At 39.5% G+C, this 129,678-nt stretch overlaps 2 protein-coding genes and 1 non-coding gene across 7 annotated transcripts; 2 read left to right on the top strand and 1 right to left on the bottom strand.

Annotated features, from left to right (window-relative positions):
• Positions 1-26,752: 26,752 nt before the first annotated feature.
• Positions 26,753-104,276, bottom strand: LOC122483275 (prolylcarboxypeptidase). 5 transcript variants are annotated; one of them, XM_043580107.1, is made up of 11 exons: positions 103,439-103,521; positions 102,987-103,168; positions 71,763-71,883; positions 59,763-59,903; positions 56,427-56,528; positions 49,723-49,904; positions 48,521-48,678; positions 47,777-47,949; positions 36,313-36,477; positions 35,417-35,604; positions 26,753-27,498 (listed from the first exon to the last, which is right to left on the bottom strand). In XM_043580107.1, exons 5-11 carry the CDS (start codon positions 56,520-56,522, stop codon positions 27,282-27,284), a joined length of 1,179 nt encoding a protein of 392 aa, XP_043436042.1. In that variant the 5' UTR covers positions 56,523-56,528; positions 59,763-59,903; positions 71,763-71,883; positions 102,987-103,168; positions 103,439-103,521; the 3' UTR covers positions 26,753-27,281. The 5 variants fall into 5 exon arrangements, with proteins under 5 accessions (XP_043436042.1, XP_043436038.1, XP_043436039.1 ...); XM_043580103.1 differs by lacking the exons at positions 71,763-71,883; positions 103,439-103,521 and adding an exon at positions 104,217-104,276; XM_043580104.1 differs by lacking the exons at positions 71,763-71,883; positions 103,439-103,521 and adding an exon at positions 103,639-104,189.
• LOC122484641 lies at positions 33,848-33,954 on the top strand. The gene has a single exon (XR_006297678.1). It is a non-coding gene; the product is annotated as a U6 spliceosomal RNA (small nuclear RNA).
• Positions 104,277-104,298: 22 nt separating the features above from the next.
• DDIAS (DNA damage induced apoptosis suppressor) lies at positions 104,299-127,437 on the top strand. Its single transcript, XM_043580101.1, has 5 exons — positions 104,299-104,418; positions 115,098-115,226; positions 121,610-121,771; positions 122,661-122,778; positions 124,334-127,437. Exons 2-5 carry the CDS (start codon positions 115,114-115,116, stop codon positions 126,908-126,910), a joined length of 2,970 nt encoding a protein of 989 aa, XP_043436036.1. The 5' UTR covers positions 104,299-104,418; positions 115,098-115,113; the 3' UTR covers positions 126,911-127,437.
• The last annotated feature ends 2,241 nt before the right edge of the window (positions 127,438-129,678 follow it).

Below are 129,678 nucleotides of genomic sequence, written 5' to 3'. Positions count from 1 at the left end.
ACGCTGTGTGCTCTTCACACATCAGGGGAAGAGGCACTACCTATGCCACCTAGCTAGACTGCTTCTTGGCCACAGCTCCCTAGTCTGGCTGGACTCAGTGCTAACCCACAGGCACAACTTCTACTAGAGGCGGACAGCATCCCTGGGCCCTGGACCCAGGCCACTAGTTCCAGTGCTTTCACTTTCCTCACACTCATCTGAGGACTTCCATGGTACAGACACACAGACAGGCAGACAGACACACACACACAACTCAAGGTCACACAACTCAAGGTCATACCCTCAAAGGCGACTGAGGGGCCGGGGGAATGAGGACTCCAGTGTCTATCTTTTTTTTTTTTTTAATTTTTTTTTCAATGTTTATTTATTTTTGGGACAGAGAGAGACAGAGCATGAACGGGGGAGGGGCAGAGAGAGAGGGAAACACAGAATCGGAAACAGGCTCCAGGCTCTGAGTCATCAGCCCAGAGCCCGACGCGGGGCTCGAACTCACAGACCGCGAGATCGTGACCTGGCTGAAGTCGGACGCTTAACCGACTGCACCACCCAGGCGCCCCTCCAGTGTTTATCTTATCCTACCTCTTCCATGCTCTGTCTTCTCCTCCCAACACTAACCATGCTAGGAGAGGTGGGATGTCTTCCCGAAGGGCAATACTATTTCCTGAAATTTTTGTTTCACTTTTACATGAATATATGTGTATGTGTGCGTGTGCGTGTGTGTGTGTGTTAGGTGAGGATTAAAAAAAAATGTATTTCTTACCAGGAATTGTGGTCAAAAGGTCTGAAAATCACTGGCTAAATTTAAATTCTTGTTAAAAATTTAAGCTTTGCTTTTGATGTATAAGGGTAGCTTAAGACCTCTAGAAATCCATCTTTTTTTGTCAAAAATGTCTGACTCTGAAAACTATTGTCTTTCTAAGGATTCGGCAAAGAATTCAGGTCTGAAACTAAAAGCTGAATGATGAATACTTTGCTCTAGGTGGTATCTGCCCTTCCAGTGAAAGATAATGACATTGAGTCATTGAATAAGAAGCCACAGGGCGCCTGGGTGGCTCAGTTGGTTGGGCGTCCAACTTCAGTTCAGGTCATGATCTCAAAACTCATGAGTTCAAGCCCCGCATTGGGCTCTCTGCTGTCAGTGAGGATCCTCTGTCTCCCTCTCTCTGCCCCTCCCCTGCTCATTCTCTCTCTCTCAAAAATAAATAAACATAAAAAAAAAAAAGGAGCCAAAGATAGTAAAATTTATATTAAGATTCATCTGACTAGTCTAAAATGTATGATCCTCAATATAGCTTGTAGAAAAGCATGTATGCCCCTGGCAGCCATGGCCCAAGGAACACAACTTATTACCCCCTGATGTCTTGCCAGACATCTCAGAATCAAAGACATTCTGACTAACTTATATCCTATTACAAACAGTCCATTAATAATCCAGTGATTATCTTCAGCAAAATTGGGTTATTCATTATTCCTAGAGTCAAATTTAGGGGTAGGCCAGCCAGGCCATTTCCCAAGATCCCAATTTATAAGGAGAGTGAAAGCAGGTCTGGATCATATCATATCCACACAAACGGTTTTAAACAGTGACAGCTGCCCAGTTTCACTAGGAAAAAAAATCCACCAATAGAGTCAGGAGAAAGCCTCAGAGTACCTTGCGTGATATGAGAAGAATGCCTTGGAGTTTGGGTTAATCAGTGTAAGACCACCTCCCTCAGAATTCCATGCTCCTGATGGGGCCCTCACCTCTCTCTCCTTCCCTGGCTCAACACCCATAGCCTCACACTACTACCGTCTGCCTCAAGACCATCAGAATTAATCTCATATGCCCTTTATGCTAAAGTCGGACATCAAAAGGAGTCTGGACATCCTCATCCTCTGGGCTTTCATCCCCATTTGGTTCTCTATATCCTCTTTTCTGGTGCCACTGACCTCAGGAGATACCTTAGGAAACCCTTCCACTGTATCCACCTGGAAATCAAAGCCAGTCATCAGTAAACCCTTATATCCTCAATCTTTACTTTGCCTTCTTGTTCTAATGGAAACCTGATCCTTCTGGGAGGACACTGCTTCCCCAGAAACCCTCTCAAGTGGTTGTTTTTTAATCTCCAAACTCCTTGGTCTATGGAGTCCAGGTGGAGTAAATGTTCTCCTTGCCCATTATAACGCCTCTGCGTGTCCCTAAAACTCCTAGTTTTAATTTTTTTAATGTTTATTTTTTGAAAGAGAGAGAGAGACAGAGTGCCAGCAGGAGGAGGGGCAGCTCTGAGCTGTCAGCACAGAGCCAGATGTGGGATCAAACTCGTGAACAGTGAGATCGTGATCATGAAGTCAGCACTTAACCAACTGAGACACCCAGGCACCCCTAAACCTCCTAGTTTTAAATCATGTCACCAGACCATACTGCCCACTACCCTCTCTTGGTTGCTGTCATCTACTGACCTCTAGGTCATGCCTCCTCATTTCTTGGAAACTGTATTTCACTTTTATTCTTACTTAGTTATAATGTAATAGATAATTATATAATTATAATATATATATATAATATATATATATAATATAATATAATTATATCTCATTGAGACATAATTTCAGTAATCATGTAGATGTTCCTTCCTGTATCCTGGTTTCTGTTTTCCTTGGTCTCATCTCCTCCGATGATATTACCCTACAGCCCAACCCAGCCACTCATTCCCATAGTCTTATCCAACACCTTACTGTGAATCAATAATAGCATTTATCTCATCTCAGTTTCAAACATGCCACATTCTGATCAACACCATCTCGTGTCTTTCCAGTCTTAGTATCCCAGTTCCAACAAATCTTGGACCACACAGTAACCTGCAATCCATGGACCCCACTCCTTTTCACTACCACCCACTCTAGCACCCTGCTGCAGTTTCACTTCTCACTTGACCCAGCTTACAGTCCACGCTCTGTCATTATAATTTCTCCGCTACATGCACCTTCAACTTTCTTTTCCCTTTCTTGCTTCACTGTACTCATCTTGAAAAACCCCAGCCTCAGTGAGATGCATCTCTTCACTTCTCTCAGCCTGCTTCTGAGCAGCTGAACCTGGCTGGAGATAAATACACAGCCGTGCTGACTGGTCTGACTTTGTGTTCCTGACTCCTAAACTAGAGCAGGCTCTTGGAGCTGCTCAGGAATCAGGTCCATGGTTTAGTCTCTCTCCTGCTTTCTTAAGGAAGTAGTTCACCCATTTTCCTCTCTTTAAACCTCCATCTTTTCTTCCATCATTGCTTCTTCTTTCTCAGAGAAAGTAGAAACAGTCTACAGAAGTTCCTGCAGCTGCATCAGCCCATTTTCCCTTAGACACGTCTGTGCCCACATTCTCTACGTTCTCCCCTGTTCCTGTGAATGAAAAGTCTTTGTGGGGCGCCTGGGTGGCGCAGTCGGTTAGGCATCAGACTTCAGCCAGGTCACGATCTCGCGGTCCGGGAGTTCGAGCCCCGCGTCAGGCTCTGGGCTGATGGCTCAGAGCCTGGAGCCTGTTTCCGATTCTGTGTTTCCCTCTCTCTCTGCCCCTCCCTCGTTCATGCTCTGTCTCTCTCTGTCCCAAAAATAAATAAATGTTGAAAAGTCTTTGCTCCTACCTAGGGCCAGTTCTGTTGGTTGTATCTAAAGCATCTAAAATCTAACCTCTTCTCCTTACCCATATCATTACCTCTTTGGTCCAAGATACTAAACCTGGTTTACTGCAATAAATCTCCTGACCAATGTCCCTACTTCCTCCCTTGATTCCTAAATCTATCGTCTAAACTTTTTAAAATGTGTCAGTTTGTGTCACTCCTCTGCTCAAAACCCTTCAGTGGTTCCTATCTCCTTCAGAATAAGAGCCGAGAAGCTCCATAGAGTAAACCATTCTCTATTCTCTGAGTCCTGTATGTACCACGGTGATAACACTTCTCACACTGAATACTAATGAGCTTATTCACTGGTCTGTTATTGCCTACTCTATTAATTCCTTGAGGACATGGGGTGGGGGCATTTTCTTTTTCTTTTCAATTTTGGTATTCTCAGCTTCTAACACAGTGCTTAATACCTAGAAGGAGATCTATAAATATTCATTGAATTTTAATTGCACATAACCACAGTGAGTCTGCCTAAACCTAATTTTTCTTGCAGGAAAGTCCCGATATATTCCCAACTAGACTATAAACTCCATGAGGATTAAGATTGCATCTGCTTCATTCACAGCGCCTAGCATGACATCTACTATGTAGTGGGTGCTGGGGAAATGGCTACTGAATGAATGAGTGATGAATAAGTAATGAAATAAAGGTCCTACACCTCAGGCTGACCCAACCCCCCCCCGCCCCCCGCCATGAAATGCCACTGTCATGTCCAGAACAGCAACTTGTACTTTTCTGAGAGAAGGCTTAGAGCTGTTAACTTCTTTCAGCAGTGCCGAGTTGGCAAAGGGGAACTGCTAGCCTCGTTTCCCGGGCTCAGCTGGCTGGGCTCCGAGCTCCATGCCTGGCTCTGGGGTAGGGGGAGAAAGGGAAGGCAACTATAGATCACTGCTTTGGTGAAGTGAGCAACACTTGCTTCCGTAAAGAAAATATCTTCTCTATTTACCTTCACCTCAAGTCAGAAGAGCTCCTGACCAGCCAGCTTTGTCCCCAAACTCTTTCTTCTCAGTCTCAGGAAGCTAGGAGCCAGAGCTCACTCCTTCTGTTCTGGTGTGTGGTCTGAGTTTCAATTCTGTCTGGCAGACAGTATGGAGGACCCCAGGTCAGCAGGGTCATCAGAATGCTAAGAGGAAATCTGATTGATGAGCAAGTGTCAGCAGGAATGAATGGGAGCCTTAATTAATGACTTCTGCCCTATTTCAAAGAAAGGTTCCCTTACACCCAGTTCTCTCTTTTCTCTGAAAAAAAAAAAAAAATTGGGGTGGGTGAGGAACTGAGGAAGAAAAGGAGGAAAAAACACCCCTATAATCCAAAGTTTTCTAAACGACATAAAGGAGACTTCAAAGACAGACATGGTCAGTTTTTTATGTGCAAGACTGGTTCAGTGATTCTCTCCTCTCTTTGTTTCCATGGACAGCTAGGCTCCATTCCAAAGCTAAAAAATAAAAGGCCACATTGTTCTGAGGGGAGCTTGCTTTTACAAGAAATTTCCTCCTCACCACTGGGGCAAATTAACTGCCTCGGCCCTGGGTGCTCTGGGAGTATTTCTTCCAGAGCTGGCTCAGCAGGCCAGCCCTCCATTCCTGCCCTGCTTACTCTCACCAGAGGAGAAGTATAATCTGCCTAGTCCATTCAACAGACTTTGCAAACTGACCAGCCTGGTGAAAGATCACAAGTCAGAGAGATAAGCATGGTAACAGGTCTGATCAGGGTTCGTGTGCAACAGGGGCAACATTAGATTCCAGGATTCCTAGAACGGGTAGTGTCTAAACTGAGGCTTACGTTCAGGAATTTTAGTTGATAACCCAGTATTGAACATCTGCCACATGCCTGGCCATGTAGATGGATGATGTAACAGAAGGTAAAGAGGAAAGTTCCAAATCACAGCTCAGGAAACCACTTAAACTCTCTGTTCTTGGAATCCTCACCTCTAATGTAGATTTCATCAATATCTATTTCCAGAGGTTGCTGAGGGAGTGATGAAATGAGACAATATAGGTAAAATTCTTATGTGGTATGTGCTTGGGACATAGAAGCTAATCATTCCACGATAGTTTAGAAAGGGGAAGGGGAACCCTCCCAGTCTAGTGAGAACAACATGAAACATAAGTAGTCACATTGTGTCCTAGTAAGTTCTAGCTGCTATAACAAATTAACATAGACCGGTGGCTTATAAACAACAGAAATTTATTTCTCACAGCTCTACAGGCTGGAAGTCCAAAATCTGGGGGTCCCACAGTCAGATTCTGGTGAGACCCCTCTTCTGGGTTGCAGACTGCCTCCTTCTTGCTGTGTTCCCATTCACGAGGGCTTCATTCTCATGACAAAATTACCTCCCAAAGCCCCCCACCACTCCTAATACCATAGCATTGGAGGTTAGGGTTTCATTAATTTGGTGGTGGCGGGGGAGGGGGGCACATTCAGTCCATTGTGCTTTGTGATATTACAAAGGCTACAAAAGGTGTACACAAATATAAGTATGAAGTAGAGTGTACACAGAATAGTCACCGTGAAGGGAAAGTTTCAGCACAGATTTAACAAAGAGCCAAATTCTATCTGAGTGTTGAAAATCAAATAATTCACCAAGTTAAAGAAACTGGGAGACCATCTGAAGAGGAGGACCAGTAAAACTACATCAAGCGTCATACTTATCAAGGATGAGGGGAGATTCAGTAACAGATGGCACAGTGGGATGACAGAAGCCACCAAACCTATCAATGGATTGGACATGGGTTGAGGGCAGTGGGAGAAGTCAAAGATGGCTGAGGATGGGCTTGGTGGCAGGAAGATGGTGATGCCCCAAATTAATCTCCCAAGAAACAAGGCAGAGTTGCTCATTCAGGGCAAAGAGGAAAGAGCAGATTGAGTGGATCCACAAATCCCAACCAGTGGGGAAAATTCAGATGCTTTTATGCTTCTGGAAGCGGTGAGCAGGAGAGAGGACAGTTAGCTAACTTGGCCCAACATCCTCAAATTGTAACAGACCCCACTTCTGCAACTCCATCACCTCTATGAATTACTGCTGAAACCCTCATCAGATATTCCTCTGGCAGCCCTGTCAAGCAAGTGAGGACACTTGTCCTCACTTTAAAGAGATGAAAAAGCTGGACCAATGAGTAGCACTTAACTGAAAAAACTGTAGGTCTGTTAATGAATTATCTTAAGTGATGTCACTGATTGTGTTTGAGTTAAAATCCAGGATCCAGTTTGCTGAGTTTTGTAAAAACACCTGAAACTAGTAAGTCAAATTGTTTTCTAATGAAAAACTAGGTCTATATGAAGTTAATATACAAACATTACTTTTTACAGATAGTTTTTTTTTTCTTACCACTGTACATTTTTTTTTTTTTTGCTAGAAAATACATGCACGTGGTAAAGAAATTCTAAAGGTAGGAAAGGTTATAATGAAAAGGAAATCGACCTGTCTCTAGCCACTTCCATTTATCCCTTCCAGAGGTAACTTACCAATTTCATGTGTATCTATATTCTTCTTATATAAATAAAAATATATTCTACACTAATAAAACCTTGTTTGTATACTTCCTTTTATTTACACAAATGCTATTATACTATGCTAACAGTTCTGTACCTGTATTTTCCCACTTAGCAATTTATCTTGGACATTGTTCCATCTCATTATAGATACAATTGTTCTGACTTTTTCACGATTTTCACATTACCAAAAAAAAAATAGCCTTTATTAAATATTCTGGTATTTATATAAATATTTTGGTACCTTAATTTACAGTTTTTAGAATAAAGTCCAAGAAGTGGATTGCAGAAAAAGAGGATATGTTAATTTTAACTTTTTTTACTTATTGCCAAGTTGCTCTCTTGTTAACATTTCCATTAGCAAACTATGTCTGATTTCCTTCACCCCCACCAATGCAATGTGTTATTAAACATTTCCATTTTTGCCAACCTGGTAGGAAAAAAGTGGTTTTATTGTGAATGAAGTTGACTATTTTTTCACATACTTAGCAGCAACTTGTATTTCCTTATTTATAAATTGTATATCCTAATTGTTGAGATTTCTCTTAGTGAATTGTGATATTTTTGATACACTACATGTCAGGCACTGACATAAATCAACTCTTTGGGTCCTCATAATAACACCGTAAACTAAGTTCTATGTCGCATCCCCATTTTCTTAAATGAGGAAACGGAAGCTCAGAGAGACTTCATAATTTGCCCAATGTCACACAACCACAAAGTGGCAGAGTCCGTATTTGAACAGAGCCATTCTGGCTCCAGAACCCAAGAGTTAGCTAACTGCTATACAAGACAGCTTCTTAGCATTGTAACCCTCGTCTTCATCTCCTGTCCTCCATGTACTGTATGACACTGGATGAAGCAGGGCACAAATGAATACTTGACCCAGTAGGAACACCAAAGGCGGAAGAATAAGACTATTCAGAACAAAAAAGGGCCTCCCCTCTGTGCTCTGTCAAAAAGGGAGAGAAAGTGGGAAACTGGTTTTGAGGAGATGAACTTGTGGCCACCTAAGGTCAGTGAGCCCTTAGGACCAGGGTAATCTGCATGAGTCTTAGGGCCCCTTGAAGAATGCTAATACAAGGTGCTTCATTTATCCAGATATTTCAATAGAGGTCTGGAGGCAACTTGAGCTGCTGTCCTTCAGAGAATGTGCTCCCGTAGACTGCTCTTGCTCTGGTCCTTCCCCTCCCCCACTCCCCCTAAACCACTGTTGCCAATGCATTTCATAAAAAAAGAATTGAGAAATTTTATTTCCAGAGGATGTAGAATTTGAAGAAATCACTGGAATCCCAATTGAAAACAGCCTTCCACTTGCACATCAAGATTGGGAAACCAAGGTCCCAAACAGGAAGTGATTCATGCAGCTCTTTCTATAGGGGCCAGATCTCAAACTTCTGACCCTGGTTCCCACCTCAGTACTTTTTATACTGTTGGGGAAATGCAATTATAAACTCTCTTCCCGATCCAGAAAACTTCTCCACAAAGGTTGCAGAGAAAGAAAATAATTTTATTATTAAATAAGCATTAAACCAGAATATGATGCATATCATGGGCAATCAATCCACAGAGATTACAAAGACAGAAAGAAACCTCACCCTTTTATATGGTTTCCATGAGCTGAATTTTTTTCCCTTTAAAATTCATATGTTGGAGCATCTGGGTGGCTCAGTCGGTTAAGTGTCCGACTTCGGCTCAGGTCGTGATCTAGCGGTCAGTGAGTTCGAGCCCCGCGTCGGGCTCTGTGCTGACAGCTCAGAGCCTGGAGCCTGCTTCGGATTCTGTGTCTCCCCCTCTCTCTGCCCTCCCCAGCCCACACTCTGTCTCTGTCTCTTAAAAATAAATAGACATTAAAAAAATTAAAAAAAAATTCATATAGTGAAGTCATAACCCCCAGCCCCTCAGAATATAACTATATTTGGAGATAAGGCCTTTAAAGAGGTAGTTAAAGGGAAGGCCCTAATGCAATCTGACTGGTATCCTTCTAAGAAGACTAAATTGGGACACACAAAAAGCCACCAGGGGTGTGCGTGCAGTGGAAAAGTCATGTAAGGACACAGTGAGAAGGCAGCCATCTGCAAGCCAAGGAGATGCCTCAGAAGAAAGTAAACCTGCTGACACCTCCAGTCCAGAAGTGTAAGAAAATCAGTTTCTGTTGTTTAAGCCACTCCCCCACCCCATCTGTAGTACTTTCTTATGGCAGCCCTAGCAAATCAAGAGCCAAGCAGATGCAACCCATTTTGTTCATGTTCTCAAGATAAATGATAATATGGGGTGCCTGGGTGGCTGAGTTAAGTGTCCGACTTTGGCTCAGGTCATGATCTCATGGTTCATGAGTTTGAGCCCTGCGTCGGGCTTTGTGGTGACAGCTCAGAGTCTGGAGCCTGCTTTGGATTCTGTGTCTCCCTCTCTGCCCCTCCCCCACTCATGCTCTGTCTCTCAAAAATAAAAAATGTTGAAAAAAAATTTTTAAAAAGATAAACAATAACTAGTCCTCAGTTAAGAGGACGTGGCAGCACCATTTGTCACACTCAATGCATCCTAGATTCACCTGGTAATTGAGGTGGCCAACTGTGTTGGCTAATTGGCTTTATAAAAAATATTAAAATTGGGGCGTGTGGGTGGCTCAGTTGGTTAGGCATATGATTTCAGCCCATGTCATGATCTCGCAGTTTTTGAGTTCGAGCCCCGCATCAGGCTCTGTGCTGTCAGCATGGAGCAGCCTCTCTCTGCTCCTCCCCTGCCTGCTCTCTTCTCTCTCAAAAATAAATGAACATTTAAAATATATTTTCTGTATCTTTATGAAAGGAAGTATTTTCACAAGTTGAAGCTGGGCACCCACAGAAGTTAGGCTCCTACCTTTCCACAGAACTGGGAGATGGGGGTGTCATCTGCTGCAAGATCAATTGTGGAGTCATTGCACAACAATGTGAGCGTACTCAACTCCACTGAACCATTTGCTTTAAAATGGCCAACACGTGGGGCGCTTGGGTGGCTCAGTTTGTTAAGCATCCGACTTCGGCTCAGGTCATGATCTCGTGGTTTGTGAGTTCAAGCCCTACACTGGGCTCTGTGCTGACAGCTCAGAGCCTGGAGCCTGCTTCAGATTCTGTGTCTCCCTCTCTCTCTGCCCCTCCCTGCTCTTGCTCTGTCTCTTAAAAATCAATAAATAATTAAAAAAAATAAAATGGCCAACATGATAAGTTTTATGTTATATATATTTTACCACAATACAAAAAGGAGAAATGGTTCCCAAGTCCTTGAGAAAGACATTCCTGGGTTGTAAAACTGGCGGGATGCTTTTAAAAGGATTTATATACGTCTCAAAGGGACGGAGAAAGAATTTATAAGTTACCTAAAGAAAATACTCCAAGAAAAAAGAGAAGTCTTTTCCTTACTCTCAACAGGGAGAATTAAGTGTTTTATTTTTAGTTTGTATTTACCCTTATATTCTAAATCTTACCCCCTAATCACACTTAAGGAAACCATGGCCCAGAACGATCAAAGAGCTTGCCCAAGGTCACATAGCTGGTGAATGTCAAAGCTTGGCCTTGAATTCAGGTGTCCTTACACCCAGGCTAGTGCTCACTCCTGAAATCCCCCCAGAGACAATAAAGTCACTCTACCTATTTGTGGAGAAGCCACATCTTGCAGCTCACTGTGGGGCTATCATGCATATTAAGCAGGCAATGTCCTTTGGCAGTATCTGTGTGGCTACAGCCAACATGATGTCTCCTCTCAGCTTGGGCCAAACAAACTACCAAGAAGCCTCCCTAGGGTCCTCACTCCCTGCTGCAAGGGGATGGAGAATGAGACCATGAACAGTACCTCTGCCACAGTGCTTAGGGAAGTTCTTCTGCCTCCCTTTCTAATCTGTCTTGACTTGGACAAGTGGTATAATTTCTGTATTTCTAAACCACGAAAAGCCCTGTGAAGGCAGTAAAGAGGAAACAAAGAGGAGAAAATCCTGGTGCTTGGCCCAATGTGGTGCCATCACCGAGAGCCTGGATTATATGTTTCAAGCACTAACAATAACAGCAACCACATTTCAACAGCGCTTAATGGTTTCCAAAGTATGGTAAAACCATTATTATCATCACAACAACACTCTGAGTAAAAAGGAAATCTTTTATACACACCCACCACCTTCCTCTTCCCCTTCGCCTAACACACACACACACACACACACACACACACCCCACTTCACCTTCCAGTCAAAATACATACATACATACATCTTTCCTCTCATATCCTATCCAATTTTTTTAAACTGTTAAGACATGCAGGAGATTGACCAAGATGGCAACACAGGGGCTTCTGAACTCCCCTCCTTTCATGGACACACTGAATAAACAGCTACAGTCAGAGCAATTTCCTCTGAAAGAAACCCAGAAACTAGCTGATCAACTCTTACACATCAGGCAAATGAGAAAATGCCCACATTGAAACAGGTAAGAAAGGCTGAGACACCCTCTTATTAGAGAGTCTACCTCCTGGGCAGTGCCATGCATTTGGGAAGAACTCAAGTCCTGAAGTGCACAGAGTTTGGACCCCATTTTTAGTGCTCTACCTTTTTTTTTAAAGTATATTAATATATTTTAAGAGAGAGAGAGAGACAGAGAGTGAGCGAATGGGGGAGGGGCAGAGAGTGGAAGAGACGATCTTAAACAGGCTCTGCACTGACAGAATAGGGCTCAAACTCACGAAACCATGAGATCATGACCTGAGCCGATATCAAGAGTCAAGAGGCTTAACCAACTGAGCCACCCACGTGCCCCAAGTGCTCTAATTTTTAATACCCCTAAGTGATGGACCCCCCAAAGCACCCAGCTCTGAAAGCCAACAGGGATGGCATTCATGAGTCCCACAGAACTATAGTAAACAAAGAAGCAGTTCTTAAGGGGTGCACAAACACTCTCTCCCAGGGCTCAGTGCAGAAGGAGCAGGCTAAAATGACCATTTTCCAGTCTTTCCCTGAAAGGACTCTCCATCTGTATACTTTTGAAAGCTGCTGTCTGTGGGTCAGGTTTCTAATTTACTACAATGGATACCTTCCCTACTTTCTCCCTCTAGTCTGTTTCAATTCACCAGTATCAACCTGGAAGGAAATGTACACATTTCTGCACCCAGTTTTTGCAACCACCACCCAAGAGATGGGTCCCCATATTATCTGGCTTTGATACCCAACAGGGCTTGCGTCCACAAGTCCCATGGGACTGTAGCAAATAAAGACGCAGTTCTTAACGAGAGCAGCAGTGCACCCACCCTGTGGCTATACACTTGGGCCAAGCACAGAGGAAACAAGCAAAAACATGAAAGGGGTTAATTACATACTTTTCTAACAGCTGCCTGAGGGTCCAGCTTCCAATCAGCCTTCATCTAAGTGCTGAATTTGATCTTCCCCTTTGGGACACTGCTGGGTCTTGGCACACCTACAACCAGGTAGTCCTTCAGAATTGAAGGAGGCATCAATTTTTCAAGAAAAGCAGAAGCTGAAGGAATTCATCACCACTAGACCTGAAACTGTAAAACTCCTAGAAGAAAATACTGGGAAAAAATTCCTTGAGACTGGCCTTGGCAATGAGTTTTTGGATATGACACCAACAGCATAAGCAATAAAAGCAAAAATCAATAGATGGAACTCTATCAAACAAAAAATGTTTCTGCACAGCAATAGAAACAATCAACAATGAAAAGGTAACCTATGGAATGGGAGAAGATACTTGCAAACCATATATTTGATAAGGGGTTAATATCCAAAATATACAAGAAATTCTCACAAATCAGTAGGAAAAAACCAAATAACCTGATTAACAATGGACAAAAACCAAAAACAAACCAACAAACAAACCCAATCTAGACATTTCTCCAAAGAAAAAACTATTTAAAGAACATGAGATTAAGAGTTCAATTAAAACACAAGCAAGAGAGACATGATGCTTGGCAAACTTTCTCGGTGAGAATCCCCTGAGAAAATTAAATCTTACAGAAAATATTTTGAATAAATTCTCTTAAAGATGGTGCATAGCTAGGGTCATTTCCAGATGCAATGGAGAAAAGTGAGTTCATTACCTACCGTGGATACTTTAAACAGTGGGGCATAATTCGTTCATGAAATACATGAGAAAGACTTTAATAGCCTGAGGAAGAGGGAAGGGTCAAGAAGGAAGCCTGGGTTTCAGCCTTGGGACTTGAGAAGGTGGGAGTTCTATTTACTGAAACAAGAAAAAATACCCTACACCCACCCCTCTGGTTGTAGAACATTCTGCTCCATCTACAGTAATAGTGCCTGTCCTTTGTCCCTGATTTCCCTAGATGTCTCACAAGCAGTAGCTTCATGTCCCAAAACCAAGTTGTCATTTTCTATTTGCCTACATCCTCTCTCTAGCCTCAGTTGATTGGACTGTATCCTGGAGATGACACAAAGTCAGTGTTTGGGAATCATCAATTCAAGAGCAGGGTCTCTGCAGATGTGTGTTTGCTGTCTCACAGAGTGCCTGACACACAACAGAACTCCACACGTACTGAGTGAATAATTAGGAAAGCGTGTATGATGACTAAACCGTTTGGGACTTCTTAAGCAAGAAAGTGACTTAAGATTTGTGTTTAAAAGGATTACTCTGGCTACAGTGTACAGAATCTCCTAAAACAGGTTTTCTCAACCTTGGCACTGCTGGTATTTGAACTGGATAATTCTTTGCTGTGGGAGGCTGTCCAGGGCATTGTAGATATTTAACAACATCCCTAGCCTCTAGCCACTAAGTACCATTCAATTCAATTATGAAAGCCAAAAATGTCTCTCCAGACATTGGCAATTTCTCTGGGAAGCAAAATGACCCCTGATGAGAACCACTGTCCTAAAGGGAAAAGATGAACGATCCTTCAGGTGACCGTTCACCAAATAATGTTATAGAAGGAAGAAGGAAGTGCAGTCACATTGGTTAAGAATGTCTACTAAGTGCTGGGCACTTTACATGTTACCATATGTTAAAGAAGGGTATGGGACATGAGAGCCCTACCCCACACCACCTGCTCCCTGAAATCCCTTCAGGATTACCTGACATCAAGCTCCCAAATGATTAAGTCCTAGGACAGATGCCATCACTTTCCCTAGCCCCACTTGAGCACAGTGAAGACTAATTCCCACGCCATGTCAAAGAGGAGTATTTGACATTGCTCCATGGGTATTAATTTGTTATTCTGGGGAGGACTCAAGATCACTTTTCAGCCAGCTCCAAGGGGAAACAGAGCAGAATTTCTTTGGCACAAGTTGGTCAAATTTCAGGACTTGGTTATCTACTTCCTTTGCCCAAGCCCTCATCCAAACTTGGGGAGCCGATCCTGGGGACCACGCAACAGCTGAGCTAAGAGCTAAATGCTGGAGCTGGCCAGCATTCTTGGGGAGGTCCAGCTCAGAGGGTCCTGACAGGTGACTGTGTTCACTTAGCAGCCTGGGGGCTCGGTTCGCTCCTCTCTGCTCCCACCATCACCCGCTGGCTGCTGCTGGTATTAATAACCTAAGCAGCAGGAGGCTTTGCACCAGAATCGGGGCTGTCTGGATAATTATCTAGTGGCCTAGGACCAGTCAGTAAATTACTCTGTGACCTGGGAATTCAGCAGGTTACCACCATCACTCAGGCCTACTCACTTTATTGCTCTCCCCTCCTGCTGCCCTGGCATTTATTTGTCTAGTTTACATTCTGAGCATCGATTTCATGTCTTTTGTTTTCCATCTTAGAGGTAAGAAGTAGACCCCTTGGAGAGACTAGTTCTCAGGTCAGTGTAGTGACACAGGGAGGGAGAATATTGGAGGTTTTGTTTTGTGCAATCACTTAGTATGCTCCCAGCACACCAGCACCTGCTCGCTGTGGCACCCCCAAACATATTTCAATCTTTTTTGTCAGAGCTATGACACATTCTGGTAAATTACCTGTTTATGTAATCTTGCTTATTGGGGAAAGAAAAGTCAGAGAAAAAACATCTCGTGTCACTCCCACCTCACACACTACACTTCAGCTATACCAAACGGGAACAGCACATTTGAGCTACAGTTCCCAAATGCAAGAGTCTCTCCTTGGAGCATTTGTTCCCTTTATCTAGAGCACACATTGCCCTCACCTTCACCACACGCTTACTCACCTTCCAGGTCTTTCTTAAATGTCACTTCCTCCACCCAGAAAGCTTTTCCCCACCCATCTGTAACACTGTCCGGTTACTCGTACCCCTTTGGGACTGCATAGCCATCCTAAGCTGCCTTATAGGACTAACTCCAGCTGGTTGCAATTACCTGTTTTCTTGCCTAGCCTGTCTTTCAGACTGTGTGCTCGGTAAGAACAAGAAGTGTCCTACATCCCTTCCAGTCCCCCATTTAAAGTAGCCAAAGAAAATTCATAAGTAGACATAGGAAGATATCCCCCTAACTCTACCTTCCCGGCAAACCTGATTCCCAGCTTCAGTTCAGCTAAGACACTCATTTATGCAACACCATTCTCTAAAGACAGCTGTTTCCCAGTGGAGAAACTATAGCTCCAGCTAAGGACCTTATTCCCATTCCCTGGAATTATCTACTACAAATCTCTCCCTCTTTTCAATGTACCAATTTCTATAGATGCACCTGAAGATACTCCTATAACTCTCATTAAATGTTTACTTTCACCTCATAATCCATCTAAAAAACACAGATATTCCTGGATCAGCTGATTACACTGCTTTATGGCCTCGATGAAGACATTTGTATGCAGTCACTCTTGATTTCTTCTTGCACAGAAGGAGTTCATGATCTCTTACGTGCCCTCTTTTCTGAAAGTTTTCTCATCCTAAAATTTGAAGTGTACTTTGTACTTCTGCAGCATAAAGGGGGCAACAGTTCCCATTTTGCTGCAACCCCCTGACAGACAGAATAGAAATCAAGAAATTAATTAAAATAAAGAATTTACCTACTTTCCTCACAAAGGTGCCGTGCGAGAGATCATAACCTGGCTCCTATGTACTCCTCCAACTTGTCACACTCCACTGCTAATCACAGTTCCTCTCTGCACAAATGCTTTTCTAGCCAATGTACCTTTATACCTATGCTATTCCAACTGCTTAGAATGCCCTGTTCTTCTGTACACCTGGAAAACTTCTAGATATGTTTGGAAGCCCAGCTATGGTTAACTCCTCTGGGAAGTCTTTCTTGATCTCAAGTGTAGCCCACCCAGCACAATGAGTAAGAGTTTAGACTGTAAAGTCAGATCTGGGACTTTAATTTGGCCCACCACTTACCACTATGGAAAAGTGACTTAGCTGATCTGACCAAGCCTCAGCCTCACGATAGTTTCTACCTCACAGGGCTATAAGGATTGAATGAAGTAACTTAGGTGAAGCAGTTGGCTAAGCTCCTGGCAAATAATAAGCACTGTATAAGAGGTAGCTATTATTATTGACCTCAAGTTAGAATTAACCAATTCTGATGCACATTTATCAAGCTGAATTTACATGCCTGCCTCCCCTACCAGACTGCGACTTCCTTAAAGGCTAGACTTATTCAGAACTAGGCATAATGCCCAGCATATAGTAAGTAGTCGACAAATGTTCTGCTGAGTTAAAATGAATTAAACACTTAGAAGAGAATTCTTAAAAGAACAAATATTAAAAATAATACTTTAGGGCGCTTGGATGGCTCAGTTGGTTAAGTGTCTGACTTTGGCTCAGGTCATGATCTCACTGTTGGTGAATTCAAGCCCCGTATCAGGCTCTGTGCTGACAACTCAGAGCCTGGAGCCTGCTTCGTGCTCTGTGTCTCCCTCTCTCTCTCTGCTCCTCTTCTACTTGCACTCTCTCTCTCTCTCTTTCAAAAATAAATAAACATTAAAAGTTAAAAAAATACTTTAAACAAAGTAAGGTAAAATAAAAGTGAGCATGTTATTTGAAAATGTTCTAGATTGGCTGTGACACTTTCATATTTATGTTCACATTTTCAGTATGGTTCTCACAGTGGCTTTAAGTGGCAGGCATTATTATCTTGAGCTCACGAATTAGAGAAACAGACTCTGAGGGATCTAATTTTGGCCCAAAGTCAACAGAGCAATTTGCAGAATCCAAACGTGTATCACTTTTCTCCCCTCTTATGCTTCTCTTTCCTGCCCATCCCTTGCCCCGCCCCAAAAAAGAGTAGTGAAGCCACACTTTAACTCAGGTGTAAGATGTTAAGCTTCCACAAGTGATCCTTCAGCCAGCACTCAACGAAAGCGAGCGCTGATGAGACCTGGGCCCTTCTCAGAGAAACCATTCCCGCTGGTGACCATGGCCCCGGGTGTCTCCACACGCTGTGGGGAAAGCAGGCATGTGCTGTACATTTTGCCCTCAGCATTCAGAGGAAACACTTGCTTTCTGCCAGTCCTTTGGGTTCCTCCAGACTTTTCCTGTGCTTTTTGTGCAGCTGAGAAGGTGAAGCGTACGGGTATCAAAAGTGGCAAACAGTCCCTACCTCTGGAGACAGGCATTTACTAGAAGAAAGAACGGACCAATGGCTTCCCAGAGCATTGTTCAGCCACATTAGAGAAAGGATTAAGCAGATACATTCAGCTATTCTAACAGATTTTCTTTAAGCCTTGAATACGCCTCTCACACTCACTCAGATAATCACATTAGTTTTGTCATTAAAAGCTCCCTTTTATAGAAAGTACCTAAACCGCTTAAACCACCCAGAGAGGTTGCATACATTATCAAACACCAAGACAAACAAAAGGGATTTTCTGTTCCACATCTCAGTTTTCCTTATTCCACAAAAAAAAAAAAAAAAAAAGGCGGGTGGGCGGGGAATAGAGGTAGCGATGATTTTTCAAATAGGCAGTGGTTGGACAGCAATTCTCATTCCCCCCTTCCCTTGGCAGTTGCAACTGGGAGGACTGGAAAACCCCTTCAGCACTGAGGCCAGCAGAAAACAAAAGTTAAAACAGACATGGAGACAGCAGGGCAAGGAGAGGGTAGAAAGGAGAGGGTAGAAAGAAGTGTGCTTGCTTCTCTGCACAGGAAATTGCATTTGGAACCAAAGAAGGATAGAAAAGCACAGGATCTGGGATCAGAGAATTTAAGAAGAGAGGGGGGATGGAAGGGAGTCACTTCATTTCTCTTGGCTTCATGATCTTCCTGTATAAAATGGAGGTAATATCTGCCAGGCATGTTGAGGAGCTCACATGAGCAAAGGCAGGTGGCAGCATTCTGCGATCTATAAAGTATGATACCAGCATTACAGGGGAGGTTTCCCTTGGCTTTCTTTTTAGGAACCCTAGTAAAATGGAAACTATGTCCTTCTGTCTTTTTTTTCACAGTAACATGATCGGTGCCTAACCCTTGGTACATAATGTGTACTTAATAATTTTCCTTTAAAGCCTTCCTCAAACCTTCAGGGCGAATCCATCACTTCTGTATTCATGCTCCCACAGCATCCTGAGTGCAACACAAATTCTTAGCCCCATCACCCGACATTGTGACCATCTCTCCCTATTAATTAACACTGAGCTTCTTGAAAACAACTGGGCTTTGCCTTTGAATTCTTACTACCTAACACTATACTGCATAGTCAATTAATGTTTGAACAATGATAAACAAAGGGACAATCCAAAGAATTACAGTTATTTGGTCCAGGAAAAGTAAATTCAAGGACTAACTTGAGAATCAGTCTCCAAAATACATACAGGTTATTAAATTTTAGAGAGGAGTGTGTCTGTATTAAACATTGTGCTATTGCATGGTTTACAGCATAAGGCTATCGGATGAATTGAATTAACAATAAGTTTTTCATCTTCTTTGTGGGGTAAAACTTGAGAAAAGGGCCTTAGATTACAATAGCGATTTAGGTTGGACTAGAGTTTTTCAACATCAGCATTATTGGCATTTTGAGTCAGATGACTCTGCTGTGGCAGGCTGTCCTCTGCATTGTAGGATGTCAAATCACACTAGACACCAGCCCACCTCAAATTGTGACAACCAATAATAACCCCAGACATTGCCAAATGTCCCCTGGGGGGCAAAACTGACACCAGTTGAAAACCAGTTGCTTAGGTCTAAAGACTAAATTCCTGCCTGTGAGGGTTATGTGGCATCAGAAAAAGAGACAAGGGTTGCTTGGGTGGCTCAGTCAGTTAAGCATATGACTCTTGATGTTGGTTCAGGTCATGATCTTGCAGTTCATGAGATGGAGCCCAGCATGGGGCTCTGCACTGACAGCATGGAGCCTGCTTGAGATTCTCTTTCACCCTCTATCTCTCTGCCCCTCCCCTGCTCTCTCTCAAAATAAATAAATAAGCATTTAATATGAGACAAAGATGGTGGAACTCTGACCATGAGTTTCTTTAAGACATAGCAGATGGTTTGTTTTACTGATTTGCATTGTACCTTCCATTCTGAAGGCAGGTATTAAATGAACTGATATCATGGTAACATATAAAACGTCTTCTGTCAGCTGCAAGGGATATTTCTGAAACAGGAATAATCCGACAGCCTTTGTTGATGAGAGAAGGAAGCCATTTATCATCTAGTTACTTCCACTGTATTGCACTTATTCAAGGTCACTGATTGTACACCCTCAGTGTCATAGCTCTTTACATATCACCTGAGCAAAAAGTTTTCATTTAGAGTTTAATATCTTAGAGTTACTGACTGGATGGTTTTCTGTAAATCTTTATTTGGCTATTTACCTCTGGGCTTCAGGAGCTACAAAACAGAGAGAACAGTTAAAATCATCCCCCAAAGCCATAGAGGAAGTTTGATGACACATGCGAACATCTCTGCAGTGGAAGAAGCACGTGATTCCTTGTCTCACTCCGCATCCACATGGCTGGTGAGCTACCGTTGGTCCCATAGTAAGTTAACAGTATATTCAGGTGTCCGAGCTTGTTTTTTTTTCAAACTACTTCATTTGTGTTATAAAACAGCATTCCTTCTCCCTGTTCAACTACCTACTGAGGCATTCAAACTGGCCAAGACACATCTATCTGGTGAAATTTTGGCTGAGAGTGTTCCTCCAAACACTGTAAAATCTATTTTCAGATGAAGCCAGATCAGCAAAATATATACACACCAGTAGTAAATTTCATTAGCTCATTATAGAATAATTGCTGTACTTTAGTGTTAAGACTTTCCTCTGTACTAAAGGATCACATATGGATGAATACAATGAAACCTAGCCATATATGTAAAGAAGTTGAAGATCTCATTACATTTTTTCCCCTTTCTGAGGCTCCTTTAGAACATTCCTGCCTTGGCTTCTCCAAGTTGATTGGTCTGGTTTATCTTACACACTGTGTGAACTGTTTAACTGACTTTGTTGTCTTCTTTGAAGATGGCTTCTAGAAAAGTTAGCCAACTTTTCTTGGCCCGTCTTCTGAAAATATATAGAATTCTGTAACAGTATTCCTCAATGGCTTCCTCAAATGCTGTTGAAAAGGGGGTTCTGGATCAAACAAGTTTGGAAAATGTTGCATTCTTGGTGATTCACAATGCACATGGCATATCAAAGTTTTGAGAGATTCTGTAATAAAGATAAGCTGTTTACATTTATTTCAAGCATTTGCATCACGTATACCTTTTTAATGACCTACCCACTAACATCTGGCCATATTAGCATTCTGTGGAACCTAGCTGATAAATGCCACTTTATGGTTTGCATACTTAGATCCATTTTACATCTCTTTCCCTTTTAAATCTCTTCTGTCCCATATGCTGTGTTTAATCTATTATCTTTAGAACATCTGAAATCCTTTCAGAATGAGGTGTGACAAAAATTTAAAAACAATAAATAAACTGTTAGCTATATGACCTTGGGCAAGTAACTTTCACACTCCAGGCCTGAACTTATTAAAGGTGTTAGCCATGTTAAACACACATGCAGAACTAAGAATGAATTTGCACTTTGCTACTGTAAGCATCCATCCTCCGATCTTCATTAGTAGGTAACAAAATCTATTGAAACCAGCCCCTTCTTTCACTCTTTGCATTGAAAAATGGCTTCAGAGAAATCCATCCACTTGCATGTCTCCGTTTCTAGTGTTCTAGTTCCCACCTAATCTCAAGAGAGGTTCATCCCCTTGATAAAGACTGCCAGGCTGATAGAGTGGGAGAGGGAGCCAGGAACACACTCAGTTGAAGAGAGGGTAAATCGGGAAGTCTGTGTTCTAGAGGTATTGAGTACTAGGAGATCCCCTTTCCAAAATCCAGGGAAGCCTGGGCAGGAGGTCACATGATCACATCAGAGCTGTGAAAGGTACTTGGCTATAGAGACAGAGGGATAGAAAGTTTGGCCTTTGCACCCCGCAGTGTATCTATTCATATAAATTTACAGAGGGCCTACCAAGACCTGGCTGCCAGGCTCCATCCTAGATGCTGGTTACGAGAAAGAAGGAGGCATAGTTCCTGTTCTCAGAGAGCTTGGTCTTCCTAAGAGGGTGAGAACATTTAGCAAAACATTACAATTTGGGATATGTGTGTTAAATTAGAGGAAGTCGGGCACTGTTTAAGGTACTAGAGATGCAGAGATGAATAAAACAGATAATCCTTACCTTGGTAGAGCCTACATTAGAGCTGACATACTAGGTGTGAACCTTGTTCTTTGAGAGCGTAAATAAGGAAACCATTCCCTTTAGGAAAGCTGAGAAAGAACTTCACAGTGTAAGTAATCAAGTTGATCTGGGCTTTGAAAGATGCATACAAGTTTGCCAGTGAACACATATTGGAAAAACATATTGGGGGGTAATGCTAGGAAAGGAATTTCAGAGGAATTTTAGTGTGACTGAATGGCAGGGCATAAGGAAAGTAATAGGAGGCAAGTAAGAATGGGAAATGAGTGCAGAGAGGTAGATCCCAATTTAAGCCATGGTTGTACCACAGCACAAGTGGTGGGTTGGCTAAGTGGGGTCATATGTCCTACAGTTGTAGTACAAGATGTTTGGGGCTTACTTAATGTATCATGGTAAGTACAATACATTAGTGGCTCCTGAAGTTTCCTGTACACTAGAGTTCCGTGAACTAACATCCCAGGCTTTGATTACTATCCATTCACCATGGCTTTCCAGCCCAGACTGGATTCCAGACCTTTACATCCAACAGCCCTACTTGACAGCTAGTTCTACTTGGTAATTTCAAAAGTACATAAAACTCAACCTGACAAAACTGAACTGAACCCATAATCTTCCTGCCAAACCTGGTCACCCTCTGTCCTCTGATGCTCCTTGCCAGTGCATGGCACCACAATCTATCCAAGTGCATAAGCCAGAATTCATCATCCTTGACACCTGCCCAACTCATATCTCATAGAACACATCACCAAATCCCATTGACATTTCTTACTAAAACTCTCAAATTCCTCCACTTCTCGCTGTCACCTCTACCACCCTAGTCAGTGCCACCCTCTTTTCTAACATGCACAAATGCAACAGTGGTCTCTACACCACATGCTTGCCTCCTACAATGCATATTCCACTCTATAGCCAGCATGACCTATTTATTTATTTATTTATTTATTTGTTTATTTATCTATTTATTTATTTTTAATATATGAAATTTATTGTCAAATTGGTTTCCATACAACACCCAGTGCTCATCCCAAAAGATGCCCTCTTCAATACCCATCACCCACCCTCCCCTCACTCCCACCCCCCATCAACCCTCAGTTTGTTCTGTTTTTAAGAGTCTTTTATGCTTTGGCTCTCTCCCACTCTAACCTCTTTTTTTTTTTTTTTCCTTCCCCTCCCCCATGGGTTTCTGTTAACTTACTCAGGATCCACATAACAGTGAAAACATATGGTTATTTATTTATTTTTTAAATGTTTGTTTATTTTTGAGAGACAGAGAGTCAGAGTGTGGGTGGGGGAGGGGTAGAGAGAGAGGGAGACACAGAATCCAAAGCAGGCTCCAGGCTCTGCGCTGTCAGCACAGAGCCTGACACAGTGCTCAAACTCACGGACTGGGAGATCATAACCCGAGGCAAAGTTGGATGCTTAACCAACTGAGCCACCCAGGTGCCCCTAGCCAGTGTGACCTTTCTATTTTTTAATTCATTTATTTTTTTACATTTTATTTATATTTGAGAGACAGAGACAGAGCATAAGTGAAGGAGGGGCAGAGAGAGAGGGAGACACAGAATCTGAAGCAGGCTCCAGGCTCCGAGCTGTCAGCCCAGAGGCTGACACAGTGCTCAAACTCATGGACTGCAAGATCATAACCTGACCAAAGTCAGACGCTTAGCCGACTGAGCCATCCAGGCACTCCCAGGATGACCTTTTGAAATGAAAATCTGTTCATGTCATTCCCAACTAAGGACTGTCAATGATTTCTCATTCCCTGTAATGATTCCTTATCACGGTCTACTTGAATGAGCTTTCTCCCTGCCCAAGCCTGCAGATTTATCTTATATCACTTCCCCTATGGTCTGCTATCCTACTACAGTGGCCTTCTTTCAGTTCTTGGAATATGCAACACTCAGGACTTTCACACATGCCATTTTCTCCACTCCGCTTCCTATACAGCTCCCATTCATCATTTAGATCACAGCTAAAACATCACATCTCAAAAAAGCATTCTCATATTCCTGTAGACTAGCTCAGATTCCCTGCCAAAATAGCCCCCACTCTTCATGGCACTTATACCAACTCATTATAGAACTTGACATTTCGTGTCTTTCTTCCACTAGACCATAAACCTTATTAGAACAGATACTATATTTTCTTTTCACCATCGTTTTCTCCAGGTCCCAGAATGCCTTAAGCCTTGTAGATGGCCTTAAGCCATCATTTTCCAAACTTGCGTAACTATGGATCTTTCTCCTACCTAAGCATTGGCATTTTGTTGGACATTTATGTTCTGAAAAACACTGTGTGATAGATAGATAGATGATTGATAGATAGATAGATAGATAGATAGAGTTGTCTGAACTGCTCTCTCTCCATCCTAAATAGTGTTATCTCTGAAGCCATGGTTTTATAACCTCATCCCTTTCTAAACACCTGTGGGCTTGTTAGGTGGTGCAGCCACAGGTGCCTGAGGACACCATGCTGGGATGTCATCATGGTCCTTGTGCCAGCAGAAAAGAAGCTGGTCGGCAGAGAAAGAACAAAGCAACCATGGGAAGGGAAGCCTTAGGCAGGGCTCCCACACTCAGATGGAATTAGGCAGGACAACAGGAGTGAGGCAAATTGACAGGGCATGTCCTGTCTCAAGATATTCAAACTCAGAATTCTTTCAACTGCCGGTTCTCAAAATATGATCCCCCAGTATCCTCTAGAAACTTGTTAGAAAGGTAACTTCCCAGGGTTGACCGCCAAGACATATTACAAACTCTGGGGTGAAGCTCAGCAATCAGTGTTTTCAGTAATTCTAATCAGTAATTACTGATGCTCATTTGCATTTTATACTGCTGGCCAAACTATAAAAATCTGAGGAACAAATCTCGCCCACAGGCTGGTGACCTCTGTTGAAAGCAAGACAAAACAGAAAGTAGCAGTCTTTTTTTCATGACTTTCTAGACACTGGCTCCCGCCCCCCACCCCCCCACAATTCCTGGTTTTATTCAAATCCTGGAGCTATGCCTGCATAGTTTCAATAAATTTCCTCTTTTGCTTAAACTAGTTTGTTGAGGTTTTGTTACTTATCCAAATAGAGATTTAGCTACATCAATGTAAAAAACAACAGCAGAACAAAACAAAACAAACCTGGATTTAAGGCCTGGTTCTACCAAAAATGAGCTATGACAAGTCCCGTCTCTCTAAGACACAATGCCATCACCTACAAATGATGGGGTTGGACTGGATGATATCTAATTTCCCTCACCTTCTAACACACTAGACACTGATTCCTCTGGATAATCTCTTGATCCTCCAGATCCCTTAAGAAAGTTTCCTAAGTTTCTTTAGTTCTATCCATTGACTGAGGTAGTTAAAATACCAAAAATAGAAAATAGAAATACTCCAATTCTTCTTTTTTTTTTTAATGTTTATTTTTTTGAGAGAGACAGAGTGCAAGTGGGGGAGGGGCAGAGAGGGAGGCACAGAATCTAAAGCAGGATCCAGGCCCTGAGCCATCAGCACAAAGACCGACGCAGGGTTCAAACCCACGAACCGTGAGATCATGACCTGAACTGAAGTTGGACGCTTAACCAACTGAGTCATCCAGGCACCCCAGAAATACCACAATTCTTTACATCTCTCTTTCCTTGTCTTTCAAAAGCATCATCTATTAATGAGAGAGATGCTTTAAATAATAACTTATTTCATGTTCTAAGTCTTTTTCAATGTAAATTAAATTCTAGCATTGTAATTAGGCTAACCTAAGGTTGTTGTCTGTAATGAAATGTACATTGAAAAATGTGTACGTAATACCAAATTATAATTGCATACAAATATAGTAATTTTGGCAGTTTTTCTCTTCATAAAACTGTAACTTATCCAAACAATGTTAAATTAAGTGGCAAAATATTTTAAAGACTTTAACCAAGTATAAGGTTTCAAGGAAAATACCATAAAATCAATAGTACCTAAAATAAATAGTATGAATATCCTCTACTAAGCCCATAAACCCTGCTTATATAAAGAATAAAAACTAGTATTGTTTTGACCCTTAAATTCTCACTCCAGCAGACTTTTCTCTGATGCTGAAACGAAAATAGTGACCAAATGCTTTGATGGACAACTCATTACAATGAGAACTGAAGGCTTCCGAAACCAGACAAAGATTTTTTTTCTGTATCTCCCAGATGCCGGGAAAGTAAGGGAAATATTTCAGTTTCCCACCCAAGAATGAACTCTATGTCTGCACTTAAAAAACAAAAATAACTGCTTTAGAAATGACTGAACTCAAGGTACAGTTTTTGAAAAGCAGAAAATGTTCCCAAGGCAGGGTGAAGAAAAAAAAATTATTGAGAGAAAATAAAAAGAAGGGGGAAGAAATCTTTCAACAGAGTAGAAACTGTTAGTCTCTCTGTGTGTCCCTGAAAGGTTTTGATCCAACCCTATTTGTTATCCTAGAAAAGCTCCTCTGAAGAAAGGTCTCAGTGTAAGAACTGCTTGAAAGAAGCCAACCCCTTGGAAATAGGAACGGCTCAGCCATTTATTAATGTCAAATATGCTGCCTGCACGAATCAGTCAGCTTGTCCCTTGGAAGCCATACAGAAAAGTTCTCACACACCTGCCTCTTGGTGCCTGGATGCTTCTGATTTTAATGACAGCAGTAACAACCACAAGAAAATAAAATCTAAAAAACAAAATGCTGAACATGACTATATTCTACTTTCCAAGTAGTTGATTCATCAATTTTTAAAGGCTTCTTGCTGAAGTATCATCAGTAACCACAGCATATAAAAGCTTGCTCAGATGTAAAAGCAAAAGCAAAACAGAGTCATTCTCCTAAACTGGCAAAATGTAACCAAATTACCACAAAACTGACCTTAGAAACAAAGAGGAATGGAGCAGAAAAAGGCCAGATTTCTTACTGGCAGTACCACAGTGGCAAGTATCCCAGAACTGAGAAAAGCTGCCAAGTAGAAGAGAGAAAATTAAAGGATTTTCCAAAAGCAGCCAAGCCCAATGCACACAGCATTCCCAACAGCTGGAGTGAGCTTCAGAAGCAACACACAGGTATAAGGTCCAGCCTTATTCTTTATTTACAGCACAGTCAAAATCATTAAATCAAGTACAAAAGAAATGGCTTCCATTTCCTGGATTGGCATCGGACATCCTTCCTACCAGCTGCAATTACATCATTTTTGTCTATCTTCTGCTGTTCTTTTTTGAGGGAAGGGATAGGGAGTGACAAACGGACCAAAGAGACTTTACCCTCAAACCCAAGAGGAAGCTCTGCTTGCAGAGAAACAAAGGAAGTGACCCTCCCTCTTGTGAAAGGCAGTCAGGAACTCTGCTCCGGTTATGAGGGCCACTGACGGTGTAGGAAAGCTGTCACAAAGAGATTCTTCCCAGGGGTGGTGTGAAGAGGGCGACGATTCAGGGTGTGGGGTGGCTGCTGTCACCATCATCACCCTTTCTTCTATCTCAACCTTTGCCTCATCAAATCTAATGACAAACAAGGGAAAGTAATTACATGTAGAAAACCAAAGTGAATGGGAACGTGGGTAGAATGAGCGGAAAAGAAACTGAAAGTGATCAAAATTTCTCAGTGCTTCTTTCTCTGACTGGCATAGAAATCTCTGATCCACTGCTTCATGTGTCTAACTTCCAAGGAGCGGGCTAATAGCACGGTCGTGGGGTCAAAGGCATTTCTGGCTCGAAGATCTAGATGATGGGCCCCTTCTGGGATGGTGATCGCAACCAAGGTGTCTGTGATATCCTTGGTTACTCCACCTCCTGACCAGGGGTCTAGTTCACCATTGCTAAGTGAGGGAAAAAAGAAAAAATAAGATTGTTAGTTTTTCATATCTACACCCAGATAAGATAGGAGAAACCTATTATGTGCATAATATCAAAAATTACAAATTTATAACCTGGGGGATTTGATATGAGATCTAATCTGTCATATAAAAAGGTGCTTCATGCTGGAATTTTACTTAATTTCTGTAACTAGGTGCAAGAAATAGAATCAGAGAAGACTGAAGGTGGTACTATATGAATCAACCCAGCTTCTACTAGGACATGGAATATAGAAGCCTGAATTTTAATCCCAGCTTCATCACTCAAAAGCTGGATACCTCACACAAGTTACTGACTCAGTTTCTTCATCTGTAAAATAGAGATAACAAGGATGACCTCATAAGGTTGTTAATAAGGGCTAAACCAGATGGCACATGTGGATGTACTGAATAAGCACAGTGTCAGGCACAGAGGACTCCTTCAATTAATGCTGGTTTCCTTACTACCTAGGACCCCAACTCAGAAAATTTGGGCATTACTCAAAGATCTTCATTTTATATTAGCTTTAAACTTAAAGAAATGGTATTTTATTAGTCTTGGCTGTTTCACACAACACATTTCAGAATGATGTAAACAGGATCAGTCATTAAAATAGGCTATTTAGTTTAGCTGAGTAAAAAACCAATATACCACTGACAGTATTCCTAAGAATATTATCAACAGCTCTTACTGAGCCATAATTCACCTATCACAAAAGTCACCCACTTAAAATGCACAATTCAATGGCTTTTAGTATATTCAGAGTTTGCAACCATCACCACAATCAATTTTAGAAAAGTTCATCACCTCCAAAATGAAATCTATACTCATGGCAGTCAGTCCCTATTCCCTTCCCCATACCTCCTCACTCTCAGCCCCAAGCAACCACTAATCAATTTTCTGCCTCTATAAATTTGCCTTTATCTTTACATTTCACATAAATGGAATTATACAATACGTGGTCTTTTGTGATTGGCTTAATTCACTTTGGCATAATGTTTTCAAGTTTCATCCATATTGTAGCGTGTATCAGTACATTATTTCTTTTAATTGCCAAATAACATTCCATTGTATGGGTATATTACATTTTATTTATCCAGTCATTAGATGCACATTTGTGTTGTTTCCATTTTTTGGCCATAATGAACATTGCTCCTATAAACATTCATATACAAGTTTTTGCTTGGGTGCAGGCTTTCATTTCTCTTGGGTATATACCTAAGAATGGAATTTCTGGGATGTATGGTGACTTAACCTTTTGATGCACTGCCAAACTTTTTCCAAAGTGGCTACACTATTTTATATTCCCACTAGCAATATATGAGGGTTGCAATTTCTCTATATCCTTGCCAATACTTATTATCTGTCTTCTTGATTATAGCCATCCTCTGTGGGCATAAAATGGAATCTCATTGTGGTTTTGATTTTAATTTCCCAAATGACTGAAGGTATTGAGCGTTTTTTCATGTGCTGACTGGCCATGCATATGTCTTCTCTGCAAAAAAATGTCTATTCAGATCCTTGACTGTTTTTAAATTGAGTTATCAACTAATATCATTTGATCCATTTTAAGTTACTTTTTTGTATGGTTATGAAATAGGGATCCAACTTCATTTTTTGCCTGTGAATATCCAGGTTTCTCAGCATCATTTCTTGAAAAAAAATACTCTTTCCCCAATAATTTGTCTTGGCCCTTGTCGAAAATCAATTGACCATATATACACCAAGGGTTGACTTCCAGACGGTCAATTCTCTTTGACTGATCTGTATGTCCTTATGGTAGTATCCTAATATATTGGTTATGGTAGCTTTATAATAATAAATTTGAAAACAGGAAGTATGAGGTATGAGTTCTTTAAATTTGTTCTTTTTTTTTCATAATGTTTATTGAGAGACAGAGACGGGGGGGGGGGCAGTGGGGGGGGCAGAGAGCTAAGGGGACAGAGGATCTGAAGCAGGCTCTGCACTGACAGCAGAGAGCCCAGCCCCATGCAGGGCTCAAACTCACAAAGTGCGAGATCATGACTTGAGCCAAATTTGGACACTTAACCAACTGAACCACCCAGGTGCCCCTGTCCTCCCTTTTCAAGATTATTCTGGCTATTCTGGGTCCCTTACACTTTTAAGATCAGCTTGTCAATTTATGTGAAAAAGCGAGCTGAGATTTTCATAGAGATTGCATTGAATTTGTAGATCAATTTACAGACTATTAACACCTTACCAATATTATCTCTTCGACAAGAACATGAGATGTCTTTCCATTTATTTAGATTTTAATTTCTTCCAACAATGTTTTGTAGTTGTATAAGTCTTACACTTCTTTTGTTAAACTTATTCCTAAGTATTTTATTCTAGATGCTATTAGAAATCAAATTCCTTCCTAACATTTATTAACTCCATATCTGCATAGAGTAGTTTAGAATTTACAAAGCCTTGACTATTATAACAACTCTGTGAGGTAGGTTTAATAACAACTCTTTATAGACAAGAAAACTAGTACCCAGAGAAACTAAAAGATTTGCCCATATCATTCATCTAGCAGCGGCAAATCTGAGATACAAATTCACACCTTGTAGCCCCAGTCTAATGTTCAATCTTTCATGCACACATCGTAAATCAACAGCACTCTTGACTTGTATGGTGCAGAATAAGAACATGAGCTTTGGGATCAGACACACCTGGGTTCCAGTGCCAGGTCTGTGCCGCCTCACCTTCCTAATCTTATGGAAGTTTAGATTCCTCAAAATAAAATAAAGACTGAAATACCTGGATTAAGAACCTGGTAGCTATTAGATTACTTTCCCCTGGTACTGTACTTTTTGGTATATCTTTATCTACATATCACTTATGGAACATTTCTATATGCTTTCTGACATTTGTTTCATGTACATTCCATTTTGCTGATATTGTTACAAAGCCTGAAATAACAAATATTCAAGGTCACATTATCAGATATATGAAATTGTTCCCATAATTTGCATAATCATTTTTAAAAGTCTCATCTATAAGTACAATCTATACAGATGCCTATCCAATAATATCTTTTTTTTAAATGCTTATTTATTTTGAGAGAGAGAGAGAGAGAGAGCATGAGCAGGGGCCAGGCAGAGAGAGAGAGGAAGAGAGAATCCCAAGCAGGCTCTGTACTGTCAGCTCTCCAACTACAACTCCATGAGGGCAGGGATTTTTGTCTCTTTTGTTTATTACTGCCCACAGTGCCTAGACCAGACCTGGCACATGGTAGGAGCCAGGTGTTTATTGTGTGAATGAAAAAAATTTTTTTAAGTGTTTAGACGCCTGCGGACTTGTACCAAATGCCCTACAAAGAGATATATAAATATATGTAGGCAAGTTCAGGCATATGAAATCACTTCAGTACTTTTTATGTGGGAAACCAAAGTTAATATAAATGATCAATATAAATATAGAGAGACTAACCTTCAGCTGTGTGTAGTAGTGAGAAGAACCACTAAGAAGATGTAAGTTTTATTGCCCTACCAGCCCATGACTTTAAGTAAGTCACCTAACATATGTGAACCTTAATTCCCACATATATAACAAAAAATAAATTTTTTTAAAAGATAATGCCCCTCCATCACAGAGATCTTGTGAGGCTCAAGTTAAATAATATATGTGGTAGTAAGATATAAACTATAAAATACTACACAAATGTGCAGTATTATTACAATAATTATCATATTCTGTAAGTATGAGAAGTGTTAATACTTCTGAGAGGTAAATGAATCATGAAAAGGGATGTGAAAGCATGTCTCACAGACATTTGGCCAGAAAAGTAATGTGGTCAACATTTTCCAGTTAATGTACAAGCTAAATGAGAAAATAAGCATTTAGGTACATTAAATATATGTGTGTTTGAGATACAATTTTAAATTCCTTTTACAATCCCCACCACATTTCTCTTTTAAAAAAAATTAATTCAACTTCAACTTAGTAACATCATTCTTGGAAAGAAATCACTCCAAAAATGTACATTTTTGGTTTCGTTAAAAATGAAAAGGAAAACTCATGTGCAAAATAACAGTCTTAGTTTTCAATTACCAGATAAATTCTTAAAGTAAACTACACAAGGGGTTAGATTTTCTTAAGTGAACAAATCGCCTTTATCATTATTCCAATTTAACAGGACCAACCCAGATAGGAAACTCTCCATTATTTGCAAAACAAAAAAGCCATCCCAACAGCCACATAATAAGCAAACTGCATTTGATTTAAAAGGTCATCTGAATCAGCCCAGTGGCTTAGCAACAGTGTTTGGAGTTGCCGAGAGACCCAAGATGCACATGGACTTGAATTTCTTGGTCCCAGACACGTGAAAGCTTAACCAGCCACTGGGACATTTACCAAAAAAATACTGGCTTTCATGAGAGAGTCTAGATGCCTGGATAAAATTCCCAACAGTGAGCTTCTAATCACTAGCAACAATTAATTTGCCTGAGAAATGATATTAAACTAACCAGCTCCTCAGGGACTCCCTTTTGGATTTATATTTAAATTACTGAGCATGACCATTGGTAAAATAGTTTCTTACCAGTTGGGGTTGGGGAAAAAAAGAAATCCTTCTAACAAAACAACCATACAATAAAAAAAATTGTTGAAATGGAATGATTAATGGCTCCTAGTTATTAACTCCTCATTCATTCAACAAACGTTTACTGAGTACCTACTATGTGTTCAACAGTGAACAGACAAAATGTCCTCATGATGCTTACTTCCATGATAATCTATTTACTCATTAAAGTAACCTTGTTTGGTAGTCATTATTTCTAACTTTTATATATTGGCAATTTGCCTGAGTCTATACAGCTAACTTGGTCTCCCTCACTTCAAAGCCCAAGGTTTTAATTGCACTGACAAATACGGACTAAACTTTCCATTCAGGAAAGCAGTCACAGTTGGACTTGTGTGAGATGACCTAAGGAGAGAAGCATGGACATAAAGATACTTTCCACCTGGTTCCTTGGACATTTTCTTATTCATCAACCAAAACCGTTTTCTAGTTGGTAGCCACTAAGTAGAGACAACAGAGGCACACCTAAGGCTGTTTCTTTACTTTGGGAATGTGTTTACTTTAGAAAAGCAGGACAATTTTGAATTTTTAAATATACTGGGGACGTCTAGGTGGCTCAGTCGGTTAACCTTCTAACTCTTGATATCGTTTCAGGTCATGATCTCATTCACGGTTCTGACATCGAGCCCCACGTTGGGCTCTGTGCTAACAGAGAGGAGCCTGCTTGGGATTCTCACTCTCTCGGCTCCTCCCCCACTTGTGCATGTGCATGTGCATACACATGCACACACACATGTACACACACTCTCTCTCTCTCAAAATAAGTAAACATTAAAAAAAATAATAATAATAAAAAATAAAACTTCTATACTGGATTTCCTCACACCTAGCAGCATAAAGATTTCTTTTTAAAAGTACTTGCCACTGTAAAAAGATAAACCAGTACCTTCACATAGTCCTGCCTTTACACTCTCATATGCCTCTACAGACTTTCTAAACTTTGTATTTTGTTCCTTGTTTTTATCAACACACATATTTCTTGGGCATCTAGTATGTACCAGGTACTGGATGCAAATGCTGAAAGCACAGATACAATTAAGTCAAAGTCTCTGCCATTAAGAAGTTTTCAATCTCATGGGGCAGACAGAAACATAAATAGATCATGTCCAGAGTGCTAAGTGATATTCACAGGCCTAGGGGAGCTAAGGGGTAAATCTCACTTCCCTGGAGGGATCAGGGAAGGTTTCTGGGAAGGTGCCTGAGTTTTAGGAAAAGGAAAAAAAGATGAAGGGGAAGGACATGCAAAGACGAATAACTCCCTATGTCTAGGACATGAGTACAAGGCAGAGTGTCCTTCCATTTATTCATTCAACAAATCTTTTTTGGGCACATATATTTGCCAAATCTGGGCCAAATACTTTCTTGGGTTAACTCTTAAGCATTACACAACTCTGTAGGGTGAGTTATTATTATCATTTTATAGAAAAGAAGTCTGAGGATCTAAGAGCTTAAGTAATTTTTCTTAAAATAGCTCAGTTTACCTTTGCAAAGTTCTATTGGAAAGTCCTCTCTTAACACTGAGTTAAAAGTTTCTAACACTGAGCTAGAATTTCCACTTCTTGCTTCAGTTCTATTCCCAAAACTTTTCTCACCAAATCTGCCCCCTCCCCCAATGATGATGATGATGATGAGTTTGATAGCCTAAGGAAAATAATATAAAAGGGCAAATAGATTACTAAGATACTCATCTATGGTTGAATCCCATAACTCATACATTAAACTCATACATTAAACAAACTCATACAGTGCTCGCTTCGGCAGCACATATACTAAAATTGGACTGATACAGAGAAGATTAGCGTGGCCCCTGCACAAGGATGACATGCAAATTTGTGAAGCGTTCCATATTTTTTTTACCCAAGGTATACAGGAATGCTGATGCATAGGGCCACTTGTACCCCAATGTTTATAGCAGCACTTTCAACAATAGCCAGATTATGGAAAGAGCCTAAATGTCCATCAACTGATGAATGAATAAAGAAATTGTGGTTTATATACAGAATCGAATACTACTTGGCAATGAGAAAGAATGAAATATGGCTTTTTGTAGCAACGTGGATGGAACCGGAGAGTGTTATGCTAAGTGAAATAAGTCATAAAGAGAAAGACAGATACCACATATTTTCACTCTTATGTGGATCCTGAGAAACTTAACAGAAGACCATGGGGGAGGGGAAGGAAAAAAAAAGTTAGAGAGGGAGGGAGGCAAACCATAAGAGACTCTTAAAAACTAAGAACAAACTGAGGGTTGATGGGAAGTGGGAGGGAGGGGAGGGTGATGGGCATTGAGGAGGGCACCTGTTGGGATGAGCACTGGTGTTGAATGGAAACCAATTTGACAATAAATTTCATATTAAGAAAAAATACATACTAAAATAAAAAACAAAAACAAAAACAAAAACAAAAACAAAAAAACTATTGGCCATGTCCAGAAGGTCAAATTTGACTCTCATTTTAAAGAGATTGTAAAAGAATGACATTTACAGTTTAAACAATGGCTCCAGGTTAAGAGGCCTATATGCTATCTCTCTTCTATTTCCATGTAGATTTGGGGAAATTTTTTAAGTAACTTGTTTTTGTCTTAATAGCTGATAGGCTAAGGTTCAAACCAAAATATGGAAATTTTAAAATCACAATCACATACACATAGAGTCTACTCAATTAACCCTGATGTGAGCCAATACCAAATACATCCCTTCTAAAGAAGCAATGTAACATAGAGGAGCAAACACAGGTTTTGTAGTCAGGCAGGCCAAGGTTGAGATCTGGTTTACCACTTAGTAACCATTACAAAGCTGGATGAGGTTTGGCAAGAGATTGGACTCAGCGACCTTCGCTTTCCTCCTAAGTAAAAAAGAGACTATAACAACTACTTCAGAGGACTGCTGGGAGGATTCAATTAGGCAATTTATTTAAAGTGCCTCACATAGTGCCTGAAACAGAACAGAGTAGGCACCTCAAAAGTGTTTGCTGAAAAAATAGTGAAAAATATTTACTATCAATTAATAATAACAGTAACAAGGGCAGTACAAATTGAGAACAGCAAATGATACTTCATTTTGTGCTAGTTTTTTTAAATAAAATATTTAAGTTTTGTTGCTGTTACTGTTTTTAAGCCTTTAAGCATGTTTGTAATAGAGTATAAAAGTGTATCTCTTGCTCAGCATCCTCTGTCTTTCAAAGAAAGACATGATGGATACCACTCCTGTATTCTACATTGTTTTACTATCAGCATTTTTCTGGTTCTACCTTCTCGGCTATTCTACAAATGTCTTCATCAACCAAAGTTTTTCTCTGCACCAGTAAAAACTCACCTAAAAACAATGTTGCTGTGTGAACTGATGTTTCTGCCTCCATACACAGTAGTGATCCAGGCGGGCCTTGGTCTCACACCCCACTGTTTAAAACAGTCATCAGAATATTCCCTAAAGTTCCATGAGCGAGGCTCAAACATGTCATCGATACCATTAGTACAAAAAGGCATGACCATTTCTGTGCAAGCCTAAAAAAGGAAAACAAAAGAGAATCCGATGACAAAATGAAGCACAAAGAGTTAAATAACTTGTCCAAAGTTATTCTGCTGGTAGCAGCAAAGCTAGGGTTTGACCTCAGGCGGTCTGGCTTCAGAGCTCCTGCTCTTTACCTACATCATACCACCTCTCATTATTCCTGGAAAGGCTCAGCTGAGAAGTAACAAAAGTTAGGGCTACATATTCTTCATCGGTAAATTGCTTTCTTCCACATCTATTATCATATTTAACCCTCAGGAGGGAAAGTATTAGTATTAGTATTAGTATTAGTATTAGTATTATTAGTCTCATGCAGGTGAAGGGATGGAGGCTCAGAGATTCAAGTCAGACTCCCCTTCTTTTCTTCATCCATAAAATGCTTCCTTTTGATAGGAAGCATTGCTTTTGATAGGACTTACCAAGAGATATTGTAATATACGTATCTTTTTCAACGAACTATATTTAAAGGTGAGATCATGCCATATTTATCTTTGTATCTTTGGAGTCTAGCAGGTTGCCTGGCACATGGGTACCCAGAAAATATTTGGTGATGATTAAATACATGAAGGAAGGAAGGAAGGAATAAAAAAAGATAATGGAGCCCAGATTTGGACCCAGGTTAGTGACAAAATCTTGTGAACTATCTTACAGTACAACCATATCAGCAGGAAATTCCACTTGAGGAAATTATGCAAGCTTACCTGATAGCTCCAACCCTGGGTTCCCAGATTGCTAGTTGTTGTCTCTGATATATTCAGGCATCTCGCCTGGCCTGAGTAATTGTAATATATATTCAGAGCTTGGAAAATATTCTGCAGCAGCTGTGCATCAGATAAACTGGGATTGTTCAAATACTTGCACACTACCTGTCATTTTAAAGAGACATAAAAGAAGAAGAGTCAGAATATATTTATAAAATCATAATTTTAATGAAATAAAGAGAAATATGACTGTGATTTGCCTATAAAATAATCTTAAACATCTAATAGCATTGCTTGACAATTTCTATCTCTTGAGTATAATCCTGTTCATAAATGAATAAACCATTACTCTCCAAGTGTAAAATTTAAATTACTCTCCAAGCTATAGAAATAAACCAAAGGCATTTGTATGGTATGCAAAATATTCCACACCTACCACTGTAGCCTCATCTTTTTTGCACGCTTTGTTCCAGCCTAGAAAAACCATTCTCAACACACCAGGGTCTTTTTCTCCTCTTTGCCTTTGTTCACCCTAAAATACCCTTTTCTCACTCTCGCACTCCAGTAATGTCTGGCAAACACCAATACACCTTCTATAATACTTAGCGCAAGTATCACTTCCTCTATGAGGCCATCATTAGCTATGCCCTCAAGTTGGGGAGAACTAAATCACTACTCCCTTTACTTACCCTGTACTTGCTTCTATCAAAACCCCTGTAACACTGTACTGTACTCATTTGATTCCACAACATCCCCCTCAGCACTCAGCAAGGTATCTGACAACTAAATGCTAGCTGAATGAATAAATACATTTTTGTGAAAATGTAAAATTTATAAAATTTCTTATGGAAAAACTATACCAAGCTCCAGTATCTGTGGTGTGATAAGAAATATATCAGGCAGCAACCCAGCTTCCAAATATTCCTGTCACTAGACTATCATCAGCATCTGAAATCTAGTACCTAAAAATCACAGAGAATACTTGGGGTCAGAAGTGAGGGCAGGAATGACTAGATAGAGGCATGGGGGAACTTTCAGGGGTAGGGAAATAGTCCTGATCTTCATGGAAGTCTGGGGTACACAACAAACAGTTCACTTGCAATTTGTGCAATTCACTGTATATAAATTTTATCTCAAAAAAAAAAAAAAGAAATACTGAACTTTAATTAATGATGATAAAGGTGAAGTATCCCTGAGAAGTATACTGATGTCTGCAACTTATTCTGAAATGCATTTTAAAAATCAGATGGAATGAAGGATAGAGGGATGGCTAGCCAAAAATATCTGTGCTAAATCAAATCTAGCAAAATACTTTTATAGAATTTAGGTGGTATTTTTAATGGGTGTTCACTGTCCAATTATTTCAGTATTTCTGTGTTTGAAATCTTTCACAATAAAATACTGGGGAAAAATCACAGGCAATGGTTTCACAGCTGCATAATACCACCACTTACTGATTACTGAGCTCTGGGTTTACAACCATTGTATTATATAATCCTCAAGCAATCCTATCAGATATATTATTGTCCATTATTTTACAAAAAGAAACTGAATCTTATGTTAAATCACTTTACTCGAGGTCATCCACCTAGTAAATGTTAAGATCTAGATATAACCCAGATCTCTCTAGCTATGAAATAGGCATCTTATCCATTATGCTACACGGCTTAGGGAGCATCCTTTGTAAAACTGCAAATAGCCCCGATGGCAAGGGAAACACACTCAGCTTGCATCATGAAGTCAGTGATTTGGTCCTTTCTCATTTTATATGGAAAAGATGTATACAACAGGCAAGTCTGATTTTTAAAAAAGAGACAGGAAGAGAAAGGGACAAGCTGAGAGAAAAAGGAGCCAGGAAAGAAAGAGCCTAGTTACCCTACTTCAGGGAGAGACTCCACGCAACAGGAGCAACAAGGCCCAGGCTGGGGACATGCCCAAAAAGGAGGCACTGAGAAAGGAAGTGAACAGCAGAAAGCAAACCCAGCCTCTCCTCCTAGTTCTGTTTAGGACCAGTTTCCAGCAACACCTTTCTGAAAAAAGAGGAAATGTGAAAAGACTGCAGAAATGAATCATAAGGAAAATTCAAAGTCTCTCTCCAAATGCATTCAGCACAAAAATATTTCTGTGAAATGTTGAATGGCACTTTGTGAAAAAAAGGTTTCAGAGTCAAATAATTTTAAGAAATATTGTGTCAGCAAATGTGAACAGTTTACTTGACTGCGGGAATCCTCAGAGCCTTTAACATGCTCAACTACAACATGACTTTCCAAAAGGGATAGAGAGTGTGCACTACTTCCAGTAAGTTTTTAGAAATAACAAATGTAAGAAAAGTCAGAAATTGGGGCGCCTGGATGGCTCGGTCGGTTAAGCGTCTGACTTCGGCACAGGTCATGATCTCACGGTTTGTGAGTTTGAGCCCGCATTGGGCTCTGTGCTGACAGCTCAGAGCCTGGAGCCTGCTTCGGATTCTGTGTCTCCCTCTCTCTCTCTGAGCCTCCCCTGCTTGTGCTCCTTCTCTCATTCTCTCATTCTCTCAAAAACAAACATTTTAAAACATTGAAAACAAACAAACAAACAAACAGAGCCTGGGACCAAAACATACATGCTTATAGTTTATTTGGGAATGTGATCCCAAAGAAGATAAACGACAGGGACAGAAAAAGGTAAGGAAAAAAAGGTGATACGGAAATGTGTACCAGGTGGTCACCACCACGGCCTTCATAAGGCGCCTATAAGGGATCTTCACGGAATTCCTCAGAACCCTTGTGCACTATGGGTGAGAATATAAATTGGTACATTGTGGAAAACAGTATGGAGGTTCCTCAAAAAATTAAAAATAAAACTACCATAAAATCCAGCAACTCCACTTCTAGGCAAATATTCAAATGAAAGGAAATTAGGATCTAAAACAAATATCTACACCCCCATGTTCACTGCACCATTATTCACAATAGCCAAGATAAGGAAACCTAAGTGTCCATTGATGGATGAATGAATAAGGAAAATGTGAGATGTATATAAATGAAATGGAATATTAATCACTCTTTAAAAAGAAGCCTTGCCATTTGTGAGAATATGGATGAAACTGGAAGACATTACACAAGCCAGATACAGAAAGACAAACATTGTATGATCTCAGTTATGTGCAGAATCTAAAAAAGTCAAACTCATAGAACCAAGGTAGAATGGCAGTTGGTAAGGGCTGGGGGAAGGGCGATGGGTAAATGCAGAAATGTTGGTCAAAGGATATACACTTTCAGTTATAAGATGAGTAAGTTCTGGAGATCTAATGAAGATATTGGTGACTACTATTAATAATACTTGAAATCTTCCAGGAGAGCCCCGCGTCGGACTCTGTGCTGACTGCTCAGAGCCTGGAGCCTGTTTCAGATTCTGTGTCTCCCTCTCTCTCTGCTCCTTCCCTGTTCATGCTCTCTCTCTGTCTCAAAAATAAATAAACGTTAAAAAAAAAAAATTAAAAAAAAAAAAAGAAAAGTCAGAAATTAAGATGTCCAAATAACCTGGATATACCTTTAAAAAGTAACAGCGAGGTCATAAGAGTAAGATAAACCTGAAAAGGTGTACATGAAGAAACAGTACTGAGCTAACCTCAGAGCTTCACAAACCTGTTAACCCAAAGCAATAAGAAAATGAAAGCTGAAGAAAAAAGGCAAAACAGTGTTTTACTTTTCTACAACTTTCATTTATTCATGGTAAGTCAAAAAATACCTAACAGTTGTTGGAAAATGTCCCTAAGAAATATGCCAATCAGAAACACTCAAGAAAATATGGAAATCAAGAACCAATCACAGAATTTGTTAAACTACTTATTGCCAACAGTTGGTCGGCATTGCTTCCTGACTGTGGACACTAACGGTGGATTCAGCTGTTTCCAAATGCAGCATAAAGGTATGGAATGGACCCACGGAATGCATAGGAGAGCATTATGTCCAAGCACAGCACAGTAGATGAGGCAGGGTGACAATGTAAGCCAGGCAGGAGGAAAAGGGAGCGCTGATGAGCAACAACAAACAAGTTGCCTAAAACTCTGTTAAAGAACAGTAGCAAGTAAGTGTGACTCACATGCTGGCATCAGATCCCCTCTCAGAGCTAGAACACTGGGCCTCTGTCAGGCAAAGAAAAGGAGTCCCCATGAATAGCCATCTCTGCAAACAGCAGTTACTGTCACTCCTTAAAAGACACAGGCATGGCTGGGGACCGGCACCGGCTGACAATACTTGGGTTTCGGCAGTGCCAGTTACTCAGAGGGAACATCGTGGTCAGAAACTTGGCGTCTACTAATAGAAATTCCATATCCAGATTAAGGGCACTCCTGGGCCCACTGTCCTCTGTAAGGTCAGGGCTCCCTTGGAGCACTGGGTCCAGTTCCGAGCACCACACTTTAAAAAGGACACTGACCAACATGAGAAAATGTAGAGGGGAGCAATCAGGATGGGGAGTTGAGGAAAAGTTGAAGCAATCCTACAATTGTTTGTTTGTATCATTTTTCCAATCTGTCAGTACTACAAATAAGGCTACAATAAATAACCTTGGGCCTAAATCTTTACGTACACCCTGAACTGTTTTCTTGAGATAAATTCTTAGAGGAGTTATTAGTTCAAAGGAAATAAACATTTTTAAGGCTTTTGCTACATCAAGCTGCCTTATAGAAAGAAAGTACCAATTTATAATCCTAGTGGCACATTAGCTAGAAGGCCCAAAAAAACTTCTTTTTGTAAAATATTTACAAATTTTTTTTAGTAAAATATTTACAAATTTACTAAGGGAATTTTATTATTTTAGGTGCTTCTAAAGTTCCTTTCTAAGTGAAAAATTCTGTGAGTACAAGCATCATTCTCTAGTGTAAACAACACAATCTCTACATATCTCTGTACACTACCTTAACAATTATGGTAGCAAAGAGTGAATAAAGTTTTTGAAAAATTACTGGAGTTACACTAGCAAAACCTCAGCACTATTCCCATGTTTATTCAAAAAAAGATAATCATGTACTTTTATTTTTAAAAAAAAATTTTTTTTTCAACGTTTATTTATTTTTGGGACAGAGAGAGACAGAGCATGAACGGGGGAGGGGCAGAGAGAGAGGGAGACACAGAATCGGAAACAGGCTCCAGGCTCTGAGCCATCAGCCCAGAGCCCGACGCGGGGCTCGAACTCACGGACCGCGAGATCGTGACCTGGCTGAAGTCGGACGCTTAACCGACTGCGCCACCCAGGCGCCCCAATCATGTACTTTTATAAAAGATCCACAGGATGCACAAAACTTCTCTAAATGTTAAGTTGAACCATATGAAGTTGCCATGTTTATAAGTCAAACACAGTCAGATATCAGCATCTTTGGTTCAACTTCATCTAATACTCCCTTCACCTTAAACCTGATAATGTGCAGTTATTAGCCAATTGAGGAGTACAAGTACTTGGCCTGTTGATTGTTAATTGAGGGCCTGTAATAACAAGGAAAGAGTCCCTGCCAACCACTTCCATTCAGAATACTCAACACTCATGTAGCCCCTGTACTATATTTCCTATTTATCTTGTGAACACTCTCAAATTAGCTTCTTCCAAACACTTTCTATATAAGGTATAGCATTTCTATTTAGGTCATAAATTCAGTGATATGAGAGCAACTGGGACTGAGGCTGCTAGTCCAACTTGTGGTTCCTTGTGGTCAGGTACTTTCCCTATGATGACCCAGGGGAAAACATATAACGACCATCCCCATATCACAGAGGAGAAAACAAGCTCAGAGAGGTCTGGCTAAAGATATACAATTTTAAAACTATGAATATAAGTTCTGAACCCACACTTTGGCAACAAAGTCCTAGTACAACACTGCCTCTTTGTTACTATATACAACAATAATAGCTCTTGTTATTATTATATAATTAGTATCAATTCAGTGCTTACTAAGCACTGGGTCCTATTAAATTCTCATAATGACCCTAATAATTACTAGTAATTACAATTACTATTATCCCCACTTTGCAGATGAGGAAACTAAAGAACAGGGAGGTTAAGAAACCTGTCCCAGTCACACAGCCAGAAAGTGGCAGAGCTGGCATTCAAATGCAAGATTCTCTGTGGAGCTTCCATTTGTAACTGCCAATACTACACATACTCAACTTCAAAACTGTAGTGTAAGAGAAAAAGAACAACACAAACAGTGCCTAAATATACCTGTAGTCTCACGCTTAATTTGTTAAGCAAAAACATTGTTTTAACATTTATTCATCTTTTTTTTTTTTTTTTTTTTAATTTTTTTTTTTCAACGTTTATTTATTTTTGGACAGAGAGAGACAGAGCATGAACGGGGGAGGGGCAGAGAGAGAGGGAGACACAGAATCGGAAACAGGCTCCAGGCTCTGAGCCATCAGCCCAGAGCCTGACGCGGGGCTCGAACTCACGGACTGCGAGATCGTGACCTGGCTGAAGTCGGACGCTTAACCGACTGCGCCACCCAGGCGCCCCAACATTTATTCATCTTTGAGAGACAGAGAGAGACAGAGCATGAGTGGGGAAGGGGCAGAGAGACGGAGACACAGAATCCGAAGCAGGCTCCAGGCTCTGAGCTGTCAGTACAGAGCCTGATGCGGGGCTCGAACTCACAAACTACGAGATCATGACCTGAGCCGAAGTTGGATGCTCAACCGACTGAGCCACCCAGACGCTCTGCAATTTTTTTTATTCTTAGATTATCTTTGTATTTTTCTAAGTTTGTTTTACATAAAAACTTAGATAAAAGGGATTCTGTGGCAATGTAAAAACCAAACAACTTTTTTTTTTATCATGCAACAGAAAAGAAAACTGTAAAACAGTAGAGTAATTCATATGAGGCTCAAAAATCAACATATGAAATAGACTTAATTCACTTTCTATTTCCTAGAACAAAGATGAACATTCAGGAAAAACTTAAAAAGAGCATTAGAAGTCCATTTTAATAATTCTTGTTTTAAAGAGTGTAGAAATCATGGTGAAAGAACATTTCAATCTTAGTACCAAACTAATTAGCTCTATACCCAGATATTTAGAATCTCCCCTTTGATCCCACACACACTAGACAGTGTAAAGATAATGATTTGTTTAAAAGCTTTATGTGTCCCCTTACCTATAAGGATAAACGTCTGAATAAGAGAAATAAAAAGGGGGCAAAGAAAAATTTTTAAAAGAAGGAAAGAAGATGGGTTAAAAAAAAAAAAAAAAGACCAACCTCCTCTCAGAAAGTATGGCCCATCCACATTAGAGAAAGGATTAAGCAGATACATTCAGCTTTTCTAACAGATTTTCTTTCTCTACGGCTTCAATACCCCTCTCACACTCACAGATAATCACATTAGTTTTGTCATTAAAAGCTCCCTTTTCATAGAATGCACCTAAACCGCTTAAACCACCCAGAGAGGTCGCATACATTATCAAACACCAAGACAAACGGAAGAGATTTTCCATTTTATGTCTTATTATTTCACTACATCTAACTGCATGCTCAGAAGGCCAAGCCAAAGATTTGGTGAGTTATCAGCTAAAAAATTATTCCAAAATCAATAACCGCTATAGTATCCTTAAAAACTGTTCTTTAAGCTGAGAAGAGACCTAGTAGTTTCTATGCTGACAGAGCAGTCAAATGACAGAGAGGTTTTCTATTTCCCTTTTCTCTTCTTCCTTGTGCTCTCTCAGCCAAGTCCATGATTATTTCTGCATGAATGTTGCAGCTTCTGTTAACAGTAAACAAAAGCAAATGGAGTCTGAGTGTGCAAAGCCCACAAACAAATTAAAAAGAACGATACTTGAGTTGACACGGAAAAGGCATTCAATCACTGCCTCTGGATCTTTCAGAACCATACAGGGTCCAGGCAGAATTGGAAATCACCTACTTTTTTTCATAACCCAACTGTTACACATTATCTCACTATCCTAAGCCTAAGTTACAGACTTAGAAAAGGACGGCTGTTTGTCAGCCTTTTAAAAAGGAGGAAGTGTATCAGAGGGAGGAGGAGTTATGGTTAAATGGAACTATCCAAGTGAAAGAGCGGTCCCCAACTGGGTAGTGTTCCTGGGATTAGTGGGTTGGGAGAACAGAGAGGAGGTCAAGAAAGGAGAAATAGAATGAACAGTGAAAGAAAGTGATCTGAAGCTAAAAGTTTGGGAGGGAGACATGTAGTAGAAAAACTTTGAAATCATATAGGATAAAACTGGAAATAGAGGCAATGGAAAGTTCTCAAGCAGGGGGCAATGAGAGATTTCTTTTGGTTGGGTGCAGGCAAGAAACAGAAACATAAATATATTATAAGCAACAAAGAATTCCTTAATATGCCAAAAGAAAGGATAAAACCAGTAAGAAATGACTGAAGAGAATAACAAGAAGTAGTCCTGGAGAAAAGAAGTAAAACCTGATTGTCGGGCAAAGACACAAATTACCTTGCCTTAAAAATAAACTTTTATAATGCATATATACAGAAGATAAAAGAAGGACTGTGCTAAATCAAAAATAAATGGCAGAATATTTGAGATATACTCTACTAATTTTGAATGAATGAATTTTTAATGAATACTTAGGAGAGAGGAAGGATAGGATATTTATTTACATGTGAGATGCATCAGCAAATTTTTCAAAAGGAACATTAAAGAAATGGGGAGAAAAGCAAAGTTAGTGTTCCTTGTTCCAAATCACAATACAAACGAATACAAAAAAGCTGTATTCCTCTGGCTTTTTTCTAAATCAGGGGTTGGCACACCCCCAGGCCAAATCCAGGCTACTGCTTATTTTATAAATAAAGTATTATTGCATAGTCTTCCTCATTTACTTGAATTTGCCTATGGCTACTCTCCTGCCACACCTGCAGAACAGAGCAACTGTGACAGAGACCAAATGGCCCACAAAACCTAAAATTTTTATTATTAGCTGTTTACAAATAAAGTTTGCCAACTTCTGTTCCAAATACCAAGGGAATTCCCTGTATGTTTTTGATTTATGTATTTATTTTGAGAGAGTGACAGAGTGTAAGCAGGACAGGGGCAGAGTGGGAGACAGCAAGAATCCCAAGCAGGCTCCGCACTGACAGTACAGAGCCCAGCACGGGGCTTGAACTCATAAACTGTGAGATCATGACCTGAGCCGAAATCAAGCGTTGGACACTCAACTGACTGAGCCACCCAGGAGCCCCATTCCCATATGCTTATCATGTGACAACTCATTTGTTCTTCAAATGGGCATACAAATGCAAACTTAATTTTCACTTTGTAAACAGACTGTAGTTAAATTTGATAGTTGTCACAATGTGGCTAGAGATCCACCCCAAAATCCAGCCAAATCCTCTCCTAATCCAGTGCGATATGGTAAAAGATCAGAGGCTCTGAACAATGGTAGACCCAAGTTCAAATTGTGCTTTCCCCATTTCTTGACTGAGCTTAAATTTCCACTCCATTGTACCTCTTTTTCCCAGAGTATTTTTGTGGGGATTATATGGGACAGCATATATGAAAGTGTTCTGTAAATAGTAAAATAAGGGAAATAAGGCATTATTAGCACAAAGACATGTATGGAGGCTAACTGGCTCAAATTTAGTTTTTTTCTCATTATTTTGATCCAGGTTTTCTTACCATGAGAGAGATCTGATCTTTTAAATAACTCTGTATTGTCTAAGTTCAATTGAATTCAATACAAATTTACCTCTGGCCTACTATGTGCAAGACATCCACTTCTCATTCTAGTTTTTAGATGAATAAGATCTCTAATAGCAAATGACCTTGTTCTATTTGGGTTACAAAGTTTTAAGTAAAACGTTCATTTAATAGTTCAAAGGGACTTATGGGGCACCTGGGTGGCTCAGTCAGTTAAGCGTCTTGACTTCAGCTCACGGTTCATGAGTTCAAGCCCCACGTCGGGCTCTGGGCTGACAGCTCAGAGCCTGGAGCCTGCTATGGATTCTGTCTCCCTCTCTCTCTGCCCCTCCCCTGCTCACACTCTCTCTCTGACTCTCTCTCCCTCTGTCTCTCTCTCTTTCTCTAAAATATAAACATTAAGAAAAAAAATTTTTTAAATAGTTCAAAGGGACTGTTAAGTTCAAAGTGCTTTTGAAAACTGGTTTTCATCTGACCAAGTCTATTTATATTTCCAGCACTCATTCTACCTGTAGAATCAATTATATTCTCCAAACTTAACCATCAAGTTAGCCAAACTTTAATTTTAAAATAAGAATATTCTTTACAAAGAAATGCTTAAAAGAGGATGAATACACAATAAAGAATTTTGTCATGAAAAGAACTTTAAAATTTATGGTGCGGTGTATCTTTACAGTTTCCACAGTACTTTCATGTCTAATATTTTATTTGATCCTCAGCACAACCCTATGGAGAATGTAAGTATCATTACCCCACTTTGCAGAGGAAGACAGGGAGGCTCAGGAAGAAGACAGCCTTGCCCAAGATCACACAGCTGGTATATGGTGGTTCTGGATCAAAGATCCAGAGTCAGTACTCCTTCCACTCCACCCTGCTGCATGGGGATCACTCCTTTATGATATGTCGAGCACTTAGAACACATTAGCAGTTGACTGAGTCATAGCACTATGATAGCAGTTGCCTTTTATTAAGCACTAACCATATATGACATAGGTCTATGTGTCTCAGATGTATGACAAAGATGGAGTAAATTGTGCATGCAAAGTGTACAGCACAGGACTTGGCACACAGTAATCATTCCATTAGCAGCAACTACCGGTCTTAGCTCTAAATCATACAACTCTATAATCTATACATTTATCTCCTTTATTCAAATCAGAGGAAGCTGATGTTTACAAACATTAGGTAAGGTGTCCAAGGTTGAGTAACCAGAAAGTGACAGAAGCCAGAATTTCTGCCCAGGTTGGTCATACTCAGAGCCCCTTTGTCATTGGAAATTCCTCTGATGCTAAAAGTCACAGAAAGCACCAGTTTAAAAAACAAAACAAGGGGCGCCTGGGTGGCGCAGTCGGTTAAGCGTCCGACTTCAGCCAGGTCACGATCTCCCGGTCCGGGAGTTCGAGCCCCGCGTCAGGCTCTGGGCTGATGGCTCAGAGCCTGGAGCCTGTTTCCGATTCTGTGTCTCCCTCTCTCTCTGCCCCTCCCCCGTTCATGCTCTGTCTCTCTCTGTCCCAAAAATAAATAAACGTTGAAAAAAAAAATTAAAACAAAAAACAAAACAAAACAAAAAGAGAGAGAAAAGTTCATATTAAAAGTGATGAAGGAGAGGGGCCTGATGGCTCAAGTCCCTTAAGCATGTGACTTTTGATTTTGGCTCAGGTCATGATCTCACGGTTCATGAGATCAAGCCCCATGTTGGGCTCAATGCTGACAGCATGGGGCCTGCTTGGGATTCTCTCTCACCCTATCTCTCTGCCCCTCTCCCTTCTCAAAATAAATAAGTAAACTTAAGTAAAAAAAAAGTAACGAAAGGATATTTTCCTATTACCTTGATAGGCCAAGCAGGCAAAGGCTGTAAAAAGTTAGACTCGTAAGGGTAGTCCACCATTGCCAGATTTATCCAGGTTTCAGAGATCCAGCCTTTCAAATGCTGAACATCCTGCGAATTTCTTAATGGGGTACATAAGTGAAGGGCTTCAGAAAGCCAATGCAAGCCACTGCCTGAAAACAGAATCACATTGTTGGAATATAAAAAGCACTACTTGACAGAAGGCTTTACCGATCACTTGGTATTTTAGAAAATTCAATCTTCTATACCATTTCTCCAAGTATGCTTTTTCAACATTCAATAAAATATTTTTAAAGCAACTGGAAAATCCCATGATAAACAAGTTGTCTATCTTCATGGGGTGTGCCAGAATTTATTTGAATTATTTCCTGTTTCAAAGATACTTTTGAAATAAGTAAATAAATAAACAAATGAAACATCAGAGAGCAATCAGAATGCATAAACCACAATGAAATAAAACAAACAGAAGTATCTGACAAACATAGTGTTGATCAAAAGACAGCAGATACAAAACATAGTACTATGTTCTTGATTACAGTGGATGATTATTATACTAATATACCATATTGGTTATGTTTCACTCCATGAAAATTCATCAAGTGATGTATTTTGATTTGTGTACTTTTCTGTATGTTATACTTAAAAATAAAAACAAGCAAGTGTTGAATTTAACAAATGAAAGGTAAAACACTCCATGATTTTATTCTATTAATTAAAGCTTACCTGTTCTTGCGAGTCGAGTAATAGCACCCCAGGAATTGTGGATGGTCTCTGAACAATTTGGGCCACTTTTCCTAAAATCTTCAGTTACGATCTTCATAAATACACCACAAGGTACCAGATTACCAAAATGCCAGATGGGGGCAGAGGCTGCAAGAGCTCTAAATTGGAAGGAAAATAATAAAGGCAAACAGAAAAAAAATGTAACTCATCAAATTCAAGTTTTAAAATTGAAACATTGAACAAAAATGGTGAGAAAAATAACAGCTGTTAATGAGATAAAAACCAGAAATCTCAGTACAACAGAAACAAATATCTAAGTATGCTGTGACAGTATTAAGAAGTGCTCATGTCCAATGAATAGCCACTTCTCCAAAGAAGACATCCAGATGGCCAACCAACACATGAAAAAATGCTCAACATCACTCATCATCAGGGAAATACAAATCAAAACCACAATGAGATACCACCTCTCAGAATGGCTAACATTAACAACTCAGGCAACAACAGATGTTGGCAAGGATGTGGAGAAAAAGGATCTCTTTTGCACTGCTGGTGGGAATGCAAACTGGTGCAGCCACTCTGGAAAACAGTGTGGAGGTTCCTCAAAAAATTAAAAATAGGACTACACTACGACACAGCAATTGTACTACTGGATATTTATCCAAGGGATACAGGTGTGCTGTTTCAAAGGAGCACATGCACCCCCATGTGTATAGCAGCACTATCAACAATAGCCAAAGTATGGAAAGAGCCCAAATGTCCATCGATGGATGAATGGATAAAGATGTGATATATACATACAATGGAGAATTACTCAGCAATCAAAAGGAATGAAATCTTGCCATTTCTAACTATGTGGATGGAACTAGAGCAAAATTAGTCAGAGAAAGACAAATATCATATGACTTCACTCATTTGAGGACTTTAAGATACAAAACAGGTGAACATAAGGGAAGGAAAGCAAAAATAATATAAAAACACGGAGGGGGACAAAACATAAGAGACTCTTAAATGTGGAGAACAAACAGAGGGTTACTGGAGGGTTGTGGGAGGAGGGATGGGCTAAATAGGTAAGGGGCATTAAGGAATCTACTCCTGAAATCATTGTTGTACTACATGCTAACTAAGTTGGATGTAAATTTAAAAATTAAAAAAATAAAAATAAAAAAAGAAGTGCTCATGTCCAACATAAATGCATTTACCCAACCACCATATGAGGGTATTTCATCCTGAACCAGGCTGCAAGCATGCCACCATAAGAGCCCCCTACGGCAATGACAGGTTGATTTTTAGCTCCTGGGATTGTTCTTTTCAAGTTTTTGATTAACACTGCAAAATCTGCCAGAGCTTGTTCTGATGTCAGATAATTCAAGTATCTGGAATCCTAAAGAAAAGTAACAAAGAACAAGTATAAATGTGCACATAATAGCAGCTTAGGCATAGCATAGGTCCAGGGAAAAAGCCAGTCAGATAAGTTTTACTCCAAATAGAATTTCTAGGCTATTGAGTTAAAATGCCCAGTCAACGTAATAACAATGCTGATTTAAATAAATCATTAAAAAATTATTTCAAGTTTGTGCGAAGAACATAATGTATTTTGCATTCAAATGTAAATTTCTATTAAGTGCTATTTACCAAAGACCTTGTTGAGGTTGTAGAAACAATAGAAACAAACTGTAATATTTAATAGTAAATGTGATGGAATACAATTCTCAGCTTAACAGACAACTGCTGTATTACAATTTTTATTACTTTTTTTTAATGTTTATTTGTTTTTGAGAGAGACAGACAGAGAGACAGAGCACAAGCAGGGGAGGCGCAGAGAGAGAGGGAGACACAGAATCCCAAGCTGGCTCCAGGCTCTGAGCTGTCAGCTCAGAGCCCGAGGCCAGGCTCGAACTCATGAACCGCGAGATCATGATCTGAGCTGAAGTCGGATACTTAGCCAATTGAGCCACCCAAGGTGCCCCTACAATTTTTATTTTAAATTTTGAAACATTTAAAATGGCTACTGGGGCACCTGGGTGGCTCTGTTAAGCATCCGACTTCGGCTCAGGTCATGATCTTGTAGTTCATGAGTTCGAGTCCAGCCTCAGGCTCTGGGCTGACAGCTCAGAGCCTGGAGCCTGCTTTGGATTCTGTGTCTCCCTCTCTCTCTCTGCCCCTCCCCTGATTGTACTCTCTCTCTCTCTCTCTCTCTCTCTCTCTCTCTGTCTCAAAAATAAACATTAAAAAAATTTAAAAAATAAAATGGCTACTATACAGGCAAAGGTAGACCGAATCTTGTGAAAAACTGAAGAATCATCAATAAAAATCAAACTCATCCTTCCTTATCAGAAAGATTATCATTATATCTGCATACCAACAACTGGAAATTACCCTGTTGTAAACAACTATAAAATTGGAGTTACAAAATGCAATACAGCAACTACATCCAGGCATTAGAAAACAGGCAACACAAGACATTGATCCCTGAGAGAAGGATATTCATAAAGTAAGCCCCATGATCACTGTCTCTCTGCCTAGAGACAATTTCCTCAGTGCAACGTAGGGGGGTAAAGCTCAGAGTCCTGCTAAACTAAGGGAGCTAGTAAAGTGTATGATTGGACTCATAGGTGGAATTTGAGAAACTCAACAAATGAACATAGGGGAAGAGAAGGAAAAACAAGATAAAAACAGAGAGGGAGGCAAACCATAAGAAACTCTTTTAAATACAGAGAACAAACTGAGGGTTGCTGGAGAGGGTGAGGGCAGATGGGTTAAATGGGTGATGGGCATTAAGGAGGGCACTTCTCAGGGTGACCACTGGGTGTCATATGTAAGAGATGAATCACCGGATTCTACTCCTGAAGCCAAGACTACACTGTGTGTTAACTAACTTGAAAATTAAAAAAAAAAAAAAAAAAAAAAAGTATCTCTCCTTTAAAAGAAAAAGTCTTATTCCTCTCTCTTTGAGCTTGGGCTGGGCTTAGTGACTTGGTTCTAATTAATGTGTCAGCAGTGACGTACAACTTCCAATGTTAAGTCACAATAAGCACTGCAGTTTCCACCTTGCTCTCTCTTGAGCCACCCAAGGACCCCAAGATACATACTTCCTGACCTCTTACCTCCTCTTTCATTATCTATCACTAGTCTTGACTTCCAATTTTCTATGTATAGTTGAGTGTCATTTTTTTCTAATCCTTGCATAACATTTGTAATATTAACCCCCATGCTACTGACAAATTCTGTGAGCACATGAAGGGAAAGAAGCGTATCAAAAAGAGCCCTTAGTTCCATTTTGCTAACAAAGTATGAACATGGGAATCTAGGTGACATTATGTTTCTATCTGCAACGAGCTGACTTCTTCCAATGGTTTCAAGATCTATCAACTCTCCTAATCAGATAATTATGCAGAATAATAAGCTAAAGAATTGAGTTTCCCCCCATAGCCCAACAAATATCAGCAAATAGTTCTGTTCTTCATTCACAACACAAGAAATTTTCATTTATTTTATTTACTTATAATATGAGCTAATAAAACCTCTGAGAATGAAAATTAAAACTCTTTTCAGGGGTGCCTGGCTGGCTCAGTTAGTTAAGCATCTGACTTCAGCTCAGGTCATGACCTCATGGTTTGTGGGTTTGAGCCCCGTGTTGGGCTCTGTGCTGACAGCTCAGAGCCTGGAGCCTGCTTTGGATTCTGTGTCTCCCTCTCTCTGCTTCTCTCTCTCTCTCTCAAAAATAAACAAACACAAATATACATATATAAACTCCTTTCAAAATAGGCATCCTAGAAAATTACTGGCCCCAAGTTCTTCTAAAAAGATGGTATATACATACTGGTAGTATGCATAATGATCTTAGGTAATCTTTTTTATTTTAATACTTGTTTTAATGTAATTTAGAAAAAAAAAACTAGTACATAAAACCCTTGTTAAGATAATGCAAAATTTGAAAAGTTAGTTGTTCAAAGACAAGTATTATGTAAATAATAGCACAGATAGCAAATTCATATACCCAGAATCACAAAGTACATGAGTGACTCAGTTGAGGAAATAGTATCCTTTTTATTGGGTGTACAGTCTGTGGCCAAGGCCAAAACTCCTTGTGAGATTAGGAAAGGTCAGAAGGGAATCCAAGTGGCTATTTGGACTCACTGAGACAGAGATAATTTGTCCTTATTTTATTGAAAAATACCTTTAAAAAAAAAAAAGAAAAATACCTTTTTAAACATTTGAGTGCTCATTATACTTTTTCCTGTGGTAGACCCAGTATATAATACATTATTAATATAATATATATTATAAGTGTATAATTTATAAAGTAGAATAATTTACTGATATTTCTGAAACAATGAGAAGTTCCCCTCACATTCTCTGCAGCCATATCTTAAGATTTCCCACTGAGTTAAAAAATGATCAACATTAGAAATGATAATATTATAGTTTAAAAAGGGCTTGGAGGCACCTGGGTGGCTCAGTCGGTTAAGCATCCGACTTTAGCTCAGGTCATGATCTCATGGTTCATGAGTTTGAGCCCTGCATCAGGCTCTGTGTGGACTGCTCTGAGCCTGGAGCCTGCTTCAGATTCCGTGTTCCCCTCTTTCTCTGCTTCTCCCCCTCTCGTGCTCTGTCTCTCAAAAATAAATAACATGTTAAAAAAATAAAAATAAAAATAAATAAAAAGCACCCAATCTGTTCAACTGCATATAAAAAAGGAAAGATTAAATACAAATTATTGAAATTTCAGGCTATTCAAGCTAAAGCTATCATTTCTTTCTTAAAGTGGAACATGTAATCAGAACATGTAATACTCTAAACTTCAAAAAAAAACCTTTTAAACTTAAAATTAAAAACTATACAGGCATACCTCAGAGATATTGCAGGTCTGGTTCCAGACCACTACAATAAAGTTAATATCTTTTTTTTTTTTTTTAATTTTTTTTTTCAACGTTTATTTATTTTTAAGACAGAGAGAGACAGCATGAACGGGGGAGGGGCAGAGAGAGAGGGAGACACAGAATCGGAAGCAGGCTCCAGGCTCCGAGCCATCAGCCCAGAGCCTGACGCGGGGCTCGAACTCACGGACCGCGAGATCGTGACCTGGCTGAAGTCGGACGCTTAACCGACTGCGCCACCCAGGCGCCCCAATAAAGTTAATATCTTAATAAAGCAAGTCCAATGACTATTTTGGCTTCCTAGTGCATATAAAAGTTATGTTTACACCATACTGTAGTCTATTAAGTGTGAATTAGTATTATTTCCAAAAAGATGTATACACTTTTTTTATTTAAAAAAAAATTTTTTTTTAATGTTTTTATTTATTTTTGAGACACAGAGAGACAGAGCATGAGCAGGGGAGGGGCAGAAAGAGAAGGAGACACAGAATCAGAAGCAGGCTCCAGGCTCTGAGCTGTCAGCCCAAAGCCCAATGCAGGGCTCGAACTCACAGACTACGAGATCATGACCTGAGCCAAAGTCGGACACCCAACCGACTGAGCCACCCAGGCGCCCCAAAAGATGTATACACTTTAATTTAAAAATATTTCATTGATAAAAAATGCTAACCATCATCTGAGCTTTCAGTGAGTTTTTTTGAGCTTTCATCTTTTTTACCAGTGGAGGGTCTTGCCTAAATGTTGATGGCTGTTGACCAGTCAGGGTGGTGATTGCTGAAGGATGGGTTGGCTTTGGCAATGTCTTAAAACAAAACAACAATAAAATTTGCCATATCAATTGACTCTTCCTTTCATGAATGATTTCTTTGTAGCATGTGATGCTGTTCAATAGAATTTTCCCCTCAGAATTTTTTTCAGAATTGGAGTCAATCTTCTCAAACCCTGTAGCTGCTTTAAAGTTTGTTTAATTTTCTACATTCATTGTTGACATTTCAGCAATATTCACAGTATTTTCACCAGCAGCAGTTTCCATCTCAAGAAACCAATTTCTTTGCTCATCCATAAGAAATAACTCCTCATCCATGAGAAACAACTCTTCATCCATTCAAGTTTTATCACAAGATTTCAGCAATTTAGCACATCTTCAAGGTCCACTTCTAATTCTGATTCTCTTATTTCCACGACATCTGCAGTTACCTCCTCCACTGAAGTCTTTCTTGAAACCCTCACAGTCATCCACAGGGTTGAAATCAGCTTCTTCCAAACTCCTGTTCATGTTGATATTTTGACCTCTTCCCATGAATCCTGAATATTCTTCATAGCATATAGAACGGTGAATCCTTTAGAAGGTTTTCAATTGACTTTGCCAAGATCCATCAGAGAGGAATCACTCTCTGTGGCAGCTATACCTTACAAAATGTTTTTTGTTTGTTTGTTTGTTTGTTTTCTCAGAGAGAGAATGAGCAGAGGAGAGGCACCAGAGGATCCAAAGCAGGCTCCCTGCTGACAGCAGAGAGCCCGATGTGGGGCTCAAACCCAAGAACTGCGAGATCATGACCTGAGCCAAAGTCAGATGCCTAACCAGCTAAGCCACCCAGGTGCCCCACAAATGTATTTCTTAAATAAGATTTGAAAATCAAAGTGACTCCTTGATCCATGAGTTGCAGAATGGATGTTGTGTTAGCAGAAATGAAAATAATATTCATCTCGTCGTACATCTCCATCAGAGGTCTTGGGTGACCAGATGCATCGTCAATGAACAATAATATTTTGAAAGGAACTTTTTTCTTCCCGAGCAGTAGGTCTCAACAGTGGTCTTAAAGTATTCAGTGAACCATGTTGTGAACAGATGTATAGTCATCCAGGCTCTGTTCTTTCATTTATAGAGCACACACAGAGTAGATTTAGCATAATTTTTTAGGGCCCTAGGATTTCCAGGATGGTAAATGTGCATTGGCTTTAATTTAAAGTTACCAGTTACATTAGCTCCTAACAAGAGAGTCAGGCTGTCCTGAAAACTTCAAGCCAGGCATTGACTTCTCTTTATGAAAGTCCTCAATGGCATCTTCTTTCAATAAAAAGCTGTTTTGTCTATATTGAAAATCTGTTGCTTATTGTAGCCACCTTCATGATTTATCTCAGCTAGATCTTCTGGATAACTTACTGTAGCTTCTACATCAGCACTTGCTGCTTCACCTCGTACTTTTATGTTATGGAGACAGCTTCTTTCCTTAAACCTCATGAACTCTGCTAGCTTCAGATTTTTCTTCTACAACTTCCTCACCTCTCTCAGCCTTTATCACATTGAAGAGAATTAGGGCCTTGCTCTGGATTAGGCTTTGGCTTGAGGGAATGTTGTGGCTGGTTTGATCTTCTACCCAGACCTCTCAAACTTTCTCCTTACCAGCAGTAAGACTGTTTCACTTTCTTGTCATTTGTATGCTCACTGGAAGAGCATTTTAATTTCCTTCAAGAACTTTTCCTTTGCATTCACAACCTGGTTAAATGTTTGTTACAAGAGGCCTAACTTCCAGCCTCTCTCAGCTTTCAACATGCCTTGCTCACTATACTTAATCATTTCTAGTTTTTTATTCAAAGTGAGAGACATACAACTCTTCTTTTCATTGGAACACTCAGAGGCCAGCTGGCCTCATTTCAACATTTTTATGTCTCAGGGAATAAGGAGGCCTGAGGAGAGAGACAGAGATGGGGGAATGGCCAGTTGGTGGGACAGTCACAACACACACATTATTTATCAATTAAGTTTGCCATCTTATGTGAGCATCTTCTAGATCACTGATTGCAGATCACCATAATAAATGTAATAATAATGAAAAAGTTTGACATATTACAATAATTACCATAATGCAACACAGAGAAACAAAGTAAGCAAATGCTGTTGGAAAAATGGCACTGATAGACTTGCCCAACACAGGGTTGCTACAAACCTTCAATTTGCAAATAACACATGATCTGTGAAGTCCAGTAAAGTGAAGTTCAATAAAACAAGGTATGCCTGTACCTACCTTGAATGAATTGTTACCAAAAGGTAGGGATTCTCCATAGTATCGATGTTCAGCAAACACCAACATAGCTTTCAGTTCCTCAGCCACATCCCACATGAACCCCTAGGGAGAATTTACAAATTCACAGGATAAAAATCATTTTTTATGTGAAACAGTCATTGAACCTTTTGCCAAGTCATATGAGATGAATGTTAAACCAGACCAAAAAGAGCTCTGAGAAGTTGCACAATTTATATTTGTTCTACAGATAAATAACTGTTGTTTCGTTGTTGCATGTTAATCTCATACTATAGTACAGTGAGATAATTAAAAATAAGCCCAAGTCACTCAACCACCAATCATTCCAACTCTCCTTATTCTGACACTGGAGCTGCATAATCAATATTTTGTCAAAAATAGTCTTCAAATTGCACTGTGTATAAAATAGTCTAGGAAAAACTGTAGATATCTAAGTTAGCTGGCTACCCATAAACATTTACAACATAAAAGAAAAAAGAAATACAAATAAGCATACTGGGCTCCCTTGGGTTTTATATTAATCTTATTTTCTCAAAAATAAGTAGTAGCTAACAATAGCTAATAATAATTGAGTACTTACAATGTGTCGGGCTGCTCTAAATACTCCATATATATTACTTCATTTGATTATCACAACAATCTAAGAGATAGGTACTTTTAGTAACCCCATTTTACAGACAAGGACACTGAGACACAGTAGTTTAAATATCCTGTAACAGTCACACGGTTAGAAAGCGGCAGAGCCAAGATTCAAGCACAGGCTAGCTTCACAGTACAATCATCAAATGCTTTGAGATCTTATTTCCATACTTAATGCTGGTCATTAATCAATCACTGAATTTTTTCTCTTACCTCAAGTGGTGCCCTCAGAATCCTTCTCAACAAAGCACTCTAGACAGCCAACATCAATCGATTAGATTTAAATTTAGCACAGATTAAAAACTATTTGTCATTCCTAGGGCACACTGCTGTTTTTTAATGAACTGCTGCTTCCTAACAAGGGCTAAGAACCTCTAAAAGTTTTTATTCATCTTGATCAATAAATGAACAATTTAAAGAGCTACATGCACGTGACGATGGAGAATTTAACCTGTTATCTGTGATGGTTTCAATAACCTTCACTTTCTCTCTTAACTCCTTGCCCATTTCCTGCCATTTATCTGCAGACCCTGTAACAACCAGCTCACGCATGCCCTCCTCTGCCTGCCCCATTTTGGCATTGCTGATCAGTCCTGCCTCTCAACATCACCGTGCTAGGTATAGATCTCTATTACTACGCTGAAATATTTGTTTGTATGTGTCTTACCCTACCAGACTATGAACTTCTTTTTTTTAAAGTTTATTTATTTATTTTGAGAGAGAGAAAGCACGAGCAGGGGAGGAGTAAAGAGAGAGGGAGAGAGAGAATCCCAAGCAGGCTCTGAGACACCAGCCTGGAGCCCGACTAGGGGCCTGACACAAGGCTTGAACTCACAAACCATGATATCATGACCTGAGCTGAAACCAAGAGCTCAACCCAGAGTCACCCAGGTGCCCTCAGACTGTGAGCTTCTTAAGGGTAAGGATCATCTATCAAAATAGCCAGGCCTCTGGGGAGCTGAACTCAGGCTTTCAAAGGAAGCAATTTAATTGAACATTGATTGTAGTCAGTAATTTTTACCTGCATCTATTTCAGGGTGTTTTTATTTTTCAGAAGAGGTCCATGTAATATATTAACAATTTAATAACACTCTGTGCCAGCACGGTCCTAAATTCCTAACTCTTATTTAGTCCTCACAGCAACTGTATGAACTAGATTATTATCACTACACCCATTTAACAGGTAAAAAAACCAAGGCACAGAATAAGAGACTGCCCAAAGTCACACAGCATAATGGCAAAACCAGAATTCAATCGTAACCAGTCTGTCACTCTTGACCATTCTGCTACAGTGTCTTAATAAATGAACATCCAGATTATGTGACAGTGCAACCAGGACATTTTAGTATAAAGGGAGCTGTCTAGGGCTGGGAAAGGGCCAGGACCCTTCTAAGGATATACATCTAGTCACTTCCCTGGAACTGTTCCTACACTGTGTAGCTCTTCCTTTCTGTCACTTCTAAGGTAAGCCTTAAATTATGCTGCCTGTCAGAGCAGTGGAGGCAAGAACATCTGCCTGTCTATAAGAAAGAGGAAAAAGAGCTGGGAAAAATAACTGGACATGAGAAGCTGCCCCATGGCTGTGGCATAAATGGGAAATCACACATGAGAAAGAGAAAAAGACAAAGCAGCCTCAGTTGTTTCACCGAATAACTAAGCAGGAATCTGATGGAAAATAAATCCTGATTTCACTTGTCACTGATGTAAGAGAAATAGACATCCTAGGATCTGAATTATTTGATTTCAACTAACATATTTAGACTCAACAGTCTTAAGGAAATATTGAAAAATGAGAAATGCAATAACATTATAATTGGGTCGATATCTTTGCTTTCAATTCAGTTTAGTTCAACAAACATTTACTAAGACCTCTTGAATACCAGGCACCGTGGCGGACATTGGCAATGGAGAAAATGTGACTCAGTCTTCAGTTTAAGGTAATTCACAGACTAGCTTTTTGGTAGAAAATTGACATTTTCTAGTCATAGCGCTAGAACATAAGAAAAGGAAAATATCTTCCTTTCAAGTGTCCTTCTAAAGTAAATTTTGTTAATGGATTTAAGTGTTATTATAAAAGACAATAGAATGTATGGTCAGGAAAGCAAGCTAACATCTATACTATTTTTTTACTCACAAATATAAGAAAAATAGTAGAACAGGAAAGCTAAACTAAAATATAGCTACAACTTTACCTCTGTCCATTTCTATTTGACAATCAAACTTGCATTTTGTTTTTCTTATTTGCACTGGCATTGTTTAGATTTTATTCATTCATTTAACAAATATTTATTGAGCACGTACTGTATGTCTAGCACAGTTCTTAGACTGAAAATCAATACTAAACAAAAAAACCAAAAATTCATGCCCTCATGTTTATATCCTGGAGACCATAATCAAAACAAACAAAAACCAAAAAAATCTATATGCAATAATATTCCTCTTCCCATGTCCCTCATATCCTTATTCACTCTAGAAATAAATTGGGATTAAAAAAAAAAATCTAAGATTCAATTGTCCAAAAATAGTATTTCACTCTTTTCATGAGTAATTCTTTAAACTCTAAAGAGCTTCTTGATTAAGTACAGTAATATTTGGTCATATATACCGCAAAACATTTTTTTCTAGTTTGTCATAATAAAAGGCAAAGTGAGCATAGGAATTTCACAAATTTGCACATACCGTATTATTGCAAAACCAGACAATGTCCCCTTCATTACCAGTGTAGAAAAGTATTGATCCATCATCTTTCTTCCAGTGTTCATCAGCTAGTAAGTACCGCTGTTTAAAAGTTTTATCTGTAGTAAATCCAAAATGATCAACCTATGACAAAAACAAAGCAGACAAATTTCAGAGGAAAGTAAATGAGATCAACAAAAAAGTAATTAAACTTATTGTTTCATTAAAACCGAACTAAGCTACAAAAATATTCACAAAACTTTTTAAACTTCATTTGATTTTAATTACAAGGGCACCTGGGTAGCTTAGTAGGTTAAACATCTGACTTTGGCTCATGTCATGATCTCGCAGTACATGAGTTCAAGCCCTGTGTCAGGCTCTGTGCAAACAGCTCGGAGCCTGCTTCAGATTCTGTGTCTCCCTCTCTCTCTGCCCCTCCCCTGTTCGTGCATTGTTTCTCTCAAAAATAAATAAATGTTAAAAAAAATTTTAATTGATTTTAATTGCAGTAGTAATATTAGCACTGTTATTTTGAAGTTACTTTCTTTATATTGTAAAATAAAACAATGTTAGGGGTGCCTGGCTTTCTCAGCTGGTAGACAGCATGTGACTCTTAATCCCAGGGTTGTGAGTTCAAGACCCACGCTGGGTGTGGAGCCTACCTAAACACAACAACAACAATAAAACAATGTTATTGGTACTCAAGATTCTCAGTGATAAGATAACAGAAAAGATAAAAGATAACAATTATAAAATCAAGGAGTTACTTAAAAACACAGTATGGTAAAACTGAAGTGGAAATAGGATATGAATTCATTAAATTTTTAAAATACAGATATCCTTTATGTTTTGAATTTTCATTATCCAAACTTTCAATATCAAAATTCATGGATTAAACAGACCACTGAAAAGGTCTATAAACACTGTCACCCCAGTAACAATTGACATTCCAAGAACTAGGATTTTGGTGTTTAATACCATTCCACACTAAAAGGAACTAGGGCTTGTCAGTGAAATGGCTGACTAACATTTTGGGACAAGGAAGCTAAATGATAAACCTATACATCTTGCTGTGCATGGAAGCAAGGAAGTGCTCAAAAATTAATGCAGCGATGTCTAACAGATATAGGAACCAACTACAAGGGACTATATTATTGGCTTGTTTTAACAAACTGAACATAAAACAAGTTGAACATATAAAGAATAATGATTGTAGCTGATTGAAGCATTCAATTCACAAAAATCTACTAGTTCAGATGGATATCAAAAAGGAAACAAATATATATGGTCATATGCCACCGTTTAAGGTATTTATTAAACCAACTCCTAATTTAGAAATTGGGAATACAAAAAAGAACTCAATATTTAACCTGAGTTTCCAATAGAATTGTGTTTCAAGGTACCAAATAGTCCCAGTTAATGAAAAAGACCTCTGTTTAATTAAATGTCAGCTAATGCAGAAGGAATGACAGAATTAGAAAAATGACAGTTTTGCAAACCCTTATGAAGTTACTGATTCAGGCAAGAATTACCACATGGTGTTAAAAACATTAGGAGAATAAATGACAGGGAAATGAAGATTCATCTTAGTGCCAGAGTAATATCACAGAGAGTGCTCTCTTGTCACCAGGGCAAAATGGAACTTTACAATGGAAGAATCAGGCTGCCATCACCTCAATCTAGTGATGAAAATTAGCATCACTAACAGTGGGGCAGGCATAGATTGATTATGCACCTCCTCACGTGGTACAACACAAAGCAAACTTCACCTATGATAAAAATCGTGCCCAAAATGTTCAACTTGTATCTTTTTCCACCCTTTAGATCTAATTTCTTATGGATCTAATTTCCTGTTTCCAGGAAATACACGGTGTAGAACAACAAGCGAAAGGCACTCTGAATAAGCAGTTGGACAAATCCAAACGTGCGATAAGACAATGGTAAGGCAATGTCATGATAAATAAATTAGATTAAACAAAATTTAAGGAACAAAATAACCAGATGCAATGCATGATTCCAGATTGTATCCTAGTTTGAACAAATGATACAAATGATAATTAGGACAAGTAGGTTAATGTGAATATGGACTAGGTATTAGAAGAATCTAATAACTTGTTAATTTTGTTAGGGGTGATCATATTGTGGCTGCATAAGTAAATGTTTTTACTTTTTACACCTGTATATTGAAGGATTTAGAGATAGAATGTCATGCTGTCTGCAATTTACTTGAAAATATTTCAACGCAAAAAAAGTAAGATGAATTTAAAGGAAGAAATTTTAATCTATGCTGAAAGAGACAAAATACACACTGAGACTTTAAAACGTGTATAAAACGTGTCAAAAATGATAAAAATGACATAATAATTTCAAGCTTAAAATGAACTTTAGGGGCGCCTGGGTGGCTCAGTCGGCTCAGGTCATGATCTCACGGTTCATGAATTCAAGCCCTGCATTGGGCTCTGTGCTGACAGCACAGCCTGGAGCCTGCTTCAGGTTCTGTGTATCTCTCTCTCTCTATTCTTCCCCCACTTGCACTCTCTCTTTCTCTCAAAAATAAACATTAAAAAAATGAACTTTAGGGGGTGCCTGAGTGGCTCAGTTGGTTGAGCTCCTGACTTAGGCTCAGGTCATGATCTCACAATTTGTGGCTTCGAGCCCCGCATCAGGCTCTGCGCTGACAGCTCAGAACCTGGAGCCTGCTTCAGATTCTGTGTCTCCCTCTCTCTCTGCCCCTCCCCTGCTTGCACTCTGTCTCTCTCTCTCTCTCTCTCTCTCTCTCTCTCTCTCAAAAATAAATAAAACTTTTTTAAAAAAGTTTTTTTTTAAGTGAACTTTAAATTTTGGGGATTTTTTTAACCTTTCACTTAATAAACTCACCATTTAAAATATAATTATCAAATCCTACAACATGGCAAGATTCATGCACAATCTTCCTGAATTTACAGTGTTATCCCACAGTACAGAGGCCCACTGAGCCTTTAGGATCATAGGGCCAGAGGCAACTGGGTAGCTCAGTGGGTTAAGCATTCGACTTTTGATTTGGGCTCAGGTCATGATCTCATGATTCATGAGTTCGAGCCCTATGGGCTCTGTGCTGACAGTGTGGAGCTGGCTCGGGATTCTCAATCTCTCCCTCTCTGCCCCTCCTCCATGCACATGTATTCTCTCTCTCTCTCTCTCTAAATTAATTAATTAATTAATTAACTTTAAAAAAAAAGGATCACGGAGATGAATTTCTCTAGTACTTGGGAGACACAGAAGTGAAAATGCTGCATCTGGTCTGAGGCAGACCCAGTGATCCAGAGCTGCTCCAGCCTGTCCAGCCTAAACCAGGCTCTGCAAGACTTCCGTAGGCCATTCTAAAACAGATGGAACTCCATAAACCAGCTCCATCTACACACACATACCTACTTCACATTCATACCAGAGGTCCCAAAAGGCAAGTTTCTCAAAACTGCACTAAGTTGCATACCTCCTGAGGTCCATGATCATTACTATATATAGTCCTAATACATAAGCTATTCTAATCTAAAGATGGCCTCCCTCAGGAAAATAAACAGTTTGTATAGAACAGGTTTATAATAATGATGTCCATGTGCTAAAAACCAGTAGCATTATATATGTTAATTCAACATATATAATCAATCACTCATTCAACCAGCATCTATTGAATGGCCAAGTTCTCGTTCTGGACCAAGAAGTAAGTTAAGCAATGGGATAAAGTGTTGGCTGAGCCACAATCCCTACATTTAATTTAAACTAGGGGCGCCTGGATGGCTCAGTCGGTTAAGTGTCCGACTTCGGCTCAGGTCATGAGCTCACAGCCTGTGGGTTCAAGCCCTGCATCGGGTTCTATGCTGACAGCACAGCCTGGAGCCTGCTTCAGATTCTGTGTCTCCCTCTCTCTCCCCCTCCTCCACTTGTCCTCTGTCTCTCTCTTTCTCTCAAAAATAAATAAACATTAAGAAAATTAAAGACAAATAAACTAATTCAACTATACCCACTCAGCCTAAAAATAAAAGAGAGCAAGAGAAACAGACAATGGAGGGAAGATAGACAAGTGATTCCACTTGCCTCCACTCAGTAAGTATAGCTCCTCCATGTGAGGTACCTACAAGTCAGCATCAGCATCACCTGGGAATCTGTTAAAAATGCAAATGCTCTGGCTAAATCCCAGAACTACTGAATCAGAAATTGTGGATGGTAGAACCCAGTAGTCTGTGTTTTAACAAGCCCTCCAAGTGATTCAGGTGTACAGCTGAAGTTTTAACAATGACTAAGTTAGCCTAAGCCACAAAATGGAACATGAATCTGCTATTCCTTCTCTTGATCTAGGTTTCAGAATACCTCTAATACCATAAACATCTCACCATTCTGAATGAGATTCTGGTGTTTAAAGATGTGCATTACCACCCAACATGGTCCCCAAATACAAGCCAACTTCATCATTTGAAGCTCAAAAGGAAAAGCCATCATCTGTTTCACCAAAAAAGAAAAGACTGGCTGTGCTGGACTTAAAGAAAGTAGGTACATGTCTCTCTAACAAGACACCTTACCATGGGATTCTCAAAGATTATTCTGCTTCTTGTAAAATGAGATATTGTTGTACCCTTAAAAAGTAGCCTGCAAAAAACCGTATTTCAATAATCCAGTCTAAAGGTTTGAAATTTGAAACCATGTAGAATTACAAGGGCCACAAAAACTTTAGGACCAGAGAAAGCCAACTTCCATGTGTGACCACTGTCTGGCCACTACTGCTGTGAGCAATTCATCCCTAACTATTTAGATTAGGAAGAGAAGGGAAGAACTCAGGTAGAGAAAGCAGGTTTGCAAATTAATAGACCTAAACTTGAATCTCTACTGTGAGGCCTCAGGCAAGTCACTTAACCTTTCTGAGCCCAGTATCTTCCTATATAAAATAAGGATAACACAATTTAAAGGACTGCTGGAGTGCCTGGGTAGCTCAGTCAGTTAAGTGTCCAACTTTGGCTTATGTCATAATCTCACGGTTCATGGATCCGAGCCTTTGTTTTGGGCACTGTGCTGACAGCTCAGAGCCTGGAGCCTGCTTCGAGTTCTGTGTCTCCCTCTCTCACTGTTCCTCCCCCCATTCACACTCTGTCTCCCTCTCAAATAAAGATTTAAAAAAAAGTTATTTTAGGGGCACCTGGGTGGCTCAGTCGGTTAAGTGCCCAACTTCACTCAGGTCATGATATTATGGTTCATGGGTTCGAGCCCCACATCAGGCTCTGTGCTAACAGCTCAGAGCCTGGAGCCTGCTTAGGATTCTGTGTCTCCCTCTCTCTACCCCTCACCGGCTCTCATTCTGTCTGTCTGTCTGTCTGTCTCTCTCTCTCTCTCTTAAAAATAAACATTAAAAAATTTAAAAACATAAAAATAAAATAAAATCAATTATTTTAATTAAAATAAATAAATAAAATAAAATAAAGGATTGCTGTGATGATTAGAGAAAGTGTACCTAAAGTACCAGGTATAGTTTCTAATGTATAATAAGTACTTAATAATTGTTAATTCTCCTCTCCATCCCATTTGGAAACCAATCCTAAGCATGGGGTACTTAGATGGGGTAAATAAGGGGGAGGGAAAGGATAAAGCTCTTCAGAAACAAAACAAAACAAAACAAAACAAAACAAAACTCTAAAGCTCTTCACTTAATTATAGGAAGTACCCTTGGAATGTTGAAATCTCCTATTTTTTTAGTGTTTCACCTAAATATTAAATAGCTAGAAACAGGCTATGAAATCCTGTTTGCAAAATATTAGTTTACACTTTTCTTGGCTTTTCCTAGCTTCAAGAATATCAACTTCAGGCTACAAAACTGTAGAATGTTTCCAATACCTAATGGCCCAGCACACTAGGGGCCGTGTGCCCTCTGCCGTTGAGAACTAGGATCCACATGCCACTTTCAGCTCTGCTCCTGAATAAAGAGATTTCATAAATCACAGCATGAAAGGGAACAAGGGCTTTAGAAATCATTTGATCTGTGTTCAATTGAAGAAACTGGGCTCAAAGAGGTCAAGTGACTTGATCAAGGTCACAAGTTGGAGGCAGAACTAGAGGTTTTAATTATTTTTGCAATTTGGTTTACTGAAATAACTAAAATAGATAATAGTGCTGTAAAAGCAACAAAGCATGAACTCAAAAAGCAAACACACCTCTAGTCACATACAGCAGTTCTTTCTAAAATGTGGTGCCAATAGTTTTCAAGAGATACTTCCCTCCACCTTGTAGATAAGAAAGAAATCCATAAGAATGTGTAGGCAAGAAGGAACAAAGAGAATATCCTTTAAGTAAGATTTATTGTGGCAAAAATAACTATTGGACTTTAAAACTGTTCAAAGAATAAAGTTCACATCCAGAAGAGCCTATTAGACATTATACCTGTCACCAACAATTTGGGTGGCAATTTGGGGATGCAGGGGAGAAAGGAAAGTAAATCACACAGAGCACCAACTACATCTCTGGCACCATGCTGGGGCTTTCTTTATACAGATCATATCACCATCTTCCCAGTGGAGCTCTAGGGGCACTTTCATTACACCAGTCTTACAAAAAGGTTGCCGACACTCAGAGAGGTCAGAATACTCGCACACGATAACATAACTAAAAAATAAAAATCAAATACAAGTTTTTCATGTGTTTTTATCCCCTACCCAATCCTACCTCTAAAGAAACCCAGTCTGATTTTTCGCTGTAACATACTACTGCAGAGAGAGCTGACTACCAATGTCAACCTTAAGCAGGAGACACTATACTAGCTTTCTGCAAATTTGTAAAATGAAGGACATATCCTCCAGCCATTTACTAATGGTTAAAGTGAAGAATATGTGGAATATTGGTCTTTTCACCAGCCTGACTCAAAAATTGTTACTATTACTGTTTTTAACCCATTTAATTAGTCACTAATAAAAAACAAAATCACAGAGATGCCTAGGTGGCTCAGTCAGTTAAGCATCAGACTCTTGATTTCAGCTCAGGTCATGATCTCATGATTGTGAGATCAAGCCTGGAGTCAGGCTCTGTGTGGAGCGTGAAGCCTGTTTGGGATTCTCTTTCTCCCTCTCCCTCTGCCTCTCTCTCTCTTTTTCAAAAAAATTAAAATAAAAAAATTTTTAAAATTACACTAACTCTTATACAATAGCCTTTCATTTTAGAAAACATAGTACACAGTTTTATTTATGCACCCAGATATATGATCATAGCTAATTGAAATTTTACTAAAGGTATGAGAAGTATACTCAGAGATATACAGGACAAAAAAAAAAATGGACTCATACCTCCAATAAACAAAAGTACCTTAAAAGAGGGCTCTCTGGTTTCCAATTCTAATCCAAAGATGCTAAAATGAAATAAGACCCCCTTTCTTCCACTTGATGTGTATGTCCTGTATTAATTTTGGAACCGTGCCATTATATTCTGTTAGAGTTCCTAAATAGAGGACATTGTTTCTAGGCAAGGTTGATCTCTCCTGAAGGGGTAGACACCTTCATGTTGGAAAGACACAGGTTTTCAAAGAAGGAACCAAAATCTGGAAGGTAAGGCTTAGGCAGGCCATGGGTCTGTACCCGAAGAAGGCTGGATATCTACAAGTGGAATCCTACTAAGTTAAGTTATCCCTCATACAGGAGGTAGCCCAAGCTAAAACAAGATCAATATTCCTTGAGGATATTGTGGTGATGACAAAGGAAATGGTCCAAGTCACTCCAAGAGGAAGGTGAGTCTAAGAGACAGGATTGTCCTTCCCTTCCCACAGGGATGTTCTCTTCATTGCCATCCTTTGCAGGTCTAGTTTCCATTTTAACAAGGAAAGTGGAAGTTTCCTCAGACATACTCTTCAAATGAAATCATCATTCTGTATAATAAGACACTGTTCTGCACACATCCTTCTGTGCATATTAACCAGGAGAGAGAATTGTATTCCCCCCCTTCCATACTTTTTTGGTAACCTACTCCTAATCTTAAAAAGGAAACAATTAGAAATAAATTATTTAAAGAGAAAATGACATGGGGAGAAGTATAGAAAAGGGGTGATATGGGAGAGTCCACTGTCGAAAAAAGTTAGACCATCCGGTCTCCTATATTCATAAATGGATAGTTAGAAAGGCAAGAACACAATAGCTACCACAGTGTACCTGTATAAGACAGATGCTTTAGTGACACCTGGGTGGCTCAGTCGGTTAAGCATCTGACTCTCAATTTTGGCTGAGGTAATGATCTTGCAGTTCATGAGATCAAGCCCCACATCAGGCTCTTCACCAAGAGTGCAGAGTCTGCTTGGGATTCTCTCTCTTCCTCTCTCTCTCTCTCTCTCTCTCTCTCTGTCCCTCCCCAGCTCATGCATCCCCTCCTCTCTCTCAAAATAAATATTTTTTTAAAAGACCGATACTTTAGGGCACCTGAATGGCTCAATTGGTTAAGTGTCTGACTTCAGATCATAAACTCATGGTTCATGAGTTTTAGTCCTGGATTGGGCTCTGTGCTGTCAGTGCAGAGCCCCCTTTGGATCCTCAGTCTATCTTTCTCTCTGCCACTCCCTGCATGTGTGCTCTCATTCTCTCTCTCTCTCTCTCAAAAATAAACATTAAAAAAAGATATTTCATAAATGTTTTAATGTTTGTTTTTGAGAGAGAGAGAGAGAGAGAGAGAGAGAGAGCAGGGGAGGGGCACAGAAAGAGGGAGACACAGAATCCAAAGCAAGTTCCAGGCTCTGAGCTGTCAGCACAGAGCTGGACGCAGGGCTCAAACTCATGAACTGTGAGATCATGACCTGAGCCAAATTAGGACACTTAACTGACTGAGCCACCCAGGGGCCCCACTTAAAAAATATATTTTTTTAATAAATAATCATTAAATGAATATAGTTCAATTCTTCTAATCAGTGGTTCCTCACATTTTTATGTATGAAGCCCTCTTGTTAATGTTAGAATTTTCATACATGCTCTATTTAATAGTCACTGCTTGAGAAAATATACAGGAGAAGCTAATATAAATTTAATACTGGTATAAATGAATACACAACAGCATCTAATTACATTTGAAAAAACAATATATGCTTGGCAAGAAAATGGATTCATGCACCCTCTCCAATAACTGCGCAGTGCTCAGTTACTCCCTTTTCCTCTGACCGAGTACTGTATGCCTCAAGGGGGAAACGCATTCTAAATTACCAAAATTCTACAAAAACAAAATACTCTCTGCTCTACTACTAACACAGAGGTGGAGATATCCTGCCCTTGAAACACCTAAAACATTACAGTAAATCAAGAAATAACATGTTTTTGAAAATATGCTCTACGTCACTCATCATCAGGGAAATACAAATCAAAACCACAATGAGATACCACCTCACACCAGTCAGGATGGCTAAAATTAACAACTCAGTCAAAAACAGATGTTGGCGAGGATGCGGAGAAAGAGGATCTCTTTTGCACTGCTGGTGGGAATGCAAGCTGGTGCAGCCACTCTGGAAAACAGTGTGGAGGTCCCTCAAAAAATTAAAAATAGAATTACCCTACATCCTAGCAATTGCACTACTAGGTATTTTTTTTTAATTTTTTTAATGTTTATTTATTTTTGAGAGAGAGCATGAGCATGAGCAAAGGAGGGCCAGAGAGAGAGGGAGACACAGAATCCAAAGCAGTCCCTAGGCTCCAAGCTGTCAGCACAGAGCCCAACACGGGGCTTGAACTCACGAACCACGAGATCATGACCTGAGCCAAAGTTGGATGCTTAACCGACTGAGCCACCCAGGCACCCCTGCACTACTAGATGTTTATCCAAAGGATACAGGAGTGCTGATTCAAAGGGCCACATGCATCCCAATGTTTATAGCAGCACTATTGACAAAAGCCAAAATATGGAAAGAGCTCCAATGTCCATCAGCTGACAAATGAATAAAGAAGATGTGGTACACACACACACACACACACACACACACACACACACTGGAATATTACTCAGAGATCAAAAAGAATGAAATCCTGCCATTTGCAACAACATGGATGGAACTAGAATGTATTATACTAAGCAAAATAAGTCACTGAGAAAAAGACAAATATCATATGATATCACTCATAGGAATTTAAGAAACAAAACAGATGAACACAAGGAAGGGAAGCAAAAATAATATAAAAACAGAGAGGGAGACAAACCATAAAAGACTCTTAAATATAGAGAACAAACTGAGGGTTGCTGGCGGGGTGTTGGGTGCAGGAATGGGCTAAATGAGCAATGGGCATTTAAGGAGAGCACAAGCCTGGGTGTTACATGGAAGTGCTGAATCACTAAATTCTATCCCTGAAATCATTATTACACTATATGTTAACTAACTTGGATTTAAATTTTATTATTAAAAAATAATTAAAAAAAATACTACTTACCTAAAAAGAACTCTAAGACTTTGGGGGGAAAAAAAAAAGAAACATGTTTTGTCAAAAAACAGTTAAGTGATGGATCAGACAACAATTCTGGCATTATCTGTTGACTAACTTTGTGCAAGCATCAGATGATCAATAATCACATGATCAACTCCCAATGGCTTTAGGAAGCTTTGTACCACTAGAGTTACCTGGCCACAGCTTAAGCTCTCAAATTAGAAAGTATTACTGTGATTACTAAATACATACATTTTAGTAAATATTACACAGTCAGAGGGCGCTGTTGTATAAGTAGTGGGAGAGCCTATTAAGTTTTATACACTAGATTCATAACATTTCAGATTAGATCTCAAGTCCAAACTCTTAAATGAGATATAGTGATGCCAATTATTTTAAAACTCTCTTTTTATTTTATTTTTTTTAATGTTTATTTTTGAGAGAGACAGAGCATAAGAGGGGGAGGGGCAGAGAGAGAGGCAGACACAGAATCCGAAGCAGGCTCCAGGCTCCAAGCTATCAGTGCAGAGCCCAACGTGGGGCTCGAACCCACGAACCATGAGATCATGAACTGAGACGAAGTCAGACGCTTAACTGACTGAGCCACTGAGGCACCCGAAATCTATCTTTTTAAAATAAAGATATAGTCACATAATTTAAATATGGCATTCATCATCTTTTTTAAAGTAAGGGTTCAAAAATTCATGCTTTTAAAAATCAGAATAGTGGTTACTCTTGTAGGGGGAAAGTGACTCTAAAAGAGAATAAGGGGATTCTAGAATTAGAATGGTGCGTTTTTCTATATGTGTAAGATAATCAACAAAATAGACTTGTAAACATTTAAGATTTCCTCCAAGATACATGTATATGTATATATGTTTATATTTCTATTCACTATAATCATATGGAAATTATACTGTACTAAATCACATCTGTATTAGATTTTCTTTCATTCAAAAATATGTACTGAAGGGCACCTGGGTAGCTCAGTTGGTTGAGCGCCCAACTCTTGATTTCAGCTCAGGTCAGGATCACAAGATCATGAGATCGAGTCCTGTGTCAGGCTCTATGCTGAGCAGGGAGCCTGCTTAGATTCTCTCTCCCTCTACCCCTTTCCACCACTTGTGCTTTCTCTCCCTCTATAAAATAAAAAATAAATATATGTATTGAGTACTCATTAAATGATAGGCATTAAGGAAAGAGAACTAAGATACAATTCCATCTGTCAAGTTTTGAATTTAACAAAAGTGGTGAACATGCTAATGAACAATCACAGGATGGTGTAGTTAAGTTCTACAAAGGGCTATGGGAGCTCACAAGAGGTAGTTACCATCCTGCCTGAGGCAATCATGCAAGGCTTTACCACAGAGGTAATATCCAAGCTTAACTCTGAAGAGTAACAAGATTTTTTCAGGTACAGAAGAAACAGAAGAGCATTTCAAGTAAAGCGAACAAGGTAAGCTGTGCAGAACAAGCCTACTCAAGAACTGTTGTTGTTTTATGGCAGGAGGTATACAGTTTATGAGGGGAAGAAATGAGAGATCAGATTATATTCATCAGGCTGCCTCCAGATATAGCAATGAAAATCTTCCTATAAAGAGAAACTTACCTGAAATCTGAGCTTGCATCTCTAAACCAACATTGAATGAAACTGGTTCATTGGAAACAGCCTTAATGAGGCAGAGACTTGTCTGGTTTGTCCACTAAATGTCCAGGGACTTGTATAATGTCTAGCACATAAAAGAACATCAGTGAATATACAGAGAATGAATGATTGCATGCATACATCCTAGCTCTGCTATTGGTGTAAAATTAGACCCAACGGGGCTTCAGAGAACAGCATGGTTCAAAGCAAAGAGAATGGAGATCAAAGTGCCCAAGAGTGAAGTTTGTGCAGGCTCATTTACTGCATGAGTCTACTTTTGGCTTTGGAAGAGTTGCAGAACACTGTAAGTGGCTGTGCCTTTTGACCCAAGCATAAAATCTAAAACCAATTCACAATAGTTTAGCCTTATCCAGGATGCTGAGGACACAGGAACTGCATGCCCTCTGCTGAGAGTACAAACAGGAAGATAAAGAAGTATGAAATTAATATAGACAATAGACCAGCATCTGGGTGTAGGGGCAGGGGGAAAACTAATAAGCATTCTTCTGAAGTATATAACCTAAAATATACCTGACCTTGTGACAGGGTTATAGTCACAATTTTTAGGACTGGAAAGAATTTAAAGGTGTGGTTCTCAGCCAGTGCACAGTTACCTAACCTGAATGACAGTTTCCTGTAAAATGTATATCATAACGGCTCATTCAGCAGCATACTGGTATTTGGTAAACCCAAATGTGCTACAAAATGTTGATCTGATCAATGTGTAAGATACACTTATTGAACAACAGAGTTTTATAAAGAAGGAAGAAACACAAAAGAGGTATCATGGTCAAGAGCACATGATTAGACAAAACAGTTGAAACTATATACAAGGAGGCATATCATGATGCAGGGGGAGTCTGAGGAGGCAAGACAGAATGCGGTCAACAGCACAGATGGAGGGATTTGACTTGGACAGGAGGAAGAACCTCTCCTTCACTGAGAAACAGATGGCTGCAGGAGGAGTTACATTTCTAGGTGGAAAGGGAAGAAACTGAAGGGGTTCTAGCTAAAATGCTTGTTACACAGCAACTTAGTTTCTTAATCAGTGAAGTAGGGGACAGGGCATAGTGTTTCAATGATTTGAAGATAGAGGTAAAAGTGTGACATGGAAGAAGGAACTGATGCTTAGGCCTCCTAAGGGTCCCTGAGGTGGAGGCTGAATTTGCAGACATAGATAGCAATCTGCCCAGTTGAAGGTTTGCTTCAGCAGAGATCCACAACCCAGGAGTAGGAGTAGAGACATTTAACAGCTATATAAAACTAGGATGGGAATTCCATAAAGAAGCTGACAGAAGGACAGGGGTAAAAAGACCGGAGATCATCCCTGATCTCTACACAAACATGAATACCTAGAACCACGAGGTCCTCTACACCACAGACAAATGCTATCGAAATCCACTTGCTGACTTGAAAGGGAATCTAAACTCTGTTATATTTATTCCATTTCATGGAGTAAAAAATCTTGACAGAACTCATATATGCAATATGTATTTCAATGATAATCTTATAAAAGTTATATAATGCTGTATATTACCAAACAGAGCTTTACATGTTAATATTCTCCTGCTTTGTTAAATATAATATGATGTATTACCATCATTTTTCTTCCTTTATACTCTAGTGTTCTTTAAAAAATTTTTTCTAATGTTTATTCATTTTTGAGAGACAGAGAGCGCAAACAGGGTTGGGGCAGAGAGAGAGGGAGACGCAGAATCCAAAGCAGGCTCCAGGCTCTGAGCTGTCAGCACAGAGCCTGAAGTGGGGCTCGAACCCACAAACCACCAGATCATGACCTGAGCCATAGTCAGACGCTTAATTGAGCCACCCAGGTGCCCCTATACTCTAGTGTTCTAAATGTTTCTGTACACACAAAATATTCTTCTGGTAGCACTCTTATAATCGTATACCATCCCAGAACTTCTGAGAGATGGAGGCTGGTATCTGCTATAGTGTAAAAAAATAAATATCCTAGCCCTACCCCTAAAAAGGCAAAACCAGGCTTTCCACATACAGGACCACAGGCCTGCGGTATAAGTAACACCATTCAATCTTCTGTACTTCCCCTCCTCTGAAGGGACGGTCCTCCTGCAGAGGGCTGTGATGACTTCTCAGATCTTCTCCAACAGAGCAACTCTGTTTCTTACCCATATGACACTTTCTGAAATGTTCATAACCCCATTCACATCCTAGTTCAATTATGTTCCTCTCATGCATGGCGTGCCCAGAATTGAGTAAAATGCATGAAATGCGGTCTAATGAAGTGCCTTCCTCACCACCGGCCAGAAACAAATAATTTGTGAGTATGTTCATAGATATTGCTCCACTGCTACAGCCTACTTTAAGTTAAGAGTTCAGGAAAGGTGTGTTGGGTTGAATAGGGTTTCCCTCAACCCCCCAAAATTCATATCCTTCCTGGAACCTCAGAATATGAATTTTTATGGAAATAGAGTCATTGTAGATGTAAATAGTTAAGATGAGGTCATACTGGAGCAAGATGACCCTTAATCTAATATACTAATGTTCTAATGAGAAGAGACACAGAGACAAAGACAGAGAGGAGAATGCCATGTAAAGTTACAGATGAATAAAAGAAAGACAACCATGTGACAACAGAGGGAGACAATGAAATTACACAGCTACAAGCCAAGGAACACCAAGGACTGCCAGCAACCAGCAGAAACTAGCAAAGGCATGAAACAGATTCTCCCTTTGGTCCCCCTAAACAAACCAATTCTGGCAACAACAGAATTGTTACAACAGCTCTAAGAAACTAACACAAACAGCTGTTTGTTACAACAGCTCTAAGAAACTAACACACAAGTATTCTCCACAGAGTGGCATTGAAGGTAAAGCCTAAAGGAGCCAGCCAGGGGAAGAATTCCAGAAAGAAGGAATGGAAAATATAAAGGCTCAGAGGCCAGAAAGGGCTTACTTAGCATGTTATAGAAACAGAAAGGTGTCACCATGGAGCATGGTGAATAAGGGGGAGAAGAATATGGGATGAGGCTTAGGGTAGGGAGTTTAAATTTAACATTAACGGCAATGGGAAGCCCTAAGAGCTTTTTTGTTTGTTTGTTTGTTTGTTGTTTTTGAGAGACGGGGGGGGGGGGGGGGGGGGGGAGAGCAAGCGCACAGAGAAGGGGCATTGAGAGAGACAGAGAGGGAGACACAGAATTTGAAACAGCTCCAGGCTCTGAGCTGTCAGCACAGAGCCCCAAGCAGGGTTCAAACCCATGAACCATGAGATCATGATCTGATCTGACCTCAGACACTTAACCAACTGAGCCATCCAGGCACCGCCCCCTCCCCTTTCCCTAAAAGCTTTAAGACTTGTTCCCATCCATGTCTTAAAGAGATCACTCCAGCCATTCTGCTGAGGCAGGCCTAGAGAAGACGATTTTTAAAAAGGGAGAAAGAATAAACAGAAGGTTACTACTGAAAGGGCCAGATGAGAGATCACTGCAAGACTGATAAATAAGCTAAGTTTTAACCCAGATCTCTCTTTTTTTTTTTTAAGTTTATTTATTTATTTCAAGAGAGAGAAACAAGCAGCGTAGGGGCAGGGAGAGAGGGGAGAGAGAGAATCCCAAGCAGGCTCTGTACTGCCAGCACTGAGCCCAACACAGGGCTTGAACTCGCGAACCATGAGATCATGACCTGAGTCAAAATGAAGAGTCAGGAGACTAACTGACTGAGCCACTAGCCGCCCAAGCCCAGATCTCTTTTAAATTGTTACATATATCACATATAACAATGTTCATTTTCCAAAATCATAATACACCCAAGAAAGATCACAATGAAAAAGGGCCCAGTGTATAATATCAGCAGTATATGCACAACAGCCATCAACAAAATGAAGTCTTCCAAACCAGTGTAACCACCATTGCTGCTCTTTAATGACTGATTCTGCACTGAACCTGATGGTGGGCATTCTAAATAGTAAGATCCCCACTAAACTAATACAAGACTTCCAAGGCCATCAGGCTCCTCCTAGTAAATAGTGGAAGTTAATAAAGTAGATTCTATTTCCACCTTTTTCCTCCAAAATCTAATTAAAGAAATTGTACAAAGTGAGACCCCGAAGTTCTCAAACTTTACGGCCTCTGTTCCCCTCTGATGAGACAAAAGCCATCAGGGACCACAATCTTTACCTTGTTACCTCTGTCAAATGTTACCACATGCTAAAATGCATCTCCTCCTCCACCATGGAGGATCTTCTGTGAATCACACTGTGAGAACCATTGAAACAAAAATCTATAGCATTCATTTTCAGAGATTGCTTTAAAATGAATTATTTTTAATACATTGAATAATACAAGATTTTAAAAGCTTTTAGCATTCCAAAATATTAAACTTTACGAAATCCTCACATGAAAATCATCCACAAAAGGAAGCAACTGAAGAAAAGTAGCTGCCTAAGCTTCTTCCTGGGGAACTCCAGCGTCAAAGTTCTCAGTCCCGATTTCACTATAAAATGGTCTCTAGAGACCTTTAATCATCAACTTAAAAATACACTCTATAGACTACTCATTGTTTTCAGCATTCATCCGGTCTGAGTGATATGGACACTGTAAAAAAGATAAAGGAAAGGGAAAAGGATATCCTCAGCTGAAACCAAAAAACTCAGAACAATGACAAGTTCAAACATGACCAAGTTGCTTCTTTGATTACTTTCAGGTGCTTTTGCCATTGTGTCACCATCTTGTATAACAACTTCCCAGAGTTAATAGGATGTACAGAGAAGTGACAGTGAGTAGTTACAGTCATTTCTTCATTTAAAAGCATTTCTTGAGTGCCTACCATGGGTAAGTACTACAGACAACAGTGGACAAGCTAGATATGGTCACTGCCTTTACAGTGCTTATAGTCTAATGATAGAAACAAGACAACAAATAAGCAAAGACACAAATAAACACTCAGAAACCATAACAGAATACAGAGATACACCTAATTTTAATACAATGGTCAGAGAAGGGGTCTCAGAGCAGATAACAGTTAATTAAGCCTTTAATCTCCATAGCCTTCTATCAGTTATGTCACTGTGTGAAGAGGTCCAGGGGATTCTATTCAATGCCATTTTCTACGCAAAGCAGTCCTTGGCCTTCCTGCCTTCTTTGTGCTTCTCTGGTAATTTTAGTTCTCTTATAACATTTTTCAAATGTACTCTTTCACAGTAGTTATTTATAGACACATATCCAATCCCTGCTGTATACTATTATTAACCCAAACCTAAAGTAACCCTAAATAAGATGTTAGAATCTGTTGATCAAATGATTGTGTATTAATCCCACTTGTACCTGTGAATAGTGCAAAGGCTGCACCTAAGGCCTAAATGTACATTCTCTCATTTGTTCTTCACAGAAATTCTAATGAAGGTGACTTTTACCACCACATCATACTGCCTTCTCCTTTTTGTTGTTCTTTTTTTTTTTTTTTTTTTTTTAAATTTACATCCAAATTAGTTAGCATATAGTGAAACAATGATTTCAGGAGTAGATTCCTTAATGCCCCTTACCCATTTAGCCCATCCCCCCTCCCACAACCCCTCCAGTTTGTTCTCCATATTTATGAGTCTTTTCTGTTTTGTCCCCCTCCCTGTTTCTATATTATTTTTGTTTCCCTTCCCTTATGTTCATCTGTTTTGTCTCTTAAAGTCCTCATATGAGTGAAGTCATATGATTTTTGTCTTTCTCTGACTAATTTCACTTAGCATAATACCCTCCAGTTCCATCCACGTAGTTGCAAATGGCAAGATTTCATTCTTTTTGATTGCTCAGTAATATTTATATATATATATATATATATATATATATATATATATACACACACACACACACACACACACACACACATACATACATACCACATCTTCTTCAGCCATTCATCCATCGAGGGACCTTTGGGCTCTTTCCATACTTTGGCTATTGTTGATAGTGCTGCTATAAATATGGGGATGCATGTGTCCCTTCGAAACAGAACACCTGTATCCCACGGATAAATGCCTAGTAGTGCAATTGCTGGGTTGTAGGGTAGTTCTATTTTTAGTTTTTTGAGGAACCTCCATACTGTTTTCCAGAGTGGCTGCACCAGCTTGCATTCCCACCAACAATGCAAAAGAGATCCTCTTTCTCCGCATCCTCGCCAACATCTGTTGTTGCCTGAGTTGTTAATGTTAGCCATTCTGACAGGTGTGAGGTGGTATCTCATTGTGGTTTTGATTTGTATTTCCCTGATGATGAGTGATATGGAGCATGTTTTCATGTGTTGGTTGGCCATCTGGATGTCTTCCTTGGAGAAGTGTCTATTCATGTTTTTTGCCCATTTCTTCACTGGATTCTTTGTTTTTTGGGTGTTGAGTTTGATAAGTTCTTTATAGATTTTGGATACTAACCCTTTATCTGATATGTCATTTGCAAATATCTTCTCCCATTCTGTCGGTTGCCTTTTAGTTTTGCTGATTGTTTCCTTCGCTGTGCAGAAGCTTTTTATTTTGATGAGGTCCCAGTAGTTCACTTTTGCTTTTGTTTCCCTTGCCTCCAGGGACGTGTTGAGTAAGAAGTTGCTGCGGGCAAGATCAAAGAGGTTTTTGCCTGCTTTCTCCTCGAGGATTTTGTTGGCTTCCTGTCTTACATTGAGGTCTTTCATCCATTTTGAGTTGATTTTTGTGTATGGTGTAAGAAGCTGGTCCAGGTTCATTCTTCTGCATGTCACCGTCCAGTTTTCGAGCACCATTTGCTGAAGAGACTGTCTTTATTCCATTGGATATTCTTTCCTGCTTTCTCAAAGATTAGTTAGTCATACGTTTCTGGGTCCATTTCTGGGTTCTCTATTTTGTTCCATTGACGTGAGTGTCTGTTCTTGTGCTAGTACCATACTGTCTTGCTGATTACAGCTTTGGAGTATAGCTTGAAGTCTGGGATTGTGATGCCTCCTGCTGTGGTTTTCTTTTTCAAGATTGCTTTGGTTATTCGGGGTCTTTTCTGGTTCCATACAAGTTTTAGGATTATTTGTTCTAGCTCTGTGAAGAATGCTGGTGTTACTTTGATAGGGATTGCATTGAATATGTAGATTGCTTTGGGGAATATTGACATTTTAACAATATTTATTCTTCCTATGCCGGAGCATGGAATCTTTTTCCATTTTTTTTGTGTCTTCTTCAATTTCTTTCAAAAGCTTTCTATAGTTTACAGTGTATAGATTTCTCACCTCTTTAGTTAGATTATTCCTAGGTATTTTATGTTTTTTGCGCAACTGTAAATGGGATCAATTCCTTGATTTCTCTTTCTGTCACTTCATTGTTGGTGTATAGGAATGCAACTGATTTCTGTGCATTGATTTTATATCCTGCAACTTTGCTGAATTCATGAATCAATTCTAGCAGTTTTCTGTGGAATCTTTTGGGTTTTCCATATATAATATCATGTCATCTGCCAAGAGTGAAAGTATGACCTCCTCCTGGCCGATTTGGATGCCTTTTATTTCTTTGTGTTGTCTGATTGCAGAGGCTAAGACTTCCACTACTATGTTCAATAACAGTCTGCCTCCTCTCTCTTATTCACATCTGAACCCCACAGCACAAAGCACAATGGGTACAGCACTGTTTCATCAATAACTGTTGAGTTGAATTGGAAAGAAAAAGTGAGAAGTGTAATGTGACACCAGAGGACCAAGTAGCCTACCTGAACCAATTAACTCTGCTCTCACCCCTTTTGTCTACCAGTGACACTATGTTATCTTTCTATCAGGTATGTTAGCATCAGGAAATATGGACAGGTCCAAAAATTATCATGTTAAAATCCAACTCAATACTGACTCTCTTCAGCAAGGACAAGGCCCTTTCATCCTCCCACTACTTCCTGACTGCCTACTGCATGTGCCTGGCTACACCAGACACAAGGATAAAAGACACAGTCTTTGCTCTAAAAGAGGTCATAGCCCAGTTGAGACAAGCAAGTAAAGAAACTATTTCTACACAATGGATGCTATCATGAATCCAGGTAGCACAAGATGTTCGTTATAGCAGCAAAGAGGAAACACAATCTAACTAACTGCTGGTATAGGAGGCTGCAATGAAGGCAAACACAGAGGACATGATAATGCCTCTACTGGGACCCTGCCCACCTCTTTTCCAACCTCATCTTCCATTGCTTATCCCTCTCCTATTTCATAATTCAGAAACCCACTGGACATAATATGCTTTCTCAAGTCTCCAGGCTACTGCACGTGAATTTTCCCCTGCTTGGAATATTTTCCTACCCACGTCATTACAGAAAACTCCCTACTTCATCCTCCATCCATCCAAGTATTCATTTAAGAAGTGTCCCCTCCATAAAGTTTTCCAGGACAATCCCAGGGCCTACAGAGTGGCTGCTTCTCCAGGGCAAAGAGCCCAGCTTTGCTGCCTGACACGTCCTGAGTTGAAAACCCATTGTGCCACGTTCCAAGCCAGGTGAGTTTCAGTACATTTTTTCACATCTCTGAACCTTAGTTGCCTCATCTTTAAAAGGAATATTAATATCTTCCCTAGAAGGTAGTGTTTGTATAAATCCCTGACCACAGTAGAGGCTCAAAATTTATTGAATTATACCAAATACTCCCTGATGATTGATAGCCATCAGTAATTACACATTGTGGTATATATTTTTAATGTTTACTTGTTTTTGAGACAGAAAGAAAGAGTGTGAGTAGGGGAGGGGCAGAGGGAGAGGGAGACAGAATCCAGAGCAGGCTCCAGGCTTCAAGCTGTCAGCACAGAGCCCAACGTAGAGCTCAAAGCCATGAACCACGAGATCATGACTTGAGCCAACATCAGACACTTAACCAACTGAGCCACCCAGGCGGCCCACACTTTGTGGTATTAAACACACACACACACACACACACACACGCATAAAAGTACATTACAACCACAGCAATGTTTTCACAACAGTTGGCATGTGACCCCTGGGAAACCTTAAAAAGCAGTTTGATAATACATTTTCCCCAGGAGCAATTCTGTTCTCATTAAGGCAGTAAAAATAATGAAAGATAGAATTTACATAAAGGATCTTCTATAAGAGAAGAGAGTTGCCATAAAGAGTAAAACCAAGGAAATCTTCACCTCAAAAGTTTATTTCATTTAAAAAGCAAAGTTCGTGGAAAACAAACAGCACATTCTGAAGGAAATTATTCAAGAGTAATAATTATAATCTCCCAAAACTACTTACAATAGGACATTGTCTCCCTTTAAAACTATAATCCAAGCAGCCTACAATGAGAAGGTAAACTATTCACAAGTAATGCTTTCATCCCACAGCCTAGTACCTCTTAGAGCTCCCCGTTTTTAAAAGAATCATTTTTGTTTGGCCCCAAAATGCATGACTATAAAAAAAGAAATAAATTTTCTCCCTTATAGTATTCTGCTTTGCTCATTAATGTTTAGAAATACAGTCCAAGTCAGGAAACCTCAATTATAAGCTCTGCTACTTTGCAAACACATCAACACTGAGAAGAAAAACAAGATGGTGAATAAAGAAGAAATGAATGTTAAGTCCAGGACCAGATGGCTTCAAAGGTGAATTCTATCAAACATTTAGAGTTAACTACCTAGTCTTCTCAAAATATTCCAAAAAATAGAGGAGGAAGGAAAGCTTCCAAATTCTTTCTACAAGACCAGCATTACCCTGATACCAAAACCTGATAAAGACACTACAAACAAAGAGAACTATAGGCCAAGCTCTTGATGAACTTGGACACAAAAATCCTCAACAAAATATTAGCAAACCAAATCCAACAACACACTTAAAAAATAATTCACTACAATCAAGTGGGATTTATTCCCAGAAGGCAACAATGATTCAATATTCACAAATCAATCAGCGTGAAACAAGAAAAAGGATAAAAGCCACATGGTCATTTCAAAGATCATACAGAAAATGCAGAAAAAGTTTGACAAAGTACAACATCCATCCATGATAAATATCCTCAACAAAGTAGGTTTAGAGTGAACATACCTCAACAAAATAAAAGCCATATAAGAAAAACCCACATTTTTTATATACACAATGGAATATTACGTGGCAATGAGAAAAAATGAAATATGGCCTTTTGTAGCAACGTGGATGGAACTGGAGAGTGTGATGCTAAGTGAAATAAGCCATACAGAGAAAGACAGATACCATATGGTTTCACTCTTATGTGGATCCTGAGAAACTTAACAGGAACCCATGGGGGAGGGGAAGGAAAAAAAAAAAAAAAGAGGTTAGAATGGGAGAGAGCCAAAGCATAAGAGACTTAAAAACTGAGAACAAACTGAGGGTTGATGGGGGTTGGGAGGGAGGAGAGGGTGGGTGATGGGTATTGAGGAAGGCACCTTTTGGGATGAGCACTGGGTGTTGTATGGAAACCAATTTGTCAATAAATTTCATTAAAAATAAAAAAATAATAAATAAATAAATAAATAAATAAATAAATAAATAAATAAATAGAAAAACCCACATTTAATATCATACTTAAGTGAGAAAAACTGAAAACTTCCCCTAAGGTAAGAAACAAGACAAGGACGTTGACTCTCACCACTTTTATTCAACATAGTACTAGAAGCCCTAGCCACAGCAATCAGGCAACAAAAAGAAATAAGAGGCATCCAAATTGGTAAGAAGTAAAACTTTTACTATTTGCAGATGACATGATACTACATATAGAAAACCCTAAAGACCACCAAAACAACTACAAAAACTGATAAATGAATTCAATAAGGTCACAGGATACAAAATCAATATACAGAAATCTGTCATATTTCAATATACTAATAGTGAAGTCGCATAAAGGGAAATTAAGAAAACAGTCTCATTTAAAATCGTATCAAAAATAATTTTTAAAAAAACTAGTAATAAACTTAAGATGGTGACACAGTGCCTGGGTGGCTCAGTCAGTTAAACATCCAACTCTTGATTTCAGCTCAGGTCATGATCTCATGCTTCTGAGATCACTTCTGAGAGAGAGATCTCACTCTCTCTCAAAAATAAAACAAAACACCTTAAACAAAGAGGTGAAAGACCTGTACTCTGAAAACTATAAAACACTGATGAAAGAAATTTGAAGATGACACAAATGGAAATATATTCCATGCTCGTGAACTGGGAGAACAAATATTGTTAAAATGTCCACAGTACCTAAAGCAATCTACAGATTTACTGCAATCCCTATCAAAATACCAATAGCATTTTTCATAGAACTAGACTAGAATAATCTCAAAATTCATATGGAACCACAAAAAGACTCTGAATAGCCAAAGCAATCTTGAAAAAGAGTAACAAAACTGGAAGTATCACAATCCTAGATTTCAAGATATACTACAAAGCTGTAATAATCAAAACAGTATGGTACTGGCACAAAAAAACAGACACATATATCAATGAAACAGAACAGAGAGCCCAGAAGTAAACCCATGATTATATGGCCAATTAATCTTCAACAAAGGCAGAAAGAATACCCAATGTGATACAGACAGTCTCTTCAACAAATGGTATTGGGAAAAGTGGACAGCGACATGCTAAATAATGAAACTGGACCACTTTCTTACACCATACACAAAAACAAACTCAAAATGAACTAAGAACCTAAATGTGATACCTGAAACCATAAAAATCCTAGATGAGAGCACAGGCAGTAATTTCTCTGACATCAATCATATGAACATCCTTCTAGATTTGTCTCCCATGGTAAAGGAAACAAAAGCAAAAATAAACTATTGGGACTACATCAAAATAAAAAGCTTCTGCACAGTGAAGGAAATAATCAACAAATCTAAAAGGCAACCTACTGAATGGGAGAAGATATTTGCAAATGATACATCTGATAAAGGGTTAGTATCCAACATATACAACTCAACACCCAAAAAATGAATAATTCAAATAAAAACTGGGCAGAAGACATGAGCAGCAGACATTTCTTCAAAAAAGACATCCAATGGCAAAAGACACATGAAAAGATGCTCAACACCACTCATCACCAGGGAAATGCAAATCAAGACCACAATATCACCTTATACCTATCAGAATGACTAAAATCAAAAACGGAAGAAACAAGTGATAGTGAGCATGTGGAGAAAAGGGAAACTTTTTGCACTATTGGCAGGAATGCAAACTGGTGCAGCCACTGTACAAAACAGTAGAGATTTCTAAAAAAATTAACAGTAGAATAACCATCTAATCCAGTAATTCCCTGAGTATTACCCAAAGAATAAGAAAACACTAATTCAAAAGATGTATGCACCCCTACATTTACTGCAGTACTATTTATAATAGCCAAATTATGGAAGCAACCCAAATGTCCATGGATAGATGAATGGATAAAGAAGATGTGGTGTGTGTATGTATGTGTGTGTGTGTGTGTATATATACATATATATATATATGTATATATACACACACATATATATAGATGTATATATATGTATATACATATATATGTATATACACACACATATATTTATGTGTGTATATATATATATACATATATATACACACACACACACAGTCTTAGCCATAAAAAAAAATCTTGCCATTTGTAACAAAACGGATAGATCTTGAAAATATACTGCTAAGAGAAATAAGTCAGTCAGAGAAAGACAAATACCATTAAATTTCACTCATATGCAGAATTTAAGAAACAAAACAACAAAGAAGAAAAGAAGCAATCAAAAAGTAGACTCTTGGGGCACTTGGGTGGCTCAGTTAGTTAAGCTTTTGCCTCTTGGTTTCGGCTCATATCATGATCTCACGGTTTGTGGGCTCAAGCCCCATGTCAGGCTCCATGCTGACAGTGCAGAGCCTGCTTGGGATTTTCTCTCTCTCCCTCTTTGTCTCTCTCCCTATGCTCACTCTCTCTCTCTCTCTCTCTCTCTCTCTCTCTCTCTCTCTCTCTCACTCTCTCCCTTACTCTCAAAATAAATAAATAAACTTAAAAAAAAAAGTAGATTCTTAGAGAACAAACTGATGGTAACAAGAGGGGAGGTAAGTGGGGCAATGGGTGAATAGGTGAAGGGGATTAAGAGTAAACTTATCATAATGGCCGCTGAGTAATGTGTAGAATTGTGGTACCATCTAAAAAATAAATTGTACACCTGAAACTAATATAACACTGTACATTAATAATACTGGAAATGAAATAAAAATTTAAAGAAAGTGGAAGGAGGGGCACCTGGGGGCTCAGTTGGTTAAGCATCCAACTTTGGCTCAGGTCATGATCTCAAGGTTTGTGAGTTTGAGCCCTGTGTCGGGCTCTGTGCTGACAGCTCAGAGCCTGGAGCCTGCTTTGGATTCTGTCTCCCTCTCTCTCTGCCCCTCCACTGCTCAAGCTCTGTCTCTCTGTCCCTCTCTCTCTCTCTCAAAAATAAACATTAAAAATATTTTTAAAGAAAGAAGAAATGGATGTATATTATTCCTACAGGCCCTTGAAAAAAAAAAACAACTCTGAAAAGAATGATTTAACTATCAAGGGAAAATCTCTAAGAAATACCAAGTCCCTTTTCTCCCAAACAGAATCTTCCTACAATAGGAAGTAGTTATCACCATGCAATTCTCCTTCCTCCGAAATCTTGTGCTATATATCTCTCTTGCAATAATTTACATACAACCTAGTAAAGATTTTTGCTTCCAGGCCTTACCTCTCCATTATAGGAGAAACATCCATCTTTGTAGAGCCCATATAGTCTACATTAGTGTTTCATAAAAAGGAGGTTGTGATCCATTCGTGGGTTATAAACTGAAGTTAGCAGGTCACAGTCAGCATTTCTTTTAAACAGAATTGCATGCTATTCAGCAGCCTGTCTACAGAATTTGAAATTATGTCAATCAGGAAATTTTAAAACTCTAAATGTTCTGAACCATTATGCCCCTGTGGGGATATTAATTCTAGGGCAAGTATGCTTTCTACCTGAGAGATAACTACCTGTTAAATCACATTCCAAGATATAATTACAGTTCAGGCAACAAGAGGCATTTCAGAAAGTTAATGTATAGTTAATGAATGCTACAGACAATAAGTATTCTGGGAGCCCAGGGAAAGATAGCTGATACTAAGCTGAGTCAATTGAAGGTTTCCCTGAGGAGGTGGGGTTTAAGCAGGGCCCAGTACAGACCTAGATTAGAAAAGAGGAGGGGAGAAAAAAACACAGTGCCAGCTGGCCTGGACTGAGGCTGATAGAACAAAGGGACTGAGGAGGCTACTGTAATAGTTTAGCTTGGAGTTGTGTGGGTAGAAAAAAGCTAATAACCCTGAACATGCAAAGTAGGTGGCATGAACTAAGAAGGAATCATGGAAGAGTCTTGATGGTTAAGTGGACTCTGGTCTGGTGTAGAGGTGAAAGTGAAGGAATCAGATGATTCCAAAATACTCTAATCCTGGATGACCAGGAGATTAGTGCCATTAATAGTAATGTGAAAAAAATCAAAGGAGTTTTAGAAGGGAATGTTATATAATGACATTAATACTTGTTATTAAAGTTTAACTTGCTTTGAACACCCATACCTCTCAATTGCACTTAGGTATCCATATAAGGGATACTATCCAGTATAAGCAGCATGCTATTCTTGAGGCACTTACTACTTGGAAGAACCAAGGCTGATACTCAGCCAGTTATTATTAATATTGAAATCCTTCTATACCAGTTGGCAAATAATTATCTTAGTAACTTGAGTGATGTCTGCCCCCATTCTACGCCCACCAATCCTGCTGTCCCATTTCCTTCTCCAGACCTCAGGTCTAAAGAACCAACCCACAGCACTGCAAGAACCCTCAGTTCTATGATCAGTTTCTGTTCTGATTGGACAGTGTCTATACCATATTGGTAGTACTAGACAAAATATAAAATAAAAGCAAGTGTTAACAGCATTCAGAAAAGGGAGAAATCACCTCAGGTTGGGTCAGTTACTCATTTAAACCATTGTTGAGGGCATACACTGTGGGTACACTGATAGGTGTGGTCCCAGCACTCAGGCTACTCACATCCTTATACGGAGACCAACATATAAACAAATCATTGCAATCCAGAGTAACTGAGTACAAAAGAAGCATTTATAAAGTACAATGGAGGACACAAAGGGAACAGTAGTCAATACCCAGCTTGAGAAGAGAAATAAAGAGAAATAAAGTTTCACAGATAAGGTGATATATAAGACCTGAGCCAGGAAAGATGTACAAGAATGCCAGGAAGAGAAAGGAGGAAGACAAACCATTCCGAGTAGAGAGATACCAGTACTGTGTGAGTCACATCCCAGCATAGTGTGTGTACAAAACACTGTGTACACACACACAGTGTGTACAAAACAATGAAGTGACCGATGTGTAATACTTGGCACACAGTGTCAATAATAAATAACTATAGAATAAATATTAGAGATTCTTTTCTAGCGATTTACTTCTCTGATTATGTTTTTAAAGGCTGATCCTAAAACTCATTTGTTTTGTCTAAGCCTACACTAGCTGAGCAAGGAATGGGGAAATCAACATATCCTGGGAGGCATGAGGTCAAGTCAGTTTGGAATTTAAAAATAAAGCACATTATGGGGTCCTATGTGGCTCACTCGGTTAAGCGTCCGATTTCGGCTCAGGTCATGATCTTACAGCTCCTGAGTTCAAGCCCTGCATCAGGCTCTGTGCTAATAGCTGAGAGCCTGGAGCGTGCTTTGGATTCTGTGTCTCCCTTCTCTGTCTGCCCCTCCCCTGCTCACACTATGTCTCTCAAAATGAATAAACATTAAAAAAAATTAAAATGAATAAAATAAATGAAAAATAATAAAGCACATTGGGGTGCATGGGTGACTCAGTGGGTTGAGCATCAGACTTCAGCTCAGGTCATGATCTCGTGGTTTGTGAGTTCATGCCCCGCATTGAGCTCTGTGCTGACAGCTCAGAGCCTGGGCTGGCAGCTCAGATTCTGTGTCTCCCTCTTTCTCTATGCCCCTCCCCCTGCCTCATGCACGCTCTCTCTCTCTCTCTCTCTCTCTCTCTCAAAAATAAACATTAAAAAAATTAAAAATAAATAAATAAAAACAAAGCACATGGAATTCACAAATCAACTAGAGTTGCCTGCACTTGTTAGATGTGTGTAAGCAAAGATGAGCAAAGGGCAGTGAATGAATTGGAGTGTGAAACAGAAGCAAAAAAACAGCAGAAGACTTCACTCCTTTTCCAATTAACAAGGGCTTCCTGGAGGGGAATATTTTATAACAGAAGGAACAAGCAAGTGCTAAACAAGCCAGATGTCTTGAAGATCAAAGAAGTATTTAAAGAATAGATCTTCAGAGGAATACCAACAGGAAAGAGTAAATGTATGTATATGCTTGGCTGGAGTATGAAATGGAGAAAGATCATCTGGAGAACAGAGACTATAGATAAATGACTATAAATTCAAACCAAGAAAAGGGTTTGGCAATGTTACAGAATTTAACTGCAAAAAGCCCTTTTGGAAATCTTTAAAAACCGTGATCCATATTTTTTGGAGAGTAAGTCTCCAAGCATCTTAGCCAATATTCATTTCATCATGTTACATTCAAATTCTTCAGAGATGAACCAAAGCACTGGGTGTATGTAAGTAACAGCAATAGGCTCTTCTATACCTTGCCTAATGTTTATTTGCAATTAATGTTTTCAATAACAGAGGACATGACATGCAGTGTCATTCTATCAGCTCAGCTCCACATGTACAGAGCTTGGTACTGCACCCTCCCAGATCCACAGATGAATGAGACCCAAGGTTGCTGCCCTTGAAGAGATCATGGAGAGGTGGTTAGCAAATATTAATTCTCTTCTCTTTTAAACTGTGGTCATTTTCTAGAAATCACACTATATAAAAAGGCAAACAAAAAGCCTGTTTGGGTCTGCACTACCCTCACCAGTCATTGTCATTTAAAGCTAATTGTTTAAGAGAAAGGAAGCATCGTAGGCGGAGGAGAAGGGAGTCATCATCACTGCTTTCTGAAATTGTTGCATGAGCAGCTCCCTCCAAGGAAGAGGCCATCAGTGCTCAGGAAATGACAAAGGTTTCCGACAGTTTTAAAGGATAGTGTCTGCAGTGTGACCCATGGTTCAAACTGCATAAAAATAAGAATTCACTGACAAATGATAACAAGTACTTCCTCACTTTCCTCTGAGCTGAATCAGAGCCATTGTTTGGGTTGTAGTTCCTTGTTTAAATTAGGTTATTAAATCACAATGATGCTGGCCAAACCTGCAGTCATACACCACCAGGAAAACTTAATAAAAAATACCAGTGTGTGGCAAGGTTTAAATGCACACACACACGCAGACACTTGCTTTTGCACTAATAAAATCTGACCAGCACCAAGCATATCTTTCAAAAACTGTTTCCCCCCGCACCTCCAGAAAACCATAAATGAATGTCCTGTGACGTTGCAGAAAGAGAAAGGAATTTGCAGACAGATCTGGGTTTGAGTACCGGTTCTGCCAACTACCAGAGCTATTTGAATTTGAACAAGTTACTTCATGTCTTTGGACTTGTTTTCTTGTACGTAAAATGAAAAAATACTGCCTATCTTAGAGAGGTCTTATGTTGATTAAGTTGGGTAATGCATGCATGAGAGTGCCTAGCAAGGAGCTGCATGAAGTCAGAGCTTGATGTATTACTAGGACATTTTGTAGAGTATATTTTATTAGCATTCACCTCCCCAGTCTGAAACCACTGCCAAATACACACACAAACATCTACAATGGTATGTTATGTGTTTAATAGTACTACATATGAGAAAGAAATTGTGACATTAAAACTTTAGCAATTTGTTCTGACTATTCACTTAAAACAGTTATTTTTTTCTTTTCAAATTTTTATTTAAATCCTAGTTAGTTAACATACAGAGTGCAACATTGGTTTCACCACTTAAAACAATATGACCTTGCAAAGTGAAATTAAGAAAAAAACTTGCAGTTATCATGGAACTGAAGACAGCAAAAAAGCAATGACTTGATGACAGTAAGAGCCCCTTACACACCAAATATCATGTGGCCTGATATGTGATATGTTTCTGCTTTTGACTTTCAATCCAGTCCTGTGACAGTACAATACACCTTTAGTACACATTCATCACTGTATGAATTGTATAGCTCTGAGGAAAAGTATGTATCACAGAAATAAAACATGACTGAATATCCACTTCTAAAGAATTTTAAAATAATCTGTGACATCACTTTCATCACCTCATATGCTGAAGATTATAAATCCACATCTCAAAGCACTACTTATTTCCTCTAAGGTATCAGAATAATAGAATTACAATCATGATTCAAACAGCCAGGTTTCTCATAAAAGTAAAGGTATTAGCTTAAATTTTCAGTCTAATATTCTTTAAAATAATAACACTTTATTAAACAGAAGAATAACAGTATCATTCTAAGCACCATGTTTAAAGATGAGACTACCATCCAGGCTTTTATAGAAAACAAAATACCTAGGTCTGGTTAACTGAACTTTTCTTTTCTTTTATTATTTTTTTTACCCCTCCCCCTTTAAATTTTTTAGTCTTTATTCACTTTTGAGAGACAGGAAGAGACAAAGCATGAGCAGGGGAGGGGCAGAGAGAGAGGGGGGACACAGAATCCAAAGCAGGCTCTAGGCTCTGAACTGTCAGCACAGAGTCCGATGCAGGGCTTGAACCCACGAACCATGAGATCATGACCTAAGCCAGAGTTAGACACTCAAACGACTGAGCTACCCAGGTGCCCTCTTTTATTTTATTTTAGAGAGAGAAAGCAGAGCAGAAGAGAGGGGCAAAGTGAGAGGGAGACAGAGAGAGACAGAGAGAGAACTTCAAGCAGGCTCTAAGCTCAGCATAGAGCCCAAAGCGGGATTCAATCCCAAAACCCTGGGATGAAATGACCCCAGACGAAATCAAGAGTCAGATGCTCAATCAACCCAGGCACCCCTGAATTTGACTTTCTAATCAAGGAAGACTTTCAAAAGCCAAGTGCCAAAGGGTGACCTCTCTTCCTTTGAGTTACTGGAAAAGAGAGGAATATTCAAGTGGAGTAGAAGATGAATATATAGCAGTGACCAGTCCATGCAGCATAGATGAGGAACATTTACATGAACTTCAACATACTCCAAGGCCAATTTTGTACACAGACTGTTGGGAAAGCTTAAAAAGGAGGCTTCCTTAATGGAATTAGGGTAAACTGTACTGAGCACCAAATTTATAGGGACAATTTCTAAAGCAGTGACCTCACTCCTGACCTACCACTTTAGTCTCCTCCTTTATTTCCTTGGATAGTACCTTTTTTGGGATCATCAGTGGAGGTCTCTTAACATCCTTTAGTCTAGAATGTATAGAGCCACCCACAAATACCTCACAGTCTATATCTTAGAAGGCTTCATAGTTCCCTTCTCCTGTTAACATGGTTCATTTATTTAAAGCCCATTCATGTAAAAGTATTCTTTCTGTAACACAAAAGCCAAGTCAGAAGAAAGTTCTGTATTATTAAAACCTCCATTATGATTTTTTTTCTCTCCAAAATTAACCAACCTAGTGCTAGAGAATTAAGATTCCTTTTATTCTACTTTATTACTGTTTAATCTAGATTTCCTTAACAAATATGACCGCCAGGGCACCTGGGTGGCTCAGTTAGTTATCATATCTGCTCTGGTCATGATCTCTGTGCTGAGAGCTCAGAGCCTGCTTCAGATCCTCTGTCTCCCTCTCTCTCTCTGCCCCTCCCCCACTCACACTGTCTCTCTCAAAAATAAATAAACATTAAAAAACATTTTTTAATGTGACTTACACGCTATCTCTAATTAAGGCCATGAGTTACACAAACTTCTGTCTATTCCAGAAATACAGTTAGTACAGAAACAACATCGATCAAGAGCTGATTTCAACAGAGCTCAGTTTAAATCCTGGTACTACCACTTATTAGCTATGTGATCACAGACATATTACTTTACCTCTGAGCCCTTTATTTCTCTATAAAAAGAAAGGTAGTACCTCCTTGCAAGGTGGAAGATAAATATATTAAGAACACTTATGTTTCTTTTGGGATGAGCACTGGGTGTTGTATGGAAACTAATTTGACAATAAATTTCATATAATAAATAAAGAAATAACAACAACAACAAAAAAAGAACACTTATGCAGTATCTGTCACAAGGTGAATGCATTTACTCTGGTCAGCAGAGCAGTGCTTTGCCCCTTACCACTTCAACACCAAGCTATATTCTTAAAGTCAATGACAGATTCAGAGAAGGAATACCCATACCATGCGTGTGCAAATGGAAATCGTGACAATACTGACCTCACACTGTTGAGGGCCAACCTCTTGCCTCTCCCAGTCTTACTGAACTTTCAGTTCCTCCAACATAGACTGCTCTTTTCTATTTTAGGATCTTATACATGATACACCCTCTACCTGGACAGAAATCTCAATCATCTCCCTTCTCCTGGCTAACTCCTGCTCAGCTTCCTAGTCTCTGCTTTGATATTGTAGCTGCCTATAGGTTTCTCTAATACCCAAGACTCAGGACTCAGGACTCCATCGTAGATCCCACAGCAAATTACTTCCTTAAAGCATGTGTTGTCCCACTTGTAATTATTTGTTATTGTGTTTTTTCCCATTAAACTGTAAACTTCATGAGGTCTGTCTTTGCTTTCCACTTATCCCCATTTATTAACACAACACGTGGCACATAGGAAGAGCCAGTAAATGTTTCTGAATGAACATACAACTGTGCTGTTTTACTATATAAATGTTAGATATCCTGTCTGCTATAACAGAATGATATTTCCCTGTATCATACAACCAACTTGAAGAGCTGCTCAGGGAAAGCTCCTAAGGAAACTGTACTTTAATAAATCTGCCTTTTCCTAACCCATGTGGGCAGACCCCACAACATGAGCAACAGGAAAGAGAACATTGTGAGCTTGACAGAGACACAACAGCTGATCCTCTTCAGGTACAGCACTGAGTGGCAACCTAGAACTGACACATATGTAATAGAAAGTATGGATTTACAAATACACATAGCTAATTGGCTTCTTTTTGCAAATGCAAACCCAAATCATAAAAAGTACTGCCTTTTTACCTTAGCTCTCTAATAAATATAGGCAGTATAGAATTGCCACAGAAGTAAGCTTTAGGGGGACATTTTTTCCTAATGTCTTCATCCTTTACCCTTTCCCTGGCCCTCACCCATACACAATGGAAAGAGCAAACAGAAATTGCTGCACTCCCTCCCACTATTCTTTCTCTGTACATATATGAGAAGGGTCAGTACAGATAACTAGCTACAGCTTCCAGATCGTGAAAATAAGAGAATGTGAAGAAGTGGGCCTGCTTTTATTTGCCTGGCATTCTATAATGTTTCCCAAAAGGATTTAGACAGTTGAGAATCAAGTTTCTATACTGTTTCCCTCCCTACACACACACACACACACACACACACACACACACACACCCCTCCCTTACCTCAATAGGTAGAGAAGCAGGAAAAGGGAGAGGGAGAAAGATACAGATTCAACAAGCATTTGTAAAAATGATACTCTAGGGGCGCCTGGGTGGCGCAGTCGGTTAAGCGTCCGACTTCAGCCAGGTCACGATCTCACGGTCCGAGAGTTCGAGCCCCGCATCGGGCTCTAGGCTGATGGCTCAGAGCCTGGAGCCTGTTTCCGATTCTGTGTCTCCCTCTCTCTCTGCCCCTCCCCCGTTCCTGCTCTGTCTCTCTCTGTCCCAGAAATAAATAAACGTTGAAAAAATATTAAAAAAAATGATACTCTATAAAACTATAAAAACTATGTAAAACTATGGGCAGCATTCTATAGAGGACTATGGATACAAGACAGAATTTCTGCTTTAAAAACGGAGTAAGACAAGGATACAAAAGATTTTAAAGCAAGGCTAGAATAAGACACATGCCATGAGAGAAGTACAAACAAAGATTTGACTTTCACACACTTTCCAGGATATAAAGAAATGTCTCATGGAGGAGGCAGACAGTATCTGAGATGGGGCTTAAAAAATGGATGGGATTGGTAAAGCAGGGACAGCATTGGGAAAGGTACTCCAGGCCAAAGGAACAATATGGGCTAAAGCAAGGAAACAGGAAAAGAATGAGCGTGTGTGAAGAATAGATTAACACACTGGAAAGGTGGGTTGGGGTCACAAGGTGGAAGGCCTTGAATGCTACAGGATTTTATTCTAAATAAAGCAAACAATAAGGAATCATTGCAGGCTCTGAGCAGAAAAGTGGTTTGATGGGAGGAGATGTGATTAATGTGACCCATAGGGACTACAGTAGAGGGAGCATTTCAGGAAGCAAGGAGGACCTTCAACCTCATATAGTCTACCTTTTACTGTCCCTCACCCCATCCTCACTCCCTTTCTGACTTGGCTTAAATTTCATGGTCAATGAGTAAATTACTCCCTTGCATATGCCCCTCAGTCCCCATGTCTCTCTCTGACTTTCTTTTACTGATTTGGCAAAAGGATAATCCTGGCTAAAAAGAACTTTCCACCAACTTCTCACTCATACCCAAGAAAGTAAATGTAGCTAGAAAAACACACAGCCTGGCAAATGGTCTAATATGTATGAGGCTTCAAAGCTGCCTGCATCACACTGCATTTTCCTAGTCCATTTACTTTCCTTCTCTGCTAGTGAAGTATTTATGTTCTCTTTCCTCTTCACTATCTTCATCCCCTACTATTCTCTCCTTGGGTACATCTTTCCAGCCATACTGGCCTCCTTGTAGTTGTTCCCACCAGGCACACACCTACCTTGGGGTTTTTGTACTTACTCTTTTCTATGCCTTGAATGCTCTTCCCCCAGTGCCTAGAAGAGCCTTGCAAAAAGTAGGAACTTAACAAAAATTGAGTAAATGAATTTGGAAACACATTGTACATTCAAGTTTTCTATTTTGCTTTTTTCACTTATCATTAATTGATGAACATCTCCCCACACTACCAGATATACTTCAAGGCCATCATTTTCTTTTAATTTTTTTTTTCAACGTTTATTTATTTTTGAGACAGAGAGACACAGAGCATGAATAGGGGAGGGGCAGAGACAGAGGGACACACAGAATCTGAAACAGGCTCCAGGCTCTGTGCTGTCAGCACAGAGCCCGACGCGGGGCTCGAACTCACGGACCGTGAGATCATGACCTGAGCCGAAGTCGGACACTTAACCGACCGAGCCACCCAGGCGCCCCAAGGCCACCATTTTCAAGAGACAATAATATTCCCTTTTATGGATATATAATAAATCATTTACAATTTGGGATTGAGAAACCAGCAAATTGACAAGTAGGATATTTTGAATATTTCTTCTTTTGATTTTTCTGAACCTTCATAGTTTCACCTCTAAAATTGAGCATGATATCTACCTCACAGGGTTGTTCTAAAGATTGAATGATCTCATGGTTCATGAAACTGAGCCTGACTGTGCTGTTAGCAGAGCCAGCTTGGGATTCTCTCCCCCCGTCTCTCTGCCCCTCCTCTGCATGTTCTCTCTTTCTCTCTCTCTCAAAATAAATAAATAACTTTATAAAAGTATTTATTTTTAAAAGTGATTGTAATAATTAAAAGTAGGATATAAAAGAGTTTAAAATAATACCTGGCCCAGATAAGACAATCAATAAATGTTTATTCATTCACCACGCATAAACAACTATGACTCTTCTTAAATTGTGAATCATAACAAAAAATATTTAAAAAAAAAACAAATTTTATAAACACCCCAATCACATACACACTGTCAATGCAAAATTGTCCCTTTGATGAACACTTACAAAGCATACATCAGATTTTTTACATAAATCTCTATATCAATTTTGTTTCCTTTATTATGAAAAAACACAGGCAAAACAATCTTTTTCAATTACTGAATGACAGTATGAATAAATAAATTCCTTTATTTACTACATGCTCCAATGTATATATACATCAGGTCAGTGAACTATCATGATAAGAGTAAGTTGAGCAAGAAAATATTAAGTAGACCAGCCTTACTTCAGGGACTTTTTGAAGTATCTACATTACAAATGTATTAGTCCTTTTCCATATTTTTCAGATACAAGCTTAAGTATGTATGACTGCAATGGCCAACAAGTATGTGAGGTCTTCCAGGATATAATCATCTCTGCCTTCCTGGGACCTGGAATATATATCATTATATATATTCCTGATATATAAAAGGAATTAGATGAACAGTGAGTAGGTGGATGGGTGGGTGGATAAGAGACTGAATGAATGGTAGTCATTAGTGCTGTTTCTCCTTCTAGGCACTCCAGAATCAGTATTTTTTGTGTCCCCAACCTGTCCTCAGATGCAGCAATGTAGTCTGTTTGGGCCAATGAATTATGAAATGAATGTGCCATTTCCAGACTGGAACATTTATTATCATTTCATGTTCTTTTTCCACTGCTATGGTGATCATTAAAGTATATGTTGAGAGGAAGCTTCCATAAGTCCTTTAGTCTTGAAGTGAATGTAATAAGGGAACCCTCTGCTCACCCCAATGGAAATACAATTTGAGTAATACATTTTCGGGGGGTTAAGTCACTAAATTTTTGGAGTTCTGCTACAGCAGCATAACCTATCCTATCCCAACTAGTATAACAAGCAAGGTTATAACATTTATTTTAGAACTAGAAACTCGTTATAGTTTATTTTCAGAAAAACAAAATGGGACAGTGCATCTTGAACATGTAACTCAACATTTCTGTATGATCATTCTCTCACCTATAAAGTGGAATAATAATACCATCTACCTCATAGGACTGCTATAGAAATTAAATAAATGAATGTCTATTAAGTACTCAAAACCTAGGGCATATAAGGGGCACCTGGGTGGCTCAGTCAGTTGAGTGTCCAACTCATGATTTCTGCTTAAGTCATGATCTCACAGTTCATGAGTTAGAGCCCAATATTGGGTTCTGTGTTGACAGTGTGGACCCTGCTTGGGATTCTCTCTCCCTCTCTTTCTGCCCCTTCCCTGCTTACGCTCTCTCTTTCTCTCTCAAAATAAATAAATAAACTTTAAAAAATCAAAAACAAAAAACCAAGGGCATATAAAGTTTTCAATCAACAGTAGCAGATTACTAGTATTATCAGTACATTAGACATTTATATACTGCACATTTCATTTTATTCTCCCTCCTCTTACTTCTTATTCATTTTAATTTTTAGTCAATTTTTTCCATTCAAAGAAAATCTTTATTAAGAACTATTATGTAGGCACACCTGGGTGGCTCATCAGTTAAGCATCCAACTCTTGATTTCAACTCAGGTCATGATCTCATGACTTGTGGGTTCAAGCCCCACATTGGAATCCATGGTGATAGCATGGAGCCTTCTTGGGATTCTCTCTCTACTTCCCCCTGCTGTTGCCCTCCCCCAAAAAACAAATAAACAAATAAACATTAAAAAAAAAAGAACTATTATGTAGATGGCACTGTGCAATGCACTAGGAATATGAAGACGAATAAGACATATCATCAAAGTATTCTTCTTCCCTATGATTCTTCTTTCTTCTCCAATCCACCCATAACCAAGCAAACTTCAAAATCATAAATATAGTGTTCTATGTTATAAATACTGTGTTAATTGTAGAGCTAAGTAATTAAAAAAAAATTTTCTTTAAGGTTTGTTCATTTTTCAGAGACTGAGTGTGAGTGGGGGAGGGGCAGAGAGAGAGGGAAACACAGAATCTAAAACAGGCTCCAGGCTCTGAGCTGTCGGCACAGAGCCCGATATGGAGCCCAAATTCACAGACGGCGAGATCATGACCTGAGCTGAAGTCAGATGCTCAACCGACTGAGCCACCCAGGTGCCCCATAGAGCTAAGTAGTTTTAATTAAAAAAAACCCTTTATATGAGTCTGTGTCTAATTCAAAGTTCAGATGGAAAAATTGTTCATGTCTGCTGTGCCAAATTCAATTAATGGCAAGGGTAAAAAACACAACCTGTATTCAAATCCCCACTGATCCTGATATAGGGCCATACAGACAGGAGGCACTCAGTGAACAGAATGACACATGTATCACAGATTGCATATGGAATCCTCTTATCTTACATAAGAGACCTTACACTGAGATCTAGAGGTAAGCAACTTGTCCCAGGTCATTATATGAGTTAGTAACAAGTCTGGTTGATACTAGAACCCAAACTTTGAAAATGTTTAAGTACTTAAAGTCCTTGTAATATGCTGCAGAGGGACATAAATATGACATAGCAAAACCTTAAAATTAATTTTTACTGAAATTACATTTCAGCATTAACTAGTAAAACATTGAGAGCTATTAGAAAGATAGTGTTAGATTTAGTATTAGTATCAAAAAGAGAAGATACTTGAAAAACCTAAAATAATGCATTCACTGTCATATTGTCCCCTCCACAATTTACCAAAACACAAAATAGAACAGGAAAAAAATAATAGAAATAGCTTATATGCTTTCCGTTATCAGTCTTATGTAAAAGAAAATTGTTTCAAACAAGGAAAGAGTTAATTTCTTTGCCTTATTTCTAAGTGTATTAAATTATATCTCACAGATAAAAAGGCATATATTACTATTGTGTAACTGAAAAGTTCATACAGATTTTCATATTTTACAAAATAACTATTTTAGGTATGCTAAGTGATGATTTAAATATTCTGTGTGGAGAGGGGGTAGATTAAAGCCACATGCATTAAGAAACCACAAGATAAAATAAAAATATTTACCATTTATTGAGTGAAGTGATATAAACTGTGCTATTTAAGCCCTTTACACATACTAGCTCATTTCACAACAAATCTGTGAGATGAATAATATAATTATCCCCATCTTGCTGATTATAAAAATAGATGCTCAGAGAAACAGAATTTGTTCTCAAACTTGTATGGTATTCGATCTCTATCAAGTTCCTGACTCTCCATAATTTAGATCAAGGTTACTTCATCATATCTAAGGGATGGACGACATGATCTCTAAGACCACTTCTGGCATTGATTCCATGATTAAAAACAGAAATCAGTTCATATAATATTTGTGACATGTGGTCCAGGCCATAAGGGGAAAACCATCAACAGATGAACCAATTAATAAGAAGAAGAGAAGAGGGCAAAAACTAAAAAGAACAGGAGGAAAAGAGCAATATTTTACTAGACATTAGGGCCACCGTGACATGAGTGGGAAAGGAGAACCTGGAGTAGGAAATGAAAGTAAAGCTGTAACACAAATAAAAATAGCTCAACCCATTGATGGGATTACCTCACAGCAGGCAAGGAAGGAGCTGTGTGAAGGCCTTGCAGAAGTCAGTGGCCATGAGCTTAATGCTGCATGAAGATGCAGAATTCTAACATAAACACTGGTCAGTAAATAGGAATAGTTGAGTATAGATGACTGACCACTAAATTTCTAGAAGAGGCATTACCACAATGGTCATGCATTTGGATCAATCTGAAATGATAACACTATGAGAGTGTGGTTTCAGGACAGAGTGGGGAAGAAACCAGCACTACTCTATTACTTTCTTTAAGTTCCTACCATATTCTAGGCACTGTGCATGTGCTTTCATGGGTTACCATATCTGGCCCTCAAAACAACCTTGGTAGAAGTGATGGTTAATTTTACATGTCAACTTGGCTGGGCTATAGGGTCCAGATATTTGGTCAAACATTCTGGATGTTTCTATGATGGTATATTTTTGGACAGGATTAACATTTAAATCACTGGACTTTGAATAAAGCAGATTTACCCTCCATAATGTCGGTGGACCTCATCCAACCAGGTGAGGGCCTGAATAGCCAAAAAAAAAAAAAAAAAAAAGACTGACCTCTCCTGAGCAAGAAGGAATTATACAAGTAGGCTCTCTTTGGTCTCAAATTGCAACTCTTCTCTGGGTGTCCAGCCTGCCAGCCTCCCCTGTAGATTTTGAATTTACCAGGCCTCCATAATCACATGAGCTAATTCCTTAAAATAAATCAATCTCTGTGAAAAGAGAGACACACAGACACACACGGACACATTCTATTGGTTCTGTTTCTGTAGAGAAGTCTGATTAATACAATGAATACTGTTTCCTAAGTCACCACTGAGGAAAATGAGAGCCTCAAAGGACCCATTCCCTTTTCCCAGTACATCACATAGTAAAATGCTCTCAGTACTCAAATTCTACTGTGACAGGCTTGGGTGAGAGGTGAAGAGTAATGAGAAGTAAGGAAACATTGTAACCACAAGCCATGGATTCCAAGGAGTCCCTTACAACACTGGCATCACGCATGTGCCCAAAGCCTGGATGTGACCAAGTGAGGTACTATCCTTTCTCTGGTCTCCCGATTCAGTTACTTCGGATAAAAGAAATCAAATATTCCTACTAAATCAACAACATTTGAAGACTCTGAAAGAAGAGAAAAAATAATTAGTAAAGAATAGAAGTAAAAGATGAAAATAAAAATAAGTGATTTGTGTCAATTAAATGATGACAGACTTTGCCTTGTTTAGGCTTTTTTGGATAGTCATTCATTCACTCCCTCCACAAATATGTATTTTGTACTTTATAATTTTTATGGGCTCCTCTGGGTACTAGAGTGTGCTATCTAGGTATGGGGGACACACCAAAATAATAAGTCTGCAGAGCGAAAAAAGATCAACTAAGTTGCCCTAAAGTCAAGAACACTTCACAGAAGAGGGGACATTTCAGTTGGGATACAGGTATGAGTTTAACTTTAGGAGAAGAGACATGGTATGCCAGATAGAATTTTTAACCACTGTAAAATTCAATTGAGTCTACATTCTATGTTGCTAAAAGTATATGTGTGTGTTGGGGGGCAAAGGAGAGGAAAAGGCCTCCCCTAAGGCGTTTTTACCCAGACCATAAATGGAGCTTATGTTCATATAAGGATAGCTGGGAATAGCTTTGCCAACTGGACAGATATAACTACAGATAAAGAAAATCATTACAAGGTTTTATAAAACTTAAGCCTTGAATAAAAACTGAGACTTACAGTTATAATAATAACATTTATTTTTAAAAGGCATAAAAGCACACTGAAACTAAAATTACTCTGTATGTTAACCATCTGGAATTTAAATAAAAACTTGAAAAAAGAAAAAAATAAAAGGCATAAAAATATTTCATGTGCTCTAACTAAAAAAAAAAAAAAAAATCAAGTTGCGTTTATACAGACATGGTAAGTCCCAACTAAAAATCTACAGTCCAGAATTGGTAACTACTATAACTATTATTATGCAATAAATACATATGTGGAAGTTTTCTCCAAAAAATGAAATAAAATTCAGTTGGAACTTATGTAATGGATATTATTATTATAGTAATAAATAAACATGTGGGATCTGTGTCCTAAAATACAAGCTAAGCCAGAGGGCAAAGGTGGCTGAGTAAAGCCAAACAGATTTTGCAAGCCACCAAGAATGGAAAAAGAACTGATCTTAAATTATGTTTCTAAACAGTAAAGTGGTCAAAAAAGTAATCTATAATGAAGGAATATAAATTAAGTGCTCACAGATCATTTGGTCTCTCCCACCTTTTGTTCCTTTTCAGCTGCTAGTTCTCTTTTTCATCATTTTTAGAGATTTCAGACACCCTCATTCCAATAGTTTCCCTTCAATTTTACTTTACCGATGAAACTCTGCAAATAGTCGTATACAAAATACAAATATATAAAACACACCAAAGCATAAAGTTCAGGCTCAAAGAGTTCGGGGAGAGAGAGGTTACTGGAGCACTCTCACTTGGGCCTTCACCTACCACCTCTCTGAGATAGCTTCCCAAAGAGCCCTAAATTTTCCTCAGTACAGTGTGTAACATGTCATTCCTTGTTCAAACCACTCAATTTGTAAATGAGGAAGTCATAGCCTAGAGAGTGAATTTAAGTGAGCTGCTTGAGAAAAAGGCCCGTTTCCTGGTGTCGCTGCTGAAATTGAAATGCTTTCTCTTCCTCAGAAACTCTAATTTAAATTTCCGGGTTAAAAATCATTTCTTATCAGTTACAAATTCATGCACCCCTTCTATCCCAAATTCCTATTAAAATTCACACAGGTCAATAAGCCGAACTTTAAAAAGTGTCTACTCATGGTCAGATATTCTGCTAGGGACATGTTATCTGTTTTCATTCAACCATCACCAAAGCCCCAGATCAAGAAACTGGGTTCAGAGAGGTACTGTATCCTTCCCAAGGTCACGGAGCTAGCAGAGTGGAATGCTGATCTATGCTACTCCAAAAGCCAAACCTCAGACTCTTGCATTCTTTCTAATCTAAAACTTTCCCAAATCTTTGCCTACCTTTACACAGGCCCCCAGAAATACAGAATTGTAAGGGATCCTGTCATTTCACACAGGATGTACTTTTCCATCCAGACTTGTAGAGTGCCTCATGCTTCAGCCAACACAAAGGCATCAAGCCTACTTTAAACTCAATCTTCAGAACCATATAAATGCTAACCCCCAGCCCCATGCTGACCGTCAAATCCTGACATACCTCTACAACTTCCTTTACAAGTATGGGTTACATAAATGTTCAGTCTTATGGAAAATAGGAAAAATTAAAAATCTTTTTTTTTTAAGTTTATTTTGAGAGTGGGGGAGGAGCAGAAAGAGAAAGAATGAAACAGAGAATCCCAAGCAGGCTCTCGCTGTCAGCACAGTGCCCGATGTGGGGCTCCATCTCAAACCTGAGATCATGACCTGAGCTGAAATCAAGAGTCAGATACTTAAAGGACTGTGCCACCAAGGAAAGGTTAACAACTCTCAACAAAAGGGCTACAAAATCAACTTTGAGCTGAGCATGAGATGACAGACTGGTGTTTTAGGCTGAATACTAAATATTATCTAACAAGATATTGGAAGTGTGTACTTAACGGCGGCTTTGGGACAAAGGATGGTTGTCACTACCAGTAGGAGCCCGAGTTGGCATTAAATAATTTTAATTTGATGGGAAGTCAAATTACAGAAGAGAGTTGGACCCAGAGCTGATATTAAAGTACTGGTAATGGGAGATGAGATTTTAAACAGAACTGGGGCTTGGTGCCACCCTCTGGAAACTGTGAGCCCAAGATTAGACAAGTCCTAGGCACCAGGGGTCTGAAACTCCGGGTGGGCTCCGGTGCCTCAGCTGGGGTGGGTTAGGCCCGGTGACCTGGGAAGCCCCAGGGGGACTGGGAAGCCCCAGTCTTCTCCCACGCCCGCCCCGCCTCGCCTTACCTTCTGTTGGAGGTAGTGAACCGTGTACTTCGTGGGTACAGCGGGGCGGGATGTGAAGCTGGCTGACCTGTGCAGATTGCTGAGGGCCCTCAGGGCCAGCGGTACGGGGATGACCTCCCGAAGCGTCAGGAAAGCCAGGAGCAGGAGCAGGACAGTGTGGCGCCCCATGGCCAGGGTGGCAGCTGCAGAGTGAGTGGGAGCGAGACCAGCAAATGCGGGGAGCTAGAGTCCTAAGCTCCACCCACCGCAGATGGGCTCCTCCCCCGTGAAACCCAAAGCCACTCTGCCCCACAGCAACACAGCCCAAACCTGGTAACCTAAACCACACCGCCCGCGTCCCAGAAGGTGCCGCAACTTTTCTATTTTCCTCCCGTGCAGTCTCTCTCTTTAGAGTCCACCTTAATTGCGATCACACTCCAAGTCTGCCCTTACCATCTCAGGACCCCTCCTACCTGACTGCCGGAATCCCATCCTTTCCTTGAGCGCTCCCCAAGCCCACCTTTCCCTGCCATGCCCTGTCTGCCTCAATTCCACTGCCACACCCCTTGCCCTCAGCAAACCCCATATAATGGTAATAATAATAGCTACCATGACAATTTATTGAGCGTTCTTTACATGTCACTATTATCGCTAGGCATAATGGCACACATACCAACTCATTTAACTCAAGCAGCGCAGCAATCTTGTGTGTCCTGTATGATTACTACTCCCATTTACAGATGAAGAAACTGAAACTCCGAGAAGTGTGGGGACTTGCACTGGGTGACTCAGGAGGCAATGGAGCACAGCTTCGCAGACCACTCGGTCTGGCTCCTTGCACCCACTTCCAGTATGTTAGCCAACCACCTCCTGTGGTACTCTCTGTTCATGAATCACCCCAAACTTCTATGTTGCCTACATAACTCATCCCATAACGGGAGTCGCCCAGGTAGCCCCCGAATCCCGCTTGGTCCTGGGCCCTTCTCCCAGGATACGCCCCCCTTTCTTCTCCCGGCTCCGGGTAGCCTCCCTTCCGTCTTCACCGCGCCGCCAACCCCTTTCGCCCAGCTACCACTCCTCCTTCCAGTCACCCTGCTGAACCCCGATTGGAGAGGCGCTACCACCCTTTCCTGAGATTCCTATGCTACCCCCCAAACCAGCTTTATAGACTGTGCCACTACCCCACCAGTCAGGGAAGAACATTCGCCAAACCCTGTCTCTCTACCCCCAATTCGACGAAAATGGTCGTACCCGAATGCTCACAGAATGCGGTGTTCAATCTCCACCCTCTGCGGCGCCTTCTTCTGATTGGCTCTGAGGGACCAAGGCCAAAGCGTCACTTCCTGCGGAAAAGGACGCGGGAGATTCGATTCAAGGCGCTTGGCTGGTCGCTGAGTCCTGGTGGCCTGCGCCAACGAGCGTCGCCCGGGCAGGTCTCGGTTCTGTGTCTCAGGTGAGGAGCTGTGGGGAGAGAGTCACGGGGCGCGCAAAGGACGAGGCCCCTAACGAAGCCTTCATTGTCGTTATAAATGAGACTTAACAGCGTTCTATTTTGTTTCTTCGGGAGTTAGTCTTTTCCGTAAAACAGTGGTCGGGAGGGTAAAGAGTAAAAAGGTCGGTCATTTAAATTTTAGTGCTGTTGATAACCGCTCAGCGAACGTTTACTCAACATTTACTGTGCCATCGAGCTAGTTACGGGGGAGTGTCTGGAACCGGTAATACGAAGAGGAAAAGTACTACTCCAGCTTTTGAGGTGCTCAGAGATATGGTTTTAGTAGGCTGCTATGACGAGTAATACGTACGGAAAGGGAGTCTTTTCCAAACCTCTTTGACGGCCTGGAGGGAAGAGTGCTTCGCTTAAGTGACCACTGTGCTCAAACCAGAAACTGGCAATTTTCTAGACTCCTTCCTTATCTCCTATCCAGCCACTCATTACCAGCCTCTTAAATATCTCAAATCCTTAAAGTTCTCGCCACTTAAGTCATCAGCCTCCCAGCGAGTCTTCTTTCAATCATGTTACTTTCCAATCCAGTCTCCATATTGCCAGGATATATGTAAATCAGATCTGATCAGGACACCCCCCCCCCCCCTTTAAAGCGTTTCCTTGCTTCCTATTTGCCCTCAGGTTTAAGTCTAAACTCCTTCACATGTTTTACAGGGTCCTTCTCACCTAGCCTTTGCCTACCTCTCTTTGTTTTTCACCACTCTAGGCTCCAGTCCTACGAAATGCCTTTTTTGAGTTCCTCAAATGCACCTTCCCATCTCACCTGCAGACCTCTTCTAACCCCATCCCCAACGTAGCCAATTCTTACCTCTTCTTTAAGTCTCAGTTTATTAAGACTTTTCAGTCAGGAAGGCTTTACTGCCCTGCAAGATTGGGTCACAAAATATCCAGTAGTTATTCCATAGATAGTTGTAAGTGCCTCCCTCTGCCAAGAATTGGTAGGCCCTGAGATTACAATGGTAAAGAAGTTAGATTCTTCACCTAATGGAACTTAAACCTTTTATGCAGGGAGTTAAGGATAACAGGGGAATCTGGTGGAGTTAGGTTGGTCTGGGAAGGCCTCCCTGAGGTCTTAAAAAACAATTCAGCCAAGTAAATTTGAAAATGAATTAGCTTTATTAAATGATTCAGGCAGCATCTTATCTAGCAAGTAGAAGGGAGCTCTGAAGAGTTGTACAAAATGGAAGGTTTTTATAGGAAGGAGAGTGAGGCAAGAAAATTATTACAAAAAAAAAAAAAAAAAAAAGGATTGTTCCAGGCAAGGTCACTTTCCCTCAGGGGGGAGAGCGAGGAATCTTATACAGATTACCTTTGTAGGAGGGAGAGAGCCCGATGTCGGCACAGATCGGAAAATTCCTTACTGACTAGTTAAGACTACATTTCTGGGGAAGGTTGAAACTACAGTTAGATTTAGATATTAAGCCCTGGTTTGGGGACTCTGCCTAAGTGACTCCATTTGGGATCTGTGATTTTCTTTTTAACAGAGGAGTGGACAGTTTACAAGGCTTAAAAGGTGAGAATAATCCACCCACGCAATAGAGAAAAGGAAGAAAATTCCAGAGTGAATAGGTTGTGCAAAGGCCTAGAGGCAGGAAAGAGCTTGGCATTTGAGTGTTCAAGAACCTAAGAAAAGACCAGTGTTGCTGGAATATATTCAGAAAGAACAGGTGATGAGTCTGGAGAGATGGGCAGGGACCAGATCACGTGGTTAGGTTAATGCAGCAGCAGAAGCAGGTGATGGTGGTTTGGATTAAGATGGTGGCAGAATATAAGGGAGGGAAAGTAGATGATGGTTTTTAGATATGGAAATAGATCCAAGGACACACTGATGGGTATAATGTGGGATCTGAGGGAAAAATAAATGAAAGATGACTCCTAGGTATTTGACCTGACTTAAGTGGTTGGAGAGTTGTACCATTTGGTGAGATGAAGAAAATTGTAAGAAAAGAATGTGATGTCTGTCAGATCGGATGGCGGCCCCCAAATGTGGGGAGATAATCACATAGAAGCCGGTGGCACAGTGCAGGTGGTGAAAGGATTCATCCAAGGCAGAACAAAGGAGATAGAAGTTTATTGAATACACCACAAGGGAGCAGTGGGCAGGACAGCAAAGGAGAGACCATCTGCCTCAAGGCAGTGGGGGTTGGGGGGCCATTTTTAAAGGGAGAAGATGAGGAGGTGTGGCTTCGAATGGAATTTTCCCTTTTTTGGTAACTGGTCCATTGGTCTGTTAGGGCCTACGGATATTTTGAGGTGGGTCACCTGACGGGCCTGTCTGTATTCAGCCAGGTGGTCACTGTGCGCCTTTTTGCCTTGCTCTACGTTCCATTGCTCAAGACTGTTGTCTAAAAGCAGCTTCTACAAAGCAGTTTGAGGGGAAACTAAGAATTCAACTTTTTTACCTTTTTTACTTGAGATGTCTATGAAATATCAAAATAGTTGGCTCTCTGGTAAGCTGTTGAGATGTGGAAATCTGGATCTTGCAGATATTATATGTACCTTATAAATTTCTTGAACACTAGAGCCTGTCTTTTCTATCTGTAACTGTCCCCTTTCCCATCCCTAGAATAGTACTGCATGTATCATAAATTCATTAGACAGACTATGTTGTACTAAGATATTCTTGGGTAGTGTTCTGAGTTTTTTGTTGTTGTTTTGGGTTTTTTCTTTTAAGTAGGCCCCATACCCAGTGTGGAACTTGAACTCCGTGTCCTGAGATTAAGAGTTGCATGCTTGGGGTGCCTGAGTGGCTCGTTGGTGAGCATTGGCTCAGATCATAATCTCACAGTTTGTGAATTCAAGACCTGCATCGGGCTTGCTGCTGTCAGCACAGAGCCTGCTTCAGATCCTGTCTCCCTTGTTCCTGTCCCTCCCTAACTCAAGCGTGCTATCAAAAATAAACATTAGGGGCGCCTGGGTGGTGGCTCAGTCGGTTAAGCGTCCGACAGCTCAGGTCATGATCTCTCGGTCTGTGAGTTCAAGCCCCGCGTCAGGCTCTGTGCTGACAGCTCAGAGCCTGGAGCCTCTTTCAGATTCTGTGTCTCCCTCTCTCTGACCCTCCCCCATTCAGGCTCTGTCTCTCTCTGTCTCAAAAATAAATAAACGTTGAAAAAAAAATTTAAAAAAAAGTTTAAAAAAAAAAAAAACATTAAAAAAAAACGTTGTATGCTCTATGGATGAGCCAGCCAGCCGCCCCTCTTGGGTAGTATTTTAAAAGTATTTTGGGGGCTCCTGGGTGGCTCAGTCAGTTGAGCGTCTGACTTCGGCTCACGTCATGATCTCACGGTTTGTGGGTTCGAGCCCTGTGTCAGTCTCTGTGCTGACAGCCTCGGAGCCTGGAGCCTGCTTCTGATTCTGTGTCTCCCTCTCTCTTTGCCCCTCCCCTGCTCACGCTCTGCCTCTCTGTCTCTCAAAAATAAATAAATGTTAAAAAAAAATTAAAGTATTTTTCACTGGGGCTCCTGAGTAGTCCAGTTAGGTAAGCAGCCAACTCTTGATTTTGGCTCAGGTCCTGATCTCACAGTTCCTGAGTTCGAGCCCCATATCAGGCTCTATACTGACAGCACTGAACCTGCTTGGCATTCTCTCTCTCTCTCTCTCTCTCTCTCTCTCTCTCTCTCTCTCAAAATAAATAAATAAATCAACTTAAAAAAATTAATAAAAGTATTTTTCACCAATACTTCTCCAAACAAAAGAGGTTTTCTTTCTTTGTTTTTTGTTTAATTTTCTGTCTCCTGCCTTCTCTTATCCCTTTCTAGAATTTTCATGTTACTGTCAGTAAATCATTTCTCAAGGATTTGTTATGACTACTTTTAGAAAAATTAGACAATGTACCCTTGGGGGTGACCTTTAGATAGTTTTAAGTAAACAGCTCAAAATAGCCACCCTTCCCATAGGTGAGGCCTCTTGGCCTATATAGTATGAAACAGGAAATCTGAGAGCAGCAAAGTGACAGGTTTTCTTGCAAAGCAAGAACAGTTTGGGGAGTATGGAAGCTGCCCCATGATGGGCCTCTTTGACATGAAGATTCTTTTGAGTTAAAAAACAATCAAAATCTAGCAGATTCAGGAAAAGCTTTGTACTTCCTCTACCCACTTCTCCTTAGTTCAGGATAACATATACAGTATACCTCATTTTGCTTGACTGTCTTTGGAATTTCCATGTCTGTGTGGATTCCTGTACGTATGCGTGTATTAAATTTGATTTCTTGTTAACCAGTCTCATGTCAATTTGATTCTTAGTCTAGGTAAAAGGACCTTGAATGAGACAGGAATTTGTGTGCCCAGCAATATTAAACACTTAATTAAATTTTTCTCCAAGATCTAACATTTAATAAGAATTACTGTAGGGGCACCTGGGTGACTTAGTTAAGCATCTGACTTCGGCTGAGGTCATGATCTTGAGGTTTGTGAGCATGAGTCCTGCTTTGGGCTCTGCTCTCAGCGCAGAGCCCACTTCAGATCCTCTGTCTCCCTCTCTCTCTGCCCCTTGTGTGCTTGTGTGCTCTTTCTCTCTCAAAAATACATAAACATGTTTAAAAAAATTATTCTGATTTTCTAGGTTAGCCCAGAGGAGAAAAAAAAGTATGTTAGTGTGTGTGTGTATGTAGGGGCTAGGGGCATGGTTTTTCATATTAAGCTGCTTTCTAGGAAATTGATAGTGAAGGAGGTAAGCTGAAGGGTCCCCAGATGATAGATTAGAGCAAAGATTTACAAAGTAATATGAAAGATACTGTAATGCTCTCAGGCTTTACGATTTCACTATAACCATGTTAATCACAAGTGTTGTTCACTATCCGATGGCCTCAGTGGCTAGCCAGTGATTTTCAAGCCTAGGCAGCATAAACATTATCTGAGAACTTGTGAGACATACAAATTCTCTGGTCCTCCTCCCAGATTTACTGAGTCAAACTCAAATTGGGTCCCAGAAGTCCATTTTATTAGGCCTTCTAGGTGATTTTGAGGCACACTAAAGTTTGAGAACCACTTGGCTAGTATGAAAATGGATGGTAATCAATGATTTATGTATCTGGGCCCATTGTCAAAACCATCTCTCGTGTGAAAAAGATTCATCAGCTGTATTAACCTGATTCCATTAAAATATTTGATTCACGTAATGCCCCCTCTTCAAGCAACTTTCTCTTTATAATTTGGCTTGACATACAGTTATACCCAAAAGAAAATACGGGCTTAAGATGTGTCCCCTGTGATTATAATTTTTCATGGCAAATTAGTAAGCACGTTTGGATATGGTTCATATTCTCATATAGCTTGACTAGAAAGAAAGAAAGCAGGTATTCCAGAGCATTTTTATAAAGTTTCTTTATTTATTTTGAGAGAGAGGGAGAGTGCAAGCACACACACAAATATAAAGGGGAGGGGCAGAGAGAGGGAGAGAGAGGGGATCCAAGCAGGCTCTGAATTGCCAGCACGGAGCCCAACTCAGGGCTCAAGGCAACGAACCACAAGATCATGACCTAAGCTGAAACCAGGAGTCGGATTCTTAATAGATGAACCACCCAGGCACCCCTCCTTGTTTCTACTTTTATGTATGAGAGATTGAGAGGACCCAAGATTTGCTTTATATGTTATTGCTGAGTTCCCTACCTAGTGTTTTTTTTATATTTATTGGTTTTTAAAAGTATAAATGTAATGCATTTTCAAAATACCTTTTTTTTTTTTTTTTTTTTTTAAGTTTATTTTCAGAGAGAGCATGCAAGTGCACATGAGTGGCAGACGGGCTAGTGAGAATCCCAAGCAGGTTCTACACTGTTACTGTGGAGCCCAGTGTGGGGCTTGATCCCACTAACCATGATGTCATGACCTGAGCCAAAATCAAGAGTCGGCCACTTTACTGATTGATGCACCCAGGTGCCCCCAAAATACTTTTCAAACAAAGATTATGTGTTTGCCTATTTTCCTTTCTCCCCACTCCTCCAAGCTAAGACTAGAAAAGTCTCCTTGTTATATTTTCTCATAGCATTATGTACTTTTTTTTTTTTTTTTTTTTTTAAGAGAAGGAGCATGTGAGCAGGGGGGAGAGAGAGAGAGAGAGAGAGAGAGAGAGTGAGAAAATCCCAAGCAGGCTTCACGTTCAGTGAGGAGGACAATGTAGGGCTTGAACCTACAGCCCTGGGATCATGACCTGAGCCAACATCAAGAGTCAGATGCTTAACCAAGTGACCCAGGAGCCCCTAGTTTTTTTTATAGAGTTTACTATGTTAAAATTCAGTTAAATTTTTTATGTGATTATTGTCTGTTTTGCCCATCACTTATATTATCCCCAGTACCTGGTATTTAGCAGCTGCACAATAAAAAATTGATAATATGTATTGGAATATGGTTTTCTGGCTGTGCTAGAGCTGAAAGAACTGTAACGCTATATCACCATCCTTATCAAAAGCAAGAGGTACTAAATATGAAATTGTTCCCAAGTCTATCATAAGGTTTCATAACTTTAGTATATATTTATTCCTGATGCTTCATTCAGTTCTCTGTCAAACGTGAATTTACCACACTACAAGCCAGACAGTAGAGAGCTAAAACCAACTAGATAACAAGTGTCCTGAAGGAAATACTATAAAAACAGCAAAAGGAATAACTAACAGTGACTGCCTGAAAGGATCTTAATGCATTTTTGTCCACCAGACAATTAATGAGAAGCCTTCTTTCCATTTCTGAAGTTTACCAGGTGAAACATAAATAGTAAAAATAGTTTAATGACCTTTTTCATTTTGCCAGTAATTTGTAAATACTGTAGTTTTTTAGACATACTTATTTGATCCACTAGAGGGCAATAAACCCTTACATAAATATAATTTAATCAATTTTACTTTTAAAATCTAGCAATTAGTGCTTGCACAGTGAATTTAGAAATAACCCAAATATTTCTGCTTGTGTTTTTCACTTGTTGGTGAGCTGTCTGCCCAATTAGACAGTAAACATCTTTTCATTGTTTTCCCTACAATAGCACAGCGTCCTAGTTAGTTATCTTTTAAGGTTTATTCTATTTCCTAAGGTTTGAATTTGATAACAGTTTGTCTAAGAATATGATCTGATGAATGCCCATATAGTTGTGGTACAATATTTTGTTTTACTTTTTTGTGAGAGAAAGAATCTTTTTCTTTTTTTTTTTTTTTTTTAAGTTTATTTATTTTGAAAAAGAGCAAGCATGAGCAGGGGAGGGGCAGAGAAAGAGGTAGACAAAATCCCAAGCAGGCCCTGCACTATCAGCACTGAGTCCAATGTGGGGCTTGAACTCATGAATCATGAGGTCATGACCTGAGCTGAAGTTGGACACTTCACCAACTGAGCCACCCAGCGAACCCAGAGAATCTTTTTTTATGTCTAGAATTTTTTTGAGGGAGAGCGTGAGCGAGGGAGGGGCAAAGGAAGAGGGAGAGAATCTTAAGCAAGCCCCGGACCCATTGCAGAGCTCAATCTTACCATGAGGTAGTGACCTGAACCAAAATCCAGTCAGACCCTTAATTGACTGAGCCACCTAAGTGCCCCTAAAATTCTATTTTAGAGCCCTAAAGAAGATAGTCTCTGCTCATAATTTGACCACAATTAAGGGGGAACAATGGAAATGAAGATATAATGTGGATGATTAAAATAAGTTTTAAATAAGGTATTATATGTGAAACTATTCTGTGCACTCTATATAAATATAAGATTATTTTGTGATTTGGTAAAATTGTGTATTTAGTGGTATATGGCAAAACTGGCTTAGGTAAAGGAAAGCTAAACATCAAGAAGAAAGTTAACAGCTGAAGTTCAGATTGACAGTTTTTGAGCTTGGCCCTGGGTATATAATGAGATGGTCCCTCTAAGAACTTACACTGGTTTCCAGCAAAAAAACATTAAACAGGTAAGTTTACTATGATGTGGAAAAAAGTAGGGTCTTTAACCTGAGAAGCTTCCTGGAGATGAAAGCCCCTGAGAAGACTCTTAAAGAAGAATAAGCATTAGCCAGGAAAATGAAAGAACATTTTAGAGGGAAGAATGAAAAGAAGCAAAGGCAGAGAAATGTAATAGGGAAATGTTGGAGGGTTGAGAAGAGAACAAGGGATGTGTTCTCTTTAAGCATAGATTACTGACACATAAATAACGAGAGAGAATCAAGAGAAAAGGTATTTGGGAGAATAAAACCAAATGGAAATGATTAGAGTAGACAAAGAAAACAGATGGTAGGACTATAGAAGTACAGTAGTATAAGATGCAGAAAAAAAAGAAAAGCCATCATCTTTTTGTTAAAAGGGGAAGCCTTTTGTATTTTTTAAGTTTATTTATTTGGAGGGTAGTGGGGCAGAGAGAGAATCCCAAGCAGGCTTCGTGCTGTCAGCACAGAGCCTGACATGGGGCTTTATCCCACCAACCAAGAGATAATGACCAGAGCTGAAATCAATAGTCAGAAACTTAACCGGCTCAGACACCTGGGTGCCCAGAGGAAGGCTTTTTAAATGGAGCTTTAAATGAAAAAGGAAATTCTGTTATATTGCATATACCTACTATCATGAAATTTTTTCTTAAATTGCAAAATTCTGCTCATAGTTTTCTATTCAGAATATTGAGAGTATAATATATTCTGAGCACTGGAGATATATAGTAGAACACAAGTTAGACTACATCCCTTTCTTCAAGGAACTTTCAGACTAGTAGGGGTAGAACAAACAAAAATAAGTAAGATAATATATGCATTTTCATGGTTGGATATATCACAAGCAGCATTAGTTCTATGAAGGAATAAAATGAGTGATGCCACAGAAGCTAAGAGGAAAGCTGGTGAGTCTACTTGAAATAATGTGGGGCTCTCTCAGGGGTAACATTAGAGTTACAGATTACTCTTCTCAGAAGCTTCTGGGAAGAGAAATTGTTTGGTGTGTTTGAGGAGCAAAAAAAGGCAAGTATGGACTGAAGTGCAGAGATTAAGAGGGAGTGTGGTACAGGGTGAGGTCAAGGAGGTAAGGCTAAATGACCAAGAGCCTCATAGACCATTGTAAGGAACTGTGGCTTCAATCTAAATAGCATCATTTTAAGCAGGTAAGAGACAACATTTTTCAGGAGGGAGCTGTGCCTTTATCTCCCATAGCTCACAGATAGGTGTACCACCGTGTTATACTCTACCCCAAACTGGATTTTAGAGGAGATTTAGAGGGAAGATGCCTTTGCTGACTTACATTCTATCATTTGTTGTGTTGGAAAGGAACTTGAGGTTAAGAGCACTAATTCAGTATTCTGTGACCTTTCTGCCTTCCCCTTGTAGCCCATTCACCTACTCTACTTTGCCCTTAGAGATTGCCTTGTGACCTAAGAGGACAACCAAATCTGGGACTACATATCTGCTTATGATAAAACCTTACTGCTCACGTTATCCTAAGGGTCCCAAAACAAGGATTAACAACAAAGAATTAGGATTAGATTTTTTCTTTTTTCTATGCTCCCTTTAATAACATAGGTCAGTGATTTATATAAATCCCTTTATGTTTCATCTTTTCATTTTTAAGTAGGCTCCATGCCCGATATGGGGCTCAAACTCATGACCCTGAGATCAAAAGTTGCATGCTCTACTGACTGAGCCAGCCAGGCGCCCCTTTATGTTTCATCTTTGCAGGTTTTCATCTTACTGCCTAGATGGCAAGATTTTATTTTCACAGAAATATTTGATTGATAGAATCAGTATCCCTTTGTTTGAATTTGCTGATGCCAGTCACAGAAACAGTTCCACCCATTTTCAGAAATTGAAACCTTTTGCCATATGTTTACAAATGAAAATTTATTGATGCAACTCTATCTTAAACATGCTTTGAATAAGCTAATCCGTTTAAAAAAAATTTTTTTTAAGTTTATTTATTTTGAGAGAGAGAGAATCCCAAGCAGGCTCTGTGCTGTCAGTGTGGAGCCCGACACAGGGCTTGATCCCACGAACCACGAGAGCATGACTTGAGCCAAAATCAAGAGGCAGTCGCTCAACCGGCTGAGCCACCCAGGGGCCCCAAGCTAATCAATTTTTAAATTTTTGATAAACCAACATTTGAATTTTTAAAAAGAGGAGACCATTGCTATTTTACTGTTCTGCTTCTCTGAGTGTTTTATACAAGGATCTTAAAGTACTTTGTACTCTCTTGACCATGTAACATTTTTATTTTTCTGTTTGCAGAATCAGAATTATCTTTTTTTTTTCATTAGGCTGTGTAAAATATATATACCGAAATCTAATAAGGCGATTTTTTTTTTCAGCCAAAAAGAACCATTTACCAATTTAGAATCTTTAAAAGAATCATGTAAGTTTCTTTAAGTTCCTTCCTATTAATTGAAGACACAAGCTCTTATAGCTCTTTTAAATATGTGCAAAGGTCTAAATGATATCTTTCCTGGTTACTGGGATGCAGCATTTATTAAAAAACAGAATATTTGTTTGAGCTACTTTGTTTTAAATCTTGTTTTCTTACTATAATAGTTTTAATTAGGCAGACAAATAAAATGAGTTTTCCAATACATTGGCACTTAACCACAAAAGCCATCTATCTATTTGCTTTACAGTGGAGGCTAAGTTGTTTTCCTAAGAGATGAATTATGTACATACAGTTAAAGATTTGCCAATCATCCCATGGCTATTTTGTTTTGTAGGACACAGTAAGAACACATGAATGGAGGGAGAAGATTTCTTCTTGCCTCAGTTCTTGCTCTCCAGAATTCCAGTTTTATCTATCCATCATGTCAGAAGTGCTTCTCTCGACTAATCCTGGTCTCCAAAAGGTAAAAATAAAGCCTGTGGCGGCGCCCTGGGTGGTTCAGTCTGTTAAGCGTCGACTCTTGACTTTGGCTCAGGTAATAATCTCACGGTTCATGATTTCAACCCCTGTGTCAGGCTCTGCACTGACAGCATGGAGCTTGCTTAGGATCCTCTCTTTTGCCGCCACCTCTGTCCCTTCCCTTCTGCTCTCTCTCTCTGTCTCAAAATAAATAAATAAACTTAAAAAAAAAAAAAAGTAAAGTCTGTAAGCATGAGAGGAAATACATGTGTACACTATAGATTTCCTACGACTCAAGGGCAAGTAAGGTTTACATCCATCATACCAGAAACCATCCCAAAAGTGGAAAGGAAACTAACTGTGCTAGAGCATTTACAGAAACGACTTGGTGAACCAGGACTATAGGTAAGAAGGGGACATGTGATCCATTAGGGGAGCCAAAGCATTGGTCTTTAGGCTGGACAGAGAAGCAACAGTAGAGGGGGAGTTGCCAAGTTCAGATCTCTCTCAGGCCAGGTGGAGCAGTTGGTGTGTGTTTCTGTGTGTCTTTTCTGCCTTCAAAGCCCTGAACAAGATTCAAGCTACTCTTCCTTCCCCTTGGGCTTACTCTGAGGATGGTCTCTTGGAAGTTTTGGTTCCACATAAACCAGGTGGTGCCTGATCACCTCCAGATCCTAGGCCCTACACATGGACCTGTACAAGAAGACCCATGGGAGGAGAAGGCACCTCTGGGAGCAGCCCAGGAGGCACCAAGCATCCAACTCCAGTCTAAGGAGACCCAGTTCCAGTGTGAATCTCAGGAGACTTGGCCTTTCCCAATGAGTGAAGATGACACACAGTCCAGGGACAAAGGATCACTGCCACAACCACTCATTACAAAGTAGAATCACAGGTGTTCTCAGAAAAACTCACCAAGTGACACCTCTACTTTTGAAGCTACCTCTGAAGTTCAGAGCACTTTAGAGCAGCAACAGAGAAATCCCGAAGTGGAGAGAACAAGGCGGTCCCCTGTCCAGGAGAAATGCTTCAGGCAGATGATTTTCACTCATAAGAAAACTCCCACAGGGAAGACCGTAAATGTAGTGAATGTGGTAAAGTCTTCATTTATCACTCACACCGTATATCCATGAGACAATTCATTCTGGAGAAAAATGCTGTAAGTGTAGCAACTGTGGGAAAACCTTCAACCAGAAGTCAAACCTCATTCAACATCAGAGAATTCATACAAGAGGAAACCCTACAAATCAGAGAATTCATACAAGAGGAAACCCTACAAATGTAATGAGTGTAGGAAGTCCTTCCGGTGGAGTGCTCATCTTCTTTGGCATCGGAGGTTTCATTCAGGGGAGATGTTGAGAGACTAAGAGAAAAATTACCAGGTGTACCCTCAACTGCAAAGAAAAGACCCCCCCCCCCCCCCCCCCCCCCCCCCCCGCCTTCCCGGAACCAGCCAGGGCGTGCCCGGTTGTGGTCTGACCTAAAGGCGGGAACCAATCAAGTTCTGCTGAGTGTTCAAATTTAAATGACAACCAATAACAGCTCTGTAACCGCGAAAAATCCCTAACTTGTTTGTGCCTGTCTATAAAAGAAGCTGTAAGATCCTCCTCGCTCGTGACCTCTTAGCGTCACCGGTAACGAGTGCGCGGAGGTCCGGGTTCGAACCTGCAATAAACGACCCTTGCCGCTTGGCTTTGACTCTGGACTCTGGTGGTTTGTTCTTGGGGGTCTTTCGAATTTGGGCATATCAATGTCCTATGAGTGTAATGAGTGTAGGAAGACCTTCAGTCAGAATTCATATCTAAGTCAGTATCTGAGACTCCACAGTGGAAAGAAACCTTTTTTATGTAAAAAATGTGGGAAAGCTTTTAGGTGGAGTTCAGAGCTCCTTAATCGTCAGAGAATTCATTCCAGAGAAAAGCCTGCCCAATGTACTAAAGGTGAAAGTGCCTACAGACAGAACTGTACTTTTGTTTAATAAATTGTGGGACTATGGGGCGTCTGGGTGGCTCAGTGAGTTGAGTGTCTGATTCTTGATCTCGGCTTAGGTCATGATCTCACAGTTTGTGAGATCGAGCCCTGCATCAGGCTCTGAGCTGACAGCTGCCCCTCCCCAGCTCACTAGCTCTCATTCTCTCTCTCTCTCTCTCTCTCAAAATAAGTAAATAAACATTAAAAAAAAAATAAGTTATAGGACTAGATTACATAAAAGTTAGTTATAATAAGTTCTTTTGAAAAAATTCACCGTACCAGGACATAAGATTTTCTTGGATTGGTTCTACTTTAGAGGAGAAAAATAACTTCTTGAGAGTACATCTCAATCCTGATGAAAATTTAGTCCACTTCTGGAATATCCCTAGAAATAGGGTTTTTTTCTTTGTTTCCTTATTGTTTGTTTATTTTTGCATTATACCTAGATTATTTTTTTAAATAAATTACTTGAGAACAGAGACTGTTAGAAATCTCTACCTTTCAGCAGCTTGAATGGTGCTTGACACATAATACTTTATTGTGGTCCTGAGATACAGGCCAATTATACCTGAGAGTCTAAGATTCTTTGATTTTTAAAGTACAAGTAAGGGTTAGGGTTGGAGTTTTTTAAGAACACTTTCTTTTCTGCATAGAGGATATATAGTAAGTACTTAGTAGTATGGAAGAATAGTATGCCAGCAATATTCTTTTTTTTAATTTTTTTTTAATGATTATTTATTTTTGAGAGAGAGAGCGTGAGTAGGGGAGGGGCAGAGAGAGAGGGAGCTATAGAATCCAAAGCAAGCTCCAGGCTCAGCACTCAGCACAGAGCTGGACAGGGGCCCTGAATCATAAGATCATGACCTGAGTGGAAGTCCGATGCTCCTGCTCAATCGACTGAGCCCCCAAACGCCACCCCCACTCCTCCCCCAGCAATATTCTTAAATAGTCTGTCTAGTTAGCATTCAATGGGGAAGGATTAGCAGTTCCAACACCCATCTAGACTTTAAGGGATCTTTCTAGAAGATCCCCTTATCACTTGTTCTTTTATTGAGCCATTCTCTCAGGTATGCATTTATAAACTCAGAACAACCCCACTTGTGGTATTCATCATTAAATCCTCAGCATCCAGGCCAAGGTCTAGTTTATAACAAAAGCACAAAAACGTTTGTTGAATGAATGAATGACAATATGATAGTTTCTATAGGTACATTTTACGTATTGCAGTATGTTATGGTGATTAAAAAGCATAATTCTCTGGAGCCAAACTGCCTTTTCAGGAGCCAAACTCCCAACCCTGCCACTTGAAACTGTAGCCTTGGGCAAGTCACTTGAATTATCTGGGCCTCAAAATGGGGAAGGTAATATCTGCCTCATTGGGTTGTTATAAAGGATATAATGAGTTAAGATACATGAAATGCTTATTAGGACATTGTGTGCTACATAATCAGTAGTCTATACATGTGGAATATTTTTAAAACTGGTTTTGGGGTGTGTTTTTTTACCAAGTCATTTATTTTAAAGATAATCTGCCTCAGGGCACCTGGGTGGTTCAGTCAACTTTACCTCAGGTCATGATCTCATGGTTCACAAGTTTGAGCCCCATGGTGGGCTCTGTGCTAACAGCTTGGCCTGGAGCCTGCTTTCGGTTCTTTGTCTCACCCTCTCTCTGCCCCTCCCCCTGTTTGCACTCTTTCTCAAAAATAAACAGTAAAAAAAATTTTTTTTAAAAGTAATCTGCCTCAAAAATTTAGGTTGAACAGTAGTGCCATTGTTCCCTCTTGAGTCTGGTAATAATAATAGATAACATTAACAAACATTTACCATACACGTAAGTACTTTACTAGGAGCTTTGTAAGCATTATATTTTTTAATACACCAGCCCTATGAGGTGATGCTATTGTTAATGCCAGCCTTCAGAGGAGAAAAATTAAAGCTTAGAAAAGTTAAATAACTTGCCCCAAATAACACAGCTATCTAGTTAGTGGCAGAAACATATTCAAGCCTAAACAACATGACTACTGGCTATATTCCTAATTACCAAGTTACCTTCAAATTAGCAGTGGAATATGTATCCAGAATGACATCACTGACCCCCTTCCAGAGCTTAAGATGCCCTAGTAAGGGAGCTCTGACTGAACTGTTTCGGTACATAAAACCCACAGCAATTGTCCTTGCATGTAGAACTATAGTCCACAGAAATATAACCTATTGTCTCTATATATTATATTGACATTATAGAAAAAATACATCCCTGTGATTTCCAGTGTGTATCTTTTCTACTGTTACTTCTGCTTCCCTTTTTTCTTACTTGGAATCATTTGTAAGCCAACACAGGAAACAAATTCCTCACCCTCTTGGGGCACCTGGATGGCTGAGTTGGTTGAGCATCCAACTCTTGATTTTGGCTCAGGTCATGATCCCAGGGTCATGGGACCCCGCCCCGTGATTGGCTCCATACTGAACATGGAGCCTGCTTAAGATTCTTTCTCTCCCTCTGCCCTGCTTCCACATTCAGAAAGAAAGAAAGAACGAGAAAGGAAGAAGGGAGGGAGGGAGGGAGGGAGGGAGGGAGGAAGGAAGGAAGGAAGGAAGGAAGGAAGGAAGGAAGGAAGGAAGATTTCTCTCATTTCCCCACGGTTACAGAAGAGCAAATTTATGACAGAAGAATTCTATACTCTAGCCTTTACACATTTTAGAGACAATGAAGAGCAAAAGGTCTGCTCCCTAAGAATTTTATTGAACCTCAAATCTTTAGCAACAGCAAACAAAACAGGTGTTTGTGTCCTATGGAGTTAACTTTTTTCTTTTTTTAACCTTCAAAATTAGAGCAGTGATGATTTTCAAATTGCATTCTCCATGTAGGAGGTGCTTCTAGAGGGAAGTAGGAATTAGAGAAGCAGTAGTGGCCAGGGTTGACTAGTAGGTAGGCTCTAGGGCCCCCACTTTAGTTTGTAAACTGCAAAATGCTGATGCATATTTTTCTAAGATTTACTAATAGTTTTACATTAGACCCAAATGCATTATTAATACATAAGGGTAAGGTTAGATGAATGGATTAGCACAGAGCCATTTTCAGTGTGGCAAAAAGATAATAATTAGCACAGATCTAGTGATTATGAATCAGTAACTTCTTATAGAAAGGATTAACCTCTGTTCAAAATAGTCACCTTGTGAACTATGGATTTTAAGCTCCCCCTAGTGGCTATCTGGCAACCATCAATTATACAACCATCTCTAACATTATTTTCTATTTGCATTTTACCACTCATTTTGAAGCCAGATCATTAGGCACACGAGACAAAAATAAAGTCCTAGGATTAACAACTACCATAAGATGTACTAAGGGGTTATTTTGCTAAATTTAAGAACCTGAAAGATGGCTATCACAGTTGTAAGACCTTGCAAACAACTAGAAAGGAGGGAAACAGTAAGTAGAGTTGACAGTAATCATCACAGTATTTAATATAACTATGAGGAAGAAGCAGACCAATAGTTACTAATTTGGCAAGATCTGCACTAGATCCTTTCTTTACTTTCTTTTCTTAGATTTTGTCCTATTTTATTCTTCAACCCCATTTTTACAGATTAGAAAATCAAGGTTTTAAGGGATTTAGTAACTATCCCAAGACCTGACTGCTAGTACATAACAGTAGAGTTACAGTTGACCATGGAACTAGGTACTTTGTGTATCAAGATTTTTTAAATATTTCAAGATTGTTCATTATTCTCTTCACAGATACTGTTTTCTTAATAAAAGATAGACATTAAACATCAGGTATTCGGTTGGTGTGGTGTTCACTTCATTAATGTTTACTTTGCCTCCCAATTCTAGACTGTTTATTATATGCCTCGATTTGTTTTTTTTAAAGTTTTTTTTTTTCAACGTTTATTTATTTTTGGGACAGAGAGAGACAGAGCATGAACGGGGGAGGGGCAGAGAGAGAGGGAGACACAGAATCGGAAACAGGCTCCAGGCTCTGAGCCATCAGCCCAGAGCCTGACGCGGGGCTCGAACTCACGGACCGTGAGATCGTGACCTGGCTGAAGTCGGACGCCTAACCGACTGCGCCACCCAGATGCCCCTCGATTTGTTAATGATAATTTACCCAATAAGAAAATCTATCTGTTCCTCCCTTTCTCCTTTCCCTCTCACTCTCTCTCCCTCTTTTTCCACTTTCTCCTCTCACACAGTTTTTCTTCAGGTTTCTATCAATTTGGTGCTACTTAAATCGTAAAAGTAGTTGTTACGAATAGAGATTCAAAAGATGTTGGTTGAAATTGTTTAAGAAGGATATAAGTTATATAAGTACATTTGTACACGCAATATTATTTTTAATCTTTTCCAGATTTGTTTCCTGTAATATAAAAAAAATTAATGAACATCTCTATCCTTTTTTATTTCCTCCACTCTTTCAGGTCTAATTGTCCAAAATGTGGCTCCACTGGTAAAGCTGAAAATGCCAGTTACAGATATAAACTTTCCTTAAAAGTTGCAGAATCAAGCAAATTGTTTGGCATTACTGTATTTGGGAGCTGCTTAGATGCATTTTTTGGTCTTACAGCCACTGCTTTGCACAGGTAAGAATATTTAAAGCATTTTTTTTTCTAGCTACTCATTTAGTATACCAATAGAATTTGAAGATACATGTTTTTAAGATAGTATGCATTTAGTTAAAATATGATAGCTTGACCTCAGATCATGAGTTCCTTTAAAAAATAATCAAAGAAATAGAAAGGTATTTATTTTCTGATTACACATTGTGATGTTAAACTAGGCTCCTTTTAGTTAGACCAACTGAACTGTAGTTAAAGTATTAATTTACAATAGTCCAATCCAGATTGGAGAAATACGAAATAAGAAAGTAAAATTGTTTCAAACCATTTCAAACTATTGAAGTGGCTAAAGTCCCTTGAGGTTGAAGAAGCTATTGAGGGATATTTGCATATCAGAGGTAGAAATGTTGTCGTTCCTCTCACTTACCTTGTGTCTTCATCTGCATAGTTTGACCTAATAAGATGTCCTGAGACGTATGAAAGATATATATAAGCAATTAAAACTTTTTCTTCCCTTCAGTCTTCTACCCTCCTCCCCCAATCCCCTGACAGAAGAAATCTCTATTTCCTTATAGTTGAGAGCAAACTGCATTGCCAGGGAAGAGAAAAGAATTGCCTCTGCTTTGAGGACAAGGGCTAGAGATTCCATTACTACTCCTACAGCCACTTTTGGAATAAATACTGGGCCTGATTACTAGGAAGGCATCTACTTTATAATACACTTGATCGTTTTTGGCTTTCTAGGCTATGGGACACTAGAGAGGGAGCAAAATGCCTTATTTTTAAAGACACTTTTTTCCTACATGTAACTGAAAAGGTTATACTGCATTTTCAAACTAATTGTATTTTCTTTATGGCAAGTTAAAATTTCAAATTTTTTCTCTTCACATCTTTAATTTTCTTTCCAATCAAGGTACATTCAGGACCATAATGAAATTTCAGAAACACTGGACAGTGATGCAGTTCAGAACCTATTAACTAAAGCAGTTGAAATTTGCTTCATTGGACAAAGCTTTATTTTTGGAGTGACGGTAATTGAAACTAGCTTTCTTTTTAGTATTCCTTTAACATTTCCATTGTAATAAATGATTTGACTTTTCTGAGTAGTTTTTAGGAGTCATAAATGTGAGAGTCTATAACATTGTAAATGTATAAAAAATAGGTTATACATGATCTGTTAAAACACCAACGTGACAGCTTCCTCTTTCAAAAGTCAGAAGAGCCCAGTTCAAAGATTTCAGAGCTTTGAAAATCCAAATTTATTTTAAATTCAGAATACATAATTTTGTTTTGATATTCGGTGTTTATTTCATCTCCAAATTTTGTTTAAATTCTGTAGTAAAATTTGTATCAACTCTTTTAGCTTTTTGATTCTATCAGCTGTAAAAGAAGGAGGGAATGAACATGGAAAGCAAAGCGTCTGAATATTGGTTACTTTAAGGATAAGTGGGAAGGATGGCCTTAAAGAATTACAAAAGTTGGGGCGCCTGGGTGGCGCAGTCGGTTAAGCGTCCGACTTCAGCCAGGTCACGATCTCACGGTCCATGAGTTCGAGCCCCGCGTCGGGCTCTGGGCTGATGGCTCAGAGCCTGGAGCCTGTTTCCGATTCTGTGTCTCCCTCTCTCTCTGCCCCTCCCCCGTTCATGCTCTGTCTCTCTCTGCCCCAAAAATAAAAAAAAAAGAAAAAAGAATTACAAAAGTGATGTAGAAGTTACAAGAATATACTGACTCTAAAGGAATAATCATTTTCTGTCTCCTCTATGCTAAAGGAAACAAATGGAAATTTTGCCCACACTGGATTCAGGGTTTCACAAGTGGGAATAGAGCATTCCATAGCTGAACAGTGAGAAAAACTCAAAGCAGTAAATTAGGAGTTACGGAGCTTTTTTTTTCCTGTTAAAGTCTTAGATGGTTCTTGTTCTTTTTCTTATTTTTTTTTTATTAAAGTTTATTTATCTTGGCGGGGTTGGGGGCAGGGAGGAAGGGACATAAGTGAGGGAGGGGCAGAGAGAGAGAATCCCACGCAGGCTCTGCGTTGTCAGTGCAGAGATGATGTGGGGCTCAAATTCACGAACTGTGAGATCGTTAACCAAAATCAAAAGTCAGGCTCTAAACCAACTGCACCACCAAGTGCCTCTCTTCTTCTTCCTTTTTTTTTTTTTTTCTTCTTCTTTATGAGTGGGAACACTTCCTTAAACATTCGAAGTTTATGGACACTAATGAGAAATATAATAGTAGGCACTATTTATTGAGCAACTACTATTTGCTAAGCACTATAGTTTTCCAAGTATTATTGATAATACAGTAGTCCTGCATATTTATCCTTAATTTATACATGAGAAAACTAAGATTCAGAGAAGTTAAATAATTTGTCCTAAGCCCCAACCCTAGTAAATGTTAGAACCAGTCTCTTTACTCCAAGGTTTATTTCTATTACTTATGCTTCTCTACCTATAACACTACAGAAATTAAAACTATAGGAGTAGGAGATGTAATTGTGTCTGTTTTAATCTGTTAAGTCCCTGTTTCACCTTTGAGTCAAAGGAAAAAATGTGTATTCTCATTTAACTTCATTTACTTTGACAGAATTTTGGAAACCAACATGGACGAGGTTCAGATTCCAATAACTTCTTAAAGCAACGTTCTGACCACAAGAGAGAAGTAAGAGCACTAATAGCTTGCCACATTGTTCTACCAGACCCAGGTGTTGCAGGCTTCACTGTCATTGACTACTTCCATCAGCTTTTGCAGCTTTCTCATTTCAGGAAACTTCATGATGGCTCCCAGGCACCAAATAGCCACTTACTTGCTTTAGAACACACAAATAGTGATCTCAGCAGCATATGTGGCCCTGACAGCAGTTCTGGTTTCTTCAAGTCCCATGGCAGAGATAGTTTTTCAAGATTCTGGCAGGCATCACTTGAACTCACTTACACACTTTCACACCTAACAGGTGATGATTTTTCAGCTTCAGAACAAAGCAAGGCCATTGGTACTCTTTACCAGAACAGAAAGTGCATCTCTTTTTCCGAGGCCACTGGTTCCCATAGCTGCCATGATGCCTTTCAGGGTTCTTGGAGCCTTGTTTCATACATGGATAAAAAGAGTACAGCCCAGAAGTTGGATGAAGAACTTGCCTTGCAAGCTTATCAGCCCAGTGTAGTCCATAGCAGTCATGAAATCGGAATTGTGGACTCTAATTTTTTCCCTTTAAAAATGCGAGAGCTCCTGGAGTCAAATAATAAAAAATCCTTCCACAGTGCAGTGGAAATTAAAAATCAATATTCCCAGCATGAGCTAACATGTGACCAGTATCTTGATTTAGATAACCCCCCTAGTCTTCAGAAGAGATCTACATGTTGTACACCTTCATCACTCAGACTTGAAGAAACAGCTATTGGTTCCCAGGACTGTGACACTGAGATTTGGGATGATCTGCCATTCTCTGAAAGCCTGAACGAGTTCCTGGCAGTTATCGAAAGTGAAATTGCTACAACTCAGACACATGCCAGTAATAGGAAATGTCATCTAGATAATATCGATAGATTACAGGCAGACCACGTCAGGTTATCTGTGGCTTCCCAGAGAACTGGAGCCTTGCATACACCACCTGTAGCTTTAAGATCATCACAAGCAACAGTCAAGGCAAGCTGTAGCAAAGATAACTTCTTTTCCAACTGTGAAGCAAATTCAAGTCCTTGTGTTCAAAAGGAGTCACAGTTAAATAACACAGCAGAGGTTGTCTCAATAAATAGTAATGGAAGTGATATTTCTGAATATTTTCCATCAAATGCTTATCTCTCAGCTCTGTTTCCATCTTCAAAAAGTTTAGGAACAACAGTTACTCTGAAGTCTACCAGAATTCCACTACATAGGGCTGAAATTTCACTTAAGCTCACTACTTCAGAGAGTGACCATTCTTGTCTCAGTAGCAAATACTTCAATAGGTGTGGAGAAAAATCACTTTCAGAAATGAGTGAAAAGTTGGTAGCTTTGGGTTCTAGGAGATATAATGATGTTTCTGAGCTTTGTAACTTAGAAAATAAACAACATTGTAGATGGCCAAAGAACCAAGATGACAGTTTTGCAATTTGCAGGAAACTTACGTATCCTTCAGAAGCTCTTGGCTGTAGTCCAGATACAACTACAATTACACTGAAAGAAATGCCTGGTAGACATATCAATAATAACTTAACACAGAACTATTCTACTGGTCACGAAGGTAGCTACGATGCTTCTGCTGATCTCTTTGATGATAGTGCTAAAGAAATGGACATCACAACAGAAATTACGAAAAAGTCACAGCATATTTTGTTACAGTGGGGAAAATCTTTGGCAGAAAGTCATCATATAGAATCTGATTTTCTAATGAGATCACTCCCTGAGAATTCCAGCCAGTTTTCACAAAAATTATCTTTGCAAAGTATGTCTGCCACTCTATGTCCAAGAACATGCTCTTCTCCAGCTCATTGTCAGTCAGATTCAGAATATGATTTTGTAGATAGCCAAGATTTTGTTCCATGTTCACAGTCAACTCCAGTTGCAGGATTCCACCAAACAAGAATTCATGGGATGAAAGGAGCTTTCAAAAACTTACCTGACCTTTATTTGGATCTTGATGGTAACTATAAAAAAAGAAAGATTTCCTCTGAAAATGATGCACAGCAAGTCACCCCTAGCTGTCCAAACAATGTAAGGACGCCGAGCCAGAAATCCAGAAGCCCTGTTATATCTGGTATTCCACAACCAGAGGTTTTCAACAATAGTCCTTTTGCTGAGTGTCTTGAAACCGAAGATGAATGGGTCCCTCCTACCACTAAAAAAGTATTTCCTTCAGAAATGCTTGGATTCCAAGCCTTGAGTCTAAGGAAATGCTCTGCTGCCTGTGATTCTCCTGATCAAAAAGAACCACCGAGAAAGAAACTGAAATGTGTCAAACGAAGAATTGAAAAATGTTTAATTAAAAAGGAGTTAAAGAACATGTTTACAGCAGGAGTAACAAAACAGAAAACTCTTAACACAAGTTCAGACTGGTTTTGCAAAGAGTCAGTTTTGGGACTTGATTCTTGTTCAGAAGTCAAATGTTGCCTTCCGTTTTCAAAAAATTGGCCACCTTCTGTGCCTGAGACTAAAAGCAGTTGGTCTCCTGAATTATTTTCATAAGTCACCTGAACCTAATTGCTAAACTTTTAAAAGTAAATCTGTTTGGAAACTTGGCTCCCGTGGTATGGAAGGCAATCTTGCCATTTTGAGAACTTGAACAGAGGCAAATAGTAAATAGGTATCGTCGTGCTTTTTAAAACATAAACCCTTTGTTTGGGCACGTGGGTGTTGCAGTCGGTTAAATGTCTGACTCTCTTGATTTCGACCAGGGTCATGGTCTCATGTTTTGTGAGTTCCAGCCCCACACTGGGCTCTTTGCTGAGGGTGCAGAGCCTGCTTGGGATTCTCTGTCTCCCTCTCTCCCTGCCCCTCCTGTGCGCACGTGTGCTCTCTTTGTCAAAAATAAACTTAAAAAAATAAAAATAAAAAATAAAGCCATTGTTTTTTCCAGCATACATTTGTTCAAACACTTTGGCACTTTATCTTATATTGTTGATTGTCCTTTAGTAACACTGTTAATTTTGCTTATTAAAAGTATTTGTTAAAATCACATGTATATTTAGAAATAAAGCTTTTGCAAACCAAAACTTAAAGTCTTGATTGGTCTGTTCATCTCAGAAAATGCCTGCTGTATGTTAGGGCCAACTACTGTGCTGAGTTTGTGATACAAAGCTACCAGATCAGTAATCTCAAAAGATTTTAGTCTGCTGGATAAGACAGACATATAACACAATTTCAGGGCAATGCAGTAAATGCAGTGATAGAGGTTTTTAATGGGTACTAAAACATTTATGTTGCTATGGGAGTGTGGTACAGAATTAATTTAACCCAGCAACATTTATGGGCTGGGGATAAGAAAGGTCAATAAAAACCTATTTACAGTTAAATGTGAAACTGTCATTATTTTATTTAGTAACTATTGAATGGTCACTACATATCAGGCACTGGGCTAGGTGCTAGGAACTCAAAAATGAAAGTCAAGCCTGTTCCCTCAAGAAACTCAAGGTCTAGTAAAATAAACAATTAGTAAGCATCTGGTAAGTCCTATGATAGGAGATAAGCTTGAAAAGCTTAGAGGAGCAAAAATGAGTAGTTTCTAGACTATCCTTAGCAGCACCTCAGATGTACCCTGTGAAATCTTTTACATATGTCTGGTCAGCTTCCTTTGCTGTTTGTCACAGTGGCCATTCCAAATCTTCACTCTTAATACCTCCAACCCACACTACTCTCCTCACCTCATACATCATGGGGAAGATTGAGCTCATTTGGTATTCCCTCAACTTCCCACACCCATAGCTACCCACTTGTCCATATCTGTACTCTTCCACAGCTTCTTTAATCTCAGAAAATGATACACACCTTCCGTTTAGTGCTCATCTTTCTAGTTGGGCTGTTGATTATTATACCCATCACTGCCTTGTCACTACTGGCTTTTTGGATCTCCCCCCACCCAACTTTTATTTTGAAAATATATAAACACAGAATTTGGAAGAATAGTAAAATCATTTTTAAGATTTTGCCTTTTGTGTATGCGTATTTGTTTTTATTGTGTCTGAATGGATACATATAGTTGTTTTTGTGAACCATTTGAAGATAAGCTGCAGATCGGACATTTCACTCCCAAATACTTCAACCTGAGTTTCCTTAGAGTAAGTGTTTTTCTTCTACAGAATTGCAGTATCATTATCATGCCAAAGAAAAATAACAGCAATTGTCCAAATATCATGTAATATTCAGTGCATAATCAAATTTTTCTACTTGTCCCTAAATTACCTTATAATTGTTGATGATGTTTAACCAGGAATTCATTAAGTTTCATTCATGGTGTTTCATTATGTTTCTTGTCTCTTCTAGAACTTTACCTCTTATTTTTCAACACTGGCTCTTTGAAGAAATCAGACCATTGTTTTGTAGAACATCCCACAGTTAAGATTTGTATGTTTGCTTCTTTATAGTAGCAGTACCTTATTTCTATGTCCCCCACTATTTCCTGTAAAAAAGTCCTGAAGACTTGATTAGATTCAGGGTTTTGGCAGAGACACTTCATGGGTTATATTATGTACTTCATATTGAATTCTCATTAAGAGACAATGTCAAGCTGTCTATTGGTGATGCTAAATTAGATTGCTTGGTTCAGTTGTGCCTACCAGATCTCACTTTTGTAAAAGTACTTTTATTACTCGATTGCACTCATTATTCTTTTTGATATTCTTGCTATAATAGTCCTTGCTACCTCCCTGCTAAGTACTGTTGTTCATAACCAGGGTCCTTTAAAAAATAGGGTCAGGGCGCGTGGGTCGGTTAAGTGTCCGACGGGCTCAGGTTATGATCTTGTGGTCCGAGAGTTCAAGCCCTGTGTTGGGCCCTGTGCTGACAGTTCCGAGTCTGGAGCCTGCTTCGGATTCTGTATCTCCAATTCTCTCTGCCCCTCTCCTGCTCATGCTCTGTCTCTGTCACTCTCAAAAATGAATAAACGTTAAAAAAAAAAAAAATGGTCACAGTCAACTTTCTCACCACTCACTGTTCAACCTGCTGCAATCTGTCTCTTCCAAATCCAATGGATTTGTCTTTTGTTTTGTTTTGTTTTTTGAGAATCCCAAAGCAGTAAGTGTCAGACACTCAACCGTCAGAGCCACCCAGGTGCCCCAGACTTGTCATTTCTTATTTTATGTGATCTCTGCATTTCCCCCTTTTCCAAGTTACCATTCTCATCGTTTCTGGTTTTGCCTAGTTTCTGCTCCTCTTTGATTGGGGCTACCTCCAGGGCAGATCTTTTTTTGCAGGGCCCTTGTCTATAAACAGTTTGATTTTAAAATGTATTATGAAAT

Source organism: Prionailurus bengalensis, chromosome D1 (genome assembly GCF_016509475.1).
Source record: "Prionailurus bengalensis isolate Pbe53 chromosome D1, Fcat_Pben_1.1_paternal_pri, whole genome shotgun sequence".
NCBI classification, from domain to species: domain Eukaryota; kingdom Metazoa; phylum Chordata; class Mammalia; order Carnivora; family Felidae; genus Prionailurus; species Prionailurus bengalensis.
The sequence above is the reverse complement of the archived record's forward strand: the minus strand, read 5'-3'. Positions and strand labels throughout refer to the sequence as shown.

What these genes read in the sequence shown, in the direction of transcription:
- LOC122483275 (XM_043580102.1), bottom strand. An exon ending in TCTGGTTTTGCAATAATACG is followed by an intron (nt 56,529 to 59,762) that starts GTATGTGCAAAT and finishes AATTCTCCCTAG; the next exon opens with GGGTTCATGTGGGATGTGGC. An exon ending in CCCAGGGTTGGAGCTATCAG is followed by an intron (nt 35,605 to 36,312) that starts GTAAGCTTGCAT and finishes TTCCTTTTTTAG; the next exon opens with GCTTGCACAGAAATGGTCAT.
- DDIAS (XM_043580101.1), top strand. Translation starts at nt 115,114, where the DNA reads ATGAATGGAGGGAGAAGATTTCTTCTTGCCTCAGTTCTTGCTCTCCAG. An exon ending in CTAATCCTGGTCTCCAAAAG is followed by an intron (nt 115,227 to 121,609) that starts GTAAAAATAAAG and finishes CCACTCTTTCAG; the next exon opens with GTCTAATTGTCCAAAATGTG. An exon ending in GCTTTATTTTTGGAGTGACG is followed by an intron (nt 122,779 to 124,333) that starts GTAATTGAAACT and finishes TTACTTTGACAG; the next exon opens with AATTTTGGAAACCAACATGG.